Source organism: Salvelinus namaycush, chromosome 2, assembly GCF_016432855.1.
Source record: "Salvelinus namaycush isolate Seneca chromosome 2, SaNama_1.0, whole genome shotgun sequence".
In the NCBI taxonomy this organism is placed as follows: Eukaryota; Metazoa; Chordata; class Actinopteri; order Salmoniformes; family Salmonidae; genus Salvelinus; species Salvelinus namaycush.
In genome coordinates, this window is record NC_052308.1 from 144,926 (window position 1) to 289,104 (window position 144,179).

The 144,179-nt window shown below is 43.9% G+C and overlaps 5 protein-coding genes and 1 long non-coding RNA gene across 7 annotated transcripts; 4 read left to right on the forward strand and 2 right to left on the reverse strand.

Annotated features, from left to right (window-relative positions):
• Positions 1-37,556: 37,556 nt before the first annotated feature.
• On the forward strand, positions 37,557-40,625 carry LOC120023840 (beta-1,3-galactosyltransferase 6-like). Its single transcript, XM_038967961.1, has 3 exons — positions 37,557-37,857; positions 38,209-38,758; positions 39,134-40,625. Exons 2-3 carry the CDS (start codon positions 38,219-38,221, stop codon positions 39,611-39,613), a joined length of 1,020 nt encoding a protein of 339 aa, XP_038823889.1. The 5' UTR covers positions 37,557-37,857; positions 38,209-38,218; the 3' UTR covers positions 39,614-40,625.
• Positions 40,626-57,185: 16,560 nt separating this feature from the next.
• On the reverse strand, positions 57,186-59,968 carry LOC120057651 (protein kish-B). Its single transcript, XM_039006198.1, has 3 exons — positions 59,838-59,968; positions 58,413-58,544; positions 57,186-58,040 (listed from the first exon to the last, which is right to left on the reverse strand). The coding sequence occupies exons 1-3, from the start codon at positions 59,845-59,847 to the stop codon at positions 57,958-57,960; spliced, it is 225 nt and encodes a 74-aa protein (XP_038862126.1). The 5' UTR covers positions 59,848-59,968; the 3' UTR covers positions 57,186-57,957.
• Positions 58,780-60,113, forward strand: LOC120057667. The gene is made up of 2 exons (XR_005477956.1): positions 58,780-59,050; positions 59,933-60,113. It is a non-coding gene; the product is annotated as an uncharacterized LOC120057667 (long non-coding RNA).
• Positions 60,114-63,008: 2,895 nt separating this feature from the next.
• Positions 63,009-107,617, forward strand: LOC120057678 (mitogen-activated protein kinase 14A-like). 2 transcript variants are annotated; one of them, XM_039006199.1, is made up of 12 exons: positions 63,010-63,471; positions 74,524-74,653; positions 84,091-84,149; positions 84,705-84,816; positions 84,985-85,014; positions 85,346-85,393; positions 86,035-86,149; positions 93,818-93,889; positions 101,434-101,513; positions 104,167-104,245; positions 104,471-104,644; positions 104,744-107,617. In XM_039006199.1, exons 1-12 carry the CDS (start codon positions 63,353-63,355, stop codon positions 104,809-104,811), a joined length of 1,086 nt encoding a protein of 361 aa, XP_038862127.1. In that variant the 5' UTR covers positions 63,010-63,352; the 3' UTR covers positions 104,812-107,617. The 2 variants fall into 2 exon arrangements, with proteins under 2 accessions (XP_038862128.1, XP_038862127.1); XM_039006200.1 differs by lacking the exons at positions 86,035-86,149; positions 93,818-93,889; positions 101,434-101,513 and having other exon boundaries at positions 63,009-63,471.
• A 4,452-nt stretch (positions 107,618-112,069) lies between these two features.
• On the reverse strand, positions 112,070-117,992 carry LOC120020027 (cytidine deaminase-like). The gene is made up of 4 exons (XM_038963457.1): positions 117,800-117,992; positions 112,824-112,935; positions 112,566-112,623; positions 112,070-112,210 (listed from the first exon to the last, which is right to left on the reverse strand). Exons 1-4 carry the CDS (start codon positions 117,990-117,992, stop codon positions 112,070-112,072), a joined length of 504 nt encoding a protein of 167 aa, XP_038819385.1.
• Positions 117,993-131,093: 13,101 nt separating this feature from the next.
• On the forward strand, positions 131,094-141,753 carry LOC120020034 (trypsin-3-like). Its single transcript, XM_038963469.1, has 5 exons — positions 131,094-131,112; positions 138,481-138,640; positions 140,458-140,599; positions 141,058-141,324; positions 141,583-141,753. Exons 1-5 carry the CDS (start codon positions 131,094-131,096, stop codon positions 141,751-141,753), a joined length of 759 nt encoding a protein of 252 aa, XP_038819397.1.
• The last annotated feature ends 2,426 nt before the right edge of the window (positions 141,754-144,179 follow it).

A 144,179-nucleotide genomic window follows, 5' to 3' on the forward strand; every position in this document is an offset into this window, starting at 1 on the left:
CTTTAAGGAAAGCACTTTATTCTATTCCTTAAAGGTGTACTGGTACTTCCATAGTTTGTGTTGTATTCTTTTTTGGGGGGGAGATGATGATGATCGTATTGATATATCATATGATAATATCCGTGTTTATTTTGTTCTGGAACGTGTGTGATGATAAGCCATTTAATCTGCAGAGTACATTACAATGAATAGAATTGTACATTGACTTGAATAGGCATGTTCATTCTAGTAGTTCTATTTCTATATAGAAAGACAACATCTCTCCTGAAATCCTGATCTGTAGGGTTGCCAGATTGTGTACTGTACATCCATCCGCTCACCTGGGGTACAAAGACAAGACAGTGCCAACATCTGTAACATAGACACCATCGTATCCGGATTATGTGCATGGTAGTGGCAAGTAATGGCGGCAAGTTCAGTGGACTGTTTGCTTTCTCTTCTGTTTGGTCTCTCGTGCCTGGCCATTTCTGTTGTTAGGGTAAGCTCTCTCGATAGGAGATATCACCCATGGAAACTGTAGCCGACCAGCATGTTGCACACAGTTCATTGTTTAATACTTTTTTTAATCTTTTTTTTTTATATATACACCTCTTTCCATGTTTGTTGTTGAACTCTCTGGGTTTCTAAATTGCATGGTCCCCCTTTTTTTCTTTGAAGCGGTTTTAATTGTACATGATTGTTGTCATACAGTGTGTTGTGAAAGGCTTTTATTGGATTGCCATAAATTAAAATGAATTAAAATAAAAAACGAATGACTACTTTTATAAAAGTTGTTGGAGAGTTGTACTTTGATGTAGAGGTCTTCACGGGTCCACCCGAACACCAGAGAGGTTCCAAAATTCTAACTTTTCTGTCTTGTCGGGTTGGGTCCTGTTTCATTGTCATAGGGTCTCGGGGTCTATGTAATTAAAGCTGATAAACCACAGCTCTGCATAGCCTGTAACATATTTAATTTACACTAATTAGATTGATTGACTTCTATAAGGCTTAGCCAACATACAAATACATATTCATAAACCACAAGAGCAACTTGGCTGATAAACATACTTTTGTTGTCACCTGGGTCCAATCGGGTCTGGTCTAGACCTGGACCCATTACAGTACGGGTAGGGTCTAAGTCTGATTGTCATCAGGTCCGCTCAGGTCCGGGTCTGATTGTCCTCGGTTCCGTTCAGGTCCGGGTCTGATCGTCCTCGGTTCCGTTCGGGTCCGGGTCTGATTGACCTCGGTTCCGTTCGGGTCCGGGTCTGATTGTCCTCGGTTCCGTTCAGTCCGGGTCTGATTGACCTCGGTTCCGTTCGGGTCCGGGTCTGATTGTCCTCGGTTCCGTTCAGTCCGGGTCTGATTGTCCTCGGTTCCGTTCGGGTCCTCTACTTTGATGTCCCAATTAGTTATTTCACTCAACAGACTGTGCTGTATAGACTGTAGAAGTTTAGCCACTAACAATATACTGTAGTCCTTCCTAAAACAAATTGTGAAATTACTGGATCACGATTTGTTTTATGAAGCTAATTCAAATATTTCAGCCTCTGAACAGTTTTTACAGCAGTGGGCTAAATCAAGGTCATACACAGTGTTTCTCGGTAGTCTTAAACAAATCTACTCTGAAAGAAAAGTATACACCTCACCTTGTGGGCTTTAAAAAAGAAGACAGCTGTACCATATCAGATATAGAGTTGAAATGTGTTACAGTTTGAGTTTCCATCCCAATATTACACTTTATATACATCACAAAAGACTGAAATATAACAAAACCTGAAACACCGGATTTTCGACAGCTTTTAAACAAATTATGTTTATTAATTATGAAATTCCACCCATGAGGCCACTAGGTAATTTGACTGCAGGAAAAGGCTATAAGTTGAATTGTCTCACGTTGCCATATCTCCCGTTGACAGCTCAGGGTTGTTGTCCCATTTCCCAGAACACCTTCATAGTTCTATCAGAACGCCACATTAACTCCTCGATATCAGTTCTGCCAGACTGGATCTCTGACCGGCCCAAAGTGTGGTCTGATGTGTGACAGCCCAGCCACCCAGCAGCGTTGACCTTGGCCACGTTGAGAACTAACCTGGATAGTACCACCACACTCAGGAGATGGCACGTCTAGTTGAAGGGCCAGACAAGACAGTAACAGTGTGTTCCCATGCCTGGGCTAATGGGTGACCCTTGAACCTGATGTGCCAGATCTCTGCCCTGTCCAAGTGTGAATCAGGGTAGGGCAGAGATGTGTGTGACCAGATGTATGCCAACCCAGACACCCAACAGGTCAGCTGCCCAGCCGTCCAGGCACTGTTGTTGTCTGACCCTTGACCTTGATGTGACAACTTCCTTGGGTGCTGCGCAACTGCCCCTGTGTCTTGTTTAGAAGCTTCCCGACACCAACGAGCAGACAGCTTTGGACACAGACACACCGTAGAAATAAACAGAGAATGGTTCTAAAGAATTTGTAGGTCCTTGGGTGTCACTATCAGACATTTAAACCTAGATATAGACATGAGGAGCACCTTATTCTGTTGATACGGTGTACAAGATTCTGATTAGCGGAGAAAATATTACGTCATCATATTAACTGATTTAACTGGTTATTAACATGGTTTCCATGTTTTTAACACAAGTACTAATCTGTAAATAAACCTAGAAGTAATATGTCACTACACATTTTACGTTTAACTAATGTCAGTTTACGTGACTAACTACAATAGTTAAACGTCACTATCTTGGAATGTTTTTTTAATGCGACCATGTTGATAGGAACCACAATGTCATTGTGTTTGTGGTTCCTGTAAGGTAACAGGGGACAAAGTCTCTTTCAGAAGGACATCTGAATCAGTGGAGGTTGGTGGGAGGAGCTATAGGAGAACAGGCTCATTTTAATGGATGGAATGGAATAAATGGAATGGTATCAAACACATCAACCACATGGAAGAAACATGTTTGACTCTGTTCCATAAACTCCATTCCAGCCATTACAATGAGCCCATCCTCCTATAGCTCCTTCCACCAGCCTCCACTGGTCTGAATAACTAATATATAATCCAGTGGAGGACGCAAACACACACGCACACACACACACACACACACACACACACACACACACACACACACACACACACACACACACACAGACACACGCACGCACGCACACACACACACACACACACACACACACACACACACACACACACACACACACGGATGGCAAGAACAGGACTATAGAGAAGAGTTGGACAGAAAGAGATAAAGAAACAAATAGAGAAACAGAAGTTGAGTAGAACCTGAACATGTTGTACTGGAACATATTTACCTGCCACAGGAAATAGCAGATGTGAACAGATGATCAAATATTTCATGTGAAGTTGACCACTTATGTTCTTACCTCCCACTTCACTTTAGTGCTTTAAAAGGACCACTCAGTCTCTCTGTCTCTGTCTCTGTCTCTCTCTCTCTCTCTCTCTCTCTCTCTCTCTCTCTCTCTCTCTCTCTCTCTCTCTCTCTACCTCCCTCTCTCTCTCCCTCTCTCTCTCCCTCTCTCTCTCTCTCTCTCTCTCCTCTCTCTACCTCTCTCTCTCTCCCTCTCTCTCCCCTCTCTCTCTACCTCTCCCTCTCTCTCTCTCTCATCTCCTCCATTTGTCTCTGACTGTGTCCATTAGCTCTGGCCCTCGGAGTGAGGAAATGGTTTTAAAGCGTGTGTACGCCTCTCACGTGAGTGGCAGTGTGGTCGAGTGGTTTTTTAGGGAACAAAACCTGATGCTGTTAGAAGGGAAGATAAATGATCTGGAGTTTGTATCGAAAGAGTGAAACAAGGAGAGCAAATTTCACTTGGAATTCACAGCTTTGGCCAGGTGTTATTCATCAATTATGTGTGTGTGTGTGTGTGTGTGTGTGTGTGTGTGTGTGTGTGTGTGTGTGTGTGTGTGTGTGTGTGTGTGTGTGTGTGTGTGTGTGTGTGTGTGTGTGTGTGTGTGTGTGTGTGTGTGTGTGTGTGTGTGTGTGTGTGTGTGTGTGTGGACTCTCTAACAATCCATTACCAGTGTATCATTGTCTACTGAAACTGTATCTATAGCACGGTTTCCAATCTAGAATCTAATCTCACACTGTCAATTGGATTAATTTGATTCATTTATTAGACGGGCGAATTCCATTGCACTCCAAAGCTGAGAGACTGGCTCAAGTGGAAAAGGTGTTGTACTGATGAAACTCGCAGCTCGCAGGCCACATGGTGGTAATTACAGGAAATGAAACACATTTCCAATTCATGCATAACAATTATTGAACTGGTTAGTCGTTCTTTTTCTCAGTGATATAGGCTATATATTTAACATCTACAGAAGTGAGGACCTTGTTACCCAAGGCACTGCAGCAGTTGAACTTTTGTTTTGTTGAAAAAATAAATCTTCAATTGAAGCCTACTAGAAAGTTCCCTCAGGCCTGGAGGGAAGTTAAAGTCATTCCGCTACCCAAGAATAGTAAAGCTCCGTTTACTGGCCTGTTACCAACCCTTAGTAAAGTTTGGGGAGGAAAATAGTGTTATTTTACAGACTTTCAGTACACTTATAGGGAAGGACATTCAACAAAGCACAACACTTACACAAATGACTGATGATTGGCTGAGAAAAATGGATGCTAAAAATATTCTGGGGGCTGTTTTGTTAGACTTTTGACATTATCGATCATAGTCTGCTGCTGGAAAAAACGTATGTGTTATGGCTTTACATCCCCTGCTATATTGTGGATAAAGTTAGTTACCTGTCCAACAGAACACAGAGGGTATTCTTTAATGGTAGCCTCTCCGACCTCCAGGTAGAATCAGGAATTCCTCAGGGCAGCTGTCTAGGCCCCTTTACATTTTTCAATCTTTACTAACGACATGCCACTGGCTTTGAGTAAAGCCTGTCTGTCAACGCATGCAGATGACTCAACACTATACGCGTCAGCTACTACAGCGACTGAAATGACTGCAACACTTAACAAAGAGCTGCAGTTAGTTTCAAAATGGGTGGCAAGGAATAAGTTAGTCCTAAATATTTTGGACAAATCATTCACTAAACCCTAAACCTCAACTAAATATTGTAATAAATAATGTGGAAATTTAGCAAGTTGAGGTGACTAAACTGCTTGGAGTAACCGTGGATTGTAAACTGTCATGGTCAAAACATATTGTATAGTGTTGAGTTGCATGCATGTTAACATCAGAAGCCTCCTCCCTAAGTTTGTTTTACTCACTGCTTTAGCACACTCCACCAACCCTGATGTCCTTGCAGTGTCTGAATCCTGGCTAAGGAAGGCCATCAAAAATTCAACATTTTCCATCAAGATAGAACTGCCAAAGGGGGAGGAGTTGCAATCTACTGCAGAGATAGCCTGAAAAGTTCTGTCATACTATCCAGGTCTATGCCCAAACAGTTCGACCTTCTAATTTAAAAAATGAATCTCTCCAGAAATAAGTCTCTCACTGTTGCCGCCTGTTATAGACCCCCCTCAGCTCCCAGCTGTGCCGTGGACACCATATGTGAAATGATTGCACCCCATCTATCTTCAGAGTTTGTTCTGCTTGGTGACCTAAACTGGGATATGCGTAACACCCCGGAAGTCCTCTAAACTAGATGCCCTCAATCTCACACAAATCATCAAGGAACCCACCAGGTACAACCCTAAATCTGTAAACATGGGCACCCTCATAGATATTATCCTGACCAACTTGCCCTCCAAATACACCTCTGCTGTTTTCAGTCAGGATCTCAGCGATCACTGCCTCATTGCCTGCTCCGCTATGGGTCTACGGTCAAACGACCACCCCTCATCACTGTCAAACGCTCCCTTAAACACTTCTGCGAGCAGGCCTTTCTAATCGACCTGGCTTGGGTATCCTGGAAGGATATTGACCTCATCCCGTCAGTCGAGGATGCCTGGTCGTTCTTTAAAAGTATTTCACCTTCTTAAATAAGCATGCCCCTTTCAAAAAATGTAGAACTAAGAACAGATATAACCCTTGGTTCACTCCAGACCTGACTGTCCTCGACCAGCACAAAAACATCCTGTGGCGGACTGCACTAGCATTGAATAGTCCCCGCGATATACAACTTTTCAGGGAAATCAGGAACCAATACACGCAGTCAGTCAGGAAAGCAAAGGCTAGCTTTTTCAAACAGAAATTTGCATCCTGTAGCTCTAACTCCAAAACGTTTTGGGACACTGTAAAGTCCATGGAGAATAAGAGCACCTCCTCCCAGCTGCCCACTGCCCTGAGGCTAGGTAACACTGTCACCACCGATAAATCCACGATAATCGAGAATTTCAATTAGCGTTTCTGTACGGCTGACCGTGCTTTCCTCCTGGCTACCCCAACCCCGGCCAACAGCCCCGCACCCCCCACAGCTATTTGCCCAAGCCTCCCCAGCTTCTCGTTCACCCAAATCCAGATAGCAGATATTCTGAAAGAGCTGCAAAACCTGGACCTGTACAAATCATCTGGGCTAGACAATCTGGACCCTCTCTTTCTAAAATATGTGTCGAACTGCTTTGCTTTATCTTGGCCAGGTCGCAGTTGTAAATGTGAACTTGTTCTCAACTATCTTACCTGGTTAAATAAAAGTGAAATAAAATAAAAAATAATAATAATAATTGATACAACAGTAGCTAAGATGGGGAGAAGTCTGTCCATAATAAAGTGCTGATCTACCTTCTTAACAACCCTATCAACAAGTCAGGTCCTACAGGCCCTAGTTTTGTCACACCTGGACTACTGTTTAGTCATGTGGTCAGGTGCCACAAAAAAAGGACCTAGGAAAATTGCAGTTGGCTCAGAACAGGGCAGCACAGCTGGATGTACACAGAAAGCAAACATTAATTAATAATATGCATGTCAATCTCTCCTGGCTCAAAGTGGAGGAGAGATTGACTTCATCCCTACTTGTATTTATGAGAGATATTGACATGTTGAAAGCACAGAGATGTCTGTTTCATGTTTTATTTAACTAGGCAAGTCAGTTAAGAATAAATTCTTATTTACTGTTAACTGCCTTGTTCAGGGGCAGAACAACAGATTTGTACCTTATCAGCTCGGGGATTCAATATAGCAACCTTTCGGTTACTGGCCCAACGCTCTAACCACTGGGCTACCTGCCACCTAGTGCACAGCTCAGACACCCATGCATACCACACAAGACATGCCACCAGAGGTCTCTTCACAGTCCCCAAGTGCAGAACAGACTATGGGAGGCGCACAGTACTACATAGAGCCATGACTACATGGAACTCTATTCCACATTAGGTAACTAATACAAGCAATAGAATCAGATTTTAAAAAACAGATAAAAAATACACCTTATGGAACATCGGGGACTGTGAAGCAACACAAACATAGGCACAGACACACTATACACACACACGATAACATACACACTATACACACACACGATAACATACACACACACACACGATAACATACACACTATACACACACACGATAACATACACACACACACACGATAACATACACACTATACACACACGATAACATACACACTATACACACACACGATAACATACACACTATACACACACACGATAACATACACACTATACACACACACGATAACATACACACTATACACACACACGATAACATACACACTATACACACACACGATAACATACACACTATACACACACACGATAACATACACACTATACACACACACAATAACATACACATGATAACATACGCACTATACACACACATGATAACATACGCACTATACACACACGTACACATGGATTTAGTGTTGTAGATATGTGTTAGTGGAGTAGGGGCCTGAGGGCACACACTTAGTGTGTTGTGAATTCTGTAATGAATGTATTGCAATGTTTTTAAAATTGTATATCTGCCTTAAAGTTTCTTGATAATTCCACTTATCCATTGGCTTCTATGTTTTTGTCTTGCTGTGAACAATGACTGTATATGAATGGACAAAGCCATAGATCATGTACCACCATTCATTCCTATGTGAAGACTCACTTTTGCGTTGAGGCCAAATTAATACCGTAAAGATGGCGTCTCATGGATACCTAACAAGCGTAGTTTGAGCTACTCCAGGAAGTGGAGGCGAGCTCAGTGCTGTCCCTTCTCATTGAGTCAAGTTGAAGGCTGACCGGGGTAATGCAGGCTGTCATTAGCAACTGGAATTATCCTTATAAATTCTGTGAGCGATTTTTAAATAATCGGTTCAAGGACATAAATCTGGTGTATTAGAAGTAATTAAAGGTACCATGATTGTCTTTGAAAAACATTTTCATTTACTCAAAAACAGCTTCAATGAGAGGGGGCAGTGTTTCTCCACTGGTTGTGAAGGTGTGGATCCTCTGAGAGCTGAATTTGTAGATGAACTTTGTCTGAAAGGAAACACCGCCATCTACAGCTGATGGCACAAAGCCCAAAAAGAGGGTAAGGACTCATAACCAATGATTCATAACCACTTTTATTTAAGCCACCATGCATCCATCTAGGGACTCCTCCACCATTGTCAGAAATATTTTGGAAGCTATAGAAATTCACATTTATTCCATTACAGACATCTTAATGCATACTTCTAAATTATATTATGTGAGCTAAGGATAAAAAATGTAAATATACACTGCTCAAAAAAATAAAGGGAACACTAAAATAACACATCCTAGATCTGAATGAATGAAATATTCTTATTAAATACTTTTTTTTACATAGTTGAATGTGCTGACAACAAAATCCCACAAAAATGATCAATGGAAATCAAATTTATCAACCCATGGAGGTCTGGATTTGGAATCACACTCAAAATTAAAGTGGAAAACCACACTACAGGCTGATCCAACTTTGATGTAATGTCCTTAAAACAAGTCAAAATGAGGCTCAGTAGTGTGTGTGGCCTCCACGTGCCTGTATGACCTCCCTACAACGCCTGGGCATGCTCCTGATGAGGTGGCGGATGGTCTCCTGAGGGATCTCCTCCCAGACCTGGACTAAAGCATCCGCCAACTCCTGGACAGTCTGTGGTGCAACATGGCGTTGGTGGATGGAGCGAGACATGATGTCCCAGATGTGCTCAATTGGATTCAGGTCTGGGGAACGGGCGGGCCAGTCCATAGCATCAATGCCTTCCTCTTGCAGGAACTGCTGACACACTCCAGCCACATGAGGTCTAGCATTGTCTTGCATTAGGAGGAACCCAGGGCCAACCGCACCAGCATATGGTCTCACAAGGGGTCTGAGGATCTCATCTCGGTACCTAATGGCAGTCAGGCTACCTCTGGCGAGCACATGGAGGGCTGTGCGGCCCCCCAAAGAAATGCCACCCCACACCATGACTGACCCACCGCCAAACCGGTCATGCTGGAGGATGTTGCAGGCAGCAGAACGTTCTCCACGGCGTCTCCAGACTCTGTCACGTCTGTCACATGTGCTCAGTGTGAACCTGCTTTCATCTGTGAAGAGCACAGGGCGCCAGCACAACCCCCACCTGTGGACGTCGGGCCCTCATACCACCCTCATGGAGTCTGTTTCTGACCATTTGAGCAGACACATGCACATTTGTGGCCTGCTGGAGGTCATTTTGCAGGGCTCTGGCAGTGCTCCTCCAGCTCCTCCTTGCACAAAGGAGGAGGTAGCGGTCCTGCTGCTGGGTTGTTGCCCTCCTACGGCCTCCTCCACGTCTCCTGATGTACTGGCCTGTCTCCCGGTAGCGCCTCCATGCTCTGGACACTACGCTGACAGACACAGCAAACCTTCTTGCCACAACTCGCATTGATGTGCCATCCTGGATGAACTGCACTACCTGAGCCACTTGTGTGGGTTGTAGACTCTGTCTCATGCTACCACTAGAGTGAAAGCACCGCCAGCATTCAAAAGTGACCAAAACATCAACCAGGAAGCATAGGAACTGAGAAGTGGTCTGTGGTCACCACCTGCAGAACCACTCCTTTATTGGGGGTGTCTTGCTAATTGCCTATAATTTCCACCTGTTGTCTATTCCATTTGCACAACAGCATGTGAAATGTATTGTCAATCAGTGTTGCTTCCTAAGTGGACAGTTTGATTTCACAGAAGTGTGATTGACTTGGAGTTACATTGTGTTGTTTAAGTGTTCCCTTTATTTTTTTGAGCAGTGTATATAAAGAACTTTTCTTAAAAGTATAATTTTTTAGAAAGTACTAATGTTACTGTCCCCACAACAACAACAAAACTACTTAAATACATTGTCCTTACAGTATATATACAGTACCAGACAAAGGTTTGGACACACCTACTCATTCAAGGGTTTTTCTTTATTTGTACTATTTTCTACATTGTAGAATAATAGTGAAGACATCAAAACTATGAAATAACACATATGGAATCATGTAGTAACCCCAAAAAGTGTTAAACAAATCTAAATATATTTTATATTTGAGATTCTTTAAAGTAGCCACCCTTTGCCTTGATGACAGCTTTGCACACCCTTGGCATTCTCTCAACCAGCTTCATGAGGTAGTCACCTGGAATGGATTTCAATTAACAGGTGTGCCTTGTTAAAAGTTCATTTGTGGAATTTCTTTCCTTCTTAATGCATTTGAACCAATCAGTTGTGTTGTGACAAGGTAGCGGTGGTATACAGAATATAGCCCAATTTTGTAAAAGACCAAGTCCATATTATGGCAAGAACAGCTCAAATAAGCAAAGAGAAATGACAGTCCATCATTACCTTAAGACATGAAGGGCAGTCAATGCGGAACATTTCAAGAACTTTGAAAGTTTCTTCATGTGCAGTCGCAAAAACCATCAAGCGCTATGATGAAACTGGCTCGTGAGGACCGCCACAGGAAAGACACAGAGTTACCTCTGCCGCAGAGGATAAGTTCATTACAGTTACCAGCCTCAGAAATTGCAGCCCAAATAAATATTTCACAGAGTTCAAGTAACAGACACATCTCAACATCAACTGTTCAGAGGAGACTGCGTGAATCAGGCCTTCATAGTCAAATTGCTGCAAAGAAACCACTACTAAAGGACACCAATAATAAGAAGATAATTGCTTGGGCCAAGAAACACAAGCAATGGACATTAGACCGGTGGAAATCTGGAAATATTAGATTTTTGGCCGTGTCTTTGTGATACGCAGAGTAGGTGAATGGATGGGACTAGTGGGACTATCAATTGTTTTTCAACAGGACAATGAGCCAGCACACCTCCAGGCTGTGTAAGGGCTATTTGACAAAGAAGAAGCGTGATGGAGTGCTGCATCAGATGATCTGGCCTCCACAATCACCGACCTCAACCCAATTGAGATAGTTTGGGATGAGTTGGACCGCAGAGTGAAGGAAAAGCAGCCAGCAAGTGCTCAGCATATGTGGGAATTCCTTCAAAATGTTGAAAAAGCATTCCAGGTGAAGCTGGTTGAGAGAATGCCAAGAGCGTACAAAGCTGTCATCAAGGCAAAGGGTGGCTACTTTGAAGAATCTCAAATATAAATGTCACTGATCCCTCTGGAACTTTCCTTGCGCACACCTGTCCCCTATTCCCACTGATTGTATGTGTATATACAGTATATGCCCTTTGTTCACCATGGTCTTGTTGATTATTGGTCACATTGTTCCGTTGGAGCGTGTGAGTACCTGTGCTGTGTGTTTTGAGCTTTCGTGCCCTTGTGGATTGCACAGATGATTACGGGTCTCGTCCCGTGTGTTAATCATCGTGCGCGTGTGTTATTTATTCGAGGTACTCCTCGCTCTTTTGTTTTGGGTTTCTACCCTGTGTTAAGTTATGTGTTTGTTTGGTCTTCGTCCCCGTGCCTTTACACGGCACGCCGTAATTTGGGCTGAATTTAAAAAACTATTACGCATTCCTGCGCCTGTCTCCCGAATCTCCTCATACCAACGTGACAATAAAATATATTTTGATTTGTTTAACACTTTTTTGGTTACTACATGATTCCATATGTGTTATTTCATAGTTTTGATGTCTTCACTATTATTCTACAATGTAGAAAATAGTACAAATAAAGAAAAATCCTTGAATGAGTAGGTGTGTCCAAACTTTTGACTGGTACTGTACATATCATTGCTCATAACGCTACATCTAGGTCCTGTCACATAGAGAAAGGGAGGGCCACTGTTCACGTTCTGTTAGTCTATCTGACTTATGAGCAGAGGCACATAATTAACAATCAGTCTGATTTCTCAAGCAATACACCTGCAACCTGTGCACAGTGAACATGTCACATCTAGTCTTCATCACGTTGTGCTTGTGTTGAACAGCACCAGGAGAACATAGGCAGTAGAGCAGTTGGCGTGTCTCATTTGTATGAGTTTGTGCCTGAATTTCACTAGTTGCCAAATGCATATTTAGAGCCAGATGAGAACATTTTAACATGCTTAGAGCACCATCCACACTGTAGCCTTCAAAGTAGCCTGAGCTCCTACCGACTACCGACTCTGCAGTCTGTCTCTGGATTCTAAAGACTCTCACAGCATCATAATGAGGCCCCTGACTGGCTCCCTGACTCTGCAGTCTGTCTCTGGATTCTAAAGGTTCTCACAGCATCATAATGAGGCCACTGACTGGCTCCCTGACTCTGCAATCTGTCTCTGGATTCTAAAGACTCTCACAGCATCATAATGAGGCCACTGACTGGCTCCCTGACTCTGCAATCTGTCTCTGGATTCTAAAGACTCTCACAGCATCATAATGAGGCCACTGACTGGCTCCCTGACTCTGCAGTCTGTCTCTGGATTCTAAAGACTCTCACAGCATCATAATGAGGCCACTGACTGGCTCCCTGACTCTGCAGTCTGTCTCTGGATTCTAAAGACTCTCACAGCATCATAATGAGGCCACTGACTGGCTCCCTGACTCTGCAGTCTGTCTCTGGATTCTAAAGACTCCCACAGCATCATAATGAGGCCACTGACTGGCTCCCTGACTCTGCAATCTGTCTCTGGATTCTAAAGACTCTCACAGCATCATAATGAGGCCACTGACTGGCTCCCTGACTCTGCAGTCTGTCTCTGGATTCTAAAGACTCTCACAGCATCATAATGAGGCCCCTGACTGGCTCCCTGACTCTGCAGTCTGTCTCTGGATTCTAAAGGTTCTCACAGCATCATAATGAGGCCCCTGACTGGCTCCCTGACTCTGCAATCTGTCTCTGGATTCTAAAGACTCTCACAGCATCATAATGAGGCCACTGACTGGCTCCCTGACTCTGCAGTCTGTCTCTGGATTCTAAAGGTTCTCACAGCATCATAATGAGGCCACTGACTGGCTCCCTGACTCTGCAGTCTGTCTCTGGATTCTAAAGACTCTCACAGCATCATAATGAGGCCCCTGACTGGCTCCCTGACTCTGCAGTCTGTCTCTGGATTCTAAAGGTTCTCACAGCATCATAATGAGGCCCCTGACTGGCTCCCTGACTCTGCAGTCTGTCTCTGGATTCTAAAGGTTCTCACAGCATCATAATGAGGCCACTGACTGGCTCCCTGACTCTGCAGTCTGTCTCTGGATTCTAAAGACTCTCACAGCATCATAATGAGGCCACTGACTGGCTCCCTGAGAGACCACACTTCATATATACTTCATTTGTTTAGTTCGTTATTGCAGTTATAAGAACAGAGAGTGGGAGAGAGGGGAAGGAAGGGAAGAGAAGGAGAGGCAGAAGTAGAGAGAGAGAGAGAGAGAGAGAGAGAGAGAGAGAGAGAGAGAGAGAGAGAGAGAGAGAGAGAGAGAGAGAGAGAGAGAGAGAGAGAGAGAGAGAGAGAGAGAGAGAGAGAGAGAGAGAGAGAGAGAGAGAGAGGGGCAGAGATGGATGGAGAAAGAGAGAACTCCCTAGTTTGAACACTGTCTATTCAGAATAACAATGGTCCCCTCTGCTGGTCACTGTGAGTACACTCACACTGTAGTAATCCTACTGTATTTTAGATACATTGAATGAATAGTCTTAAATGACAGGTAAGTCAGGTCCTGTTATGTCAGTCTTTAGTAAGAGGCTTTAGAATGTGAATATGATTCAGGGTAAGGCCGGTTAGGGTTGGAAATGTGTTCTTGTTTGTACTTGGTTGACCTCCTCCCAAATACAGATGAGGTTGGAGAGGAATTTCTGAACCTGCAGGTGAAGGACATCATTTGAAAGATCAGTCATTGATAGCCTACAATATTTCTGGTAAGTTCTTGTCTGATATGGGTTAGGGTTAGGGTTAGGGTTAGGGTTAGGGTTATGTCATAAGGCCTTTCTGTACAACAGTGCCAAGACAATAGAATAGAATATAACTGAACTGAATAAATTAGCTTTATTTTCCCCAGAAGGATCTTCAGTGACATAACAAATATAAATAGTTACAGTATATCTACAGAGCGGTCTGTAGACAGCCTGTTACTAAACTGCAAGTTTAGCATGGTAACACACACACAGACACACACACCTTATCCAGCTGTTTGAGAGTGTCCTTCAGAGCGACCTCGCCCCACCCATCCTGGGCCTTCTCGCTGGTAGTCTGGTACAGGTTGACGGTGGCCATCTTGATGGTGCCCAGGAGCATGGTCTTCGTAGTTGCCGTATTCTGGATGTGAGCCCACCGAGACTCCTGAGTGGAAAAACACACATGAAGAGGGAGAGATGAGAGTGTTAAAGGAAAGACTGGTCTGTGTGTGCACCCCTCATGTCTATATTATGGAAAACAGGTAGTGCACTGAAGCGCGGGAATTCCATCCCCTTCCCTGCCTAAGCAAGTTGTGTCAGACTCTCGCATCGTTACTGAGAAAAATTAAAGAAGTGATGATTTTAATCAGCGTTTCATCTCTGCTGGCTTTTTATTTGAAATAAATTGTGGTTTAATTGACCCTGGTCAATCAGTCGACTGCTCTTCCCTCTCCCAACCTCCAGTTGGCTCAGTGGGAGATCAGTCGACTGCTCTTCCCTCTCCCAACCTCCAGTTGGCTCAGTGGGAGATCAGTCAACTTCTCTTCCCTCTCCCAACCTCCAGTTGGCTCAGTGGGAGATCAGTGGACTGCTCTTCCCTCTCCCAACCTCCAGTTGGCTCAGTGGGAGATCAGTCAACTTCTCTTCCATCTCCCAACCTCCAGTTGGCTCAGTGGGAGATCAGTCAACTTCTCTTCCATCTCCCAACCTCCAGTTGGCTCAGTGGGAGATCAGTGGACTGCTCTTCCCTCTCCCAACCTCCAGTTGGCTCAGTGGGAGATCAGTCAACTTCTCTTCCCTCTCCCAACCTCCAGTTGGCTCAGTGGGAGATCAGTGGACTGCTCTTCCCTCTCCCAACCTCCAGTTGGCTCAGTGGGAGATCAGTCAACTTCTCTTCCCTCTCCCAACCTCCAGTTGGCTCAGTGGGAGATCAGTGGACTGCTCTTCCCTCTCCCAACCTCCAGTTGGCTCAGTGGGAGATCAGTGGACTGCTCTTCCCTCTCCCAACCTCCAGTTGGCTCAGTGGGAGATCAGTCAACTTCTCTTCCCTCTCCCAACCTCCAGTTGGCTCAGTGGGAGATCAGTCAACTTCTCTTCACTCTCCCAACCTCCAGTTGGCTCAGTGGGAGATCAGTCAACTTCTACTGAATCTTTATTTTCATTTCAACAACTTTCTACTTGTGATCTACTAGATGGGTTTAGATTATGATCTACTAGATGGGTTAAGATTGTGATCTACTAGATGGTTAAGATTGTGATCTACTAGATGGTTAAGATTGTGATCTACTAGATGGTTTAGATTATGATCTACTAGATGGTTTAGATTATGATCTACTAGATGGTTTAGATTGTGATCTACTAGATGAGTTTAGATTGTGATCTACTAGATGGTTAAGATTGTGATCTACTAGATGGTTAAGATTGTGATCTACTAGATGGGTTAAGATTGTGATCTACTAGATGGTTAAGATTGTGATCTACTAGATGGGTTAAGATTGTGATCTACTAGATGGTTAAGATTGTGATCTACTAGATGGATTAAGATTGTGATCTACTAGATGGTTAAGATTGTGATCTACTAGATGGATTAAGATTATGATCTACTAGATGGTTTAGATTATGATCTACTAGATGGTTTAGATTGTGATTTACTAGATGGATTAAGATTATGATCTACTAGATGGGTTAAGATTGTGATCTACTAGATGGTTTAGATTATGATCTACTAGATGGTTTAGATTATGATCTACTAGATGGTTAAGATTGTGATCTACTAGATGAGTTTAGATTGTGATCTACTAGATGGTTAAGATTGTGATCTACTAGATGGTTAAGATTGTGATCTACTAGATGGTTTAGATTGTGATCTACTAGATGAGTTTAGATTGTGATCTACTAGATGGTTAAGATTGTGATCTACTAGATGGTTAAGATTGTGATCTACTAGATGGGTTAAGATTGTGATCTACTAGATGGTTTAGATTGTGATCTACTAGATGAGTTTAGATTGTGATCTACTAGATGGTTAAGATTGTGATCTACTAGATGGTTAAGATTGTGATCTACTAGATGGGTTAAGATTGTGATCTACTAGATGGGTTAAGATTGTGATCTACTAGATGGTTAAGATTGTGATCTACTAGATGGGTTAAGATTGTGATCTACTAGATGGTTAAGATTGTGATCTACTAGATGGATTAAGATTGTGATCTACTAGATGGTTAAGATTGTGATCTACTAGATGGATTAAGATTATGATCTACTAGATGGTTTAGATTATGATCTACTAGATGGTTTAGATTGTGATTTACTAGATGGTTAAGATTGTGATCTACTAGATGGTTAAGATTGTGATCTACTAGATGGATTAAGATTATGATCTACTAGATGGGTTAAGATTGTGATCTACTAGATGGTTAAGATTGTGATCTACTAGATGGGTTAAGATTGTGATCTACTAGATGGGTTAAGATTGTGATCTACTAGATGGTTAAGATTGTGATCTACTAGATGGGTTAAGATTGTGATCTACTAGATGGTTAAGATTGTGATCTACTAGATGGATTAAGATTGTGATCTACTAGATGGTTAAGATTGTGATCTACTAGATGGATTAAGATTGTGATCTACTAGATGGATTAAGATTATGATCTACTAGATGGTTTAGATTATGATCTACTAGATGGTTTAGATTGTGATCTACTAGATGGATTAAGATTATGATCTACTAGATGGGTTAAGATTGTGATCTACTAGATGGTTTAGATTATGATCTACTAGATGGTTTAGATTATGATCTACTAGATGGTTAAGATTGTGATCTACTAGATGGTTAAGATTGTGATCTACTAGATGGATTAAGATTATGATCTACTAGATGGGTTAAGATTGTGATCTACTAGATGGGTTTAGATTATGATCTACTAGATGGTTTAGATTATGATCTACTAGATGGGTTAAGATTGATGTACAAATAAATCAACTGCAGCTGATTTGCTTGATCTCTTCTGGCTGCATCTTTCTGCTCTCCTGATTGCGGAGTCTGACGCTTATCTCTGGTGCTGTCCCCAGGGTTTGGAATGCAGCCCATGTGCTCCCTCTCCACAAAGGTGGTGACCCCTCCAACCTAAATAATGATCGCCCAGTCGCAAAATTGTCTTGCATAGCAACAATTTTAGAATCATGAATAAACTGTCAGTTTAGATCCTTCCTAGCAATAAGTTGTATTTTAAGTGTCTGGTTTCACTGTGCTTCCCTCTTTGTTGACTTATCCAAGGCTTTCCATACTGTTGACCACTCTTTACTGATTCAGAGATTGTCTGCAATCGGAATGGATCAGGTGTCATGTAATTGGTTAAAAAATTACTTGACATACAGGACACAATGTGGCGTTTTTCACCCCCTTTTTCTCCCCAATTTTGTGATTACGATCTTGTCTCATCGCTACAACTCCCCAACGGGTTCGGAATAGGCAAAGGTGGAGTCATGCGTCCTCCAAAACATGACCCGCCAAGCAGCGCTTCTTAACACCCGGAAGCCAGCTGTGTCGGAGGAAACACAGTTCAACTGACAACCGAAGTCAGCCTGCAGGCGCCCGGACCGCCACAAGGAGTCGCTAGAGCGCGATGAGCCAAGTAAAGCCCCCCCCCGGCCAAACCCTCCCCTACCCCGGACGACGCTGGGCCAATTGTGCGCAGCCCTATGGGACTCCCGGTCACTGACTGTTATCGAACCCCAGGCTGTAGTGATGCCGCAACACTGCAATGCAGTGCCTTAGACCGCTGCGCCCCTCGGGAGGCAACAACGTGTTTTTTCTGATGGTGTTGAGTCAGGTTTCCTTCCTTTTACGAAGGGTGTCCCACAGGAATCGATTTTAGTCCTGTACTTTTTACTGTCTATTTAAACAATGTTGGTCTATCTGTAAAAAAAAAAAAAAGACATACAGTACAACGTTATACAGATGACACTGTTGTCTATGCTCTTGCCCCCACGCTGACCAGTCTCTGCCTTCATTGCTTTGTAGAAAGCCTTTGTTATTCTCTAAATCACGTAAAAATTTATCTGATGATTTATACATATGTACATTGGATCGTGCTCTCATTGATTGTGTCACCGCTTATAAATATCTGGGTATCTGGGTTGACAAAAAGCTATCATGTTGATGAGTTAGTTAAGAAATTAAGAAATTATGAATTAAAATGAGCTTATTTTATAGGAATAAGTCATGCCTTTCATTAAATAGCAGAAAAGAAATCCTTCAGTCAGCATTCATACCGGTTATAGACTATGGAGATATTGTCTATATGAATGCAGCTGCCACTTTTCTTTGTTACGGGCGCTAGGTTCAGTACACATCAATGCATTCTGTATCAAAAGGTAGACTGACCCTCTTTGAAGGCTGTAGGTCGATGCAATGCACTCTTTTTGTTTATAAACCCCTCCTGCATGAATTTCCTCCGTACCTTACTTCATTGTTAATAAACTTACAGACGTACAAGATTCCAGACCCAGTGTCAGGTGTGGCTAACTCTCGATCTCCACTGAGTTAGATAAATCTGCTTTTAGTTTTTTTGCACCTTGTGAAATGATCTCCAAGGCGTTCTGAAGTGTGGTGCCTCTCGGGAAATACAACCTTTATTTTATTCTACAAAAGGCTGCTTCAGGTCCTTTTTACTGTAAAATGTGTTTGTTTTCTATGATTGTGTTTAGCTTTTTGTGTATTGGTGTAAATATTGATATGTATATTGATGTGTATAGTGATGTGTGTAGTAATGTGTGTAGTGATGTATATATTGATGTGTATAGTGATGTGTATAGTGATGTGTATAGTGATGTGTAAAGTGATGTGTAAAGTGATGTGTGTAGCGTATATTGATGTGTATAGTGATGTGTATAGTGATGTGTATAGTGATGTGTATAGTGATGTGTAAAGTGATGTGTGTAGTGATGTGTATAGTGATGTGTGTAGTAATGTGTGTAGTGATGTATATATTGATGTGTAAAGTGATGTGTGTAGTGATGTGTATAGTGGTGTGTATAGTGATGTGTGTAGTGATGTGTATAGTGATGTGTATAGTGATGTGTATAGTGATGTGTATAGTGATGTGTAAAGTGATGTGTGTAGTGATGTGTGTAGTGATGTGTAAAGTGATGTGTATAGTGATGTGTATAGTGATGTGTATAGTGATGTGTAAAGTGATGTGTATAGTGATGTGTGTAGTGTATATTGATGTGTATAGTGATGTGTATAGTGATGTGTATAGTGATGTGTATAGTGATGTGTAAAGTGATGTGTATAGTGATGTGTATAGTGATGTGTATAGTGATGTGTAAAGTGATGTGTATAGTGATGTGTAGCGTATATTGATGTGTATAGTGATGTGTATAGTGATGTGTATAGTGATGTGTATAGGGATGTGTATAGTGATGTGTATAGTGATGTGTATAGCGATGTGTATAGTGATGTGTAAAGTGATGTGTATAGTGATGTGTGTAGCGTATATTGATGTGTATATAGATGTGTAAAGTGATGTGTATAGTGTATATTGAGGTGTATCGTGATGTGTGTAGTGTATATTGATGTGTATACAGGGCTCATCTATCTATGAAAGAGACCTAGGTCTCGAAATAAAGGTTGAATACATTTTTATGGCAAACCGTGCTGATTGATCTGCACAGCCTCATGTCTGTTGACTGCTGTCCCCTCACCCATAGCATGGTCTCACTGCGTACTCTGTCCAGAATCCTCTGTAGCTTGGCCAGCCTGTTGTTGTAGTGCAGTAGGCGGTCGTCGTTCTGCTCCAGGTACTGGGTCAGCTGGGTCCGGGTCGTCTCACAACACTCCTGGTTCTGCTTGATGCTGGTCAGTAGTTCTTCCCTGGTCTGGACCAGAGTGTCCACCCTGGACATCACCTGCCACGCCTCCTGGAACTGAGAGGATTCTAACACTGTTAGAATAATGTTCACAAAATGGTTACTCTAGGTTAGGGGTACTCACTCCACCCATCCCTATTAGACTGAGGGTCAGGTTAGGTCAGGGATGGCCAATCCTCCTCCTGGAGAGCTACTTGGTGTATAGGCTTTTGTTCCAGCCCTGCTCTAAAACGCCTGATTCGGCTATTAAACATCATGATGGGCAGCTTATTAGTTTAACCTTATGAATAGCATTGGCCACCCCTGACCTGACCTGACCTGACCTAACCTGACCTGACCTAACCTGACCTGACCTGACCTAACCTGACCTGACCTAACCTGACCTAACCTAACCTGACCTAACCTGACCTGACCTGACCTGACCTGACCTAACCTGACCTAACCTGACCTAACCTGACCTAACCTAACCTAACCTAACCTAACCTAACCTGACCTAACCTAACCTAACCTAACCTGACCTGACCTGACCTGACCTGACCTGACCTAACCTAACCTAACCTGACCTGACCTGACCTGACCTGACCTAACCTAACCTAACCTAACCTAACCTGACCTGACCTGACCTGACCTGACCTGACCTGACCTGACCTGACCTGACCTGACCTGACCTGACCTGACCTGACTATCTACCACATACTTCTCTCAATGGCTTAATAATGGAAGTTAGTTCCATTAAATATGTTACAAACTCATGGAGAGTCTTAGAAATCTCAGTATCGGTGTCAGTACCACCAAGCCAACATCAGACCAGAGAATCAACATCAGACCAGAGAATTAGCTCACACTGCCTCCTCAACTATACAAACCGGACCCCCTCTACGGGGAGATGGTCTCTTCCATCTTATCATATCTCTCATTACCTGTGTCACGACTTCGACCGAGGCAGGCTCTCCTTCCCGTTCGGGTGGCGCTCGGCGGTCGTCGTCACCGGCCTATTAGCTGCCACTGATCCTTTTCTCCCCCTCCCTATGTGTTTATTGGGTGCACCTGTTTTGTATTAGGGTGTAATTAGTTGGGCTTATTAGTCAGCCGGCCCGCACGTTTCTTTGTGCGGGATTGTTGGTTAGTAAGAGTGGTGTTTGTTTCGTTCTTCGTGTTATCTGGACTGTGTTCGTTTCCCCCGTGTCTGGGGTTGTTTGAGGAGTACACCCAGTGTGTTAAGTAGGGTGGCCTGGTTTCTCCGTGTTCATTAAAGAATAGTTGTTATTGCACCTGCTGTTTCCCTGCGCTTGACTACGCACTCCGACACCCAGGCCTTACAGAATCCCGCACCACCAAATGGAGTCAGCAGGAGCAGCGGCCAACCCTCTCCCATCGATGGAGGAACGGGTGCTCCATCATACCACTGTTCTCCACCGTATTGGATCAGCGATGGATTCGATGATGGAGCGAATGGACCGATGGGAGAGGAGTGGTCTCCTCTCTCCACCTTCGGCTCCTCCAGCTCAGGACTCTCCATTCCTCGGCTCCAGCGCTCTCCGTCTGACACTCCCGAGGGTTTATGATGGATCGGCGGCGGGGTGCCAGGGGTTCCTACTCCAACTGGAACTGTACCTTGCCGCCGTAAGACCCACTCCCTCGGGAGCGGAGAGTGTGAGTGTCCTCGTCTCCTGCCTCACGGGTCGTGCTCTGGAGTGGGCCAACGCAGTCTGGAATGGCCCAGACTCGGCGAAGGAGCATTACCCAGAGTTCACCCGCCGTTTTCGGGCCGTATTTGACCATCCTCCAGAGGGTCGAGCGGCGGGAGAACGACTGTTCCACCTTAGGCAGGAGAAGAGGAGCGCCCAGGATTACGCGCTCGAGTTCCGGACCCTGGCTGCAGGATCTGGGTGGAACGACAGGGCCCTTATTGATCACTACCGGTGTAGTCTCCGGGAGGACGTCCGCAGGGAGCTAGCATGTCGGGACACCGCTCTTTCTCTGGATGAGCTGATTGACATGTCCATCCGTCTGGACAATCTGCTGGCTGCCCGCGGGCGTTCTGAGAGGGTCCTGTACGTTCCACCACCCAGCCCCTCCGCTCCTATTCCGATGGAGTTGGGAGGGGCTGGGCCGAGGGATACCGGAGGAGGAGGCTCTCCCTGTACCAGCTGTGGTCGGAGAGGACACACGGCCGATCGGTGCTGGGGGGGTCCGTCTGGGAGTCGAGATGGCAGGCGGAACGCTTTTCGATCACCCCAGGTGAGTCAGCACCAAACTCACCCAGAACCCCCTGTTAGTCACATGTTTGTCTTAATTTTTTTCCTTAAATTTTTTCCCTCTTCCCAGCATAGGGCGCTAGTCGATTCAGGCGCAGCTGGGAACTTTATGGATCGCGGACTCGCTCTTAGGTTAAGGGTTCCGCTTGTGCCGATAGATTCTCCCTTTCCCGTGCACTCCCTAGATAGCCGGCCATTAGGGTCAGGGGTGGTCAGGGAGACCACGGTCCCCCTGGACATGGTGACGCAGGGGAATCATAAGGAGCGTATCAGCTTTTATATTATTGATTCGCCTGCGTTTCCAGTGGTGCTAGGTATTCCCTGGCTGGCCCGGCACAATCCTAAAATTTCGTGGAGACAGGGGGTTCTCCAGGGGTGGTCAAAGGAGTGTTCTGGAAGGTGTTTGGGAGTTTCCATCGGTGCCACGTCGGTGGAAAGTCCAGACCAGGGTTCCACGGTGTGCATTCCCCCCGAGTATGCCGATTTGGCAATCGCTTTCAGTAAAAAGAAAGCGACTAAATTACCACCTCATCGACCGGGAAGGGATTGTGCGATAGATCTCCAGGTAGACGCTGCGCTTCCCAAGAGTCACGTGTACTGTAAGGAATTGTATTAGATATTGGTAACTTGTTTTAACAACTTCTCAACATTAGCTATGGTTGACACAATATACACACTCCCTTTTATATTGGACATATGCTGGACTCATTGGACACATGCACGACACCCACAACTCCCCTCCCCCATGACAATCACTCAGACACACACAACTCAGGGTTGGAGCTCCAGACAAAGAACTACCTCAGGAACCAATGGAACGTGGACACCAGGCCTGTACAGGACTACCCAAGACCCAGATCGACCAATCGGAAGGCCAGACTCGCAGATCAACCTACTTTGCTTGTTGTCTATATATAAAACTGTACAACTGTGGAAACTCTCCCTTTTCCTGACGACCCCATACGGATCAGATAGAAAGAGCCGTGCTGCACGCTTTGCATAATATTTTTACACTTGAATAAACCTGCCTTATTATAAAATTATCCACCTCGTCCTATGTCTCCACTTGGTCTCCTGTCTCAAGTAAAACGAATTATCAACAAACTTGGTAAGCAGAGGATGGTCAAAACATATTTGAATTCGGCCCAATAGAAAATTCATCGGACAGGAGACGAGAGGGAGAAAGATTCAAGAAGGAGAGGTGACCCGCTCGAGGGAGACGTCGGCGATTCAACTAGCTAGTGGAAATGGCACCCCACTAGGAGCATCGGTGATAAATCTAAGCTTGGCGTATTGGGATTCAAGTCGCATTAGTAATCTGGGACTAGTCGAAATATTCTTCAACTAGGAGCATCGGTGATAAATCTAAGCTTGAAATAGGAGTAATGGTATTAAACCTGAAACTCTCCAAATTAATGTGAGTGATTGAACGTTCCACGAGACCGATTGCTACTAATTAGCCATATGCTAGGTTGAGGCTGTGTTTAAGTGACCGCCGAGTCAGATTGTGGGAGCTGCTGTGAAGCAGCTATTTTTCTGCTGATAAATTGACCTGGTTTTTCCCTCTGGTGCTGTTGGTAAATCCTTAAGGGTTAGAATTAATTTGATAATTATTCTAGAAGCGCTAGGATACACCATATATTGTCCTAAAAGGACACGTTTGAAATACTTTGGGAAAGTATTTAATTAATTAAGTTAGTTTTTGAGTTTTCAGTTTTTTAATTAGTTTTTGAGAAAAATGAGTCCTAGAATTAATTAAATATTTATTCTAGAAACGCTTGAATATACTAATATAATGTCACGAAAGGACATTTCTGAAATGTTTTGGCAAAGTATTTAAATAATTGAAAAAGTGAAAACGAATAATAACTGTTTGAAAATAGTTCCTAAAATTATTATTATATTTAAAATAGAAGCGCTAGATAATACTAGTAGAGTGTTCCAAAAGGATATTGCCGAAATACTTTGGGAAAGTATTTAATTAATTCGCCAAACATAAAGCAATAACATTCTTTGTACACAAGGGGGAGACAGACACCAGAGATAAGACTGTGTCAGCACCAGAGATACATTGTTAGTTTTGGCCAGTGATGGGCTAAGTGCACCAAGATAATAATAGACCCAGACATAGCTCAACGACAAAATGACCACGACTATCGTCCCCAAACACAAATTCAACGAATATTTAGATCAGAGAATGAAAGACAGAGCAGGCGGGAAATTACACTACAAACCCGTTAAAAGAGTTTGGGAAGAAGTGAGGCTGAGATGGATTCAAGCAGGCTTCCTTAGTGGAGTCGCCCCATCAAAAGGGCAACTCCTCATTATGGAGAAAGAATTGGAGGAAGCAGTGAAGCAAGGGATAGAATGTGAAGTTGATAAGAATAAGAGTCACTTATTTAAAAAAGAAGGGACAAAGCAGAGGGAGAAGGCAGAGGCTGAGATGAAAATAGGATTATGGGCAATTGAGGAAATTAGAAAAGCTCTCCCTTACCGGAAACCTGATATGATGGGAGTGGTCACTGGAGCACCAACTGACACCAAAGAGGGCAGGCCCAACAATAATGACGCCCCACCTACCACCACAGCAGCCCCATCGGCCCCAACCCATCTCAGGGGCACTGTGGGGTTAATGGCAATTCCCCAGGCTCAGTTCAACTCCCATGTGCATCACCACATTACCCAATACAATAAGGGTAAGGGAGGGGCTGAAACACAAATCCAGTCCCTACAGGTACAACTTTTGAAACTACAATTGAAAGAGGCCCAGAAAGGAGAGAAACCCAAGAAACAGATGGTGGCTGAAGACCAACAAGAAATCTCACAAATCATTAAAAAAAACTGTTTCCCGAATGATACAGCAACAACAACTACCCATCTTCACCCAGCAGGGACCACCTATACACCCACCCCAGGAGCAGCCATTCCAACTGCCGTATGCCTACCCGCTTCAGCCATACCCTTCGTCGGAACCACCACTACAACCCTACTACCCACTACCACAATCAAACTATTCACCCACATGGGGACAGCCCCAGAGGTACTCTGGATCTTATGGAAGCTGTCATAATTGTAAACAAGCTGGGCATATGGTGCGACAGTGTCCGCACCCAATAACCCCGGCCCAAAGCCAGTTTCTGGCCAAAAGGGGACGAGGATACGCCCCTAGACCAAGGGGGAGTCAGGCCAATGATGTATCAACCACGTGCGGCCCTTCAACCCGCATACAATCACCCCAATCCAGACCCGAATCAGCAATCACCTCCCCCTTTTCAGGGCATGGCTGACGAATATGCCCCATGGCCCTGAAGCTGCTCACCACTAACCTACACTCATCATTGACCTGGACTACTGAAGCATCAAAGGCTTTTGCACTCTTGAAAACAGATCTCTAAGTGGCAGTAGCCCTAACAGCACCTGACAAAAAAAACAAGTTCCATCTGGATGTTTCTGAAAAAGAAGGATTTACATCATCCATCCTTTTCCAGAACCTAGAGGGGGAGAGAAGAGTGTTGAGGTATCACTCCTCCAAACTGGACTACATTGAAGAAGGACAAACCACATGCTCCAGGTATGTGGCTGCAGTGGCAAAAGCTATTGGAAAAACAGCCCACATGATAATGTGCCATCCATTGGAAATCCACACCCACCATGGGGTTGCAGCATATCTGATGAGCAAAGAATTCACGTTCAGCGCTGAAAGGAAAACGGAAATCCAGAATAAATGCACACAATCACACATCACATTTGTTAACACTGACAAAAACATGGCAGACGCACTCAATGCTGAAGGTCTACCCCACTCCTGTGCAGAAAGAGCTGCACAGGAACTGAAACGGAGACCTGACCTGGGGAACGAACCACTCACCAACACACACAGATATGGGGAAAGACAATGTGACAAATGGAAAAAGGTACCTGTTAGTTATGGTAGACAGGTTCTCTAAATGGGTTGAGGCAATACCAACAGCAGGGGAGGATGCAAAATAGGTCATTAGGTGGCTGCAAACCGAACTCATGTGTATTGTTTAATGACAAACGCTCCATGTACCAATAGGGTCGGATGTGTAAATGTCAACTGATTAATGGATGTTGTTTAATGATGGGGTTAGTGTACAGGCCACAATCTCATAAGTCTCGTGGAACGCGCCAATCAAATGTATGTGCAGGTTTGAAGTTGATTTGGGTTAAAGTCCTGCCCCTGGCGTTGCTGGCCATGATAGCCTCTCCAGGTGCAGGCACCCATCTCTCTCCTCATGAGACAATGGCTGGAGGAGTCATGCTGGGTTCACCAAGGAAGGGAGGTCATATGCCCGCCCTTGATGTACAACAAATTGTAATGTTTGATAATTGACGGAACTTTCTGCAGCTCTCTCCACACAGATTCACAAGGTCCAACGGGGAAGCAGAAGGGAGATCTGGCACACGGAAGGTAAAAAATTGGTGACTGGGTGGGGTTAATGTCCACAAGAGAAAGTGGCTAGAACCCAGGTGGACTGGACTGTACGAAGTGGGGGAGGTTACTTCACACTCAGTCCAGGTCAAAGGTAAATCAGGCGCACCTTGGCACCACCTCACACATTGCACTCCAGCCCCAATCCCTTCTAGAACACTGACAGAAGTCAGAGCTGATTTAAACAGCTTAAATTCGATTCCAAAGGAAGACATTCCTGACTCAGGTGATGCGGAATCAAACTCCGCCTCCCCTGATAAAGGAACCTCGCCCAGTTAGAGGGATATTTCTCCCTCCCTGGGCAAGGCTAGGGATATCTGGCCCCTTATTTGTGATATTCCTACTGATATTTGGGGTGTCCCTGGGCACTTTCACATGGTTAATAGAATAACTATAACCGGATCCCCATGGATGTATGTCACGGACACTCTAGTCTAACTAGGTAATAATAGATTAAAAAATTTAAAAAATTAAAAAATTTAGAAAACAATAGTTAAAATAAGAAACTAAAATGGCTCAAATTGAGAAGGTTGAATAAGAGTGGGTGGAGAGCTGTGCAGAGAATGGACAGAAGATGGCAGTATTGCAGCACCCAATGGTCTCCCAGCCGACTGGTTGAATGCTGGTGACATAATTTTGTTTTTTGGAGTAAACATTAAGGTTAAGGGTTTCCGTGTACCCAGAGATAAGATATCTTAAAAGAATACACTCATATGGGAATAGGAGTTTTACTTTCTGAGTTTTATTTAGGCAAGGGACTTTGAGAAGATAAAGGGTTCTTTTGGTATGTTTAGATATGGAACACGAATGTAGGTGTAACATTTTGACCTGTTTTCTGTTTCCATTGCATTTTCCGGCGACTTGATCACTCGCGGGGAAATGTGGTGAGAATAATGAGATTGTGTCATTTGGGATACTAGTTTTGAGGTAAATTGATTATAATAGAGTTTATAACTCTTGACCATAAGGTAAGCATTTGTATTGGCCATTAGAAGATAAAGATAGGTTAATTAAGGTTATGTTAGGACTTTAAAGATTGACACTATAAGACCTGTTGTTATTTTTAAATCCATGCAGATAAAGTCAAAACAGTGAGACACTTAGTTAATATTGTAAAGGAACACATAGAAAAAGGCAGACAGATGGGTCTACCCCGCACTGTTGAGACCTTGAAGGTTTGAGAGCAGAGTGGGGAGGGTGGACCAGGAAATGAGCAAGGTGGGCTGTGAAATAAGATAGGAGGGAAATGGGTTAACATATATAAGCAGCACAGATACATTTCAAAGTAGATAGGTCACTTGACAGAGAATTGGAAAAGAATAGATATGGATGTGCGCCCAGGGGAGAATTGGATATGCGGGGAATAGAAGGGACGTTCCTATAATATGATGTACAAGGTTATTATTTAGAGTAGGTAAGGTTGATACCTGGCCAGAGCCAGGTATCAAACGAAGGAGGGTACATTGTGGACTGGGAAAGGATGGGGCCCATTGGATAATAAACTTATTTAAAATTAAACATTTATAGCTAAAAAATTAGGCATAGAAGTTAAATATATAATCAGAAAGAACAAATGAGGAACTGTTTGTTAACCAAACCTGTATGTCCAAGAGTTTATACATTGCAGGTGAATCAAGGGAGAAGGTGAATCACTCGACCTGGGGGCATATCGCACTTGGAGGGTGAGACACACTGACACTGCCGAATGATCACAGAGTTAAGGAGAAGAACCGTTGCTAATAGAGCTCGGGGATCAACTCCTTAATGAAGAATCCCTGACCCTGACCTCTCAACCCTGTGTACGTTCATAGAAGTGAAAGTGTTGCTTGATCTCTGGCTGATGATGTGTTCTCTGGGAGAGGGTGGGGTTTTACAGGACTGCTTGTAGTCCTGAGCTGTTTGATCAGGATACGATGGGGATGTTACCATCGCGGTGCTGCCAGAACCACCACCAGTTCCAACGGACCAGGGTTCAGCCGGTCTCCTCCACCACTTCAAGACCAAGTCCCACGCCATCACCTAAGCTCTCCAATCTGGTACAGATAATAAATATAAAAGACATCTCAGATAGTGAACATTTGGGGACTGAAACTGGTTATGAGGAAAGGGAGAATATGTGGTTGGCCTACAAAACACTTAATAGAAAGGACTGTGTCGTATGTGGACATGCCAGACCTATTCTGGCTGCTCACCCATTTGTCCTAAGTAATGGGGAAGGTTGGATGTGCATATTGGAAAAGTTCAAGCCAAATTCAACCCTGTGTAAGACTCTGAGTCTTGTGTTCCCAGTGGTCCCTCCCCAGAAGGTACCGTGGGGAGTTAAGGCATATGGGGGACATAACAGCTGTATCACTGGTACAGGTAGAGGTATAGACTATGGAAGGCTCCCTGCTACTACCTGCATCACTAATACCACTATTAACTAGAGGTGTTGCTGATGTATGGTGGATGTGTGGACCTGCCAGGCGGTTGACCCTATTTTTGAAAGGAAATTGTCGTTGCTCATGTGCTTTGGCCAGTCTGATACCACCATTGCCTATTATTATAGCTAATCAACTTCTGGGAGCTACACAGGACACAGAGGCTTGGGACCAACCCAGGAGACGGCAGAAACGTGACGCTCCTTGGTCCGAGGGTACAGATAACATGCACACCAACCTGTTGGGGGTCCCAATAGGGGTCCCCCACGAATTCCAGACATTAACCAGGAATGATGGCCTGTGGCATCTGATGCCCATCATTGGCCCAGCTATTGTTGATGCTAAAACAAAAGGTCTGGATCAATTATATCTACTATAATTAATGATGATTTGTCAAACACACCCACACAGGACTTACAGGGATGGCTGAACAATTGGATGCTACCTCACAAACCAGTAGACACAATAGACTAACACTGGACATAAGTCTGGCCAACAAGGGAGGTGTAACAGTGTTGCACGTTTGTTCCTAACAATACTAGTCCGGATGGGAGCATTTCAAAAGCTCTGAGTGGGTTGGCAAGGTTATCAGTGGAGATGAAGGGTCTTGCAGGTGTGGAGGAGAGTGGACTGTTCCCCTGGCTGGGTGGTTGTTTTGGTAAGTACACTGCAATGATGATTACTGGATTTCTGACACTAGTTGTTGTTTTTCATTTCTGTGTAGCCTGTATCGTACCTTGTTTGAAGAAGTTTGTTACAGATGTGTAAGGGGCCTCTGGTATGATGCCGCTGCTTGATGCTCCAGTTGGAGAGGCTGATACGAAAACGAGCTTCCGCAGGAGAGTGGACTGACAGAGGAGGACCCTTGGTTTGCTGTAGATGATGTTGTTGAATGAATAAAAAGTGATGTTTGTCCTCCCTGTGGTGAAGGTTTGAAGTTCCCGGGTGGCGACGAGCCCACCTGGTACAGGTTGTATAGAGGGATGGACCGGAGGGTTTAACATATTCTCGTTTTTTGGTTTACTAATGTGTGGTTGGCCACTCCAGGAGTAGTTATTGGAGTGGTCTCCTTTTTGGTCCTTGCTCATTTACGACTCAACTTACATTGATGCTATTGGTGTCCCTAGGGGGTGCCAGATGAATATAAACTGGTGGACCAAGTGAAAGCTGGGTTTGAATCTTCTGTCTGTTGGTGGTGAACAGTTAATAAAAATGTGGACAGAATTAACTACATTCATTTTAATGTCCAGAAACTGGGCAATTGGACTCAACAAGGCTTCGAGGCGGTCCATGGACAATTGGCAGCTACGTCCCTGATGGCATTTCAAAATAGAATCGCGGTTGATATGTTATTGGCTGAACGGGGGGGGGGTCTGTGCAAATGTTTGGTGAACAGTGTTGTACTTTCATTCCCAATAACACAGCTACGGATGGGAGTCTGACTGTAGCATTGGAGGGACTTCGTACCCTTAATGGTAAGATGAAACAGCATTCTGGAGTGGACACTACTATGTGGGACTCATGGATGGATGCTTTTGGTAAATATAAGACGCTGGTTTCCTCCATCCTAGTATCAATTTCTGTTTTTGCGGCCATTCTTGTACTTTGTGGATGCTGTTGCATTCCATGTGCGCGCACGCTTGCTAGCCGTGTTATAACTGCAGCCATAGACCCTAATCAGGAAAGGGCCCAAATGTTCCCATTGCTTGAGGATGGGGAAGCTGGACCTGTCTATCTATTTGAGGACTAAGATACTTTTATGTCACGTCTCTTGTGAGACGTGAAGAGAGGGAATTAAAAAATTTGTCTTCTGACAAATTTTATCCCTTAGCTTTGTCTTTTTATATACTTTTATGTCACGTCTCTTGTGAGACGTGAAGAGGGGGATTTGTAAGGAATTGTATTAGATATTGGTAACTTGTTTTAACAACTTCTCAACATTAGCTATGGTTGACACAATATACACACTCCCTTTTATATTGGACATATGCTGGACTCATTGGACACATGCACGACACCCACAACTCCCCTCCCCCATGACAATCACTCAGACACACACAACTCAGGGTTGGAGCTCCAGACAAAGAACTACCTCAGGAACCAATGGAACGTGGACACCAGGCCTGTACAGGACTACCCAAGACCCAGATCGACCAATCGGAAGGCCAGACTCGCAGATCAACCTACTTTGCTTGTTGTCTATATATAAAACTGTACAACTGTGGAAACTCTCCCTTTTCCTGACGACCCCATACGGATCAGATAGAAAGAGCCGTGCTGCACGCTTTGCATAATATTTTTACACTTGAATAAACCTGCCTTATTATAAAATTATCCACCTCGTCCTATGTCTCCACTTGGTCTCCTGTCTCAAGTAAAACGAATTATCAACAGTACCCATTGTCCCAAGAGGAGACGGTGGCTATGGAGACATATGTCACTGAGTCTCTGGGACAGGGGTACATTCGGTCCTCCATCTCACCCCCCTCCTCGAGTTTCTTTTTTGTGAAGAAAAAGGAGGGAGGTTTGCGTCCGTGTATTGATTATAGAGGTCTAAATGCCATCACCGTAGGGTTTAGTTACCCACTACCTCTCATTGCTACGGCAATGGAATCATTTCACGGAGCGCAGTTCTTCACAAAATTGGATCTCAGGAGCGCGTATAGTCTGGTGCGTATTCGGAAAGGAGACGAGTGGAAAACCGCATTTAGTACCACATCGGGCCATTATGAGTACTGCGTCATGCCTTATGGGTTAAAGAATGCTCCAGCCGTTTTCCAATCCTTTGTAGACGATATTCTCAGGGACCTGCACGGGCAGGGAGTGGTTGTTTATATCAATGACATTCTGATCTACTCAGCCACTCATGCCGCGCATGTGTCTCTGGTGCGCAAGGTGCTTGGTAGACTGCTGGAGCATGACCTATATGTCAAGGATGAGAAGTGTGTGTTCTCCAAACGAGCCGTCTCTTTTCTGGGTTATCGCATTTCCACCTCGGGCGTGGTGGTAGGGAGTGACCGCATTAAGGCCGTGCGTAATTGGCCGACTCCGACCACGGTAAAAGAGGTGCAGCGGTTTTTGGGTTTTGCCAACTACTACCGGAGGTTTATCCGGGGTTTTGGCCAGGTAGCAGCTCCCATTACCTCACTGCTGAAGGGGGGTCCGGTGCGGCTGCAGTGGTCAGCAAAAGCGGACGGAGCTTTCAACAGGTTGAAGGCGCTGTTCACGGATGCGCCCGTGTTGGCGCATCCGGATCCCTCTCTAGCATTCATAGTGGAGGTGGACGCGTCCGAGGCTGGGGTAGGTGCCGTGCTATCACAGCGCTCTGGTACGCCACCAAAACTCCACCCCTGTGCTTTCTTCTCGAAGAAGCTCAGTTCAGCGGAGCGTAACTATGATGTGGGGGACCGGGAGTTGTTAGCAGTGGTCAGTGCCCTGAAGGTGTGGAGACACTGGCTTGAGGGGGCTAAGCACCCTTTTCTCATCTGGACCGACCACCAGAATCTGGAGTATATTCGGGCAGCTAGGAGACTGAACCCACGTCAAGCAAGGTGGGCCATGTTCTTTACCCGATTTCAGTTTACGTTAACATATAGACCGGGCTCTCAGAACGTAAAGGCGGATGCACTGTCCCGTTTTTACGACTCGGACGATCGGCCCACCGAACCCACTCCCATCCTTCCCGCCTCAAGGCTGATAGCACCAGTGGTGTGGGAGGTGGACTCGGACATCGAGCGGGCGTTACGGGCGGAACCCGCTCCTCCTCAGTGTCCGGTGGGGCGGAAGTACGTGCCGCTTGGTGTTCGGGACAAATTGATTCGGTGGGCTCACGTTCTACCCTCCTCGGGTCACCCTGGGGTGAAGAGGATGGTGGGGAGTCTTCGGGGGAGGTATTGCTGGCCTACCTTGGCGAGAGACGTTAGGGTTTATGTTTCCTCCTGTTCAGTATGCGCCCAGAGTAAGGCTCCTAGGCACCTTCCTAGAGGGAAGTTACAACCCCTCCCCGTTCCACAACGGCCTTGGTCGCACCTGTCCGTAGATTTTCTGACCGATCTTCCCCCGTCTCAGGGGAACACTACGGTACTGGTGATTGTGGATCGGTTCTCAAAGTCCTGTCGTCTCCTCCCGTTGCCCGGTATTCCTACAGCCCTACAGACTGCGGAGGCATTATTCACCCACGTCTTCCGGCACTACGGGGTGCCGGAGGACATCGTTTCTGATCGGGGCCCCCCAATTCACGTCCCGAGTATGGAGGGCGTTCATGGAGCGTTTGGGGGTCTCGGTCAGCCTGACCTCCGGGTATCACCCTGAGAGTAATGGGCAGGTGGAGAGAGTGAACCAGGAGGTGGGTAGGTTTCTGCGGTCGTATTGCCAGGACCGGCCAGGGGAGTGGGCGAGATACATTCCCTGGGCCGAAATGGCCCAGAACTCACTACGCCACTCCTCTACTAACGTGTCCCCCTTTCAGTGTGTATTGGGGTACCAGCCGGTCCTGGCACCATGGCATCCGAGCCAGACCGAGGCTCCTGCGGTGGAGGAATGGGTGCAGCGTTCCAAGGAGACATGGAGGGCCGTCCAGGAATCTCTCCAACAAGCCAGTGGACGGCAGAAGAGGAGCGCTGACCGCCACCGCAGTGAGGCCCCCGTGTTTGTACCGGGGGACAGGGTCTGGCTCTCGACCCGAAACCTGCCCCTCCGCTTGCCCTGCCGGAAGCTGGGTCCGCAGTGTGTAGGGCCCTTCAAAGTCCTGAGGAGAATAAACGAGGTGTGTTATCGATTACAACTCCCTTCCTATTATCGTATTAACCCCTCGTTTCATGTGTCTCTCCTCAGGCCGGTGGTAGCTGGTCCCCTGCAGGACGGTGAGGTGCCGGAGGTCCCTCCTCCCCCTCTTGACATCGAGGGGTCCCCGGCGTACACGATACGGGCCATTCTGGACTCGAGACGCCGGGTGAGGGGCCTGCAGTACCTCGTGGACTGGGAGGGGTACGGTCCGGAGGAGAGGTGCTGGGTACCGGTGGGGGACATTTTGGATCCGTCTATGCTGAGGGATTTCCATCGCCTCCATCCGGATCGCCCTGCACCTCGTCCTCCGGGTCGACCTCGAGGCCGGTGTCGGCGCGCTGCGGGAGCCGCGCGTCAGAGGGGGGGTACTGTCACGACTTCGACCGAGGCAGGCTCTCCTTCCCGTTCGGGTGGCGCTCGGCGGTCGTCGTCACCGGCCTATTAGCTGCCACTGATCCTTTTCTCCCCCTCCCTATGTGTTTATTGGGTGCACCTGTTTTGTATTAGGGTGTAATTAGTTGGGCTTATTAGTCACCCGGCCCGCACGTTTCTTTGTGCGGGATTGTTGGTTAGTAAGAGTGGTGTTTGTTTCGTTCTTCGTGTTATCTGGACTGTGTTCGTTTCCCCCGTGTCTGGGGTTGTTTGAGGAGTACACCCAGTGTGTTAAGTAGGGTGGCCTGGTTTCTCCGTGTTCATTAAAGAATAGTTGTTATTGCACCTGCTGTTTCCCTGCGCTTGACTACGCACTCCGACACCCAGGCCTTACAACCTGCTTGCTGGCTTTGACCACTTTATCTAGAAAGCGGGGGTAGATTTCATGTTTCTCTACAAAAGCGGCAATCTTTTCTCTCTCTTTAGTGAGAGCCTTGAGCTCTTGTCTCAGGATGAGTAGGTTTGCTGCTTTCTGACGAGCTAGCTCTCTCTCCTTTCCATGCTATCTTCAACGCACGGCCATTTTTCAATTTATTCTCCTGAAAAAGGCAGGAGGGGATTGCTGAGTGGAATCAGTTTGTGTGATGTAGAGCTACTGTCTCTGAGTTCAATGGAAAATATTAACTGATACACAAGCCTAAAATAAGCCAATAAAGTATGTGATTGGTTGAAAGAGTCAGAACATGCAATAGGTTGAGATGTCCTACTACTAAGGTCCTACTACTAAGGTCCTACTACTAAGGTCCTACTATCGGACCTCTCAACTTACCTGGAGAAATGTGTTGAAGTTCCTGAGGTATTCCTTTAACTCAACCTCCCTCTCCTTCAGCTCTTTATCTCTGACACGCTGGGCCATCAGGGTCATGGCAAAGTCCTGATAGACACAGACACAGGAGGAGCGGGCAAAGGGTCAGAAGTCAGTGTGTGCGCGTGTGCATGCGTGCGTGCGCATGTATCACCTCTTGAAGGGCCTCCATGGCCTTGTGTATGTCCAGCTCCTCTCTTCTCTTCCTGATGAGGTGAGTGGTGGGAGCCAAGACGTCATCAGTGGATGGGGGAGCTTTCCTGATAAACAACAACAACACAACAACAACTCTATGTGATTTATTGTGTAAATGTACAGCTTCCTTCAGTGTTTATATTGGTAAGGAGCATATCCCAAAGGAAAAACAAAACCTGCAGAGGTTCTATACTATTTGTGCACTTACAGTAGCTCTTTTTGAAGATTGTTCCCAAAGTATGTTTTAAAGTAATCAGTCAGATCTTCTGCTGCCTTTTTATTGTCCATGTCTGACAGTCAGCCTGACCGTCTGTCTGTGTCAGGTACTGGTAGAAACAAGAGCCCGACAGTGGACAACACTGTCATGTCACACTACATGTTATATCTAATGGAATGCTTGATCATACCTGGTCAGGAAATATTTAACAATGGTGTCCTAGCAACCAACCAGAGGGGCTCTTCCTTTTACATAGAGATAGAACATAGAATTGGAACAGGTAGAACACAGAATGTGCCATAGAATGGAGGTAGAAATTGTATCTCTATGGTTTCTTACCGACAAAACGAGCAAAGAACAAGAACAAACAGTTGGGAGGTTCCACATTCCATTCGACACATTCAGTGGTGGAAAAAGTACCCAAGTGTCATACTTGAGTAAAAGTAAAGATACCTTCATAGAAAATGACTCAAGTAAAAGTGAAAGTCACCCAGTTAATTACTACTTGAGTAAAAGTCTAAAAGTATTTGGTTTTAAACATACTTAAGTATCAAAAGTAAATGTAATTGCTAAAATATACTTAAGTGTCACGCCTTGACCATAGAGAGCCTTTTTATTCTCTATGTTGGTTAGGTCGAGGTTTGACTAGGGTGGGTAATCTAGGTTGTTTTTTTCTATGTTGGCCTGGTATGGTTCCCAATCAGAGGAAGCTGTTTATCGTTGTCTCTGATTGGGGATCATATTTAGGCAGCCATTTCCCCACTGTGTTTTGTGAGATCTTGTTTTTGTTTTGTTGCCTGTGAGCACTCCAGAGTTTCACGTATCGTTTGCTGTTTTTTTATTGTTTGTGCGTTTCACAAATAAAAAGAAGTGGAACCCATATCACGCTGCGCCTTGGTCCGAATGTTATTTCAATGATCGTGACATTAAGTATCAAAACTAAAAGTACAAGTATAAATCATTTCAAATTCCTTGTATTAAGCAAAGCAGATGGACACATTTTCTAGTTCTTTTTTTATTTACAAATAGCTAGGGACACGCTCCATCACTCAGACATAATTTACAAATGAAGTATGTGTTAGGTGAGTCTTGATAACTGTGTGAATTAGATAATTTTCCTGTAAAAATGTAACGAGTTCTTATGGGTGTCAAGGAAAATGTATGGAGTTAAAAAGTAGGAATGTATTGACGTAACAGTCGTCAAAAATATAAATAGTAAAGTTTTTTTTTTAAATACTTAAGTAGTACTTTCAAGTATTTTTACTTAAATATTTTACACTACTGCACACAGTGCATTCCATAGAATTTAGAATCAGTGCTGTAGTGTAGTTCAGATGTTTTACTCATTCTAATTGTATCCACTGGGAGGCACCAAAGGCGTGTCTTTCCAGCAGTGAAGTGTATGCATCATCACATACTGCCTTCAAACCAACTGGGAACTCGGCAAAAAACAGGCTCAGGCTAGGAAAAACCTGTGACGGTGACGTCAGTGATGTCCACATTGGAGAAGTTGTAGCTCTAGGATGATGCCTGAGTTTCTGATTTGTAATTCCGATTTTTATGAACGTAAAAAAAAAAAAATTCAGTCTGAGCTTTTTTTTTCCGACTTTCCATTTGTGTTAAACTGAAGTCGGAGATCCAATATTTCCGATTTCCGTGTTGTCTTGAACTCACCGGCTGTCTTGTATTTACTGCGTGTCACCAGTCGAGTCAAAAATAACGTCTAACGTAGGTAGTTCACTAGCTAGCTGTTCATCTAGCTACACACAAAAGGATTGCTCTTTTTGTTTAATGATTTTATTAATTCGCGTCATTTTGTAGCTAGTGAAGTGAGCAGTAAATCAAATCCTCATTCCTCGATAGCTATTAAGCTAGCTAGCGAGCCTGCTAACGTTTCCCCATTTGTGCTATCTCGGCTAGCTACAGACAGAAGCAATGTCCATGTAACTGTCATCGATGCATTAAACATCTAGCGTTGTGTGACACATTCAGGTACTGTAGTCTATATTCCCGCCTTTGTTTTGATGCAATGGGCATGTTTTCCGTTGCTTGCATGGAATGAGATTGATCGGGTAATGTTATCGTTAACCAGGTTGCAGGCAAGCTGTGGGTGGTCTGCTTAGCACTGATTTGTTTGCCGAGTTCGATTAGGTAACGTTAAGTTAGCTGTCTGTTCAATTGTTGATTAACTTTAGAATGTATTTTTCTCTAGCTACCTCATTTCTCTGGGAGACATTCATTGACTGCTGTCTTTATTGTTAACTGAATGAACAGACATGCATTGTTGCTTACAGATCTCTCTTGTCTCTCTTCCCCCCCCTCGCCCATCTCTCTCCTTCTCAGTCTCAGCACCATGAGCCTGGTCCGCGTCGTGTGTCGTCACAAGACGGCCCTGGCCATCGGAGGAGTGTGCCTCTTTGCTGTTGTCCTCCTTTTCCTCGCCAAGTGTACCTCGGAGACCCTAAAACAGGGCCAGGCCGACCCTCCAGGCCTAGCCCCTCACGCTGCCCACTCCCAGCCCCGAGCAGAGCACCCTGAGCTCCCCTCACGCCTCAAAGACCTCTCGGCCTTCCTGGTGGTCCTCATCACCACAGGACCCAAGTACACAGAGCGCAGGAGCATCATCCGTAGTACCTGGCTGGCTAAGAAGGATCCGGAGGTTCTAGCTATGTTCGTGGTGGGGACCGAGGGGCTGCCCGCAGAGGATATGCAGAACATCAACACGGAGCAGGGGCGGCACAAAGACCTGCTCTTACTCCCCGCGCTGCGAGACTCGTATGAGAACCTGACCCTGAAGCTGCTCCATATGTATTCCTGGCTGGATCACAACGTAGACTTCAAGTTTGTGTTAAAAGCGGACGATGACACTTTTGCTCGTCTGGACCTGTTGAAGGTATGTGTTTGATGTGGGATGCATCCCAAATGGCACCCTCTTCACTATGTAGTGCACTATTTTTGACAAGGGTCCATAGCGAACCTATGTAGGGAATAGGGTGCTATTTGGAACATAATGTGTATTGTAAACCGGATGGTTTGAGCCTTCAATGCTGATTGGCTGAAAGCTGTGGTATATCAGACTGTATACCAGGGGTATAACAAAACATTTACTTTTCCTGCTCTAATTACGTGCTTAAGAATAGCCCTTACCGTGGTATTTTGGCCATATACCACACCCCCTCGGGCCTTATTGCTTAAATATGGAGCTTGTGCTGCAAAAGAAATGTATGTGCAAACACCCAATGACGTATAATTTCTTCTAATCTTATAGGAGGAGCTGAAGACTAAAGAGCCCAGCCGGCTGTACTGGGGCTTCTTCTCAGGCCGCGGTCGCGTGAAGACAGCAGGGAAGTGGAGGGAGTCGGCCTGGGAGCTGTGTGACTACTACCTACCCTACGCCCTGGGTGGAGGCTACCTGCTCTCCTGCGACCTCGTACACTACATCCAGATCAACACGGCCTACCTCAAGGTGTGGCAGAGCGAGGACGTGTCACTGGGGGCGTGGCTAGCCCCGGTGGACGTCAAACGAACACACGACCCTCGATTCGACACGGAGTACAAGTCTCGGGGGTGTAGTAATAAATACCTGGTGACTCACAAGCAGAGCCTGGAGGACATGTTGGAGAAACAGCAGACGCTGCAGAGAGACGGGAGGCTGTGTAAGGAAGAGGTTAAACTCCGCCTGAGCTACGTGTACGACTGGAGCGTCCCGCCCTCACAGTGCTGCCAGAGGAAGGACGGAATACCCTGACCTATAACCCCTAACCTTCCTCACTTTGTCCACCCATGTAATTCTCATCAGTGTTTCCCCTACTACGGTTACCCAGGCGGTGTGGTGCTCCCCCTAAGCCTTACTCTGTTCTGTTGTGCCCCCCCCTTCCCTGTAAAACATTTGTGCTGCCTTCAGTTGACCTCCATAGAAGATGTCTGTTATGGCAGCCTGCCCGAAAAGACCTGAGGAAAACACTGATCCCCATTCCCTTTTATATATGGTTATTTATTTATTTATTCTGGAGCCTTTGCTGACTGTCCTAAAGCACACTGGTACAGGACTGGGAGAGTGGACCTGACTGGGTGCAGCCACACAACAGGAGACCGTCATTTATTAATAACAGCACATGTATGTTGGGAGAAAGTGTACTTAAAGGAACCAGTATTCAGCTTTCTGGTTGGACAATGACAAGACTCGAGTCATTCCTGAATCTGTTTAAAATGTCCTGGAGACTCTCTTTAAGTGGAAGTGGCCCTATTTATGAATGTGATGGAAGTGATTCTCTTGATATGAAAATGTGGTGTATTGCTTCAGAACAATGGTACAGAATGAACCAGTCATGGGTTCATGGTATTTGGAGTTGCATTGAGACAATGTGTAATATTGTAGGCCTCTCTCTCCTCTCCCCTGCTTACTGAGAGTTCTGTTCAGTTGAGAGATTTACCTTACCTGCTGTCTGTGTTTGGTTGACGTATTTACAGTCCAGTGATGGTCAACAGAGCTGTTTGTGTTCAGCTGAGCTACTCTACAGGCAATTTCCAGCTGATATTCGGTTACTTTTAAACCAAAAAAAAGACTGCTTCTATTAATGTCATTGAAAGAAACCAACCGTTGTGTTATTGTGTGACTGACTTTGACCGTGTCGTGTCCTCTCATCACCAGTGTTGTTTAAAACCTACTGTCAAACTACTTAAATATGAATGTTTAAAATATTTGGACCTATTAAAATGTTTTTGAAACATGTATTTTTGTGACAAATATTTATTAACAATAAATGGGTATAAACACTAAAGAAAAATGCCTACTGTACACCCCCCCCCCCCCCATACCATAATACCCCTACAGCAGGGTTCCTCAAGCCTAATACCCCCTACAGCAGGGTTCCTCAACCCTAATACCCCCTACAGCAGGGCTCCTCAACCCTAATACCCCTACAGCAGGGTTCCTCAACCCTAATACCCCTACAGCAGGGTTCCTCAACCCTAATACCCCTACAGCATACAGCAGGGTTCCTCAACCCTAATACCCCTACAGCAGGGATCCTCAACCCTAATACCCCTACAGCAGGGTTCCTCAACCCTAATACCCCTACAGCAGGGTTCCTCAACCCTAATACCCCTACAGCAGGGTTCCTCAACCCTAATACCCCTACAGCAGGGTTCCTCAACCCTAATACCCCCTACAGCAGGGTTCCTCAAGCCTAATACCCCCTACAGCAGGGTTCCTCAACCCTAATACCCCTACAGCAGGGTTCCTCAACCCTAATACCCCTACAGTAAAGTTCCTCAACCCTAATACCCCTACAGCAGGGTTCCTCAACCCTAATACCCCTACAGCAGGGTTCCTCAACCCTAATACCCCTACAGCAGGGTTCCTCAACCCTAATACCCCTACAGCAAAGTTCCTCAACCCTAATACCCCTACAGCAAAGTTCCTCAACCCTAATACCCCTACAGCAGGGTTCCTCAATCCTAATACCCCCTACAGCAGGGTTCCTCAAGCCTAATATCCCCTACAGCAGGGTTCCTCAAGCCTAATAACCCTACAGCAGGGTTCCTCAACCCTAATACCCCCTACAGCAGGGTTCCTCAAACCCTAATACCCCTACAGCAAAGTTCCTCAAGCCTAATACCCCTACAGCAGGGTTCCTCAACCCTAATACCCCTACAGCAGGGTTCCTCAACCCTAATACCCCTACAGCAGGGTTCCTCAACCCTAATACCCCTACAGCAGGGTTCCTCAACCCTAATACCCCTACAGCAAAGTTCCTCAAGCCTAATACCCCTACAGCAAAGTTCCTCAACCCTAATACCCCTACAGCAGGGTTCCTCAACCCTAATACCCCCACAGCAGGGTTCCCCAATCCCCACCCACAGTACCCTAATAATCCCTACAGCAGGGTTCCCCAATCCCCACCCACAGTAGCCTAATACCCCTACAGCAGGGTTCCCCAATCCCCACCCGCAGTAGCCTAATACCCATTTACATTTAAGTCATTTAGCAGACGCTCTTATCCAGAGCGACTTACAAATTGGTGCATTCACCTCATGATATCCAGTGGAACAGCCACTTTACAACAGTGCATCTAAATCTTTTAAGGGGGGGGGGGGGGGGTTAGAAGGATTACTTTATCCTATCCTAGGTATTCCTTAAAGAGGTGGGGTTTCAGGTGTCTCCGGAAGGTGGTGATTGACTCCGCTGTCCTGGCGTCGTGAGGGAGTTTGTTCCACCATTGGGGTGCCAGAGCAGCGAACAGTTTTGACTGGGCTGAGCGGGAACTGTACTTCCTCAGAGGTAGGGAGGCGAGCAGGCCAGAGGTGGATGAACGCAGTGCCCTTGTTTGGGTGTAGGGCCTGATCAGAGCCTGAAGGTACGGAGGTGCCGTTCCCCTCACAGCTCCGTAAGCAAGCACCATGGTCTTGTAGCGGATGCGAGCTTCAACTGGAAGCCAGTGGAGAGAGCGGAGGAGCGGGGTGACGTGAGAGAACTTGGGAAGGTTGAACACCAGACGGGCTGCGGCGTTCTGGATGAGTTGTAGGGGTTTAATGGCACAGGCAGGGAGCCCAGCCAACAGCGAGTTGCAATAATCCAGACGGGAGATGACAAGTGCCTGGATTAGGACCTGCGCCGCTTCCTGTGTGAGGCAGGGTCGTACTCTGCGGATGTTGTAGAGCATGAACCTACAGGAACGGGCCACCGCCTTGATGTTAGTTGAGAACGACAGGGTGTTGTCCAGGATCACGCCAAGGTTCTTAGCGCTCTGGGAGGAGGACACAATGGAGTTGTCAACCGTGATGGCGAGATCATGGAACGGGCAGTCCTTCCCCGGGAGGAAGAGCAGCTCCGTCTTGCCGAGGTTCAGCTTGAGGTGGTGATCCGTCATCCACACTGATATGTCTGCCAGACATGCAGAGATGCGATTCGCCACCTGGTTATCAGAAGGGGGAAAGGAGAAGATTAATTGTGTGTCGTCTGCATAGCAATGATAGGAGAGACCATGTGAGGTTATGACAGAGCCAAGTGACTTGGTGTATAGCGAGAATAGGAGAGGGCCTAGAACAGAGCCCTGGGGGACACCAGTGGTGAGAGCACGTGGTGAGGAGACAGATTCTCGCCACGCCACCTGGTAGGAGCGACCTGTCAGGTAGGACGCAATCCAAGCGTGGGCCGCGCCGGAGATGCCCAACTCGGAGAGGGTGGAGAGGAGGATCTGATGGTTCACAGTATCAAAGGCAGCCGATAGGTCTAGAAGGATGAGAGCAGAGGAGAGAGAGTTAGCTTTAGCAGTGCGGAGCGCCTCCGTGACACAGAGAAGAGCAGTCTCAGTTGAATGACTAGTCTTGAAACCTGACTGATTTGGATCAAGAAGGTCATTCTGAGAGAGATAGCAGGAGAGCTGGCCAAGGACGGCACGTTCAAGAGTTTTGGAGAGAAAAGAAAGAAGGGATACTGGTCTGTAGTTGTTGACATCGGAGGGATCGAGTGTAGGTTTTTTCAGAAGGGGTGCAACTCTCGCTCTCTTGAAGACGGAAGGGACGTAGCCAGTGGTCAAGGATGAGTTGATGAGCGAGGTGAGGTAAGGGAGAAGGTCTCCGGAAATGGTCTGGAGAAGAGAGGAGGGGATAGGGTCAAGCGGGCAGGTTGTTGGGCGGCCGGCCGTCACAAGACGCGAGATTTCATCTGGGGAGAGAGGGCAGAAAGAGGTCAAAGCACAGGGTAGGGCAGTGTGAGCAGAACCAGCGGTGTCGTTTGACTTAGCAAACGAGGATCGGATGTCGTCAACCTTCTTTTCAAAATGGTTGACGAAGTCATCCGCAGAGAGGGAGGAGGGGGGGGGGGGGGGGGAGGGGGAGGAGGATTCAGGAGGGAGGAGAAGGTGGCAAAGAGCTTCCTAGGGTTAGAGGCAGATGCTTGGAATTTAGAGTGGTAGAAAGTGGCTTTAGCAGCAGAGACAGAAGAGGAAAATGTAGAGAGGAGGGAGTGAAAGGATGCCAGGTCCGCAGGGAGGCGAGTTCTCCTCCATTTCCGCTCGGCTGCCCGGAGTCCTGTTCTGTGAGCTCGCAATGAGTCGTCGAGCCACGGGGCAGGAGGGGAGGACCGAGCCGGCCTGGAGGATAGGGGACATAGAGAGTCAAAGGATGCAGAAAGGGAGGAGAGGAGGGTTGAGGAGGCAGAATCAGGAGATAGGTTGGAGAAGGTTTGAGCAGAGGGAAGAGATGATAGGATGGAAGAGGAGAGAGTAGCGGGGGAGAGAGAGCGAAGGTTTGGACGGCGCGATACCATCCGAGTAGGGGCAGAGTGGGAAGTGTTGGATGAGAGCGAGAGGGAAAAGGATACAAGGTAGTGGTCGGAGACTTGGAGGGGAGTTGCAATGAGATTAGTGGAAGAACAGCATCTAGTAAAGATGAGGTCAAGCGTATTGCCTGCCTTGTGAGTAGGGGGGGAAGGTGAGAGGGTGAGGTCAAAAGAGGAGAGGAGTGGAAAGAGGGAGGCAGAGAGGAATGAGTCAAAGGTAGACGTGGGGAGGTTAAAGTCACCCAGAACTGTGAGAGGTGAGCCATCCTCAGGGAAGGAACTTATCAAGGCGTCAAGCTCATTGATGAACTCTCCAAGGGAACCTGGAGGGCGATAAATGATAAGGATGTTAAGCTTGAAAGGGCTGGTAACTGTGACAGCATGGAATTCAAAGGAGGCGATAGACAGATGGGTCAGGGGAGAAAGAGAGAATGTCCACTTGGGAGAGATGAGGATCCCAGTGCCACCACCCCGCTGACCAGAAGCTCTCGGGGTGTGCGAGAACACGTGGGCAGACGAGGAGAGAGCAGTAGGAGTAGCAGTGTTATCTGTGGTAATCCATGTTTCCGTCAGTGCCAAGAAGTCGAGGGACTGGAGGGAAGCATAGGCTGAGATGAACTCTGCCTTGTTGGCCGCAGATCGGCAGTTCCAGAGGCTGCCGGAGACCTGGAACTCCACGTGGGTCGTGCGCGCTGGGACCACCAGGTTAGGGTGGCAGCGGCCACGCGGTGTGAAGCGTTTGTATGGTCTGTGCAGAGAGGAGAGAACAGGGATAGACAGACACATAGTTGACAGGCTGCAGAAGAGGCTACGCTAATGCAAAGGAGATTGGAATGACAAGTGGACTACACGTCTCGAATGTTCAGAAAGTTAAGCTTACGTAGCAAAAAATCTTATTGACTAAAATGATTAAAATGATGCAGTACTGCTGACTGGTGAAGTAGGCTAGCTAGCAGTGGCTGCGTTGTTGACTATGTTTGAAAGTGTTGCTGGCTAGGTAGCCTCGATAACTGGCTAGATAATTACTCTAAACTACACAATTATCTTAGATACAAGGACAGCAAAGACAACTATGTAGCTAGCTAACACTACACTAATCAAATCGTTCCGTTGTACTGTTTCGGTAAAAGTTGGCTAGCTGGCTAGCTAGCAGTGTTGACAACGTTAGGACGGCGAAAATAGCTGGCTAGCTGACTTTGTTTAAAAGTGGAGCTGGCTAGGTAACCTCGATAACTGGCTAGATAATTACTCTAAACTACACAATTATCTTAGATACAAAGACAGCGAAGACAACTATGTAGCTAGCTAACACTACACTAATCAAATCGTTCCGTTGTACTGTTTCGGTAGAAGTTGGCTAGCTGGCTAGCTAGCAGTGTTGACGGCGAAAATAGCTGGCTGGCTGACTTTGTTTGAAAGTGGAACTGGCTAGGTAACCTCGATAACTGGCTAGATGATTACTCTAAACTACGCAATTATCTTAGATGCAAAGACAACTATGTAGCTAGCTAACACTACACTAATCAAATCGTTCCGTTGTAATGATTCGGTAGAAGTTGGCTAGCTGGCTAGCAGTGTTGACAACGTTAGAAGATTCGATAATTCGATAATAATCTAAACTACACAATTATCTTTGATACAAAGACGGCTATGTAGCTAGCTAAGAAAAAAGTGCTAAGATCAAACAAATCAAACCGTTGTACTGTAATGAAATTAAATTAAATGTAATACTACCTGTGGAGCGAAGCGAAACGCGACCACTCGACCACTCGCTTCCAACCCTACAGCAGGGTTCCCCAATCCCCACCGACAGTAGCCTAATACCCCTACAGCAGGGTTCCCCAATCCCCACCCACAGTAGCCTAATACCCCTACAGCAGGGTTCCCCAATCCCCACCGACAGTAGCCTAATACCCCTACAGCAGGGTTCCCCAATCCCCACCCACAGTAGCCTAATACCCCTACAGCAGGGTTCCCCAATCCCCACCCACAGTAGCCTAATAACCCCTACAGCAGGGTTCCCCAATCCCCACCCACAGTAGCCTAATAACCCCTACAGCAGGGTTCCCCAATCCCCACCCACAGTAGCCTAATAACCCCTACAGCAGGGTTCCCCACCCACAGTAGCCTAATAATCCCTACAGCAGGGTTCCCCAATCCCCACCCACAGTACCCTAATACCCCTACAGCAGGGTTCCCCATCCCCACCGACAGTAGCCTAATAATCCCTACAGCAGGGTTCCCCAATCCCCACCCACAGTAGCCTAATACCCCTACAGCAGGGTTCCCCATCCCCACCGACAGTAGCCTAATACCCCTACAGCAGGGTTCCCCAATCCCCACCGACAGTAGTCTAATACCCCTACAGCAGGGTTCCCCAATCCCCACCGACAGTAGTCTAATACCCCTACAGCAGGGTTCCCCAATCCCCACCCACAGTAGCCTAATAACCCCTACAGCAGGGTTCCCCACCCACAGTAGCCTAATAATCCCTACAGCAGGGTTCCCCACCCACAGTAGCCTAATAATCCCTACAGCAGGGTTCCCCAATCCCCACCCACAGTAGCCTAATACCCCTACAGCAGGGTTCCCCATCCCCACCGACAGTAGCCTAATAATCCCTGCAGCAGGGTCCCCACCCACAGTAGCCTAATAACCCCTACAGCAGGGTTCCCCACCCACAGTAGCCTAATAACCCCTACAGCAGGGTTCCCCAATCCCTACCCACAGTACCCTAATACCCCTACAGCAGGGTTCCCCATCCCCACCGACAGTAGCCTAATAATCCCTGCAGCAGGGTCCCCACCCACAGTAGCCTAATAACCCCTACAGCAGGGTTCCCCACCCACAGTAGCCTAATAACCCCTACAGCAGGGTTCCCCACCCACAGTAGCCTAATAACCCCTACAGCAGGGTTCCCCAATCCCCACCCACAGTACCCTAATACCCCTACAGCAGGGTTCCCCATCCCCACCGACAGTAGCCTAATAATCCCTGCAGCAGGGTCCCCACCCACAGTAGCCTAATAACCCCTACAGCAGGGTCCCCACCCACAGTAGCCTAATAACCCCTACAGCAGGGTCCCCACCCACAGTAGCCTAATAACCCCTACAGCAGGGTTCCCCACCCACAGTAGCCTAATAATCCCTACAGCAGGGTTCCCCAATCCCCACCCACAGTACCCTAATACCCCTACAGCAGGGTTCCCCATCCCCACCGACAGTAGCCTAATAATCCCTACAGCAGGGTTCCCCAATCCCCACCCACAGTAGCCTAATACCCCTACAGCAGGGTTCCCCATCCCCACCGACAGTAGCCTAATACCCCTACAGCAGGGTTCCCCAATCCCCACCGACAGTAGTCTAATACCCCTACAGCAGGGTTCCCCAATCCCCACCGACAGTAGTCTAATACCCCTACAGCAGGGTTCCCCAATCCCCACCCACAGTAGCCTAATAACCCCTACAGCAGGGTTCCCCACCCACAGTAGCCTAATAATCCCTACAGCAGGGTTCCCCACCCACAGTAGCCTAATAATCCCTACAGCAGGGTTCCCCAATCCCCACCCACAGTACCCTAATACCCCTACAGCAGGGTTCCCCATCCCCACCGACAGTAGCCTAATAATCCCTGCAGCAGGGTCCCCACCCACAGTAGCCTAATAACCCCTACAGCAGGGTTCCCCACCCACAGTAGCCTAATAACCCCTACAGCAGGGTTCCCCAATCCCTACCCACAGTACCCTAATACCCCTACAGCAGGGTTCCCCATCCCCACCGACAGTAGCCTAATAATCCCTGCAGCAGGGTCCCCACCCACAGTAGCCTAATAACCCCTACAGCAGGGTCCCCACCCACAGTAGCCTAATAACCCCTACAGCAGGGTCCCCACCCACAGTAGCCTAATAACCCCTACAGCAGGGTTCCCCACCCACAGTAGCCTAATAATCCCTACAGCAGGGTTCCCCAATCCCCACCCACAGTACCCTAATACCCCTACAGCAGGGTTCCCCATCCCCACCGACAGTAGCCTAATAATCCCTACAGCAGGGTTCCCCAATCCCCACCCACAGTAGCCTAATACCCCTACAGCAGGGTTCCCCATCCCCACCGACAGTAGTCTAATACCCCTACAGCAGGGTTCCCCAATCCCCACCCACAGTAGCCTAATAACCCCTACAGCAGGGTTCCCCACCCACAGTAGCCTAATAATCCCTACAGCAGGGTTCCCCACCCACAGTAGCCTAATAATCCCTACAGCAGGGTTCCCCAATCCCCACCCACAGTACCCTAATACCCCTACAGCAGGGTTCCCCATCCCCACCGACAGTAGCCTAATAATCCCTGCAGCAGGGTCCCCACCCACAGTAGCCTAATAACCCCTACAGCAGGGTTCCCCACCCACAGTAGCCTAATAACCCCTACAGCAGGGTTCCCCAATTCCTACCCACAGTACCCTAATACCCCTACAGCAGGGTTCCCCATCCCCACCGACAGTAGCCTAATAATCCCTGCAGCAGGGTCCCCACCCACAGTAGCCTAATAATCCCTACAGCAGGGTTCCCCAATCCCCACCCACAGTAGCCTAATAACCCCTACAGCAGGGTTCCCCACCCACAGTAGCCTAATAACCCCTACAGCAGGGTTCCCCAATCCCCACCCACAGTACCCTAATACCCCTACAGCAGGGTTCCCCATCCCCACCGACAGTAGCCTAATAATCCCTGCAGCAGGGTCCCCACCCACAGTAGCCTAATAACCCCTACAGCAGGGTCCCCACCCACAGTAGCCTAATAACCCCTACAGCAGGGTCCCCACCCACAGTAGCCTAATAACCCCTACAGCAGGGTTCCCCACCCACAGTAGCCTAATAACCCCTACAGCAGGGTTCCCCAATCCCCACCCACAGTACCCTAATACCCCTACAGCAGGGTTCCCCATCCCCACCCACAGTAGCCTAATAACCCCTACAGCAGGGTTCCCCAATCCCCACCCACAGTAGCCTAATAATCCTTAAAGCAACTGTGTGACCTCAATCAACAGCCTTTTTGCAAGCAGAGCCTCAGGCTACTTATCAATGTTTTTTAGAGGCAATACGTATCTGATTGGTTGATCCCAGAACCAATGTGAGAAGTAACGTACCTGTTTCCTGACTTTGGATCGTTCAGCATGTCTTCTCTTCATGACCACGGTCTTCAATCTTGTCCTGAGGATTATATCCCCATCTCAAGAAAAGATTAAACACACACACTTCCTCACATTCAGCTGTTTACAAAGCATACACTTTGTGCGACTCTTAAAAGTATCATCATGTATAGTCAATAGCAGTGTTCTAGCTGGCAATGACAATCGCCTCATAGCCATTGTATATTAACAGGTGATTAGTGTTTGGGTTTGTAGGCATCTATCCTGTCCTGTCACCTCACCAGGCTAAGGTAATATGACACATTTGGCAAGCTCCTGTGTTTCCTATGGAGGTGTTGTGATGTGTCAGTAGGTCAGCTTATATACATACCATGCGTATTCTGTGCTGCCGCTTGTGTAGTTCCTGATCCAAGTCAGAGGGTGGTCTGAGGATCCGCTCCGTCTCCCAGTGCTGCTCCCTCTGTCTCTGTTACAGAACACGCTGCCCTCAGAACAGCCTCAATTCATCGAGGCATGGACTCGACAAGGTGTCAAAAGGGTTCCCTCAGGGATGCTGGCCCATGTTGACGCCAATGCTTCCCACAGTTGTGCTAAGTTGGCTGGATGTCCTTTGGGTGATGGCCCATTCTGGATACACACGGGAAACCGTTGAGCGTGAAAAACCCAGCAGAGTTGCAGTTCTTCACACCCGGCCTGGCACCTACTACCATACCCCCTTCAAAGGTATTTCAATCTTTTGTCTTGCCCATTCACCCTCTGAATGGCACAAATACACAATCCATGTCTCAAATGTCTCAAGACTTAAAAATCCTTCTTTAACCCGTCTCCTCCCCTTCATCTACACTGATTGAAGTGGATTTAACAGGTGACATCAATAAGGGATCATAGCTTTCACATGATCAGTCTACAGTATGTCATAGAAAGAGGAGGTGTACCTAATGTTTTGTACACTCAGTGTATACTTCCATCATTTAAAAAAACGTAACAGGATACATTGACGTGTTTTGTGAGGCTCTAGAGCAAAACAACCGATATGTACGTCTTCGTGAGTCTCACCTTTCGACGGTGGGTTCATATTAGTGTGTAGCTCAAACTGTTTGGATGCTACAGACAAAAGTTGGCAGATCGGCGGAACCGACTTCAGACAAGTCCTGTGATGCTTGTGGGTGTTGTAGAGCAAAACAGAACACCATCATGAGTCTCATCTTTCCATAGAGGGTTCATATTGTTGGCCGTTTTAGTGAGAAGACTGATTTTCGGTATGGCTCCTGGTCTGACAAACACTGTTGTAGCTCAACCACCTTCCACCGCAGATGCGGTCACAGTGTAGGGGAGACTCCAGGACGGGTTTGGTCAGCTTCCGTGGACAGATGAGGTCATCGATGAGGTCATCGTGGCCCTCGACGGACAGAAGAGGCGACGGGGCTATCCCGGCGGGGCCTTCCCAGCGGGACCTTCCGGTGGGGCCTTCCCGGTGGGGCCTTCCGGTGGGGCCTTCCGGCAGCCGTAACTCCCTGCTCGAGGAAGAAGAGATGTTTCATTCTGACGTGGTATTTTTACTGATAAATCATTATTATGTTGTAAATAGTAATTGCTGGGGGAAAGAATGGGACACTACATTTCATATTGGAAGAAGGTATGGGTCATATTTAACATAATACATTTTTGTTTTACATTACTAGTCATGCTTTTTGGCAAGTTTTACTGTTATTGCCAATATTAACGGTTTATGATCAAGAATCCAACTCACCTCTCCTTCGGCTTCTGTAGCATCTGAGAGTTGTAGAGAAGCATTATGTTAGAGTTCACACAACAGTAATGAAGTCGCAACATTTCTCTTTCTGCTCTCCTTTGAACCCACACAAAACACACTGTATCATGATCAAACCCCACACATACAGTGCATTCGGAAAGTGTTCAGACCCCTTGACATTTTCCACATTTTGTTACGTTACAGCCTTATTTTGAAATGAATTAAATTGTTTTTCCCCACTCATCAATCTACACACTATACACCATAATGACAAAGCAAAAAAAGTATAGCTTTTTGTTGCAAATGTATAAAATAAAAAAATGGAAATATCACATTTACATAAGTATTCAGACCCTTTATTCAGGACTTTGTTGAAGCACCTTTGGCAGCGATTACAGCCTCGAGTCTTCTTGGGTATGATGCTACAAGCTTGGCACACCTGTATTTGGGGAGTTTCTCTCATTTTTCTCTGCAGATCCTCTCAAGCTCTGTCAGGTTGGATGGGGAGCCTCGCTGCACAGCTATTTTCAGGTCTCCAGAGATATTTGATCGGGTTAAAGTCCGGGCTCTGGCTGGGCCATTCGAGGACATTCGGAGACTTGTCCCAAAGCCTCTCCTGCATTTTTCTTGGCTGTGTGCTTAGGGTTGTTGTCCTGTTGGAACGTGAACCTTCACCCCAGTCTAAGGTCCTGAGCACTCTGGAGCAGGTTTTCATCAAGGATCTCTCTGTACTTTGCACCGTTCATCTTTCCCTCGATCCTGACTAGTCTCCCAGTCCCTGCTGCTGAAAAACATCCCCACAGCATGATGCTGCCACCACCATGCTTCACCATAGGGATGGTGCCAGCTTTCCTCCAGACATGACACTTGGCATTCAGGCGAAAGAGTTTCATCTTGGTTTCATCAGACCAGAGAATATTGTTTCTTATGGTCTGAGAGTCTTTAGGTGCCTTTTGGCAAACTCCAAGCGGGCTGTCATGTGCCTTTTACTGAAGAGTGGTTTCTGTCTGCCCACTCTATCATAAAGGCCTGATTGGTGGAGTGCTGCAGAGATGGTTGTCCTTCTGGAAGGTTCTCCCATCTCCACAGAGGAATTCTGGAGATCTGTCACAGTGACCATCGGGTTCTTGGTCACCTCCCTGACCAAAGCCCTTTTCCTCCGATTGCTCAGTTTGGCCGGGTGTCCAGCTGTAGGAAGAGTCTTGGTGGTTCCAAACTTCATCCATTTAAGAATGATGGAAGCCACTGTGTTCTTGTGGACCTTCAATCCTGCAGAAATGTGTTGGTACCCTTCCCCAGATCTGTGACTCGACACACTCCTGTCTCGGAGCTCTAAGGACAATTCCTTTGACCTCATGGCTTGGTTTTTGCTCTGACATGCACTGTCAACTGTGGGACCTTATATAGACAGGTGTGTGCCTTTCCAAATCATGTCCAATCAATATAATGTACCACAGGTGGACTCCAATCAAGTTGTAGAAACATCTCAAGGATGATCAATGGAAACAGGATGCGCCTGAGCTCAATTTCGAGTCTCATAGCAAAGGGTCTGAATACTTATGTAAATAAGGTATTTCTGTTATTTTTTATAAATTTGAAAACATTTCTAAAAACTTGTTTTCACTTGGTCATTATGGGGTATTGTGTGTAGATTGATGAGGAAAAAATTTTATTTGATCAATTTTAGAATAAGGTTGTAACGTAACAAAATGTGGAAAAAGTCAAGGGGTCTGAATACTTTCTGAATGCACTGTACAGTACTTCCCAAAAGAACAGCCTTACCTGTGTGCAGTTTTACAGTCACATTTTAGATAGACTGCTGCTCTGAGAGAAGAAAGCATGTACTGTCTTGATAGATCTTAATTCTGGTATATGTTCTCTTTCAAACAGACATGCACACACTTCAAAGCAAAATCTTGGTATTGTCTTCAGAAGAAGCTCTCTCTTCTGAGAGTGGACTCAGCAGTAGCTTTGAGCACAGCAGCAGTGAATGTAGTGACATGTTGAACAGGTGCAGTTTACAGCTCTATGCAGGTCAAATGTGATTACGTCTAATCATCCCGCCCTCTCTTTTCAAGGGAAACTGGTGTCGCAGCTGCTCAGAGAGAGAGGGAGAGGACAAATGAATTCTTATAAGTACAGTATATTATGAGCCTGGTAAAACATAATATCAGAATGAGAAAAAAAGCCACTGACTTGACACTGTCCCTGTACAAACCATTGTTTGGGTCAGCTAATTGGCTTGGCATACTGATGTCTGACCTCCAGCTGGCTTACGGCCACATATAACGCCTGGTTCGAGTTAAGTTAGTTGTCATAAACCACCGACATCAGCTATCATGACTGATCATCATGCATATCCAGAGGGTCACAGTTATATATGTTAAAAATACACACATTTATCAGTTATAAATACAGTATATTGTGAACATGCATGGTAATACATAATATAAATTACAGCATAGTGGTAATACATAATATCAGAATGACAAAAAAGCAACACTGAACCATGCATGAGAACACCAGCTGTTCCAGACGACTGTGTGATCTCGCTCTCAGTAGCCGATGTGAGTAAGACCTTTAAACAGGTTAAAATTTACAAGGCCGCGGGGCCAGACAGATTACAAAGACGCATACTCAGAGCATACGCTGACCAGCTGGCAAGTGTCTTCACTGATCATTTTCAACCTCTCCCTGACGAGTCTGTAATACCTACGTTTCAAGCAGACCACCATAGTCCCTGTGCCCAAGAACGCCAAAGTAACCTGTCTAAATTACTATCGACCCATAGCACTCCCATCTGAAGCCATGAAATCTTCCAGAAGGACAACCATCTCTGCAGCAGTCCACCAATCAGCCCTTTATGGTAGAGTGGCCCGACGGAAGCCCCTCCTCAGTAAAAGCCTCCCAGGCCCCCCGAGTGACGCACCAGTCTAAGTCACTGCATTGCAGTGGTGGAGGCATCACTACAGACCCTGGTTCGTTCCCAGGCTGTGTCACAATCGTCTGTGATCGGGAGTCCCATAGGGCAGCTCACAATTGGCCCAGCATCGTCCGGGTTAGGGGAAGGTTTGGCCGAGGGGGTAGGCAGTCATTGTAAATAAGAATTTGTTCTTAACTGACTTTCCAAGTAAAAAATGGTTAAAAATAAAAAGGCACGACAGCCCGCTTGGAGTTTGCCAAAAGGCACCTAAAGGACTCTCAGACCATGAGAAACAAGATTCTCTGGTCTGATGAAACCAATATTGAACTCTTTCGCCTGAATGCTAAGCGTCACGTCTGGAAGAAACCTTACACCATCCTTACGGTGAAGCATGGTGGCGGCAGCATCATGCTGTGGGGATGTTTTTCAGCGGCAGGGACTGGCAGACTAGTCAGGTTTGAGGGAAATATGAACGGAGCAAATCACAGAGATCCTTGATGAAAACCTGCTCCAGAGCACTCAGGACCTCAGACTGGGGCAAAGGTTCGCCTTCCAAAAGGACAACGACCCTAAGCACACAGCCAAGACAGCACAGGGACAAGTCTCCGAATGTCTTTGAGTGGCCCAGCCAGATCCCGGATATGAACCTGATCGAACATCTCTGGAGAGACCTGAAAATAGCTGCGCAGCGATGCTACCCATCAAACCTGACAGAGCTTGAGAGGCTGCAGAGAAGAATGGGAGAAACTCCCCAAATACAGGTGTGCCAAGCTTGTAGCGTCATACCCAGGAAGACTCGAGGCTGTAATCGCTGCCAAAGGTGCTAAAACATCTAAAAACCTATTTTTGCTTTGTCATTATATTGTATTGTGTGTAGACTGATGAGGGAAAACATGATTTAATCCATTGTAGAATAAGGCTATAATGTAACAAAATGTGGAAAAAGTCAAGGAGTCTGAATACTTTCCGAATGCATTGTATGTGTATTTACAGTACCAGTCAAAAGTTTGGACACACCTACTCATTCAAGGGTTTCTCTTTATTTTTACTATTTTCTACATTGTAGAATAATAGTGAAGACATCAAAACTATGAAATACCACATATGGAATCATGTAGTAATCAAAAGGTAGGGGTGGTTTTGTAAATGTCATATTATTGCAAGAACAGCTCAAATAAGCAAAGAGAAATGACAGTCCATCATTACTTATAGACATGAAGGTCAATCAATGCAGAAAATGTCAAGAACTTTGAACGTTTCTTCATGTGCAGTCACAAAAACCATCAAGCGCTATGATGAACTGGCTCTGATGAGGACCGCCATAGGAAAGGAAGACCCAGAGTTACCTCTGCTGAAGAGGGTAAATTCATTAGAGTTAACAGCCTCAGAAATTGCAGCCCAAATAAATGGTTCACAGAGTTCAAGAAACAGACACATCTCAACATCAACTGTTCAGAGGAAACTGCGTGAATCAGACCTTCATGCTCGAATTGCTGCAACAACAAAAAACATTACTAAAGGACATCAATAAGAAGAAGAGACTTGCTTGGGCCAAGAAACACGAGCAATGGACATTAGACTGGTGGATATCTGTCCTTTGGTCTGATGAGTCCAAATTTGAGATTTTTGGTTCCAAACGCTGTGTCTTTGTGAGACGCAGAGTATGTGAACGGATTATCTCTGCATGTGTGGTTCCCACCGTGAAGCATGGAGGAGGAGGTGTGATGGTGCTTTGATGGTGACACTGTCTACGATTTATTTAGAATTCAAGGCACACTTAACCAGCATGGTTACCACAGCATTCTGCAGCAATACGCCATCCCATCTGGTTTCCACTTAGTGGGACTATCATTTGTTTTTCAACAGGACAATGACCCAAAACACACCTCCAGGCTTTGTAAGGGCTATTTGACCAAGGAGAGTGATGGTCACCCGACAATCACCCGACCGCAATCCAATTGAGATGGTTTGGGATGAGTCGGACCGCAGAGTGAAGGAAAAGCAGCCAACAAGTGCTAAGCATATGTGGGAACTCCTAGAAAACAGTAAAAAAATAAAGAAAAACCCTTCAATGAGTAGGTGTGTTCAAACTTTTGACTGGTACAGTATATATTAAGCTGGACACCAAGAACAGTTTCATATATTTGTTTTGTTTATGTGTGTGTGTGTCTCTCTCTCTCTCTCTGAAAGATTAGGTGTTGACACTGTAAATGTGGCTAGGGCCAAGAGTTTTACCTGACAATGAGACCTTATAGTTTAACTACAGCACAGAGTTTTTCCTGGTTGTTGGAAAAGGAAATAGTGACTATAACCATGACATGCTAACGTTAAAGTCATTTTCTTCTACAAAGAGATCTTTAAACTCAACCACAATGTGTGTACTTCTCTAAGGTGCTCTACAGAAACCTGCCTTTTCAAACGTATTATGACTTTGCAACCAGTCAGACTTTATACAGGAAGTCATATTTTCCACATTTTAGACTCCTCCTTTGTAAATACCAGCGCTTTCCCCCAGAATAAACCATTGAGAATGGTAACTAGGTGATCAATGGAAGGTTTATTGTTATTAAGTACAGTATTAAATAGAGACACTGCTCGGCCCATGAGCCGTATCACCTGTCAGTGTTCAACAAACCATTCATGGGGGCTATGCATATTTTTGTTTCAGCGCAGCACCAACACATCTGAAACAACTAATCAAAGTTTTTGTATTTATTTTCGGTAATACTAAATTACCCCACCGATAGCAGAGAGCATATCCAACTAACAATCTCTTAGAAAAAAAAATATCAACTATTGGAACCAAGACTTAAAAAGAAGTGATGTTGGAACAAGATGGAGGGAAAGTTGGAGCAAAACTAACAAAATATTTAACAAAATGTATGCTTAATCCAGTATAAGCTAATGTATAGAATTGACTATACAAGAGACAAAATTCACTAATTCTACAGCACAACGGCAGAGTCATGTCTTAAGTGTAAGACTAATAACGACTCAATAATCAATGCATTCTGGGAATGCTATTAAGTCCAGAAGCTGTGGGCGGGGCTAGAAAGTTGGCTATCAGAAGTATTGCAATGTAAACTTATTTTGAATGTGTCTGTCTGCATATTTCAAGATATGGCATATGAGGGTGTAGTGAGATACCCGGTGAGTTGGGAAATTCTCATCTTGAAAAACAGACTAAAAACTTGGAAATGAATCAATCCACCATCATTAACACAATGGAAAAATCAATTATTTATTATTTCAATATCGAAAGTGATTGGGCTACAGAGAGAAACAAAATGGTGCAGTTTCAGGCCATGTGGCAAATAATAATGCAAGCACTAGAGATGGGTGTGTGAGCATGCGGGTCTGGACAGGGAAAATGTAATAGTTGTTTGTGTTCGTCTATAAATTGTTGTGTGTATTTGGTGTGAAAAAAAGTGCTGAGCTAAGACAGAAAATGTGCCCCTGGAGAATAGATTGACAAACAGTGTTCTAATGGGATGTGTACAGTAAACACAGGTTAAACTGGGTGACGGTGGTGTCGTGCAGGGGTGGATACAACGTCTGCGTCCCAGTCGTCTCTCCTTTCTCCCCAAGTGTGCACTTGAACACTCCCCTTCATAGATCTCTGAACAGAAATCACTGGTATATGGAGACTTCCTAGTCCCATGCCAACACCAATCCAATGATTTTACATTTGTGGGGAGTAGTGAATGAGTGCACACTTCAGGAGAAAGGAGATGTTATTGGGACGCACACAGGTGTAGAAGAGTGCAGAGAGTGACCGGGATCTTTTTCACCACCTGGGGGCAGTATTAGCTTGTCCTTTATACAAGTCCTTTGAGATTACTGGGTGAATGAATTGGCGTTCTGGGGGCACACGGTCCTAAGTTTCCATGGGTGGCAGCCCAGTGCAGCCCAATCCAGCTCTGCAAAGCCCAGCCAAGCCTGCCCTGGATCAGTCCATCTCAGTCCAGTCCATCCCAGCCTGACGCTGTCACTTTAAGAAGACCAGGTACAATGCCATTGACAGACAGGTTATAGCCACAGCATGGTGGAGTCTGGTCCCAATCACTGCAGCTAAGAGGCAGAAAGACAGAGAAAGAGAGAGAGGAAGATAGAGTGAGATTGAGGAGAGGGATACAGAGAGTGGAGAGATGGACAGAGAGAAACAGGAAGATAGAGTGAGAGTGGGAGAGAGAATGGGGAAACAATGGAGAGAAAAAAAGACAGTGGACAGTCTCTGCTTCAGACTATGGTGAAGCTGTAGTAGTGGACCTCTCTGCTTCACTGTGGTGAAGCTATAGTAGTGGACTTCTCTGCTTCAGTCTGTGATGAAGCTGTAGCATAGCTCTTTGATTGTAGTCAGAAACACATAACCAGTATTTTCCATTGTTCTATTACAAAGATGAACCATTGACAGCTTGATTGATTGACTGGCTGACATCTTACCTTTATAGAATACCCCCCACACTCCCTTCTTCTCAGAAAGTAGCCAACTGTTTAGGCGAGGTACCTTCTTGAGGTACGCACACGTACATATGAACAGAAGCCCAAACACCACAATCCCATCGAACGAGTACACTGACGGGTGGAGAAGAGGAGAAAATTATAATAATTTGGTTTGAAGATGACATCTTTAGACATGGCTGGTCATTCAATTTTCAAAGATTAACTAGCATTACTTTGGATAGTTGAATATTTCAATGACAACAATAGTTTGACACATTGCATCTTGATGTAGCTAGCACACAATAACGATTTGAGGTCTACAGCAATGGTTAAAAAAACATTGCCACTTAAACCTGTTCGACAGCTAGGCTACACTTGATACCTATGTGGAGCCACAGCTAGATAACATTACAAACAATTGTAACTTATGTTAATATAATGTACAAAAGCAGTATTGCATAGATGGCAGTAGGAGACAGTAATAGCAACATGATTTCTAAACTGGCCACCAAACATGTCACATAGATAGGTAGCTAGCTAGCAAACTAGCCAGATATAGCTAGCTAGCCCTTGATCATGTCTCGGTTCCATTACACAAGAGTCATTGGACAAACGAGTCTTCTGTACGGGGAGTTTCGGTAAGAGCCTAAATGTTCAGTCTGAACATTAACACGCATCGCTTGCGCTAAGGTTTGGAAGCATATGGATCGTATCTTTAATATGGGGGAGAAATATTTTTAAAAAATCGAAATATTGATACACAGCTTTATAGGAGTAGGGTTCCCATTTGGCCATATTTCCATGTTCCAGCGCTTGTTTACGGAAAAGACGTTAGTGGACTTTTGTACCTGTGCTAATTCTTTATTTGCTTCTCCCAACACCTTTGTGTCAACGGAAGACAGACACCACAAATGTGTTGTAACTGAAAAATAGTGTTGACTGTAACTGTTAAAACAGTGTACAGTAACCGCTTAATTTGGTTTTTTGCTGTATGTGATATGAAAGTAGAGGGTTGTTTCTAGAATCAATTCACGTTTAGATGGAGTATTCGGCTGTTTAGGCTTCCAGAGCCAATTCGCTATTTAAACAGAACATGTAAGATCCCATTAGGCTCCTTTACTCAATATTGGCCTATAGCTAACGTTAGATAGTCATCAACTGGACGTATCCTTGCCCATAACTAGTTTTTGGTTCCAAATTGACGATGCACTTATGTTCATAAATCCAAATGTTAGCAAATTGATGTTGGCTGGCGACGGTCTGCAGCCACGTCTACAGAAATCTATGCTAGCTACAAAAGTAGCAAAAATCGAATCAGAGCTTGCTAACGTCCGTCCAGCCAGCCAACGTCTACTTCTTTGCTTTGAAAACAGTGCATCTCCTGCAAGATTACCTATAAAATGACACACGTCTGATCAAACTGACCATTTGTCATGTTTGCTGTTGTCCAAGACTGTGTTGAATTCTGTTATTTTCAATCATCCATGTTGTTAAATGTTGTCCTCCCTTCCCTGTGACAGGCAGCAGCCAGGATGACCAATCAAGCGACATATCCGGATTCATCAGGACAGAGCAATGGAACTCGGATATTGTTAGGAACAGAGACCAACTGTGTGTGTAATGTTTTTTATGAAATATTTCAAAATGTGAATTTGTAATCCATGGTCTCCTCCACATTAAAAGGGACAATTCACACCAAAATCAAAGTTTGTCAAATGGTTTCAGACCTCTAAGGTGGTCTTATGTCCCAGCCAATAGTGTATCAAATATAAACGCAACATGCAACAATTTCAATGATTTTACTGAGTTACAGTTCATATAAGGAAATCAGTCAATTGAAATAAATTCCTTAGATGCTAGTCTATGGATTTCACATGACAAGGCAGGGGTACAGCCAATCAGAATTTGTTTTCCCCCACAAAAGGGCTTTATTACAGAAATGACAGATGTGAAGAAGCCGGATGTGGAGGTCCTGGGCTGGCGTGGTTACACCTGGTCTGTGGTTGTGAGGCCGGTTGGACGTACTGCCAAACTCTCTAAAATGACGTTGGAGGCGATTTATGTTAGAGATTTGAACATTCAATTCTCTGGCAAGAGCTCTGTTGGACATTCCTGCAGTCAGCATGCCAATTGCACACTCCCTCAAAAACTGTGGCATAATGTTGGGTTTTTCAGTGGCTTTTATTGTCCAGTGGCTTTTATTGTCCTCCCCCTGTGTAATGATCATGCTGTTTAATCAGCTTCTTGACATGGCACACCTGTCAGGTGGATTGATTTCCTTTTTGGATCTTTATTATCCTCTTGTACAGTAGGTGGCTGAATGCACATATAATTGTTGCGAATGCCATTATGCCAAAGAATAAGAAGGTGGATGATTGTCTTGGCAAAGGAGAAACGCTCACTAACAGGGATGTAAACAACATTGGAGAGAAACAAGCTTTTTGTGCATATGGAACATTTCTAGGATCTTTTATTTCAGCTCGTGAAACATGGGACCAACACTTTACATGTTGCATTTATATTTTTGTTCAGTGTATATAGCAAAAGAAATAGGGTGTAATGAGTGTCTTTGATATAAATCTATAGCATACATAGGCTTTGAGAGACTAGTCAAGGACCATACCTGACACCTTAGACCCACTCCAATTTGCTTACTGACCCAATAGGTCCACAGACGACGCAATCGCAACCACACTGCACACTGCCCTAACCCATCTGGACAAGAGGAATACCTATGTGAGAATGCTGTTCATCGACTACAGCTCAGCATTTAACACCATAGTACCCTCCAGACCCTGGGTCTCGACCCCGCCCTGTGCAACTGGGTCCTGGACTTCCTGACGGGCCGCCCCCAGGTGGTGAGGGTAGGTAACAACATCTCCACCCTGCTGATCCTCTACACTGGGGCCCCACAAGGGTGCGTTCTGAGCCCTCTCCTGTACTCCCTGTTCACCCACGACTGCGTGGCCATGCACGCCTGCAACTCAATCATCAAGTTTGCGGACGACACTACAGTGGTAGGCTTGATTACCAACAACGACGAGACGGCCTACAGGGAGGAGGTGAGGGCCCTCGGAGTGTGGTGTCAGGAAAATAACCTCACACTCAACGTCAACAAAACAAATGAGATGATTGTGGACTTCAGGAAACAGCAGAGGGAGCACCCCCCTATCCACATCGACGGGACAGTAGTGGAGAAGGTGGAAAGTTTAAAGTTCCTCGGTGTACACATCACGGACAAACTGAATTGGTCCACCCACACAGACAGCGTTGTGAAGAAGGCACAGCAGCGCCTCTTCAACCTCAGGAGGCTGAAGAAATTCGGCTTGTCACCAAAAGCACTCACAAACTTCTACAGATGCACAATCGAGAGCATCCTGTCGGGCTGTATCACTGCCTGGTACGGTAACTGCTCCGCCCACAACCGTAAGGCTCTCCAGAGGGTAGTGAGGTCTGCACAACGCATCACCGGGGGCAAACTACCTGCCCTCCAGGACACCTACACCACCCGATGTCACAGGAAGGCCATAAAGATCATCAAGGACAACAAGCACCCGAGCCACTGCGTGTTCACCCCGCTATCATCCAGAAGGCGAGGTCAGTACAGGTGCATCAAAGCAGGGACCGAGAGACTGAAAAACAGCTTCTATCTCAAGGCCATCAGACTGTTAAACAGCCACCACTAACATTTAGTGGCCGCTGCCAACATACTGACTCAACTCCAGCCACTTTAATAATGGGAATTGATGGAAATTATGTAAAAATGTATCACTAGCCACTTTAAACAATGCCACTTAATATAATGATTACATACCCTACATTACTCATCTCATATGTATATGTATATACTGTACTCTATATCATCTACTGCATCTTGCCATCTTTATGTAATACATGTATCACTAGCCACTTTAAACTATGACACTTTATGTTTATATACCCTACATTACTCATCTCATATGTATATACTGTACTCTATACCATCTACTGCATCTTGCCTATGTCGTTCTGTACCATCACTCATTCATATATCTTTATGTACATATTCTTTATCCCTTTACAGTAGTTGTGGAATTGTTAGGTTAGATTACTTGTTGGTTATTACTGCATTGTCGGAACTAGAAGCACAAGCATTTCGAAACACTCGCATTAACATCTGCTAACCATGTGTATGTGACAAATAAAATTTGATTTGATTTGATTTGGCTAATCAAATCAAATCAAATTTATTTGATAATCATTAATAATCATTACTTGTTACCGAATTAAATGAACAGTTAATACCTACTATTACTGACAAGTAAAAATGTATGCAGAATGCTTGTCCCAGGGCAATTCAAAATATAGGAGGACCATCACGATAGTAAGGAATCATACACTTTGAAGAGTTTGGTCATCATAAGATCTGTGATTTATTATATATATATTGTGGCAACGCGCAAATGTCAATCACTCTATTTCATAGGGCTATTTAATTTATGTCAACATATTACGTAGCCTACAGGCAAAAGAGATTCGGAATCCCCACAGCGGGATTTCCCCAGCTACTAAATTGAAATCGCGCGAGAAGTGGGAATCAGGACGGGAGCGCACTTCGTCTTTGACTGTGCGAGATTTATGTTCAGTTTAGGGTCCTCTTCAACACAAGAAACAGGTTGGAATCTGCATAGAGGGAAAATCTACTGTAGCTCGCTGACCGAACGTGTTGTGTTAGGAGTCTGCTGTTCTCAAAGAGACGTCATCATATATAGTGCACGGGATAACGTTTGCACAGTTGCACTGCCCGGAATGCGCGAGATCCAATTTGTGTATTGGTTGGGTCAACAATAGTTGTCGTTGTATTGAGTTTTTAGTTTTCAGAGAGGCTCCACTGCCACGCGAAGGAGGAAACCGAAGTTACGACTGGCTTGTTTGTCTCGTAGTCTCTGAATTCTGCAGGAATGTCTCACAAGGAGAGACCCACTTTCTACAGACAGGAGCTGAACAAAACGATATGGGAGGTCCCGGAGCGGTACCAATCCCTGTCCCCGGTCGGCTCTGGAGCCTATGGATCAGTCTGGTAAATACCGTGCATTATAACAACAATATCTCAGAGGACTTGCTATAGAGTTGACTGTTGCATAACAAATGGCAGAGTTGGCTGAGGTTTAACCTAACGCCCAACCCCATAGTTATTGGGCCTGGGGAAATTCAACGTTTTCTCAATCTACTGTGATGATCTACCAATAAACGATAGCATCAGTGTAGCAATATGCAAATGCTTCAAATCGAGCAGGGAATCTACAAAGTTTCAGCCAGTGTAACAAATTATTAGACTAATGTTACTCAAACCAGATCGCTGTCCTACGCACGCTTCGGGGTGGCTCGGATTTGACTCGGATAATCTTTGTTTTTGTGCTGATCGCAACATTTTTGTCTGACCGGGATGTTTTTCGTGGTGGACAACATCCTGTAAACAAAAATAGATTGTCATTTGCGAAAAGTTAGCTGGCAGAAGAAAGGCTATTCACTATTGACTGTCAAGTAAACATTAAGGCACAATCGAAATAGTTTTCGAGGAATTTGTTTAATGGTGCAGATTGTTATTGTTGATAACATAGCCTACTTATCCGTGACGACGCGGTGTGCCAATGAGTGCACGCACGTATCGCATGTCGTTGCCAGCAGCACATAAACAACAATGCTAATGCATCATCTGTCAAGATTGTAGAATCAGAATGTGTAGCCTATATGGTTCTGGCGCCTATCTCCAAAATGTTGGATAACAATAAGTGTGTTTTCAACTGTCACGTCTGTATCTTGCTGGTTCGAATCCCCGAGCCGACTTGATGAAAAATCTGCCGATGTGCGTGCTCTTTGAGCAAGGCACTTAACCCTAATTGCTCCTGTAAATTGTTCCATATAAGAGCGTCTGCTAAATGACTAGGGTCATAAAAATGATTAGTGTTCTAAATTAAAACAATTTTCTGCATGGTGTTTACAAGCTCTATATAGGCTATTAGATTTGTCCCACATTATGTTTCTTGAACTTGGCTAAATCATTGTGCTTTGCGCCTGTATGTCAGCTTAAAGTGACTGAAACTGAACGTAAGCTTCTAGTTACATCACCCCTGTGCCCAATAGCCCTTTGCCTCCTTTACATCCATGCATGTTCGTTTTAGTACTCCACCCCAAGCCAGCAGTGTGTGTAACTGACAGTAAGTCACATGGTATTCGAGCAGAAGGTGTCCGGCTTACATTTGTATACAATCAAGTCACTCAGTTATGCGTGGGAATACTTGAAAAGATTTCCTAAATTAAAATTACTTGGAGCTGATTTCCTGGTGTTTTTAGTCGTTGATGTCCAACAACAACAATAATAATAATACAACATTTTAAGAAACATTTGTCTCAGAAAACTTTGGGGGGTGAACCCTGGTCTAGAATGATGTCATAATGACCCATTGTGTCTACAGGGATGAGTCATAGCCACAAGCTTAGGTAGCCTACACTCCTCAGCACTGATTTGGTTTAGTCATCCTATTGAATGTCGCTTTGACAAGAAGACTTCATTATTATGTACTATTATTACTTAATCCTCGTGCCCTTGGAGAATAGTTATTTTCTCTTCTGGACAGGATACGTGTCACTACTGAGTTGTTTTGTACAGTAGCAGCTGCAGATGTCTCATTTTGCTTTTAGTTGGAGAATGATGCTTTGACCGTCTCTGTCACTCGATGGTCATTCTATAAAGGACTACGGTAATGGCGATTTATCATCAGAAAGTGAGAAGCAACCGAACTGATTAGCAAATATATGAGATGTTTAGGGCTAGTGGTAAGGGTAGCTGTAAGGGTTAATTTAAGGTTAGGTTAGCTAACTTCAGAATGTCTCTCTCAGTATGATAGCCACATATTGATGACCTGCTGCATCTCTCTGCTCTCCTGGACACAGCAGATGTATACTGATTTAATGGAGTGGCGAGAGAGGCAGTAGGAAGCAGTATAATGGGAGAGTAGTGAGGTATTAATAGACTAACTCTACCTCCTCCCAGTTGTCTTGGCTGTTCAAATCACTAAGAACTTAAAAGGATCCACGCGCACAGAAGGTGTGACAGTGCTTCTTCCCCCTCAGGAGGTTCAAAAGGTTTGGCTTGGGCCCTCAAGTCCTCAAAAAGTTCTACAGTTATACCACTGAGAGCATCTTGACTGGCTGCACCACCGTTTGGTATGGCAATTACACCGCCCTCGATCGCATGACACTACAGAGTGTGGTACGGACAGCCCAGTACATCACTGGGGCTGAGCTCCCTGCCTCATCCAGGACCTCTATATCAGCCTGTGTGAAAGGAAGGCCTGGGAAAATTGTTAGACTCCAGCCACCCAAGCCATAGACTGTTCTCTCTGCTTCCGCACGGCAAGCGGTACCGGTGCATCAAGTCTGATACCAACAGGCTCCTGAACAACTTCTATCCCCAAGCCATAAGACTACTAAATAGCTAACAAAATGGCTACAGAGACTATCTGAGTTGACCTTGGTATTTTATTAGTCTCTGTGCACACTCATACGGCCTTACACACTCACACGGCCTTAGACACTCACACGGCCCTACACACTCACACGGTCTTACACACTCACACGGCCCTACACACTCACACACACTGTCACTCATACACACTCACACACAAACACTCACTCCATCATTTGCTCACACACAGATAATATGCACCAACATTATACTGACTCTACACACACCCACTCGCATACAATCATCATGCTATTCGGTTTATCATATATCCTGTTGCCTAGTCACCTTACCCCTATACATATTAACCAGTATCCCTGCACATTGTAAATATGGTACTGGAACTGACCCTGTATAAAATATGCTTACTTACTTTATGGTGTTCTTCTTATTTTTAAATCTGGTGTGTTGTATTCTACCTTGTTATTTTTAGTATTACATTGTTATATGGCAAGCGGTACCAGAGCGCCAGGTCTAGGACCAAAAGGCTCCTTAAAACTTCGACAACTTCCAGTGAAATTGCAGAGCGCCAAATTCAAATTAAATATTTATATATTACTATAAATATTTAACTTTCATGAAATCACAAGTGCAATACATGAAAATAAAGCTTAACTTGTTGTTAATCCAGCCGCCGTGTCAGATTTCAAAAAGGCTTTATGGCGAAAGCAAACCATGTGATTATCTGAGGACAGCGCTCAGAACACAAAACATAACCATTTAGCAGCCAAGTAGATTAGTCACGAAAGTCAGAAATAGCAATAAAATTAATCACTTACCTTTGATGATCTTCGTATGGTTACACTCACAAGACTCCCGGTTACACAATAAATGTTTGTTTTGTTCGATAAAGTCCCTCTTTATATCTAAAAACCTCCATTTTGTTGGCGAGTTTTGTTCAGTAGTCCAATGGCTCAAATGCAGTCACAAGAGGCAGACGAAAATTCCAAATAGTATCCGTAAAGTTTGTAGAAACATGTCAAACGATGTTTATAATCAATCCTCAGGTTGTTTATAGCCTAAATAATCGATAATATTTCAACAATAGACAATAGCGTCGTGAATATAAAAGAAAAACAACGAAAGGCGCGCTCTCGGGTTTGCGCACCATACAGGTTGGGGATTTTCCATTGGCCTCTCATTGAAACTGCTCATTCTCCCTCATTTTTCAGAATAAAGGCCTGAAACAATGTCTAAAGACTGTTCACAGCTAGTGGAAGCCATAGGGAACGGATCTGGGTCCTATCCCTTTAGATGGTGGGTCCTATCCCTTTAAGCACTTCCTGGATGGATTTTCCTCAGGTTTTTGCCTGCCATTTCAGTTCTGTTATACTCACAGACATTATTTTAACAGTTTTGGAAACTTTAGTGTTTTCTATCCAAATCTAATTATATGCATATCCTAGCTTCTGGGCCCTGAGTAGCAGGCAGTTTACTTTGGGCACGCTTTTCATCCAAAATTCCAAATGCTTCCCCCTATCCCAAAAAGTTAACAGCTTATTTTTGAATTTGATACCTTTTCTCCCCAATTTCGTGGTATCCAATTGGTAGTTACAGTCTTGTCTCATCGCTGCAACTCCCATACGGACTCGGGAGAGGCGAATGTCGAAACACAATGCCCACTTAACCCAGAAGCCAGCCACTCCAATGTGTCGGAGGAAACACCGTACACCTGGCGACCGTGTCAGCGTGCACTGTGCCCAGCCCACCACAGGAGTCACTAGTGTGCGATGGGACAAGGACTCCCTGCTGGCCTAACCCTCCTGTAACCCGGACGACGCTCGCCCAATTGTGCGCCGCCCCATGGGTCTTCCGGTCGCGGCCGGCTGCGACAGAGCCTGGACTCAAACCCAGAATCTCTAGTGTCACAGCTTGCACTGCGATGCCTCAGACCACTGCGCCACTTAGGAGGCCCTTAACAGCTTCTACCCCCAAGCCATAAGACTGCTGAACAATTAATCAAATGGCCGCCCAGACTATTTACATTGCGCCCCCCCCCCCCCCCCATCCCCCACACACACACTTATTTCTACACTGCTGCTACTCCCTGTTTATTATCTATGCCTAGTCACTTTACCCCTTCCTACAAATGACCTCGACTAATCTGTACCCCTGCACATTGACTCAGTACCGGTACCCCCTGCATATAGCCTCATTATTGTTATTGTATTGTGTTACTTTTTATTATTTTTTACTTTAGTTTATTTGGTAAATATTTTCTTAACTCTTTCTTGAACTGCATTGTTAGTTAGGGGCTTGTAAGTAAGGTTGTTGTATTTGGCGCATGTGATAAAGTTTGATTTGATTACTGCATTGTTGGGTTTTGAGTTTCCAATAAAGGCATTTCACTGTACGTGTGTAACATTTAAACTTCTTCCATGAGTCAGTTCCTGTAGTCCTGTCTCCGCTCAGTTAGTTGTTCAGTTCCTGTAGTCCTGTCTCCACTCAGTTAGTTGTTCAGTTCCTGTAGTCCTGTCTCCACTCAGTTAGTTGTTCAGTTCCTGTAGTCCTGTCTCCGCTCAGTTAGTTGTTCAGTTCCTGTAGTCCTGTCTCCGCTCAGTTAGTTGTTCAGTTCCTGTAGTCCTGTCTCCGCTCAGTTAGTTGTTCAGTTCCTGTAGTCCTGTCTCCACTCAGTTAGTTGTTCAGTTCCTGTAGTCCTGTCTCCACTCAGTTAGTTGTTCAGTTCCTGTAGTCCTGTCTCCACTCAGTTAGTTGTTCAGTTAGTCGTCAGTAAGTCCGTCAGTCAATCAGTCGTTCGCCCAGTCAGCTGGTCGCCCTGCCAGACTGTTGGTCAGTCCATTCAGTCACTCTGTGGCTGTGTTCCAGGTTTTCTTTTTTGCTGTCCTGCTACTCAGATTATCAGATCTCACGTCGCCTGGAGTTATCTAACATATCAGGAACCACTTTAACACGTTGTAGTGATCTAATCATATGTGCAGCACGACCGCACAACACAACAACCTGGCATGCCAGAGCCTTTCAGCCAGTCAACCATCTCGTCAGTCATAGTTAATGTATCTATGCCTTTGTTCCTGCCGCCAGGCTTTCCCTCCCTCCTAGGCCTCAGTTTGACCTCTGCCTGCTAGAGGAATGTAAAGCACCATGTTAAGCATGCTCGATTTGACCCCATCTGTCACTCATAGTCTTCCTGAGAAAACCACTCCCATCTCAGACCTCTCTTTATTCCTGATCTGTTCTTAGAATGTGGAAGCCATCCAGGAATTGGTTGGTTGGCTATGCGAGTTTATTAAAAGAGTGTTCAGAGAGTTATTCATAACACGTTCGTAACATTAAGTTGCTCCCCCTCCACACTTTTGTCTTCAGAACAGTCTCAATTCGTCAGGGCATGGACTCTACAAGGTGTCAAAAGCGTTCCACAGGGATTTTGGCCCATGTTGACTCCAATGCTTCCCACAGTTAATTTGACTGGATGTTCTTTGGGTGGTGGACCATTCAGGTTACACACAGGAAACTGTTGAGTGTGAAAAACCCAGCAGCATTGCAGTTCTTGACACAAACCGGTACGCCCTGGTACCTACTACAATACCTTGTTCAAAGACACTTAAATATTTTATCTTGTCCATTCAGCCTTTAAGTGGCAGACATACACAATCCATGTCTCAATTGTCTCAAGGCTTAAAAAACATTATTTAACCTGTCTCCTCCCCTTCATCTACACTGATTGAAGTGGATTTAACAGGTGACATCAATAAGGTATCATAGTTTTCACCTGGATTTACCTGGTCAGTCTGTCATGGAAAGAGCAGGTGTTCTTAATGTTTTGTAGACTCAGTGTATATTGATACATTTTACTTTAAGACGCCCCTTTTGAAGTTCATAGGTTATAGACAGTTTATTTATGTATAAAATCCTTCTTTAACAGTTGTAAGTCATTAGTTGACTATAGGTACAGTGAGGAGAGCTATAGTATACAGTTCCCTCAGAGCCAGCCACAAAACCAAGCTCCCCAATCACACATGCACTTATTATGGAAACTCAACAGTGGAGACAAGACAACCCATGACAACCTTGAACATGACCACATGGGCGTGTAGTTGTGGTAGCAAGTTTACTCTAAGAAAAACCCCCAGCTCCTATACATGTCAGACTTCTTCGTAGGAACTTGCTTCCTTGGTATTTGAAGGGGAAACACAACAGTGTCTGTATTAGGAAACATGGTATATATAGAGAGGTAATTTATAGGAAAGTGTTTGCCAGGAGAAATGCCATTGCCATCACTGCCCCAATATATCAATGTGTGTGTGTGTGTGTGTGTGTGTGTGTGTGTGTGTGTGTGTGTGTGTGTGTGTGTGTGTGTGTGTGTGTGTGTGTGTGTGTGTGTGTGTGTGTGTGTGTGTGTGTGTGTGTGTGTGTGTGTGTGTGTGTGAGAGAGAGAGAGACTCAGATGGGCAGGGCAGGTTTAACACCCACTCAACCTCTGCTCTCTACTCTCTGTTCAGTCTCAGGGTGTGGACATGCTGAGGAATTACTGTAGCAGGGAGCACAGCCAAGCCATGTGTGTGTTACAGCCAAGCCATGTGTGTGTTACAGCCAAGCCATGTGTGTGTTACAGCCAAGCCATGTGTGTGTTACAGGCAAGCCATGTGTGTGTTACAGCCATGTGTGTGTTACAGCCAAGCCGTGTTACTGTTGTACATATGGACACAGAAGTTTCATCACTGTCGTGATGAAGTGGAGTCACTATCGGTCACATCCACCTCTTAGCAGACAGTAACATAACATAGGGGCGAATCCTAAAGCAGGCATCACTGTCAATGGGAGACTAGGTGAGTGAAAAATGTGACTTAGGTGGAAGTTAGGATTGGCCCCATTGAGACCAGTAAAGTAGGAGCTACTAGAGACTCTGACTGCCAGATGGTATGCTCTGGCTCCCCATGGATAGTGACACTGTATTTCCTGTTACAGTGGTGCTGTAATCTGTTAACAGTCAGCTGCTATAGGAACCGGATGGTCAGGAGGTGATGGGATTGTTATGAGAACGGTGCAGCAGCTGTATTAGCTGTTAACATATACTAAAACCATGTGTTGACAGACCGTGTTCTATCTCATCTATCAGTTGGAAGGGCAAAGGTTGCCCCAAGAATCTCCCCTACAGACGGTCAGACATGTTCTTTGAAACATAAACATACAACGTGATCAACCATCTCAGATAATCTAACATGAGCAGCGTGTGGTTTGGTGTTTCACTGCATGCAGGCCCTGGTTGAGTGTCACTGCCGTTTCTAGCCTGCTTAATGGCTGGGGAGACTGCAGGACACAGACAACAATGCTGAGAGTCTGACACACACACACACACACACACACACACACAGGACACCATCCATCTACAAAGCAGTAGGCAATCTGCAGAACTAACAGGCCGGTCTGGACGTACGATCTCATTACCCTATGATGAAACCAAGTGCAATAACGAGCCTCCATGAATATAGGCCATAAGCAGAACAGAATTAGGAAAGGGTCAATGACCAGCAACCAGCCAGAAGCATATCTCTCTCCTGGCCTACCGGAGTATGATTCTCTAAAATGTTGTTGCCTGGGTTTTGTAGCCAATGTTTGTTTGCTCTCGTGTGAGGTAGAAGTGTGTTTATGGTGTTTAAGGCACTCAATGTTACAACTACTGCCCTACTTACGACTTCCTGGAAAAAACATTTCACAGAATTCTGACCACGCCAGCTTCTGCTGCCATGGCAACCTAGTAGGGAGACCCATTGTTGTTTCCAAGATCAGTCGGGAGGTGGGTTGGGGAAGGGGCTGTGTAGGTGGTAGAAGGGGGAGAAATCAGGGGAGTTTTTAGAAACTGTGTACAGCACCTCTCCAGTTCCCATGTGTACAGCACCTCTCCAGTTCCCATGTGTACCGCACCTCTCTAGTTCCCATGTGTACAGCACCTCTCCAGGTCCCATGTTTACAGCACCTCTCCAGGTCCCATGTTTACAGCACCTCTCCAGGTCCCATGTTTACAGCACCTCTCCAGGTCCCATGTTTACAGCACCTCTCCAGGTCCCATGTGTACAGCACCTCTCCAGTTCCCATGTGTACAGCACCTCTCCAGTTCCCATGTGTACAGCACCTCTCCAGTTCCCATGTGTACAGCACCTCTCCAGTTCCCATGTGTACAGCACCTCTCCAGTTCCCATGTGTACAGCACCTCTCCAGTTCCCATGTGTACAACACCTCTCCAGGTCCCATGTGTACAGCACCTCTCCAGTTCCCATGTGTACAGCACCTCTCCAGGTCCCATGTGTACAGCACCTCTCTAGTTCCCATGTGTACAGCACCTCTCCAGGTCCCATGTGTACAGCACCTCTCCAGGTCCCATGTGTACAGCACCTCTCCAGGTCCCATGTGTACAGCACCTCTCCAGGTCCCATGTGTACAGCACCTCTCCAGGTCCCATGTTTACAGCACCTCTCCAGTTCCCATGTGTACAGCACCTCTCCAGTTCCCATGTGTACAGCACCTCTCCAGGTCCCATGTGTACAACACCTCTCCAGTTCCCATGTGTACAGCACCTCTCCAGGTCCCATGTGTACAGCACCCCTCCAGGTCCCATGTGTACAGCACCCCTCCAGGTCCCATGTGTACAGCACCTCTCCAGGTCCCATGTGTACAGCACCTCTCCAGTTCCCATGTGTACAGCACCTCTCCAGGTCCCATGTGTACAGCACCTCTCCAGGTCCCATGTGTACAGCACCTCTCCAGTTCCCATGTGTACCGCACTTCTCTAGTTCCCATGTTTACAGCACCTCTCCAGGTCCCATGTGTACAGCACCTCTCCAGGTCCCATGTGTACAGCACCTCTCCAGGTCCCATGTGTACAGCACCTCTCCAGGTCCCATGTGAACAGCACCTCTCCAGGTCCCATGTGTACCGCACCTCTCTAGTTCCCATGTGTACAGCACCTCTCCAGGTCCCATGTGTACAGCACCTCTCCATTTCCCATGTGTACAGCACCTCTCCAGGTCCCATGTGTACAGCACCTCTCCAGTTCCCATGTTTACAGCACCTCTCCAGTTCCCATGTGTACAGAACCTCTCCAGGTCCCATGTGTACAGCACCTCTCCAGGTCCCATGTTTACAGCACCTCTCCAGGTCCCATGTGTACAGCACCTCTCCAGTTCCCATGTGTACAGCACCTCCAGTTCCCATGTGTACAGCACCTCTCCAGTTCCCATGTGTACAGCACCTCTCCAGTTCCCATGTGTACAGCACCTCTCCAGTTCCCATGTGTACAGCACCTCTCCAGTTCCCATGTGTACAGCACCTCTCCAGGTCCCATGTTTACAGCACCTCTTCAGGTCCCATGTGTACAGCACCTCTCCAGGTCCCATGTGTACAGCACCTCTCCAGGTCCCATGTGTACAGCACCTCTCCAGTTCCCATGTGTACAGCACCTCTCCAGTTCCCATGTTTACAGCACCTCTCCAGTTCCCATGTGTACAGCACCTCTCCAGGTCCCATGTTTACAGCACCTCTTCAGGTCCCATGTGTACAGCACCTCTCCAGGTCCCATGTGTACAGCACCTCTCCAGTTCCCATGTTTACAGCACCTCTCCAGGTCCCATGTGTACAGCACCTCTCCAGTTCCCATGTTTACAGCACCTCTCCAGGTCCCATGTGTACAGCACCTCTCCAGTTCCCATGTGTACAGCACCTCTCCAGTTCCCATGTGTACAGCACCTCTCTAGTTCCCATGTGTACAGCACCTCTCCAGTTCCCATGTGTACAGCACCTCTCCAGTTCCCATGTGTACAGCACCTCTCCAGTTCCCATGTGTACAGCACCTCTCCAGTTCCCATGTGTACAGCACCTCTCCAGTTCCCATGTGTACAGCACCTCTCCAGGTCCCATGTGTACAGCACTTCTCCAGGTCCCATGTGTACAGCACCTCTCCAGTTCCCATGTGTACAGCACCTCTCCAGGTCCCATGTGTACAGCACCTCTCTAGGTCCCATGTGTACAGCACCTCTCCAGTTCCCATGTGTACAGCACCTCTCCAGTTCCCATGTGTACAGCACCTCTCCAGGTCCCATGTGTACAGCACCTCTCTAGGTCCCATGTGTACAGCACCTCTCCAGTTCCCATGTGTACAGCACCTCTCCAGTTCCCATGTGTACAGCACCTCTCCAGTTCCCATGTGTACAGCACCTCTCCAGTTCCCATGTGTACAGCACCTCTCCAGGTCCCATGTGTACAGCACCTCTCCAGGTCCCATGTGTACAGCACCTCTCCAGGTCCCATGTTTACAGCGCCACTTCACACAATATTACATAATTGTTGAATTAAATGTTTGGTTGAAAGTAGCATACACACACGGAATAAAAGCAATGTTAGTTTTGAATTATTGATGTACAACATGTCATGAATGTGATAACAGGAATTTCATGTGATATCAGGAATGTTATGAATGTGATATGAATGTTGTCATTACCATGTCGTAAGGTATCTATTTTGTGTGTGTGTGTGTGTGTGTGTGTGTGTGTGTGTGTGTGTGTGTGTGTGTGTGTGTGTGTGTGTGTGTGTGTGTGTGTGTGTGTGTGTGTGTGTGTGTGTGTGTGTGTGTGTGTGTGCTCTTCAATACTGCAGCTCGTCGTATGACGTGAAGTCGGGGCTGAAGATGGCGGTGAAGAAGCTGTCCAGGCCGTTCCAGTCAATTATCCACGCTAAGAGGACCTACAGAGAACTACGGCTCTTGAAACACATGAAACACGAGAATGTGAGTTAACCCCAACACACACACACACACACACACATACAGACGTGTGAGTTAACCCCTCCATGACCTTTTACTGATCCATCACTGGGGTGAAGAAATTCTAGAAACTTTTCCAAAGTTCCCAGGTTTTCACGAATCCCATTTTGAGCCTAGAGGATTATTCAACTTCCAAGAGTCCTCCAACCGAGATTTCGGGGGAAATCTGTCATGTGTGTGTGCACTTGCGTGTGCGTGCGTGCACGAGTGGACATGCCTTCACTCTTGGGCAAGCTGACCTGACCTCAGAGTGAGAGGAGTTGTATCTGACTGTGGTACTGAATGTCTGTGTTCTATAAAAAGGCTATTGATCGCTGTCTCTTAAACTAAAGAGCAGATGGAGAAGTGTGTGTGCACCTGAGTGTCTGTGTGTGAAGGGGGTCAAGTGTAATATGTCTCTGTAACAAGTTTGTTACATGATCCTCCAGCTTCTAACAGAGTAACTTCTCTCTGAGCTGTTACATGAGCCTCCAGCTTCTAACAGTGTAGCTTCTCTCTGAGCTGTTACATGATCCTCCAGCTTCTAACAGAGTAGCTTCTCTCTGAGCTGTTACATGATCCTCCAGCTTCTAACAGAGTAGCTTCTCTCTGAGCTGTTACATGATCCTCCAGCTTCTAACAGAGTAGCTTCTCTCTGAGCTGTTACATGATCCTCCAGCTTCTAACAGTGTAGCTTCTCTCTGAGCTGTTACATGATCCTCCAGCTTCTAACAGTGTAGCTTCTCTCTGAGCTGTTACATGATCCTCCAGCTTCTAACAGAGTAGCTTCTCTCAGAGCTGTTACATGATCCTCCAGCTTCTAACAGTGTAGCTTCTCTCTGAGCTGTTACATGATCCTCCAGCTTCTAACAGAGTAGTTTCTCTCTGAGCTGTTACATGATCCTCCAGCTTCTAACAGTATAGTTTCTCTCTGAGCTGTTACATGATCCTCCAGCTTCTAACAGAGTAGCTTCTCTCTGAGCTGTTACATGATCCTCCAGCTTCTAACAGAGTAGTTTCTCTCTGAGCTGTTACATGATCCTCCAGCTTCTAACAGTGTAGCTTCTCTCTGAGCTGTTACATGATCCTCCAGCTTCTAACAGAGTAACTTCTCTCTGAGCTGTTACATGATCCTACAGCTTCTAACAGTGTAGCTTCTCTCTGAGCTCTCAGCAGCAGGGTGAGTTAACTCTCGGCAGCAGGGTGAGGTAACTCTCGGCAGCAGGGTGAGGTAAAGTCTCGGCAGCAGGGTGAGGTAAAGTCTCGGCAGCAGGGTGAGGTAAAGTCTCGGCAGCAGGGTGATGTAACTCTCGGCAGCAGGGTGAGGTAACTCTCGGCAGCAGGGTGAGGTAACTCTCGGCAGCAGGGTGAGGTAACTCTCGGCAGCAGGGTGAGGTAAAGTCTCGGCAGCAGGGTGAGGTAAAGTCTCGGCAGCAGGGTGAGGTAAAGTCTCGGCAGCAGGGTGAGGTAAAGTCTCGGCAGCAGGGTGAGGTAAAGTCTCGGCAGCAGGGTGAGGTAAAGTCTCGGCAGCAGGGTGAGGTAAAGTCTCAGCAGCAGGGTGAGGTAACACTACAAAACACTGATCTACCTGACGTAGCTCTTGACCCGGTTATTCTTTGAGCTGATTTCCCCACTGTTGCCTGGTTACACTGTTGGTTATGCTTTTTTGGAAAGCCTGAGTCGGCCAATCACTGTTTGCTTTGGCTGTAGTCCACCAATCGCAGCGGGCACTGCCCTGCGTGGGCGGTGTGGAGTCGTGTTGTTATGAAACCCACCCACCTCAGTCCCTTTCTCTAGAAGGGGGCACACTGGGTCTGGCACAATGTCTCCTCTTCTCCCCCCCCCTCTCTAGTCACCCACACACTGCCTGCATGCTAGCTCTGCTCACACACTCTCCCTTTTTATTTTTCTCTCTCCTCGGCCTCTCTCTCTAATTGCATTCTGGATGATTTTCCTGTTCAGAGTTCATTCATCACTTTCCCTATGTGTTAACAGCCTCACACATAATTCAGTCCCATTCAAAACCTAGTTTCCCTAACCCCTAACCCTAACCTGTACTCTTACCCTAAACAAAAAACCTAACCTTAACCCTAACCTAGCTCCTAACCCTAACCCTAAAACTAACCGTAGCTCCTAACCCTAACTCTTAATGTAATTCTAACACTAATTTTAACCTTAACCCTAAACCCCCTAGAAATAGCATTTGACCTCTGGGGACTAACAAAATGTCCCCAGTTGGTCACATTTTTGTTTGTTTACTATTCTAGTGGGGACTTTCGGTCCCCACAAGAATAGTTAAACACGTCCACACACACAGCAAACATTAGCTTCACATCTCCAACTCAATCATCAAGTTTGCTGTCGACACAACATTAGTAGGCCATATTACCAACAACGACAAGACAGCCTACAGGGAGGAGGTGAGGGCCCTGGCAAAGTGGTGCCAGGAAAATAACCTCTCCCTCAATGTCAACAAAACGAAGGAGCTGATCGTGGACTAAGGGAGACAACAGAGAGAGCACGCCATCATCCACATCTACGGAGCCGCAGTGTAGAGGGTCAAAAGTTTCAAGTTCCTCTGTGTGCACATCACTGAGGACCTGAAATGTTCCCTCCACACTGACAGTGTGGTGAAGAACAGCGCCTCTACAACCCCAGGAGGCTAAAGAGGTTTGGCTTGGCCTCTAAGACCATCACAAACTTCTAGAGATCCACCATTGAGAGTATCCTGTCGGGCTGTTTCACCGCCTGGTACGGCAATTGCACCGCCTGCAACCGCAGGGCCATCCAGAAGGTGGTGCGGTCAGCCCAACACATCACCGGGGACACACTGCTTGCCCTCCAGGACATCTACAGCACCCAATGTCACAGGAAGGCCAAGAAGATCATCAAGGACCTCAGCCTCTCGAGCCACAGCTTGTTCATCCCGCTACCATCTAGAAGGTGGAGACAGTACAGGTGCATCAAAGCTGGGACAGAAAGATTGATTAACAGCTTCTATCTCAAGGCCATCAGACGGTTAAACACTCCCCTCTAGCCGACTACCACACAGTACCCTGCCCTGAATCTTAGTCACTGTTACTAGCCGGCTACCAACCGGTACTCTACCCTGAACCTTAGTCACTGTTACTAGCCGGATACCACCCGGTACTCTACCCTGCACCTTAGTCACTGTTACTAGCCGGCTACCACCCGGTTACTCTACCCTGCACCTTAGTCACTGTCACTAGCCGGCTACCACCCGGTACTCTACCCTGCACCTTAGTCACTGTTACTAGCCGGCTACCACCCGGTTACTCAAACCTGCACCGTAGTCACTGTTACTAGCCGTCTACCACCCGGTTACTCAAACCTGCACCTTAGTCACTGTTACTAGCCGGCTACCACCCGGTTACTCAAACCTGCACCTTAGTCACTGTTACTAGCCGGCTACCACCCGGTTACTCTACCCTGCACCTTAGTCACTGTTACTAGCCGGCTACCACCCGGTTACTCTACCCTGCACCTTAGTCACTGTTATTAACCGGCTACCACCCGGTTACTCTACCCTGCACCTTAGTCACTGTTACTAGCCGGCTACCAACCGGTACTCTACCCTGAACCTTAGTCACTGTTACTAGCCGGCTACCACCCGGTTACTCTACCCTGCACCTTAGTCACTGTTACTAGCCGGCTACCACCCGGTTACTCAAACCTGCACCGTAGTCACTGTTACTAGCCGGCTACCACCCGGTTACTCAAACCTGCACCTTAGTCACTGTTACTAGCCGGCTACCACCCGGTTACTCTACCCTGCACCTTAGTAACTGTTACTAGCCGGCTACCACCCGGTTACTCTACCCTGCACCTTAGTCACTGTTATTAACCGGCTACCACCCGGTTACTCTACCCTGCACCTTAGAGGCTGCTGCCCTATGTACATAGACATGGAACACTGGTCACTTAAATACTGTTGACATACTGTTTTACCCATTTCACATATATATATACTGTATTCTAGTCAAGGCTCTACCTATATAACTACTGCTGTACACACCTTTTCTATTCATATACTTTTTATTTATTTATATATATATATATATATATATATATATATATATATATATATATATACACACACACACAGTGCATTCACAAAGTATTCAGACCCCTTGACTTTTTCCACATTTCGTTACATTACAGCCTGATTGTAGAATGGATTAAATCGTTTTTATCCCTCATCAATCTACACACAATACCCCAGAATGAAATATACATTTACATAAGTATTCAGACCCTTTATTTTAGTACTTTGTTGAAGCACCTTTGGCAGCGATTACAGCCTTGAGTCTTCTTGGGTATGACGCTACAAGCTTGGCACACCTGTATTTGGGGAGTTTCTCTCATTTTTCTCTGCAGATTCTCTCAAGCGCTGTCGGGTTGGATGGGGAGCCTTGCTGCCAAGCTACTTTCAGGTCTCCAGAGATATTTGATCGGGTTAAAGTCCGGGCTCTGGCTGGGCCAGTCGAGGAGATTCGGAGACTTGTCCCGAAGCCTCTCCTGCATTTTTCTTGGCTGTGTGCTTAGGGTTGTTGTCCTGTTGGAAGGTGAACCTTCACCCCAGTCTAAGGTCCTGAGCACTCTGGAGCAGGTTTTCATCAAGGATCTCTCTGTACTTTGCTCCGTTCATCTTTCCCTCAATCCTGACTAGTCTCCCAGTCCCTGCTGCTGAAAAACATCCCCACAGCCACAGCATGATGCTGCCACCACCATGCTTCACCATAGGGATGGTGCCAGCTTTCCTCCAGACATGACACTTGGCATTCAGGCGAAAGAGTTTAATCTTGGTTTCATCAGACCAGAGAATATTGTTTCTTATGGTCTGAGAGTCTTTAGGTGCCTTTTGGCAAACTCCAAGCGGGCTGTCCTGTGCCTTTTACTGAAGAGTGGTTTCTGTCTGCCCACTCTATCATAAAGGCCTGATTGGTGGATTCGTCGACCGGACTGCAAGAGGGTGAAGAGTGATTCATCACTCCAGAGAATGCGTTTCCACTTCTCCAGAGTCCACTGGCAGTGAGCGTTTACCCCACTCCAGCCGACGCTTGGCATTGTGCATGGTGATCTTAGGCTTTTGTGTGACTGCTCAGCCATGGAAACCCATTTCATGATGTTCCCGACAAACAGTTCTTGTGCTGACGTTGCTTCCAGATGCAGTTTGAAAGTCACTGAGCTCTTCCATAAGGCCATTCTAATGCCAATTTTTGTCTATGGAGATTGTATGGTTGTGTGCTTGATTTTATACACCTGTCAGCAAAGGTTGTGGCTGAAATATCTGTATCCACTCATTTGAAGGGGTGTCCACATACTGTTTTATATTCCTGACATTTCGTTCTGTTGTGTGTATTGCTAGGTGTTACTGCACTGTTGGAGCTAGAAACGCAAGCATTTCGCTGTACCTACGATAACATTTGATTGGATTTTCTGCCTTGTGAAGAGAGAAGAACGGGGGTGTAGGCTGTTCCAAAGCTTTGAGAACAACCGCTTTGAGATCCTGTTTTCCCCTGAAGGGTTTTAGCAATTGAAAGAAGACCACATGTTTGTTTTGTGTCAGTGTCAATGGCCATTTCCGAATCGGTCGATTTAGTCGACTGGTCGATAGGCTGTTGGTCGACCAACATTCGACAAGCAGTCTAAATTATACAGTACCAGTCAAAAGTTTGGACACACCTACTCATTCAAGGGTTTTTATTTATTTTTACTATTTCTACATTGTAGAATAATAGTGAAGACATCAAAACTATGAAATAACGGGCCTCCCGGGTGGCGCAGTGGTCTAGGGCACTGCGATGCAGTGCTAGCTGCGCCACCAGAGTCTCTGGGTTCGCGCCCAGGCTCTGTCGCAGCCGGCCGCGACCGGGAGGTCCGTGGGGCGACGCACAATTGGCCTAGCGTCGTCCGGGTTAGGGAGGGTTTGGCCGGTAGGGATATCCTTGTCTCATCGCGCTCCAGCGACTCCTGTGGCGGGCTGGGCGCAGTGCGCCCTAACCAAGGGGGCCAGGGGTACACGGTGTTTCCTCCGACACATTGGTGCGGCTGGCTTCCGGGTTGGAGGCGCGCTGTGTTAAGAAGCAGTGCGGCTTGGTTGGGTTGTGCTTCGGAGGACGCGTGGCTTTCGACCTTCGTCTCTCCCGAGCCCGTACGGGAGTTGTAGCGATGAGACAAGATAGTAATTACTAGCGATTGGATACCACGAAAATTGGGGAGAAAATGGGAGAAAAAAATTAAAATGAAATAACACATATGGAATCAGGTAGTAACCAAAAAAGTGTTAAACAAATCTAAATATATTTGAGATTCTTCAAAGTAGCCACCCTTTGCCTTGACAGCTTTGCACTCTCTTGGCATTCTCTCAACCAGCTTCATGAGGTAGTCACCTGGAATGCATTTCAATTAACAAGGTGGGCCTTGTTAAAGTTCATTTGTGGAACTTCTTTCCTTCTTAATGCGTTTTAGCCAATCAGTTGTATTGTGAAAAAAAAGAAAAAGAAAAAATAAGCTGTTTGTAATCAGGTAAAATTCTAATTCTAATTCTAATCAGGTCTTAACACAGCCTCAGAAGCCTCCTGTGAGAGTGGAACATTTCCTAGCGACAAATCGTCCTTGTAGTGTTCTGCCGTGAAGTCTTGGAGACCCAAAAACATCTTGGCTGCTGATATAATGATGTCCAGCTTCCTGGTCTTCTTAGACACTTGTGCTGTGGCTTTAAATGACATCAAATCCACTTTCTTCACAACGACTGTATCCAGATCACCCGATTGACTTAAAACACTACCAACTGGTTTCAATGGATCCATCTCCATATCTTCAACACTGTTGCCTCTTCCCCCTTCAACTCTCTTCACCGCCTCCACATAGGAGATCCGCTGCACAGCCCTGATTCTTGACACCTCGATCTCCTTCACCCTAACACGGCACTCAAGGAAGTCCCCACCACAGTTACAACAGTTTCCATTCACAGATTCTTCAATATCATACTTCTCCCATCTGCAAACATTTTGACACGTGACCGAATCATTTACAATTTCCACACTGTAATGGTTTGGACCCAAATGCAGTGTATCGACAGGCTTTTCTCCTGCCTTCCATTTACCATACGGGTCAGGTGACGTGCACTGACCACTCCTGGGATTTTGTGACTAAGGTACCAATCATCTATATCCAACGAGACTCCAGCAGGCACCTTGCTCCGAAGATCAATACATGTTACTTCTGACGTGGACAATTTATCCAGATCCAGTACACGCTTCTTCTGTTCTTCATCAACACAATTAACCAAAACAAGGCTGCTTCTAGTCACCTCGATTTAAAATCCACTTTTCCCACTGCTTTCTTCATAGTCCTCGATATTACAAATGGATTTCCCAAAGGAATGTCCTTGTCCAAAAAAACGCACTATGTACTAAGCAACAAACATCAACCTACTACTCACCCATACTGAGAATGCATCATCTAATGTGGAATTACTTTGTTTCCCGCCATTCCTCCATTTTGCTACAGCTGGTCCCATTCTGTGATTATCAGCTGATTTATTAGCTGTTGTCAAATACACGTAGATCAGAAAAGACTCATCTTTTCCTCAATAGCATGCAGCTATGAGTATGACATCCTGGCATTTTAAATCATACTACAGTTTAGAAAATAGAAAACATTCTATTTTCGCATAACCAATCAGCCTACTCTTCAAATCAAGCTTTATTTGTCACATGCGCCAAACACAGCAAGTGTAGACTTTACCGTGAAATGCTTACTTACGAGCCCTTAGCCAACAGTGCAGTTCAAGAAGAGTTAAGAAAATATTTACCAAGTAGACTAAAATACAAAGTAATAATAAAAAGTAATAATAAAAAGTAACACAATAAGAATAACAATAACCAGGCTATATACAGGGGGCACTGGTACCGAGTCAGTGTGCAGGGGTACAGGCTAGTTGAGGTAATTTGTACATGTAGGTGGGGGTGAAGTGGCCATGCATCGATAATAAACAGCAAGTAGCAGCAGTGTACTAAAGGGGGGGGGGGGGGTCAATGGGTCAATGTAAATTGTCTGGTGGCAATTGTATTAATTGTTCAGCAGTCATATGGCTTGGGGGTAGGAGCTGTTGAGGAGCCTTTTGGTCCTAGACTTGGCGTTCCGGTACCACTTGCCATGCGGTTTTAGTGAAAACAGTCTATAACTTTGGTGACTGGAGTCTCTGACAATTTTATGGGCTTTCCTCTGACACCGCCTAGTATATAGGTCCTGGATGGCAGGGAACTTGGCCCCAGTAATGTACTGGCCCGTTCGCACCACCCTCTTGTAGCGCCTTAGACAGATGCCGAGCAGTTGCCATACCAGGCAGTGATGCAACCGGTCAGGATGCTCTCGATGGTGCAGCTGTAGAACCTTTTGAGGATCTGGAGACACAGGCCAAATCTTTTCAGTCTCCTGAGGGGGAAAAGGTTTTGTCGTGCCCTCTTCACGACTGTCCTCTTCACGACTATAATGGTATGTTTGGACCATGATAGTTCGCTGGTGATGTGGACACCAAAGAACTTGAAACTCTCTCCGCTCCACTACAGCCCCGTCGATGTTAATGGGGGCCTGTTCGGCCTGCCTTTTCCTGTAGTCCACGATCAGCTTCTTTGTCTTGCTCACTTTGAGAGGTTGTTGTCCTGGCACCACACTTCTCCGACCTCCTCCCTATATGCCGTCTCATCTTTGTCGGTGATCAGGCCTACCACTGTTGTGTTGTCAGCAAACTTAATGATGGTGTTGGAGTCGTGTTTGGCCACGCAGTCGTGGGTGAACAGGGAATAAAGGAGGGGACTAAGTACACACCCCTGAGGGGCCCCATTTGTTAAGGATCAGCGTGGCAGACGTGTTGTTGCCTACTCTTACCACCTGGGGGCGGCCTGCCAGGAAGTCCAGGATCCAGTTACAGAGGGAGGTGTTTAGTCCCAGGGTCCTTAGCGTAGTGATGAGCTTCATGGGCACTATGGTGTTGAACGCTGAGCTGTAGTCAATGAACAGTATTCTCACATAGGTGTTCCTTTTGTCCAGGTGGGAAAGGGCAGTGTGGAGTGCGACTGAGATTGCGTCATCTGTGGATCTGTTGGGGAGGTATGCGAATTGGAGTGGGTCTAGGGTGTCCGGGAGGATGCTGTTGATGTGAGCCATGACCAGCCTATCAAAGCACCTATCAAAGCACTTAATAATTTAGGCAGGTTACCTTCGCTTCCTTGGGCACAGGGACTATGGTGGTCTGCTTGAAATTTAGAACGCAAGTACGGTTATTCAGACACGGCCAATATTTTTTTTCTGTTGTGTGACCTTTATCTCTAGTGTGAGTCTTGTCTGTTGTGTGTAGAATGTTGTGTAACCTTTTGACCTTTGCTCTCTGTTAGGTGATTGGTCTGTTGGATGTGTTCACGCCTGCCACCAGCCTAGAGGAATTCAATGACGTGTGAGTAACCGCTTTCTTTGTCTCTTTCTCTTTCCTCCACTTCTATCCCCCCCTCTCTCTGGCAGTTCATATAGCTCTTGGAGTTTAAATTGCCTAGCAGAACGCATGCGCAGATGCACACACGCACACGCACGCACGCATGTGTGATATGATGGTTTATTTAATCAAACCAATTTCTGCAGATCTTTATTTCATATGGTTTGTTGTGTGGTTCATCTCACTAAGGAACAGGCAGGATTACCACGTGCACACATTATTCCTTATTTCCATGGTAACAACCATTCCACTTTCTCCATGGCTGCCAGTGTGTGTGCAGAATACTGACGCAATATCCTTCACTTCACACACACACACACACACACACACACACACACACACATCTCTCCCTGGTTCACCCTAAAGGATATGTAAAGCTTTTAGCAGTGTTTATGGCTTGAAATTCGTAGTGCTGGCAGAGGAGACATACTCTCTCTCTTTCATACTCTCTCTTGTTGTGTTGCCATGGTGACAACCTGTCTTCCTCTTTTTTTTTTCTTTTTTTTTTTTGATTGGCAGGTACCTTGTGACCCACCTGATGGGGGCGGACCTCAACAACATAGTGAAGTGTCAGAAGCTGACAGACGACCATGTGCAATTCCTCATATACCAGATCCTCAGGGGACTCAAGGTAGGTGTTTCTCGCTGTCTGCCTCTGTCTGTCTGTCTGTCTGTCTGTCTGTCTGTCTGTCTGTCTGTCTGTCTGTCTGTCTGTCTGTCTGCATGCGTTTTTCCATAGCTGCAGCAGGTAAAGGTTCCGTAGGTATGCAGTGTTCTTAATTGTTGTTCTGTTTTGCAGTATATCCATTCAGCAGACATCATCCACAGAGTAAGTTACATCATATTTACATTTCATGTTTAAATCAAGATGCTTGCATGGGGTGGAGGATGGGAATATTACTCAATACCTTCCTTATTCTCCCCTACCTCCCTCTCTCTCTCCATCTCCCTCCCTCTCTCTCTCCATCTCCCTCCCTCTCTCTCTCCATCTCCTCCGACTCTCTCCATCTCCTCCGTCCCTCTCTCTCTCCATCTCATCCGTCCCTCTCTCTCTTTTCCCTCCATCTCCTCCCTCCCTCTCTCTCTTCTCTCTTCTCCCTCCCTCCATCTCTTTCTTCTCCCTCCATCTCTCTCTTCTCCCTCCTTCCCTCTCTCCACAGGATCTGAAGCCCAGTAATCTGGCAGTGAATGAGGACTGTGAGCTCAAGGTAAAAAAAAAAAAATACTATTGGCCTACTGTACCCTCCTTAGTGCCTATAGATCTGCTATCTTAATCTGATCAATCTGTTGTAGTGTATTAAAGGTTTAAAAAGGCTTCTAAAGTTTGTAAATTCCACTTTAAAATGTCAGACTTGATTTACCCTAACGAAAAATGTATCAACCCCTACAACAATGTCCATTAATTATAATCCACATAATAATTCACATTTCCTGTTGCTGCAGTATTATCTTGGTGCTGTGAGAAGCAGGGTCAAATTAAGATATAGCATCTGCTCTGATCAGCTCCTCCTCTCCATCTAGAAAGCAATATGTTACTGTAGTTGTCTTTTAAAAAAAATGTATATGTAAACACCTGACAGTCGCCAACATTCAGATCAGCAACATAAAACATGTAATAACACAATTTGTACCAGCAGTTATAGTTCTTGTTGGATAGTACTGTTTACAGTACTGTGTGTTCATTATTATTAGAGTGGCTTTAATACACTCCACCCACACACGAGGTTAGAAGCGAAGGATTTAATCTGCTGTGGAGTTTGTTTATAGCTAACCCTATCTTCACATACACCCACGCATATACCACACACACACACACACACACACCCCTATCTCTTAATTTATCCGTCAGATCCTGGACTTTGGTTTGGCGCGACACACTGATGATGAGATGACGGGTTATGTAGCGACCAGGTGGTACCGCGCCCCAGAGATCATGCTGAACTGGATGCATTACAACATGACAGGTAATGATATACTATAACTATCAATACAACATGACAGGTAATGATATACTATAACTATCACTACTACATGACAGGTAATGATATACTATAACTATCACTACAACATGACAGGTAATGATATACTATAACTATCAATACAACATGACAGGTAATGATATACTATAACTATCAATACTACATGACAGGTAATGATATACTATAACTATCACTACTACATGACAGGTAATGATATACTATAACTATCACTACAACATGACAGGTAATGATATACTATAACTATCAATACAACATGACAGGTAATGATATACTATAACTATCACTACTACATGACAGGTAATGATATACTATAACTATCACTACTACATGACAGGTAATGATATACTATAACTATCAATACAACATGACAGGTAATGATATACTATAACTATCACTACTACATGACAGGTAATGATATACTATAACTACTACATGACAGGTAATGATATACTATAACTATCAATACAACATGACAGGTAATGATATACTATAACTATCAATACAACATGACAGGTAATGATATACTATAACTATCACTACTACATGACAGGTAATGATATACTATAACTATCACTACTACATGACAGGTAATGATATACTATAACTATCAATACAACATGACAGGTAATGATATACTATAACTATCACTACTACATGACAGGTAATGATATACTATAACTACTACATGACAGGTAATGATGTACTATAACTACTACATGACAGGTAATGATGTACTATAACTATCAATACAACATGACAGGTAATGATATACTATAACTATCACTACTACATGACAGGTAATGATGTACTATAACTATCAATACAACATGACAGGTAATGATATACTATAACTATCACTACTACATGACAGGTAATGATGTACTATAACTACTACATGACAGGTAATGATATACTATAACTATCAATACAACATGACAGGTAATGATATACTATAACTATCACTACTACATGACAGGTAATGATATACTATAACTACTACATGACAGGTAATGATATACTATAACTATCACTACTACATGACATGTAATGATATACTATAACTACTACATGACAGGTAATGATATACTATAACTATCACTACTACATGACATGTAATGATATACTATAACTACTACATAACAGGTAATGATATACTATAACTATCAATACTACATGACAGGTAATGATATACTATAACTATCATTACAACATGACAGGTAATGATATACTATAACTATCAATACTACATGACAGGTAATGATATACTATAACTATCAATACTACATGACAGGTAATGATATACTATAACTATCAATACTACATGACAGGTAATGATATACTATAACTATCACTACTACATGACAGGTAATGATATACTATAACTATCACTACAACATGACAGGTAATGATATACTATAACTATCACTACTACATGACAGGTAATGATATACTATAACTATCAATACTACATGACAGGTAATGATATACTATAACTATCACTACTACATGACAGGTAATGATATACTATAACTATCACTACAACATGACAGGTAATGATATACTATAACTATCACTACTACATGACAGGTAATGATATACTATAACTATCACTACTACATGACAGGTAATGATATACTATAACTATCAATACAACATGACAGGTAATGATATACTATAACTATCACTACTACATGACAGGTAATGATATACTATAACTACTACATGACAGGTAATGATGTACTATAACTACTACATGACAGGTAATGATGTACTATAACTATCAATACAACATGACAGGTAATGATATACTATAACTATCACTACTACATGACAGGTAATGATGTACTATAACTATCAATACAACATGACAGGTAATGATATACTATAACTATCACTACTACATGACAGGTAATGATGTACTATAACTACTACATGACAGGTAATGATATACTATAACTATCAATACAACATGACAGGTAATGATATACTATAACTATCACTACTACATGACAGGTAATGATATACTATAACTACTACATGACAGGTAATGATATACTATAACTATCACTACTACATGACATGTAATGATATACTATAACTACTACATGACAGGTAATGATATACTATAACTATCACTACTACATGACATGTAATGATATACTATAACTACTACATAACAGGTAATGATATACTATAACTATCAATACTACATGACAGGTAATGATATACTATAACTATCATTACAACATGACAGGTAATGATATACTATAACTATCAATACTACATGACAGGTAATGATATACTATAACTATCAATACTACATGACAGGTAATGATATACTATAACTATCAATACTACATGACAGGTAATGATATACTATAACTATCACTACTACATGACAGGTAATGATATACTATAACTATCACTACAACATGACAGGTAATGATATACTATAACTATCACTACTACATGACAGGTAATGATATACTATAACTATCACTACTACATGACAGGTAATGATATAATAACTATCACTACTACATGACAGGTAATGATATACTATAACTATCAATACTACATGACAGGTAATGATATACTATAACTACTACATAACAGGTAATGATATACTATAACTATCACTACTACATGACAGGTAATGATATACTATAACTATCACTACTACATGACATGTAATGATATACTATAACTATCACTACAACATGACAGGTAATGATATACTATAACTATCACTACTACATGACAGGTAATGATATAGTATTACTATCAATACTACATGACAGGTAATGATATACTATAACTATCACTACAACATGACAGGTAATGATATACTATAACTATCAATACTACATGACAGGTAATGATATACTATAACTATCACTACTACATGACAGGTAATGATATACTATAACTATCACTACTACATGACAGGTAATGATATACTATAACTATCAATACTACATGACAGGTAATGATATACTATAACTATCACTACTACATGACAGGTAATGATATACTATAACTACTACATGACAGGTAATGATATACTATAACTATCACTACTACATGACAGGTAATGATATACTATAACTATCAATACTACATGACAGGTAATGATATACTATAACTATCAATACTACATGACAGGTAATGATACACTATAACTATCACTACTACATGACAGGTAATGATATACTATAACTATCAATACTACATGACAGGTAATGATATACTATAACTATCACTACTACATGACAGGTAATGATATACTATAACTATCAATACTACATGACAGGTAATGATATACTATAACTATCAATACTACATGACAGGTAATGATATACTATAACTATCACTACAACATGACAGGTAATGATATACTATAACTATCAATACTGCATGACAGGTAATGATATACTATAACTATCAATACTGCATGACAGGTAATGATATACTATAACTATCAATACTACATGACAGGTAATGATATACTATAACTATCACTACTACATGACAGGTAATGATATACTATAACTATCACTACTACATGACAGGTAATGATATACTATAACTATCACTACTACATGACATGTAATGATATACTATAACTACTACATGACAGGTAATGATATACTATAACTATCACATGACATGTAATGATATACTATAACTACTACATAACAGGTAATGATATACTATAACTATCACTACTACATGACAGGTAATGATATACTATAACTATCAATACTACATGACAGGTAATGATATACTATAACTATCACTACTACATGACAGGTAATGATATACTATAACTATCACTACTACATGACAGGTAATGATATACTATAACTATCAATACTACATGACAGGTAATGATATACTATAACTATCACTACTACATTACAGGTAATGATATACTATAACTATCACTACTACATGACAGGTAATGATATACTATAACTATCAATACTACATGACAGGTAATGATATACTATAACTACTACATGACAGGTAATGATATACTATAACTATCACTACTACATGACAGGTAATGATATACTATAACTATCAATACTACATGACAGGTAATGATATACTATAACTATCAATACTACATGACAGGTAATGATATACTATAACTATCACTACTACATGACAGGTAATGATATACTATAACTATCACTACTACATGACAGGTAATGATATACTATAACTATCACTACTACATGACAGGTAATGATATACTATAACTATCACTACTACATGACAGGTAATGATATACTATAACTATCACTACTACATGACAGGTAATGATATACTATAACTATCACTACTACATGACAGGTAATGATATACTATAACTATCACTACTACATGACAGGTAATGATATACTATAACTATCACTACTACATGACAGGTAATGATATACTATAACTATCACTACTACATGACAGGTAATGATATACTATAACTATCAATACTACATGACAGGTAATGATATACTATAACTATCACTACTACATGACAGGTAATGATATACTATAACTATCACTACTACATGACAGGTAATGATATACTATAACTATCAATACTACATGACAGGTAATGATATACTATAACTAGCAATACTACATGACAGGTAATGATATACTATAACTAGCACTACTACATGACAGGTAATGATATACTATAACTAGCACTACTACATGACAGGTAATGATATACTATAACTATCACTACTACATGACAGGTAATGATATACTATAACTATCAATACTACATGACAGGTAATGATATACTATAACTATCACTACTACATGACAGGTAATGATATACTATAACTATCACTACTACATGACAGGTAATGATATACTATAACTATCACTACTACATGACATGTAATGATATACTATAACTATCAATACTACATGACAGGTAATGATATACTATAACTATCAATACTACATGACAGGTAATGATATACTATAACTATCACTACTACATGACAGGTAATGATATACTATAACTATCACTACTACATGACAGGTAATGATAAACTATAACTATCAATACTACATGACAGGTAATGATATACTATAACTATCACTACTACGTGACAGGTAATGATATACTATAACTATCACTACTACGTGACAGGTAATGATATACTATAACTATCACTACTACATGACATGTAATGATATACTATAACTACTACATGACAGGTAATGATATACTATAACTATCACTACTACATGACATGTAATGATATACTATAACTACTACATAACAGGTAATGATATACTATAACTATCACTACTACATGACAGGTAATGATATACTATAACTATCAATACTACATGACAGGTAATGATATACTATAACTATCAATACTACATGACAGGTAATGATATACTATAACTATCAATACTACATGACAGGTAATGATATACTATAACTATCACTACTACATGACAGGTAATGATATACTATAACTATCACTACTACATGACAGGTAATGATATACTATAACTATCACTACTACATGACAGGTAATGATATACTATAACTATCACTACTACATGACAGGTAATGATATACTATAACTATCACTACTACATGACAGGTAATGATATACTATAACTATCACTACTACATGACAGGTAATGATATACTATAACTATCACTACTACATGACATGTAATGATATACTATAACTATCACTACTACATGACATGTAATGATATACTATAACTACTACATGACAGGTAATGATATACTATAACTATCAATACTACATGACAGGTAATGATATACTATAACTATCAATACTACATGACAGGTAATGATATACTATAACTATCACTACTACATGACAGGTAATGATATACTATAACTATCACTACTACATGACAGGTAATGATATACTATAACTATCACTACTACATGACAGGTAATGATATACTATAACTATCAATACTACATGACAGGTAATGATATACTATAACTATCACTACTACATGACAGGTAATGATATACTATAACTATCACTACTACATGACAGGTAATGATATACTATAACTATCAATACTACATGACAGGTAATGATATACTATAACTATCAATACTACATGACAGGTAATGATATACTATAACTATCACTACTACATGACAGGTAATGATATACTATAACTATCACTACTACATGACAGGTAATGATATACTATAACTATCACTACTACATGACATGTAATGATATACTATAACTATCAATACTACATGACAGGTAATGATATACTATAACTATCAATACTACATGACAGGTAATGATATACTATAACTATCACTACTACATGACAGGTAATGATATACTATAACTATCACTACTACATGACAGGTAATGATATACTATAACTATCACTACTACATGACCGGTAATGATATACTATAACTATCACTACTACATGACAGGTAATGATATACTATAACTACTACATGACAGGTAATGATGTACTATAACTACTACATGACAGGTAATGATATACTATAACTACTACATGACAGGTAATGATGTACTATAACTATCACTACTACATGACAGGTAATGATATACTATAACTATCAATACCACATGACAGGTAATGATATACTATAACTATCACTACTACATGACAGGTAATGATATACTATAACTACTACATGACAGGTAATGATGTACTATAACTATCACTACTACATGACAGGTAATGATATACTATAACTATCAATACCACATGACAGGTAATGATATACTATAACTATCACTACTACATGACAGGTAATGATAAACTATAACTATCACTACTACATGACAGGTAATGATAAACTATAACTATCACTACTACATGACAGGTAAGGATATACTATAACTATCACTACTACATGACAGGTAATGATATACTATAACTATCACTACTACATGACAGGTAATGATATACTATAACTATCACTACTACATGACAGGTAATGATATACTATAACTATCAATACCACATGACAGGTAATGATATACTATAACTATCACTACTACATGACAGGTAATGATATACTATAACTATCACTACAACATGACAGGTAATGATATACTATAACTATCACTACTACATGACAGGTAATGATATACTATAACTATCAATACTACATGACAGGTAATGATATACTATAACTATCAATACTACATGACAGGTAATGATATACTATAACTATCAATACTACATGACAGGTAATGATATACTATAACTATCACTACTACATGACAGGTAATGATATACTATAACTATCACTACTACATGACAGGTAATGATATACTATAACTATCACTACTACATGACATGTAATGATATACTATAACTATCACTACTACATGACAGGTAATGATATACTATAACTATCAATACCACATGACAGGTAATGATATACTATAACTATCACTACTACATGACACATACAACACACACCTGGTACATACTCATCTAGTACACACACACACACACACACACACACACACACACACACACACAAAAGAAAAGCGACAACTACATGAATGGATGGTAACATTGTTTTTGCTGTTGTAGTGGACATCTGGTCAGTAGGCTGCATCATGGCAGAGCTGCTTACTGGACGGACGTTATTCCCCGGCACCGACCGTATCCTTTCACTGTCATCATGGTGACGGAGAAAAGTTTTAATGGACAAATTCAATATTGACCCCTATCCCCTACATCAAGGGTGGGTAATATACAGATCTTGCCCGCGAGCCCAATCAATATGGCCCGCGGGAGGTTTGATTGTTTTGTTTATTTGGGAAATTATTATTTTGGGTAAAATAAAAACATTTTGGGCATCGCAGTGCTAGAGGTGTCACTACAGACCCGGGTTCGAACCGGGGCTATATCACAACCGGCCGTGATCGGGAGCCCCATAGGGCGGCGCACAATTGTCCCAGCGTTGGAGGGTTTGGCCGGGGGGGGGGGGGGGTTACTTGGCTCATCGCTCTCTAGCGACTCCTTGTGGTGGGCCGGGCGCCTGCAGGCTGACCACTGGTCGTCAGTTGAATGGTTTTCCCCCGACACATTGGTGCGGCTGGCTTCCGGGTTTGGCGGGTCATGTTTTGGAGGACGCATGACTCGATCTTCGCCTCCCGAGACCATTGGGAAGTTGCAACGATGAAACAAGATCGAAAAAGGGGGTAAAAAAATATATATAGAGAAAAAATATATAACTTCAGCCCACTCTTGAACATCTAAAACTATATAGGAAGTATTTGTACATTTTAATTAATGGGCCTATACATATATATACATGTTTATGGGCCTACAGTTTATGGGCCTACAAAATTACTGGCACCCCTGACTGGCAATGCACAAACAATACTTAAAAAATATAAACAATATAATTTATAGAGAAACTCAAAATACCAACATGTGAGAAATACTGTACTTTATTAATGTTTCTATGGAACCAACCAAAATCATTTATTGATTTAATTAAAAATCAATGTCCTCAAAATCAAGGTTTCACAATTAATGACACCCTTAAAGATGATTGTAAATAACATCTACCAAAATTAAACCAGGAAGTCTTAAGGAACTATATTGAGCCATTACATCACTTCCTGTTTTACTAGGGTATAAAAATGAGGTAACACACATGCAATATCCCTTTGTCAACACCATGAAGAAAACAAAAGAACTGGCAGTTGAAAAGGGACAGATGGTCGTAGACGTTCATAAATCTGGTCATGGATACAAGAAGATCCACAAAGGATTGAATATACAACTGAGCACTGTCAGGGGAATTATTAAAACATGCAAAAGATATGGAACAGTTGAAAACCTCACGGGTAGAGGACGCAAATGCATTTTGCCCCCCAGGATAGGGAGGAGGATGGTGAGTCAGGCAACAAAATCCCCAAGAATCACTGAAAGAATTGCAGGCCTTGGTGGCGTCAAGAAGCACCATCAGACGCTACCTTCACAACCACAGGCTCTTTGGAAACCCCTTTCTGACCCCAAGACACAGGCGCAGGCACTTGGAGTTTGCCAAACGTCATTTAAATTATGACTGGAAGAAGGTGCTCTGGTCAGATGAGACCAAAATGTAACGTTTTGGTCAGATACAGCATCGGCATGATTGGCGTCGAAACAACAGAGATGCATACAAGGAGAGGCATCTCATACCCACGGTGAAATATGGTGGTGGGTCAGTGATGTTTTGGGGCTGTTTTAATTCCAGGGGTCCAGGGGCACTGGTTAAGATTGATAGCATAATGAATTCCACCAAGTATCAGGCAATGTTGGCTGACAATCTGGTTGCCTCTGCCAGAAGGCTGGGACTTGGCCGTAGGTGGACTTTCCAACAAGACAATGACCCGAAACATACTTCAAGATCCACTCGTCAATGGTTCTGTGACAACAAAATCAATGTTCTGCCATGGCCATCTCAGTCGCAAACCCAAGAATGTGAAGGATCTTGAAAGGATCTGCATAGAGGAATGGTCCAAAATCCCTCCAAATGTGTTCCTTAACCTTGTCAAACATTACAGGAAAAGACTCCATGCTGTTATCCTTGCCAGAGGTGATGGCACTAAGTACTAAATGAGGAGTGCCAACAATTATGAAACCTTGATTTTGGTGAAATGTATTTTGTATTAAATAATTGTATGATTTTGGTTGGTTCCATTGAAACATGAATAAAGTACAGTATTTCTCACATGTTGGTATTTTGAGTTTATCTCTATAATGATATTGTTTATATTTGTTTAAGTATTGTTTTTGCATTGCCAGTCAGGGGTGCCAGTAATTTTGGAGCCCCTTGTATACATACATACATTTACATTTTAGTGGGCCTATAAACTCAACTCAAAAAGAAACGTCCTCTCACTGTCAACTGCGTTTATTTTCATCAAACTTAACATGTGTAAATATTTGTATGAACATAAGATTCAACAACTGAAACATAAACTGAACAAGTTCCATAGACATGACTAACAAAAATGGAATAATGTGTCCCTGAACAAAGGGGGGGTGGGAGGAATGGCCCTAGCCCTCACCCTCCGATCCAACAGGTCCCAGACGTGCTCAATGGGATTGAGATCGGGGTTCTTCGCTGGCCATGGCAGAACACTGACATTCCTGTCTTGTAGGAAATCACGCACAGAACGAGCAGTATAGCTGGTGGCATTGTCATGCTGGAGGGTCATGTCAGGATGAGCCTGCAGGAAGGGTACCACATGAGGAAGGAGGATGTCTTCCCTGTAACGCACAGCGTTGAGATTGCCTGCAATGACAACAAGCTCAGTCCGATGATGCTGTGACACACCGCCCCAGACCATGATGGACCCTCCTCCTCTAAATCAATCCCGCTCCAGAGTACAGGCTTCGGTGTAACGCTCATTCCTTCGACAATAAACGAGAATCCGACCATCACCCCTGGTGAGACAAAACTGCCACTTGTCAGTGAAGAGCACTTTTTGCCAGTCCTGTCTGGTCCAGCGACGGTGGGTTTGTGCCCATAGGTGACGTTGTTGCCGGTGATGTCTGGTGAGGACCTGCCTTACAACGGGCCTACAAGCCCTCAGTCCAGCCTCTCTCAGCCTATTGCGGACAGTCTGAGCACTGATGGAGGGATTGTGCGTTCCTGGTGTAACTCTGGCAGTTGTTGTTGCTGCCATCCTATACCTGTCCCGCAGGTGTGATGTTCGGATGTACCGATCCTGTGCAGTTATTGTTACACATGGTCTGCCACAGCGAGGATGATCAGCAGTCCTTCCTGTCTCCCTGTAGAGCGGTCTTAGGCGTCTCACAGTACAGACATTGCAATGTATTGCCCTGGCTACATTTGCAGTCCTCATGCCTCCTTGCAGCATGCCTAAGGCACGTTCACCCAGATGAGCAGGGACCCTGGGCATCTTTATTTTGGTGTTTCTCCGAGTCAGTAGAAAGGCCTCTTTACTGTCCTAAGTTTACATAACTGTGACCTTAATTGCTGCCCGTCTGTAAGTTGTTAGTGTCTTAACGACCGTTCCACAGGTGCATTAATTCTTTAAGGTCCATTGAACAAGCATGGGAAACAGTGTTTAAACCCTTTACAATGAAGATCTGTGAAGTTATTTGGATTTTTACAAATTATCTTTGAAAGACAGGGTCCTGAAAAGGGACGAGTTTGCATACATACACATTTTAATGGGCCTATACATACATACTGTATATATATTTTTTAAAGTTTTGAAAACTGTCCTCAAGTCTTATCCAACTTTTCTTTCTCTTCCCCCCTCTTTCCATTCATACATCCCATCCCTCATTTTCCCTTTTATGTTGGTGTGGTATAGACTGATGTTGGTGTGGTATAGACTTTGATGTTGGTGTGGTATAGACGTTGACGTTGGTGTGGTATAGACTGATGTTGATGTGGTATAGACTTTGATGTTGGTGTGGTATAGACGTTGACGTTGGTGTGGTATAGACTGATGTTGGTGGGGTATAGACTGATGTTGGTGGGGTATAGACTGATGTTGGTGGGGTATAGACTGATGTTGGTGGGGTATAGACTGATGTTGGTGGGGTATAGACTGATGTTGGTGGGGTATAGACGTTGGTGTGGTATAGACGTTGGTGTGGTATAGACTGATGTTGGTGTGGTATAGACGTTGGTGTGGTATAGACTGATGTTGGTGTGGTATAGAAGTTAGTGTGGTATAGATGTTGATGTTGGTGTGGTATAGACTGATGTTGGTGTGGTATAGACGTTGGTGTGGTATAGACTGATGTTGGTGTGGTATAGACGTTAGTGTGGTATAGATGTTGATGTTGGTGTTGTCGTTAGTGTGGTGTTGACGTTAGTGTGGTATAGACGTTGACGTTGGTGTGATGTTGACGTTGGTGTGATGTTGACGTTGGTGTGGTGTTGACGTTGGTGTGGTGTTGACGTTGATGTTGGTGTGGTATTGACGTTGGTGTGGTGTTGGTGTGGTATAGACATTGGTGTTGGTGTGGTGTTGACATTGGTGTGGTATGGTATAGACCTTGACGTTGGTGTGGTATAGACGTTGGTGTTGGTGTGGTGTTGACGTTGGTGTGGTGTTGACGTTAGTGTGGTGTTGGTGTGGTATAGACCTTGATGTTGGTGTGGTATAGACATTGGTGTTGGTGTGGTGTTGACGTTGGTGTGGTATGGTATAGACCTTGATGTTGGTGTGGTATTGACGTTGGTGTGGTGTGGTATAGACCTTGATGTTGGTGTGGTATAGACGTTGATCAGTTGAAGCTTATAATTATCCCATGGCAACCCTGGAACCTGAGCTCTTTATGAAAATCTGAGTGTTCTGCCACGTTCTGTTCCGCTTTGGCTGCGTTTGGGTTGCCATGGGAGGTTGCCACGCCCACGCCCGCTTGCCTGCGTTTGGGTTGTACCTCTGCGTTACTATGACAACCTCCTAAACTACTATACTTTCTTCCTGTCCTGCCCTTATATAGCCACTCACTGTAACTCTAACTCAACACCACAGCTCCCTGTATATGTCCAGCTCCCAGATACATGGGCTGCTCTGTCAATATTCTTGTATTCTTAAAGCCAATATTTAAGGTAACCAATTAGCAACTAAAAACTTCCATAGTGTGTCTATTAAGAGAAGCAAAGACAACCATCTAGTTCAGTTTCCCAACTCTGGTCTTCCAGTACCCCCAACAGTACACATTTGTATTGTATCCCTGGACAAACACACCCCATTCAACTCGTTGAGGGCTTGATGATTAGTTGACTAGTTGAATGAGGTGTGTTTGTCCAGGGCTACAATAAAACGGTGTACTGTTGGTGGTACTGGAGGACCGGGTTGGGAAACACTGATCTAGTTGTCATTGAGTAGAGCTGCCCTGTAATGCCCTTGATTCCCTCTTGTCGATCTGAGTTCATCTGTTCCTCTGACACATGTTTCTCTGCTGGCTGTGATCTAAAAGCATGTTGTCTCTATTCAATAGTACAGCATGGCAGCTCTCTCCATCCTCTCTACCTCCCTCCTTCCTCTCCCTACATTTACTCTCATCACCTCATCTTATTCTCTACCCCGCCACCAACCCACACACACTCACACTCACACACACACACAAAAATAGGAAAACATTTATTCAGTATTTACAGTTGAAGTCGGAAGTTTACATGTTCCTTAGCCAAATATATTTAAACTCAGTTTTTCACAATTCCTGACATTTAATCCTAGTAAACATTCCCTGTCTTAGGTCAGTTAGGATCACCACTTTATTTTAAGAATGTGACATGTCAGAATAATAGTAGAGATCATTATTTATTTCAGCTTTTATTTCTTTCATCACATTCCCAGTGGGTCAGAAGTTTAAATACACTCAATTAGTATTTGGTAGCATTGCCTTTAAATTGTTTAACTTGGGTCAAATGTTTTGGGTAGCCTTCCATAAGTTGGGTGAATTTTGGCCCATTCCTTCTGACAGAGCTGGTGTAACTGAGTCAGGTTAGTAGGCCTCCTTGCTCGCACACACTTTTTCAGTTCTGCCCACAAATTTTCTATAGGATTGAGGACAGGGCTTTGTGATGGCCACTCCAATACCTTGACTTTGTTGTCCTTAAGCCAATTTGTCACAACTTTGGAAGTACGCTTGGGGTCATTGTCCATTTGGAAGACCCATTTGCGACCAAGCTTTGTTGGGCCTCCCGGGTGGCGCAGTGGTCTAGGGCACTGCATCGCAGTGCTAGCTGCGCCACCAGAGTCTCTGGGCTCTCGCCCAGGCTGGGCTGGGTTCGCGCCCAGGCTCTGTCGCAGCCGGCCGCAACCGGGAGGTCCGTGGGGCGACGCACAATTGGCATAGCGTCGTCCGGGTTAGGGAGGGTTTGGCCGGTAGGGATATCCTTGTCTCAGTATGTAAAATGTATGTATGTATGTAATATGTAAATATGTAATATGTAAAAAAAAATAAAAGTAAAAAATGTATTGAAATGTATGCACTCTACTGTAAGTCGCTCTGGATAAGAGCGTCTGCTAAATGACTAAAATGTAAAATGTAAATGTAAGCTTTAACTTCCTGACTGATGTCTTGAGATGTTGCTTCAATATATCCACATAATTTTCCTGCCTCATGATGACATCTATTTTGTGAAGTGCACCAGTGCCTCCTGCAACAAAGCACCCCTACAACATGATGCTGCCACCCCCGTGCTTCACGGTTGGAATGGTGTTCTTGGGCTTGCAAGCCTCCCCCTTTTTCCTCCAAACATAACGATGGTTGTTATGGCCAAACAGTTCTATTTTTGTTTCATCAGACCAGAGGAAATTTCTCCAAAAAGTACGATCTTTGTCCCCATGTGCAGTTGCAAACCGTAGTCTGGCTTTTTAATGGTGGTTTTGGAGCAGTGTTTTTTTCCTTGCTAACCGGCCTTTCAGGTTATGTCGATATAGGACTCGTTTTACTGTGGATATAGATACTTTTGTACCTGTTTCCTCCAGCATCTTCACAAGGTCCTTTGCTGTTGTTCTGGGATTGATTTGCACTTTTCGCACCAAGTGCGTTCATCTCTAGGAGACAGAACACGTCTCCTTCCTGAGCGGTGTGACGGCTGCGTGGTCCCATGGTGGTTATACTTGCGTACTACTGTTTGTACAGATGAACGTGGTACCTTCAGGCGTTTGGAAATTGCTCCCAAGGATGAAGCAGACTTGTGGAGGTCTACAATTTTTTTTCTGTATTTGGCTGATTTCTTTAGATTTTCCCATGATGTCAAGCAAAGAGGCACTGAGTTTGAAGGTAGGCCTTGAAATACATCCACAGGTACACCTCCAATTGACTCAAATTATGTCGATTAGCCTATCAGAAGCTTCTAAAGCCATGACATCATATTCTGGAATTTTCCAAGCTGTTTAAAGGCACAGTCAACTTAGTGTATGTAAACTTCTGTCCCACTGGAATTGTGATACAGTGAATTATAAGTGAAATAATCTGTCTGTAAACAATTGTTAGAAAAATGACTCGTTTCATGCACAAAGTAGATGTCCTAACCGACTTGCCAAAACTATAGTTCGTTAACAAGATATTTGTGTTAGTTGAAAAATGTGTTTTTTAATGACTCCAACCTAAGTGTATGTAAACCTCCGACTTCAACTGTAGTTTAAGGACACTTTGACCTGTGTGACAGTATGATGTGTGACCCTTGACCCTGAGCCTGAAAGATATAAACCAGCTGCAGCAGATCATGAGGCTGACAGGAACGCCCCCGGCTTGTCTCATTAGCCAGATGCCCAGCCACGAGGTGAGGCACTACGACATGTCCTTCCCAGATCCCTCCAGTTCATCCAGGCTGCAGCAGGCCTTCCCACAAGTCCCATGTTGTTTCCATGCCTTTTTTAAAGACATTTCTCCGGTACTTTTGTATACTTTTTAGCGAGTAGTTCTGAAAGTAGCACTCACGGGGCAAAAGTGGTCCCCGGAAATTGCGTACTACGTCACATATGTGCCGATAGAAAGTCTACAACCCCCTTGGATTTATTCACATTTTATTGTCTTACTTAGTGGGAGGAATGTATTTCAGTGTCATTTTTGGTCAACACAAAATACTCTGTCAAAGTGGAAGAAAAATAGATTTTTAAAAAATAAATAAAAAAGATTAATGAAAAATAAAATGCTAATATACCTTGATTAGTTAAGTATTCTTGGGTAAGTCTCATAAGAGCTTTGCACACCTGTATTGTGCAATATTTGCCCATTTATTCTTTTCAAAATTCTTCAAGTCTTGCCATAGATTCTCGGGCAGATTTAAGTCAAAACTGTAACTTGGCCACTCAGGAACATTCACTGTCTTCTTGGTAAGCAACTCCAGTGTAGAATTGGCTTTGTGTTGTAGGTTATTGTCCTGGTAAATTAATCTCCCAGTGTCTGGTGTAAAGCAGACTGAAGATTTGCTGTAGGATTTTGCTGATACCTGTTTATTTTCTTCCAGAAAAACTTGCCTAAACAAAACTATATTTGAGTTATTTCATTTGTAAAAGTGTGTAGTATTTTCACTTTGACTTAGAGTATTTTGTAGATCAATGACAAAATAATTGCAATTAAATCTATTTCAATCCCACTTTGCAACGCAACAAAATGAGATAAAAGGGGGTGTAGATTTTCTATAGGCACTGTATGTGCACCACGTCAATGCTCTCTCTCTCTCTCACTCTGCTGTGTGTGCGTCTTGCTACCTGTCGCTCAGATGGCGAGGGGCTGAAGCTCATTGGTTGAAACTAATTGCTAGGGGGCTGGCCCATGTGGGGGAAAATGGCACCGCACAGATTCCAGAAAACAGTCTCTTTCAAACTAGGGATTTCGTGGCTAATTGAGGTAAGACAGTAATTCTGCTCATAGATTATGCATGTGTGAACTACACATTGACACATCCAGCCCAAAGTGGGATGTTAAAAAAAGAAAAACCTCCGGAGCATGTCTTTAAGATCCAATTTCTTTTTTCACACGTCTGATTTTCAACTCTTTATTGTTGAGGAAGGGCTTGTAAGTAAGCATTTCACTGTATGGTTTACACCTGTTGTATTTTGTCATGTGACAAACTTTGATTTGATATTGCTCTCTGTCCACGGAACCCAGGCAGAGACAGAATTGGAGTGTCAACATCAACCAATGCCCTTTTCCCTCTGAAAGCCAATCAACTTTGCTATTTTTTTGTTTGATGACAATATGCCCCTAGAATTTTGATACACTCTGCAGAGCTCTTCCCACCCTCTCTCTGCACCAGTCTGCTTTTTGTCTCTGATGTAACCACTTCCCAGAGTGCTTTGAAAGCCCTAATTCCTGGTAACTGTCAAAAATAAAGGAAACACCAACATAGTGTCTTAATAAGGCATTGTGCCACGAGCCAGAACAGCTTCAGTGCACCTTGGCATAGATTCTACAAGTGTCTGGAACTCCATTGGAGGGATGAGACACCATTCTTCCACTAGGAATTCCATTATTTGGTGTTTTGTTGATGGTGGTGGAAAACGCTGTCTCAGGCGCCGCTCCAGAATCTCCCATACGTGTTCAATTGGGTTGAGATCTGGTGACTGACACACACACACACACACACACACACACACCCACCCACACACCCACACCCACACACACACACACACACACACACACCCAACCCACACCCACACACACACACCCACACACACACACCCTTTAAACCCCCTGTGCTCCTTTGTGACCCCTCTTTTAAAGTCAGTTTTTTTTGTTTTTTTTGCAGTATAGCTATTTAAGGTTGAGTTGATACTTCAATATGCATACCTGCCCAGAACTATTATAGTCCATGCATATAATATTGGATTCCAAGCATGCCCAAAGACAAGATGCACTTATCATTTAGCACAGTGAGTGTTTGAGGCAGCAGGCAGGCAAAATGGAGCACAAAGTTCCAAAAAGTAATCTCAAAGTAATCTCAAAGTATAAAACAGAACATGGAAGTTGTTGACATGATCTCCTAAAAAGTTTGGAAATGTGGTGTAAGAATTTTCAAAGTAAATAAACATTTCATTAAATATGATTAGGTGATTTATTTTTTAATAGATGACCCTAAGCATGATGGGATGTTAATTGGGTAATTAACTCAGGAACCACACTTGTGTGGAAACACCTGCTTTCAATATACTTTTTATCCCTCATTTACTCCAGTGTTTCCTTTATTTTGTCAGTTACCCGTACATCCACTGTGCCCGTAACTGAAATGTCCTTCTCCCATCGGCATCAATGCATGATTTACGCATTCTCATCAAGTTTGTACAGAAAGCTATCTTCACAGCCGTCCTGTGGGATCACTTGATTTCAGAAACAGTGGGAAGTGTTGAAGTCAAGTCTGTGTTCTCTTGAGTGTTTTTGAGCTGTGTTGAGTGGAATGTGTGTTGAGCCTGCTATATGTGTATCTTTGACAGGCCAGAAACTACATCAACTCCCTTCCCCAGATGCTCAAGAGGAACTTTGCTGATGTGTTTGTTGGCGCTAACCCACTAGGTAATAATGGGCTAGTCTGTGTAGTGTAACATACGTACACACACACACACACTGTTTAACACACAGCATTTCATTTATACTCTACATCTTTTGGTACTACCCAGTAAGAAATAAGGTTTTTGTCTGTCTAGTGGAACGTTCACACTCACTCACACTGTCTAATCAGACACACTCTGTTTACAATCCCTATCCCTTCCTCCCACCCACCCCCTTCTCTCCCACTAGCGGTGGATCTGTTAGAGAAGATGCTGGTTCTGGACACTGATAAGCGGATCACAGCGTCCGAGGCCCTGGCCCACCCCTACTTCTCCCAGTACCACGACCCTGACGATGAGCCAGAGTCCGAGCCATACGACCAGAGCTTCGAGAGCAGAGAGCTGGAGATAGAGGAGTGGAAAAGTAGGTGGACATAACAAAATACTCTTATTTAACTAGGTACTGTACAAGTCTACTGACCTCTGATTCTCTTGTTTTCCCTCCTCTCTCTCTCTCTCCCAGGGTTGACGTATGAGGAGGTTTGCAGCTTTGAGCCCCTGCCATTTGATGGAGACGAGATGGAGTCCTGAGGGGAGGAGGGTGAAGTCATTGCTAATCCCGCCTCCTTCTCTTACTGAACTGTGAGGAAGAGGTTGCATGTAGACACTGATCTAGGGCCAGTTTTGTGTTTCATCCCCTAATGGTTTAGGTTAGGATCTGGGGGTAAGCTGATCCTAGATCTGTACTTAGATACAACTTACATCCGGAGCACGCAACCTTGTGTGAGGACTATCAACTCACCAGACTAGTTCAAACAAACAAACAGGAAACCACGATATTCAAGTGCCTGCCATCATTCATTTCTGGGGTTAGAGGTCAAGGGTCAAAGGTGACCCCCCCTACACCCTCCTCCAGCTTGCTGTATTATATCGTCTTTGATTGGGTCCCTGGGATGAATTGGGGAAATTACTTTGTAATATATTATCTAGTGTTTGTGTGTTTAGAATGTATTAAGTCACATTATTTGCCAAAAACTACCTAAATTCCTGGAAACGGTGCTCAGATTTTAACGTTCAATATAGCAAAAACAATCACATGGTTGAACCAACAAACCACTGCATTTTTGGAACAGTTATTTATGGTCTGTAGTTTATGGCCTTTTGGATAGAAGTCGGTAGGAAATACAGTGGTCATGACCTGCTCCTCTACGACAAACCTTGTCTCCACTGTCAAACTGTACGCTGTTGTTATGCCTGCCAGGGTTTTAGATGTGTAAATAAGGCTGCCCTCTTGTAAATAAATGATACTGTGCACCAATAGTAATACTGCCTAGAAGTCCCTGTTATCATAGAGCACATAGACCCCTCAAGGCTTAGAACATTGCCCCTAGCAACAAGAACCCTTTAGGAATGACTGACAGGTTCCATACTCAGAGGGATTGTTATTAAATAGTATTCCATTAGAATGTACACTAGTTTTAACTTAATCATAGTAAAGTTTTGACATCCATCTTTTCTCTCTAAGTCAATCACCCAGGGAGGGGGTAGGGCTTGGGTAGTTTATTTGCTTATCCTGCCTCTTAACTTATCTATTTTTCTACCTATCTCTGTCTGTTTCTTTTCACTCCATCGTTGTATCATTGCCCCCTTGAGCACTGTCCTGTCCTCTGTGTAGTCTGATTAAAAGTGAGTGGAGAGTTAATGTGACTGTCACAAAATGTTATTTAATAGAATGTATTTAAAAATCCTCCAACCCCATATCACAAGACTGATGCTGAAATCAGAATGGGTTTTCCCAAGCATCCATAGTGTCTGCTCTGTCGAGTGCTTTTAGGTGTCAGAGTTGGAGCTTCCATTAGAAGCATAGAGATCCTATTAATAACATATGGTTCTAGGAATTTATAGGAAGTCTTGATAAATCACTGGATTCCCAGTCCTGGTTGTTGACAATGTGATTTCAATCATATTCAAATGTCTTTTTAAGTAACTATATTTCCATAGATGTATCTTGTTATTCTGTTCTATTAAATGTGTGGGATGCTAGCACCCCCTACTGTATTTAACACCTCTTTATCTTTTCATTTGTACATGAAGTGGCTTCATGTTAGTCTCTGAGTGCATGCCAAAATAGCACATTATTCCTTATATAGTGCACTATATTGGATCAGATCTCATAGGGCCCTGTTAAAAAGTAGTGCACTAAGTAGGGAATATGTTGCCCTATAGGATGTACTGTGATTATTCCCATAGAGCGATCGACATATTTATCTCTTCTTATTTATGCAGTACAGCGCTTAAATCAGACAATATTCAGAATCTCTTCCAGTTTAAGCAAAAACAATGCCTGAATCCTAACACAGTAACTACTTTTTATTTCATATTATTTTATGACTGCTCGTGGTGGCGATTTTTCTGGCTCTGTAAAGCAGTAGACTACCTATCAAATCAGTGTTGGTGTCAAAGTCATTCAATTTATTTGAAATGGACTTGAACCCGTCCCTAGCTCTTCCCACAGCTGTATCTCTGTGTTCATTAGGCATAAAACTGGAGAAAACGTTTTGAAACAAATGGGCTTTCTAATTGCATGTTTTAAAAAAAACAATGTACCGTTTGCTGCGTTCTGAACATAGACTCGTGACATACAGGGCTGTGGTCTTTCTGTGTAAATCAGTGAGTGTCCACTTGAGGGCTGTATCATAGCAGGATCACTAACAGATAGGCCTACAGCTGGGGGCGTATTCATTACGCCGGTTCTGTTAAGAAAACTGAAACGGAAGCAAACGAAACGGGGCGGGACCTACCTGAATTTGTCCAATAGAAACTCTTGTTTTCGTTGCAAAACGTAACTGTTTTGGATGAATGATTAGACCGCAGCTCTTGATTGTCTGGCTCATTTAAAAAGCTAAGAGTTGTTGGGACTGTCAGTTATAGCATGCCCATTTCAAGTCTTAATGTTGGAAAGATATTTCTGATCATTTAGGAAAGTTTGTTGGCTGACCCATTGATCCTGCTTTGCGATACAGCGTTGTGTGTTTTCATGTTTACAGCAGCAGGATGCTGGAGGGTAATACAGAAACCCCATACATTGTATTGACACAGTAACATAGGTTAGTTAGGTTACTGTCCTCCAGCCAGCTCTCTCTCTCTCTCTCTGTGTCACAGCAATTATCCTGCAGGATGAAGGTAAAATTACTATTTATAATCTGGCTGATCATGCAATGAGTATCGGTTACCTTATTTTGCTATTGTTATGGTTGTTTATTTGATTTATATGTTTTTAACAGACAGACCATGTTTACTTTGTACTTTAATGATTCCCCACATTCAGAACCATGAGATCAGGTAATGTCACCTGTTAATACCACTGTTAGAAAATAAAGGCTATTATTTTTCAGAACTGGCCTGTCATTCTTCCTTACTATATGTGCAGCCAGGGCCTACTGTTATCCATTTCCCTCAGGTTTAGTTTGTGCTGTAAAGTCATGATAGACATAGCATACATTACTTTACTTTAACGTTTTCAACGTCATCTATTTTATTCATGTATCAATAGTTGAGATAAAACCATTGACTTGAAGATGAAATGTTTTTATTTTGACTGCATTTTGGTTTAGTTTATATTTTGCATGCGGACTCCGCATGCGCAATTCATTTGCAGTCTGGACGCAGAGGGGGGAACATCTCCTGCTCTGACTGCAGCTGGGAGGGACTGCTGCGCGAAGACTGTGCCGCCTGTGAGTGCTTTGGGACGGGGGTGGGGCCCACGGCAGCACCCGCTGCTCGTTGAGAAGAGTAAGAACAATACGTGCTTTCACGTCAGAGTCTCCAAAGTCTCCAATAACACCAGAAAAAGTCGCTAGATTTGTCGCTAGTCGCATTTTTGAAAATGTGTCGCTAGAGGGGTCTGAATACTCGCTAAATATAGCAACAAAGTCGCTAAATTGGCAACACTGTCTGCACGGGACCGATTTCTTCATCCCGCTCCCGCTGGCTTTCTGTCAGACTCCCACCATCTACTGCAAAAACTGGTCCCAAACCCAACCGCAGACCCGCAATGTTATTTTAGGCGTATGTCACGCAGCTCAATTGCCAGCAATGGTCACAGCAATTTTGCACCCTATAGGCAATATCAATATAAGCACAAAAAGAAAATTTAAGAATTTGTTTAAATTACCAGAGGTTATCACATGGCCCTTATATTGTATTACTGGGCTATATCCGACCAGAGGCTAGATGTACAGTACCAGTCAAAAGTTTTTTTTAAACAGGCATCAAAACTATGAAATAACACATGGAATCACATGGAATCATGATGGAATCATGTAGTAACCAAAAAAGTGTTAAACAAATCAAAATGTATTTTATATTTGAGGTTGTTCAAAGTAGCCACCCTTTGCCTTGCCGTGAGCTTTGCTCACTCTTGGCATTCTCTCAACCAGCTTCATGGAGGTAGTCACCTGGAATAAATTTCAATTAAGAGGTGTGCCTTGTTGAAAGTTAATTTGTTGAATTTCTTTCCTTCTTAATGCATTTGAGCCAATCAATTGTGTTGTGACAAGGTAGGATTGGTATACAGAAGACAGCCCTATTTGGTAAAAGACCCAAGTCCATATTATGGCAAGAACAGCTCAAATAAGCAAAGAGAAATGACAGTCCATCACTACTTTAAGACATGAAGGTCAGTTAATGTGGAAAATTTCAAGAACTTTCAAGTGCAGTCGCAAAAACCATCAAGCATTATGATGAAAATGGCTCTCATGAGGACCGCCACTGGAAAGGAAGACCCAGAATTACCTCTGCTGCAGAGGATAAGTTCATTAGAGTTACCAGCCTCAGATTGCATCCCAAATAAATGCTTCACGGAGTTCAAGTAACAGATACATGCCAACATCAACTGTTCAGAGGAGACTGCGTGAATCAGGCCTTCATGGTCAAATTTCTGCAAAGAAACCACGACTAAAGGACACCAATAATAAGAAGAGACTTGCTTGGGCCAAGAAACATGAGCAATGGACATTAGATTCGTAGAAATCTGTCCTTTGGTCTGGAGTCCAAATTGGAGATTTTTGGTTCCGACCGCCGTGTCTTTGTGAGACGCAGAGTAAGTGAACGGATGATCTCCGTGTAGCAGTGTGATGTTGTTCCCCTAGATTATGTACCAAGTTACACACAAGGACCAGTTCAAATAGGCCAGGTCAAGAGGGGATGTTAATAATAATTCAGTGTGTTTAAAAACATTTTAATTACAGCTGCATAGCTAATGTTATTTTTTCATATCTATATTGTAAATACACTTGATTGTAAAAGTTTTGTATATTTTGGTTTGGTCCATTGTGGGGTATCTGTGTTACTATACCCTCCTATTGCTCTCTCTTGCCTGACCTTCAGCTAGTGAGATGCCTGAGAGCTGTGACTGCGCCAAGGTTAACATATTGTGCTTTGTCTCTTCATGCGCAAGGCAAATAAAAATCCAACAAGCAGACCTCCAGTTGTGGCAGTGTCTTCATTAAATTACACAATGCAGAACAAACCATGCTACATCCGCATGTGGTTCCCACCGTGAAGCATGGAGGAGGTGGTGTGATGGTGTGGGGGTGCTTTGCTGGTGACACTATCTGTGATTTATTTAGAATTCAAGGCACACTTAACAAACATGGCTACCACAGCATTCTGCAGCAATACGCCATCCCATCTGGTTTGCGCTTAGTGGGACTATCATTTGTTTTTCAACAGGATAATGACCCAAAACACACCTCCAGGCTGTGTAAGGACTATTTGACCAAGGAGATTGATGGAGTGCTGCATCAGATGACCTGGCCTCCACAATCACCCGACCTCAACCCAATTGAGATGGTTTGGGATGAGTTGGACCGCAGAGTGAGGGAAAAGCAGCCAACAAGTGCTCAGCATATGTGGGAACTCCTTCAAGACTGTTGAAAAAGCATTCCAGGTGAAGCTGGTTGAGAGAATGCCAAGAGTGTGCAAAGCTGTCATCAAGGCAAAGGGTGGCTACTTTGAAGAATCTAAAATATATTTTGATTTGTTTAACACTTTTTTTTGGTTACTACATGATTTCATATGTTATTTCATAGTTTTGATGTCTCAACTATTTTTCTACAATGTAGAAAATAGTGCAAATAAAGAAAAACCCTTGAATGAGTTTGACTGGAACTGTAGTTTGAAGAGAGCAGAGTTGGAGAGACGTGCCCTTTCTCTTGAGCTATTGTTATAGCCCACCTTTTTAGGAGTGGGAATATTTTCAGATGGAGAAATATGGTTGATCAATATTTAGGCCTATTTCTAGACAATGTAGTAAACTATAGCCTCATCATAGGCTTATTTAGGAAGTACATTTCCTTGGAAAGATAACTACCCGTGCTTCTCCGCCCATGTATAGGCTATAACCTACTCTATTTAACTGAGAACACACCTGATCTCGCAGGTATGGCTACTGACCTGGAAGCAGCTAGAATGACGACAGTGACACTTGCTACGTTTGGCGTAGGCCTACAGGCCTTTTAGGAGGACGATTTGCAGGCAGAGAGAAATAAATGTGTAATCAATATTTATTGAAAATGAAAAGGCTCAATGCTCGCTAACCTATGTGGGCATTGTGCCTTTTCCTTTTCAATGATGATTGCATTTTTTGATTGTACTTCAACTCACGTTGGTTGATCGCCCTCCACTTCTTTCCATTATCAATATTTATTGACAGACTTTGTAGTAAACTACAGTCTAATCTTATTTAAGTTAATTTCCTATTCAAGTTAACTGCCACTTGATTCTCCGCCCATGTAGGCAGCCTACTCTATTTCAATGAGACCACACACTAGACACACTCAAACTCTCACGCTCAACTAGGAGAGGTAGGCTACTGAATTTGAATACAAAAAATATGTGTTTTTAATACAATATTTAGGCTAATGCATGCAAAGCAAAAAGTAGACTGTTTCCAAATAATCTGTGGGACAACAAAATATATTTTCATCCCAAAGTCGTCTGTCTGATGGCCTGCTCCCGCCCGCAGCATGAAAAATGCTGACCACGCATCAATGCGAGGTTAGAATTCTACATCCAGTCACCCTCAAGCTACTATATTTCAATGATATACAGGTAACTGCCATAATAAAGGAAATACGTGATACATTGCCAAGTATATTGAAAGCAGATGCTTCCACACAGGTGTGTTTTCTGAGTTAATTAAGCAATTAACATTCCAAAGGCACAAAGGGTTGTGTGTGTGTGTGTGTGTGTGTGTGTGTGTGTGTGTGTGTGTGTGTGTGTGTGTGTGTGTGTGTGTGTGTGTGTGTGTGTGTGTGTGTGTGTGTGTGTGTGTGTGTGTGTGTTTCAGGCTCTGTTTAGACAGGCAGCCCAATTCTGATCTTTTTTTCACTAATTGGTATTTTGACCAATCAGATCTTAAAAATATCTGATGTGAAAAGATCTGATGTGATTGGTCAAAGAGACCAATTAGTGGCAAAAAAGTGTAAACGCAGCCATAGTCTCCCGATCTCAACACAATTCAACACTTATTGGAGATTCTGGAGCGGCGTTTTCCACCACCATCAACAAAACACCAAATTATGGACTTTCTCGTGGAAGAATGGTGTCGCAGCCCTCCAATAGATTTCCAGACACATATATTACTTCCAAAATATATATTGATAATTTATAACATAACAGTGGCTTTAACGACTTCTCTCTCCTGATTTATAAAAGCACCAATGCTTTATGTTTCCTAGTAGGGTTAAATATGAAACAGTGGTAGTTAGAACAGGCTGTGTACAGGTAATAGGTTAACAGGTAGGAGATTAACAGGTAATAGGTTAACAGGTAGGAGATTAACAGGTTAATACTGGTTGGGGATCTTTAAGACTTTCTTCATGGACAGGTCTTCAGGTCCGAAGGAGACAGGAAGCAGATCGCTTATGTTCATCTCTACGTACGAGCCGTCTGGCTTGGACAGATACACGTCCCAGCTGGCCCCAAACTGGAGAGGAGGAGGTGGAGAAGTAAGAGGTGGTGGAAGAGGAGAAGGAAGAGGAGGTGGAGGGGGAGGAAGATGAGAAGAAAGAGGAGGAAGGGGAGGAGAAGGAAGAGGAGGGGGAGGAGGGGGAGGAGGAAGAGGAGAGACAAGCATAAGCATGTTGTAGTACATGGACACCTTGGATAACATTTCCTGCTCTACAACTACCTTGGTAACCAGGATGTAACATGGACCAATAAGCACTCAAAAGGCATAGTAACTGAAGGAGACACACTACTCCTACAGTAGAGATGCTGTAAATGACACTGACACCATTTCTCTTCTTCGAGGCTTGATGCCAGGCTTGAATGATCCTTACCTCTCTCATGAACTGTCTGCAGCCACCGCATGGTGAGATGAATTGGTCGATTAAGTCACTGCAGATATTAAAGATACAAGAATTTTACAATACAGTTGATGAAAATAAAACGAATATCCTTGGCACACTGCACTATGCCACTCTGACAGTTGTTTGAGAACGTTTGACTGTTATCAAGATGTTATAGCATGTTCCTGACACTAGGGGTCAGCATTAGAGTGGTGACAGTTCCAAGAGCATCTACTACATGAACTTTACCGGGCGATAGCGATGGCCTTGAAGCTCCTGTAACCCTCTGACACTGCTTTACAGATGGTGTTCCTCTCTGCACACACCCCCAGGTTGTAACACGCATTCTCCACATTGCAGCCTAAAGAGATAACAGATCACATTTACTGTCATGTTTTAAAATATATATATATTTCACCTTTATTTAACCAGGTAGGCTCGTTGAGAACAAGTTCTCATTTACAACTGTGACCTGGCCAAGATAAAGCAAAGCAGTGCGACACAAACAACAACACAGAGTTACACATGGAATAAACAAGCAAACAGTCAATAATAAAATAGTAAATGTCTATATACAGTGTGTGCAAATGAGGTAGGATAAGAGAGGTAAGGCAATAAATAGGCCATAGTGGCGAAATAATTACAATATGGCAATTAAATACTTCAGTGATAGATGTGCAGAAGATGAGTGTGCAAGTAGAGATAGTTTCCCATGGTCTAACAGAGCATCACATTATATTGGGGTTAACATCTCTGATTCACCAACAGTCAGGTCGAGCAGGCAGAGCTGAAGAGAAGTCTCGTCTGTCCCCTCTAATGATCTTGATTAATTGATCAATCATTTGATTTACATTTTTGTTATTGATTTTTGAAATTGTACGGAGTATAACACATGAAATCATCTCTTACTTTATGCAACACATATTTCCATGTTGTCAGCATCGGTGGTGTAAAGTACTTAAGTAAAAATAGTTTAAAATACTACCTAAGTCGTTTTTTGTGGTATCTGTACTATACTATTTATATTTTTGACATCTTTTACTTCTACTTCACTACATTCCTAAAGAAAATAATGTACTTTTTATTCCATACATTTTCCCTGACACACAAAAGTACTCGTTACATTTTGACAGCTTAGCAGGACAGGAAAATGGTCCAATTCATACACTTATCAAGAGAACATCCCTGGTCATCTACTGCCTTTGATCTGGCAGACTCACTAAACAGAGAACATATCTGGTCATCTCTACTGCCTCTGATCTGGCAGACTCACTAAACACAAATGCTTTGTTTGTAAATGATGTCTGAGTGTAGGAGTGTTGGAGTGTCAGAGTGTGCCCCTGGCTATCCTTCAAAAAAAATAAAAATATGGCTGTCTGGTTTACTTAGTATAAGGAATTTGAAATGATTTATACTTTGACTTTTAATACTTAAGTATATTTTAGCAATTCCATTTACTCTTGATACTAAAGTATATTTAAAACCAAATTTGATACTAAAGTATATTTAAAACCAAATGCTATCAGACTTTTAATCAAGTAGTATTTTACTGGGTGACTTTTCATTTTTACTGGAGTCATGTTCTATTAATTAAACCTGTCTGGCTCTGGCGTTCTGCCAGCGGAACTCCTCCCACATTCCACTGAAAAGGCAGAGCGCGAAATTCAAAAGATATTTTTTAGAAATATTTAACTTTCACACATTAACAAGTCCAATACAGCAAATGAAAGATACACATCTTGTGAATCCAGTCAACATGTCCGATTTTTAAAATGTTTTACAGCGAAAACACCACATATATTTATGTTAGCTCACCACCAAATACAAAAAAGGACAGACATTTTTCACAGCACAGGTAGCATGCACAAAGCCAACCTAACTAACCAAGAACCAACCAAACTAACCAACAAACAACTTCATCAGATGACAGTCTTATAACATGTTATTCAATAAATCTATGTTTTGTTCGATAAATGTGCATATTTCAGGTATAAATCATAGTTTACATTGCAGCTACAATCAGAAATTGCACCGAAAGCAGACAGAATAATTACAGACACCAACGTCAAATACCTAAATACTCATCAAAAAACATTTCTGAAAAATCGATGGTGTACAGCAAATTAAAGACAAACATCTTGTGAATCCAGCCAATATTTCCGATTTTTTAAGTGTTTTACAGCGAAAACACAATATAGCATTATATTAGCTTACTACAATAGCCTACCACACTACCGCATTCATTCATCAAGGCACGTTAGCGATAGCAATAGGCACGTTAGCGATAGCGAATAAACCAGCAAGATATATAATTTTGACTAACCTTGATAAGCTTCATCAGATGACAGTCCTATAACATCAGGTTATACATACACTTATGTTTTGTTCGAAAATGTGCATATTTAGAGCTGAAATCAGTGGTTATACATTGTGCTAACGTTGTGCTAACGTAGCATCTTTTTCCCACAACGTCCAGATATTTTTCTGACACTTTTTCTGACACACATATTCTGACCAAATAACTATTCATAAACATAACTAAAAAATACATGTTGTATAGGAAATGATAGATACACTAGTTCTTAATGCAATCGCCGTGTTAGAATTCTAAAAATAACTTCATTACGACATCCAGCTTAGGTATAGCGAGAGAGTACCCAAAAGCTGGGCGCAAACGACTAGTTCACATGTACGACAGATATATGAAATAACATCATAGAATGGGTCCTACTTTTGCTGATCTTCCATCAGAATGTTGTACAAGGGGTCCTTTGTCGCGAACAATCGTTGTTTGGTTTTAGAACGGCCTTTTTCCCTCTCGATTTTGCAAGCACACTTGCCAAGTGGCACAAATCTCTCCATCGTCAACAAACGGAAGAGAACGGAACACGGCAAAACTCCCGAAAAAATTTCAATAATCTGATTAAACTATATTGAAAAAACATACTTTACGATGATATTGTCACATGTATCAAATAAAATCAAAGCCGGAGATATTAGTCATCCATAACGTCAGCTTATCAGAAGGCAAATCCAGGTCCCTCCTCGCGCTCTCCAGAAAACAGGAAACTGGTGACACGTCATGCCAAGAGCTATGATTCGAGTCCAGATCAAGTTACACACTCAATTTCTTCTCTCACTGCTTGTCGACATCTAGTGGAAGACGTATGAAGTGCATCTAAACTAATAAATATCAAGGACTTTAATAGGCAGCCCCTAGAACAGTGCATCGATTTCAGATTTTCCACTTCCTGTCAGGAAGTTTGCTGCAAAAGGAGTTCTGTTTTACTCACAGATATAATTCAAACGGTTTTAGAAACTAGAGAGTGTTTTCTATCCAATAGTAATAATAATATGCATATTGTACGAGCAAGAATTGAGTACGAGGCCATTTAAATTGGGCACGATTTTCCCCCAAAGTGAAAACAGCGCCCTCTGTCCTCAACAGGTTTTAAGGTATCTTTACTTTTACTCAAGTATGACAATGTAATAGATTTCCACCGCTGGTCAGCACGCTTCAGTTCGGCTGACGGCTAGCCGAACGAGTGTACTCCCATACTCCCTTAAAAGACCTTTGCTTGAAAAAGGTCAATAGTACTGTTTGTCATATTTGAGATGCCGTAGCCAGTATACATTTCCTCAAAATAGTCAGAATTAATCTGAAATAACTCTGTCATAACTCTGAAATAATTCTGTCATTAATTCGGACGTATTTGCAGAGAATGATCTTAGTCGCTCAATTTTACATCTAACATGTTTGGTGCAGTATTTCTCAATTAAAAAATGTGCATGAAAACGAGTCGTTTCTCGTTAAATGACAACAATTACTTTATTGAAGAATCCCTACAGGTGACCAATCACGGACGAAGGGGCTGAGATTTCAGCTCCTAGAACTTCGGCCGGTCTCTCGAGAAAAAAATAGTGCCCGAACATCCGGAAGAAAAAAAACTTACCGAAGTCCCAAAACGACAAAAACGTCACACAATGTCATCATAATGTATACACAAACTCTTCCGAACTGTTTCAGATGGAAAGCATGTCTCTAAGGAACTTCCAACAATTGATGATTGACCAACAATGACCATGAGACAATCATTTTGTTGACTATAAGGGCGTTTGTCCTTAAATAATTTTGTCCCTGAGAGGATTGAAAATATCAGCCTTTTGAATAACAGACAGAAGGCTATGGGCTCGCGAGACAAGCTCAAATATTACTTTGATCAAGCTTGTTGTTGACCAACGTGTGTGCCACCTCTGTTAGCCTGACTGTAGTTGACCCTAAATGATACTGAAGTTCAAGGCTAAATCAAAGGATGAATTGACCATTACTAACAGGCCAATATGCTAATTGCTCTGTTTGGCTAAAAGCACGTCTTTATGCCACGGACATAACTTAGTTTAGATGGTCTCTCCTCCGATCATCATTAACAGGTTATTCAAAACCAGTCAGCCAAAAGAACATAATATACTCTTCAAAGGTATTGAAACTCTGAATTACTGACTGTTAATTATACTTGTGAACAAAAAGGCTTCTTGCCCACTTTAACTGACTGACTGAATGACTGAATTCTGACTGAATGACTAAATTCTGACTGAATGACTAAATTCTGACTGACTAAATTCCAATGCTGACTGAGGAAATAATCTACAGAAGTGTAGATCTTGGACAGACAGAACTACATCATACTGTATGTACATCGCAGGCTTGCTTCACCATAATGCTTAGTCAGATGGACTCATGAAACAGTTCCTTATGATGGGTAGTCAGAAATTGCAAAACAGATATGAACCTTGAAACATTGGATTTGACACCCTTACACGCCCCTGCTCCAGATTGAAACCAAGCCTTAAGTGTACACTATCAACGTTAACACTTTACAGTGTAAAAAGGATGATATTGTCAGGTGATGAAATACTCACAAAGCCTCCGAACTGAAGAGTTATTGATTATAATTATAATTAAATAGAGAATAAGTAAATCTATCTTTGTGAACGCAACATAAAAGCATTTTATTCCAGAGACGGGCTCTGTACATGTTTACATTGTTGTAGTAACAACACTGAGACTGGTCAATCTCTCCCCACTGAGAATATTACCACATCTTTCAATTCACTTACCTGGTCTAATAAAGACAACTGAACGTATGTACTGATTGACAGTGGTATATTTTTAAATTGCCCCATGAACTCAATCAATTAATCAATCTATTGAGCAGATAGCTCACCTGTGAACACCTTGCCGTCGTGGGCCAGGTGGGCTGCCCCCACCCTGAACCGGCTGTAGGGGCAGTAGGCGAACTCCTTGGCCTCCAGGGACCGACGAATGAGCCCCTCTACTGTTATCCCGTCCTGGTGCACGCTGGCTGGGTGGTGGAGCCACGACCGCTGGTCCTTCATCTGGATCGGTAGGTCTCCCATTTCAGCTCTGTGCCTGGGTGTCTGTGTTATCCTAGCTTCTGAGTCTGTGCCTGGGTGTCTGTGTTATCCTAGCTTCTGAGTCTGTGCCTGGGCGTCTGTGTTATCCTAGCTTCTGAGTCTGTGCCTGGGCGTCTGTGTTATCCTAGCTTCTGAGTCTGTGCCTGGGTGTCTGTGCTCGTAGGTCTTTGTGTCTGTTGTTGTTGAGTTTATCTTACTTTGTGGAAGTGTGACTTTATCGTGTTCTGTAATAGATGAGGTGGCGGGAGTTGCTTTATAGCCAATCCCTGTTGCTTGTATATTCTCCCCCTCTCTGATAGGTCTGGATGAGTTGGTGGTGTTTACAGTTAGCGGACTGTAAGTGTTCTCTTTGTGGCGGTGTATAAAGTTCACAGAATGAGATTTGTGTGCTGATAAAATATAATTTGTTTTGTTGATGAGTAGCTACTGATCAGTAAAGGAACAGCTTGGTAAAAATATGAATCTTTATTGTTTTACTGTTCCATAGTAGAGACATGGAAAAGCACAGAGGGAAACTCCCTTAGAAACATGCAGATGATGCATGCAGATGATGTCTGTTATCTCTCAACAGATTAAATGAATAGGATGTATAAAGTGTTTTCTAAGACATACTAAGTCACATACAGTGCCTTGGGAAAGTATTCAGACCCCTTGACTTTTTCCACATTTTGTTACATTACAGCTTTATTCTAAAATGGATTAAATACAAATAAAAAATTCAGCAATCTTAACACAATACCCCATAATGACATCACAATACCCCATAATGACATCACAATACCTCATAATGACAAAGCGAAAACAGGTTTTTGGACATTTTTGCAAATGTATTAAAAATAAAAAACAGAAATACCTTATTTATATAACTATTCAGACCCTTTGCTATGAGACACAAAATTGAGCTCAGGTGCATCCTGTTTCCATTGATCGTCCTTGAGATGTTTCTACAACTTGATTGGAGTCCACCTGTGGTAAATTCAATTGATTGGACATGATTTGGAAAGGCACACACCTGTCTATATAAGGTCCTACAGTTGACAGTGCATGTCAGAGCAAAAACCAAGCCATGAGGTCGAAGGAATTGTCTGTAGAGCTCCGAGACAGGATTGTGTCGAGGCACAGATCTGATGAAGGGTACCAAAAAATGCCTGCAGTATTGAAGGTCCAAAGAACACAGTGGCCTCCATCATTCTTAAATGGATGAGGTTTGGGATCACCAAGACTCCTAGAGCTGGTCACCCGGCCAAACTGAGCGATCAGTGAGGTGACCAAGAACCCGATGGTGACTCTGACAGAGCTCTAGAGTTCCTCTGTGGAGATGGGAGAACCTTCCAGAAGGACAACCATCTCTGCAGCACTTCACCAATCAGGCTTTTTATGATAGAGTGGCCAGACGGAAGCCACTCCTCAGTAAAAGGCACATGACAGCCAGCTTGGAGTTTGCCAAAAGGCACCTAAAGACTCTCAGACCATGAAAAACAAGATTATATTGTCTGATGAAATCAAGATTTAACTCTTTGGCCTGAATGCCAAGCGTCACATCTGGAGGAAACCTGGCACCATCCCTACGGTGAAGCATAATGGTGGCAGCATCATGCTGTGGGGATGTTTTTCAGCAGGAGGGACTGGGAGACTAGTCAGGATCAAGGGAACAATGAAGGGAGCAACATACAGAGAGATCTTTGATACAAACCTGCTCCAGAGTGCTCAGAACCTCAGACTGGGGTGAAGGTTCACCTTCCAACAGGACAACGACCCTAAGTACACAGCCAAGACAACGCAGGAGTGGATTCGGGACAAGTCTCTGAATGTCCTTGAGTGGCCCAGGCAGAGCCCAGACTTGAACCCGATCGAACATCTCTGGAGAGATCTGAAAATAGCTTGGCAGCAACGCTCCCTATCCAACCTGACAGAGCTTGAGAGGATTTGCAGAGAAGAATGTGAGAAACTCCCCAAATACAGGTGTGCCAAGATTGTAGCGTCATACCCAAGAAGACTCAAGGCCATAGTCGCTGCCAAAGGTGCTTCAACAAAGTACTGAGTAAAGGATCTGAATACTAATGTAAATGTTATATTTCAGTTTTAAATTTTTTATAAATTAGTACAAAATTCTGAAAATATGTTTTTGCTTTGTCCTTTATGGGGTATGGTGTGTAGATTAATGAGGGGAAATGACAATTTTAGAATAAGGCAGTAACCTAACAAAATGTGGAAAAAGTCAAGGGGTCTGAATACTTTCCAAAGGCACTGTATATATCAAAATATGATATAGAGGGAAATATGTCAACTGACAGTGCCAACACAGAAGGTTTATTGTGTCTTAAACATGATTTCTATTTGGTGACTGATCTAAATAAACCAACCCTTGCATACTTTCCTGATGTTTCTCAATGGATGTAAGGGGTACTAACACAGCGAGTCCCTTTCATGTTGGTCACGCATGCTTTCCTTATTCCACAAATGATTACATGGCCTGTAGATCGATCACATCTCTACTTCAGTGTGTCAGCTGATAGCACTATTACATAGATGCTTTCTATTAGTAACAAGACAATACCTATCGCTATTATACAGGTATTGTACCTATACAGTCATCAGTAGCCATAGGAGAGAAAATAGACATAAATGTATTGTTGTAAAAAAACAGGTGGTAATTATTTACAGCAGGTAGTTCAGTATCTGTGTCCTGATACTTTATCAGTTGATCCCATTTTGATCTTTAGAAAGGAGAAGACCAAAAACAAGATGGTGTCGTTAGCTGTCTTTCTGGATGATCCAGTCGAACCAGCTGAGATATTTCCTGATCTCGGTGTAGACTCCAGGGAAGTAGAGGTTTGGCACAGCTGATGCCCCATAGTGCCCGTTACAGATGAGGGGGCCGCCCGAGTCATCCCTGATAGAATAAAAGTCAATTGAATATTTGAATATCCCAAAGAGAAATTTGCTTGGCATACATAGATATACAGTACATGGCATACTCATAACATAGATCACAGGACTGACAGTCTGACAGACAGACACAGGCTACATTTCAATATCCATACTAACGTTCTACCTAGAATGCATGCCCAATACATTCCTTCATTCTAAGTAGTACACAAGTTGTGGACTCTGAAATAGAGCCTGTAATGATCTCTTCTTCTTCTCTCAGCTGAAGCTAGAGCTGGCATAGAGCATGTTGTCAGTGATCCTGAAGTACCAGTACTGGCAGTTTGCTTCTCTCAAATCAAATCACATGTTATTGGTCACATACACGTGTTTAGCAGATGTTATTGGTCACATGCACGTGTTTAACAGATGTTATTGGTCACATGCACGTGTTTAGCAGATGTTATTGGTCACATGCACGTGTTTAGCAGATGTTATTGGTCACATGCACGTGTTTAGCAGATATTATTGCCAGTGTAGCGGAATGCTTGTGCTTCTAGTTCTGACTATGCAGTAATATCTAACATGTAATCTAACAATTCCCCAACAACTACCTAATACACACAAATCTAAGTAAAGGAATAATAATATATAAATATATAGATGAGCAATTTAAAGCGGCATAGACTAAGAAGTATAGAATAGAATACAATATATACATATGAGAGTTGGTGATGACGTTGACGTCCACGGCTCGGGTCGCGGGGACAGGTTGTAGCTGAAGATGTTCGTGAACCCCTAGTCGCTCACCATACAGGTTGTTCCCTGCTTTAACGGCGACGTGTCCACACTGGGCAGGACGGTGGGCTGAGCGTTGGCGTTGAGGGTGGCCGGCCTCTCCAGATGATGATAGAGGGATGGAGGGAGAGGGGAGAGAGGGAGGAGAGGTAATGCGTTAGAGTGAGATAAAAAATTAAGCACACTACTATGGAACTTTATGGCATGTGAGGTAATACAATATATCATATGCCCTTTAACCCTAACCTTAAGGTCAGTAGTTCATCAAGATAGTGATAAATACATCAAATTAAAACCACCATATCCCCCTCCCCCCCACCTCCCTGCATGAGCGATGATTAGAGCTTGACGTCCTCCAAGAAGAACCACCTACGCAAGTCCCTTAACACAATTACCAGTCGTCTATGTAAATAGTTCTAATGTTGAAAACTTGCTACAGTGATTTCATATTCAATACCTAAACTCAGATATCAAAATCTGACGCTGGATATAGTATATGTATAAATTAACTTTTGTGATTCTTTTAATGAAGGTGATGCCAAAGAACAATTTCCATCCTGGATGGACAATGAAGTTCTTTATTGGGGTAACTGATATTATTGATATTATATTAGTAATGGCGTGCTTCATATTTACTGAAAACTTTGTCTGCCTTATGTCCTCTCAATTAAATGTAATGTACAGAATAGCTCTGACCGAAGCGCTAACTGTAGTGTGTGGTTGTACATACCAAGGCTTAATTAAAGTTGCCAAAGTAAACAAAACATTTCATTTTATTAGATGTTATAATGGCTGCCTAGCAGTTAAGAGCATTGGGCCAGTCACCTAAAGGTCGCTGGTTCAAATCCCGGGAACTGACTTAAGTGAAAAATCTGCCGATATGTCCTTGAGCAAGTCCCTGAACACTAATTGCTCCTGTAAGTGTGTCTGCTAAATGACAACAAAAATGTATATCAAATTTAATTTGTTAAAAATAAGGAATAATAAAAAATAATAACACGACTACTCACAAGATAAATAAAATACAGAATAATGAAGCTACATACAGGGAGTACTAGTACCATTATAAATGCCTAACTCTATCCTATGATGGTATCATAACCTATCATGTAGTACTATTGGTAGCCTCAATTGCCAGACCGAAGAAAGTTCGGAGAGAGAGCCAGCTGGTGGTCGAGATTAGCTAGACTCAATGCACTCCAGACACCGTGGCTGTTGAGAGACTGTAGACGCGTTCCTCTGCCCAGTTGTGGCTGACGCATGCCACATCTTACAATATACCTTGATAGGTATTTCAAGTATCAGCTAATCACATTATATGATATAGCAATCTGTTAGTCGATGACACGGTCGATGACGTGGCACGCAACCATTGGTTGATGCATGCAACATCTGAGCAGGTCAACCCGACCTTTACAAAATTAATTTGAAGTTGCACTACTCATGGTTTCCAGCAGTGGGCAGCAGACACCACCCACTGAGGGTGTATGAGGGTGCCTCTACAGTAGTGATATTTGTTGTACTGGACGGAGGCTTGGTATTTTATAGAGTAGGGCATCACCTCCTGACCCCCGATGATCCTCTGGCCCAGTACACCTGGGAGGGAATGAATAAATTAATGATAATAGACGAAAGTAAAATAGATGAAAAGTGTATTGATTCAAGTGAACAATAGAAAGGGGTGGGGGATGTGGAAAGGGATGTTTAAGGTGACAAAGATGATGGTTTACCTTTGATGGTGAAGATGACCAGTAGGGTCAGTGATAGATAACATGATTCTGCCATGGTGTTCTGGTCTGGTCTGGACCGGTCTGGTCTGGTCTGGACCGGTCTGGACTGGTCTGTTCTGGTTTGGTCTGGTCTGGTCTGGACCGGTCTGGACTGGTCTGTTCTGGTTTGGTCTGGACCGGTCTGGACTGGTCTGGACTGGTCTGGTTTGGTCTGGACTGGTCTGTTCTGGTTTGGTCTGGACCGGTCTGGACTGGTCTGGACCGATCTGGACTGGTCTGGTTTGGTCTGGACCGGTCTGGTCTGGACTGGTCTGGACAGGTCTGTTCCAACGCAGACATGAATGATTCGTTAGAATCACACAATAATTCTTAATTGATCTATCAATTTACTCATATCCATCAAATCTCCCAGATCATCCAAGCTGACAACTCTGTGCATGCCCAGACCCCTGTGTATAAACACATTCACCAATTGTGCTCTATCTAATGCACTTAATATTTCCTAAAAAAAAAGGTATCCAATATTTATGTTACAAGTGTGATATGTGTTACCAAAAACCAAAACATCACTTATGTCTTCTTCAATGTCTTACATTTTCATTTTTTTACCAAAGACTGCAAATAGAAAATGTACATCCAAAGCATCATTAACCTACTCAACCTTCTGACAGTCAACTAACCACTGTCTGCAGACAAGTCTTCACCCACTCCCCCTCCCACTCCCCCTCACACCCAGACAGAACAGCTGTGAAATACCCATCACCTTTTTATATAGTAACCATACCTGCTCTCCCTCGAGTGTTCCTGTTATTGTGGTTATTGTCCACCCTACTGTGTCTCTACGTAACAAGGTCTTATTCATTAGCGCACACCAAACCAAAACACTTTGCACTGGAAATGAAAAATAGGGACAAATTCAGGTAGTCCCTCTCTGTTTCAGTGTGTTTTCTTCTGTTTGATGACCTAATGAACATGACCGTGGCTGTGAGATGTGATGTGACAGACACAAAGCTGAGACAGACCAAGTACATCCCAAAGATAGCCATCCCTTTTATTATCCCTCCCTGTTCTCTCTAGGGACTGGACTATTTGTGTTCTGACATTCATTGTCTGCTAATAGTGGGGGAAGAAAAGAGATCGTTTAGGGAGGTGGAACTGAAGACGTTGTCTGGTCACAGAAGAGTCTCCAGGCATGTTGGTTATTGTGTAGTTTGGCTGGATGGTATGATAGTGTCAGTCTGAGAGAGAGGGAGGGGGAAAAGACAATGGCGTTATATGATTATTGCTGTGCTTAAAGGTCCAATGCAACCATTTTTATCTCAATATCAAATAATTTATGGGTAACAATTAAGTATCTTACTGTGATTGTTATCAATTAAAATAGTCCAAAATAAACAAAAATAGCTTCTTAGCAAAAAGCTACTTCTCAAGCAAGAATTTTGCTAGGACTGTCTGGGAGTGGTCTGAAAACTAGCTGTTATTGGCAGAGAGGTTTGGAACTCTCTTTCTTATTGGTCTATGAACCAATTTACTGCTTGGTGATGTCACCAGGCAGGCCAAAACTCCATCCCACCAAAACAGGCTATAGTTTCTGGCAGTCTTTTCAAACAGCTAAAACACCAAAAAGGCATTTCATAATTTTCTAAATGTCTAAACTCGATTATTCCAACCTCATAGTGTGGAAGTATACATAAAACACAGGGAAATCACATTTTTGACTGAACTGGGCCCTTTAAACTTGCCTGTCTGAATATTTCTGCCTTCTACACTGCCTTCTCATTCTTCTACATCCAATCTTTCCTTCCCTTTCTCCTTCCGCCCAGTACCCTGCCCTGAACTTTAGTCACTGTTATTAGCCGGCTACCACCCGGTTACTCTACCCTGCCCTGAACTTTAGTCACTGTTATTAGTCGGCTACCACCCGGTTACTCTACCCTACCCCGAACTTTAGTCACTGTTATTAACCGGCTACCACCCGGTTACTCTACCCTGCACCTTAGAGGCTGCTGCCCTATGTACATAGACATGGAACACTGGTCACTTTAGTAATGTTTACATACTGTTTTACCCACTTCACATGTATATATACTGTATTCTAGTCAAGTCCATTCTATTCAACTATTTCTGTACATATAGTATTCTATCCATGTATTCTACAGAAATACTACATATTCTATCCACATTCTGTCCATAATGTCAATACATTATATATACATATATGATGGGATGTATTGACATTACATATGGCAACTGCTCGGCATCTGACCGTAAGCCACAACAGAGGGTAGTACGTACGGCCCAGTACATCACTGGGGGCACGCTTCCTGACATCCAGGACCTATATACCAGGCGGTGTCAGAGGAAGGCCCCAAAAATTGTCAAAAACTCCAGTCACCCAAGTCATAGCCTGTTCTCTCTACTACCGCACGGCAAGCGGTACCGGAGCACCAGGTCTAGGACCAAAAGGCTCCTTAAAAGCTTCTACCCCCAAGCTATAAGACTGTTGAACAGTTAATCAAATGGCCACCCAGACTATTTATCTATGCATAGTCACTTTACAAATTACCTTGATTAACCTGTACCCCTGCACATTGACTCGATACCGGTAACCCCTATATATAGCCTCCACATTGACTCTGTACCGTAACACCCTGTATAGAGCCTCCACATTGACTCTGTACCGTAACACCCCGTATAGAGCCTCCACATTGACTCGGTACCGTAATACCCAGTATAGAGCCTCCATATTGACTCGGTACCGTAACACCCTGTATAGAGCCTCCACATTGACTCAGTACCGTAACACCCTGTATAGAGCCTCCACATTGACTCGGTACCGTAACACCCTGTATATAGCCTCCACATTGACTCGGTACCGTAACACCCTGTATAGAGCCTCCATATTGACTCGGTACCGTAACACCCTATATAGAGCCTCCACATTGACTCGGTACCGTAACACCCTGTATATAGCCTGCACATTGACTCGGTACCGTAACACCCTGTATATAGCCTCCACATTGACTCGGTACCGTAACACCCTGTATATAGCCTGCACATTGACTCGGTACCGTAACACCCTGTATATAGCCTCCACATTGACTCGGTACTGTTACACCCTGTATATAGCCTCCACATTGACTCGGTACCGTAACACCCTGTATAGAGCCTCCACATTGACTCGGTACCGTAACACCCTGTATATAGCCTCCACATTGACTCGGTACTGTAACACCCTGTATATAGCCTCCACATTGACTTGGTACCGTAACACCTTGTATGGAGCCTCCACATTGACTCGGTACCGTAACACCCTGTATGGAGCCTCCACATTGACTCGGTACCGTAACACCCTGTATATAGCCTCCACATTGACTCGGTACCGTAACACCCTGTATAGAGCCTCCACATTGACTCGGTACCGTAACACCCTGTATATAGCCTCCACATTGACTCGGTACTGTAACACCCTGTATATAGCCTCCACATTGACTTGGTACCGTAACACCTTGTATGGAGCCTCCACATTGACTCGGTACCGTAACACCCTGTATGGAGCCTCCACATTGACTCGGTACCGTAACACCCTGTATATAGCCTCCACATTGACTCGGTACCGTAACACCCTGTATAGAGTCTCATTGTTGTTATGTACATTTATTGTGTTACTTTTTGATTGATTTGATTGATTGATTATTTTACTTTAGTTTATTTAGTAAATATTTTTCTTGAACTATTCTTGAACTATTTCTTGAACTGCATTGTTGGTTCAGGGCTTGTAAGGAAGCATTTCACGGTAAGGTCTTCACCTGTTCTATTCGGCGCATGTGACAAATAACATTTGATTTGATATAAATATATATAGATATATATACATTACTTTTTATATTTGTGTATATTGTTGTGTATTGTTAGATACTACTGCACTGTTGCAGTTAGGAACACCAGCATAACATCTGCTAATATGTGTAATGCGACCAATAGCATTTGATTCGATTTGATCCCTTCCTCTGTCTTTTTATCCATTCTTCCTTCCATCTTTCATTAAAATGACCACTGATCTGGACGACCACTGATCTGGAAGACCACTAATCTGGAAGACCACTGATCTGGAAGACCACTGATCTGGAAGACCACTGATCTAGAAGGCCACTGATCTGGAAGACCACTGATCTGGAAGACCACTAATCTAGAAGACCACTGATCTAGAAGGCCACTGATCTGGAAGGCCACTGATCTGGAAGACCACTAATCTAGAAGGCCACTGATCTGGAAGACCACTGATCTGTAAGACCACTGATCTGGAAGACCACTAATCTAGAAGACCACTGATCTGGAAGACCACTAATCTAGAAGACCACTAATCTAGAAGACCACTGATCTAGAAGACCACTAATCTAGAAGACCACTAATCTGGAAGACCCCTGATCTGGACGGTAGACTGTGTCAATGCAGGTTGAAACGCTACACAAGCACACAAGCGACTTTGTGCAGACCTAACATCCGTCCTGTGAGTCTGTGAGCCCCCGTGTTCTTCTCATGTTTGTCTGTAGTTCTCATCAGGGATCAATACAAACCGCTGGCTGGGACGTGATTCATAGTGTACGACTTGAAGCCATGCTGTGGTATAACTCCTCCCAGGTGTCACCATTACAGTGAAGGAGAAAGGTGATGGTATGTTCCCTCTCCCCAGAGAACATATCTACAGGCACAAACAGGATGTCTATGTGTGTACTGTAGATTTCTGTGTGCATGTGGAGCACAGGGCTGTTAGGCGGCCACCTCATGCGACACAGACACACAGGTACCAATTGAGGCCAAACGATAATGGCCTTCTCACCCCAGAGATGCTTTCCTTCCAACTGGAACTGTGCAGAGTATAACCGCAATCTCAGTGTGTGTAAAACATGTTGTGTTGGCACAGACAGGTGTGTGCTGAAGCAGCTTCTGTCTCGCCCTCCTCGTGATCAATGATGTATGTAGACGTGAATAAAATACTGTATATTATGTAGGTATATGCTCGTGAGGAGACAATGTTACTGAGACACGTTTGCACTAACAGAATAAACCCACAAGCATACGTACAGGAACCTTGAATTCTAGCTTTATATAGTGTGTATGATGTCATATACAGTGGGGAGAACAAGTATTTGATACACTGCCGATTTTGCAGGTTTTCCTACTTACAAAGCATGTAGAGGTCTGTAATTTTGATCATAGGTACACTTCAACTGTGAGAGACGGAATCTAAAACAAAAATCCAGAAAATCACATTGTATGATTTTTAAGTAATTAATTTGCATTTTATTGCATGACATAAGTATTTGATACATCAGAAAAGCAGAACTTAATATTTGGTACAGAAACCTTTGTTTGCAATTACAGAGATCATACGTTTCCTGTAGTTCTTGACCAGGTTTGCACACACTGCAGCAGGGATTTTTACAGACCTTCTCCAGATCCTTCAGGTTTCGGGGCTGTCGCTGGGCAATACGGACTTTCAGCTCCCTCCAAAGATTTTCTATTGGGTTCAGATCTGGAGACTGGCTAGGCCACTCCAGGACCTTGAGATGCTTCTTACGGAGCCACTCCTTAGTTGCCCTGGCTCTATTTTTGTCTCATCAGACCACAGGACCTTCTCCCATTCCTCCTCTGGATCATCCAGATGGTCATTGGCAAACTTCAGACGGGCCTGGACATGCGCTGGCTTGAGCAGGGGGACCTTGCGTACGCTGCAGGATTTTAATCCATGACGGCGTAGTGTGTTACTAATGGTTTTCTTTGAGACTGTGGTCCCAGCTCTCTTCAGGTCATTGACCAGGTCATGCCGGGTAGTTCTGGGCTGATCCCTCACCTTCCTCATGATCATTGATGCCCCACGAGGTGAGATCTTGCATGGAGCCCCAGACCGAGGGTGATTGACCGTCATCTTCAACTTCTTCCATTTTCTAATAATTGTGCCAACAGTTGTTGCCTTCTCCCCAAGCTGCTTGCCTATTGTCCTGTAGCCCATCCCAGCCTTGTGCAGGTCTACAATTTTATCCCTGATGTCCTTACACAGCTCTCTGGTCTTGGCCATTGTGGAGAGGTTGGAGTCTGTTTGATTGAGTTTGTGGACAGGTGTCTTTTATACAGGTAACGAGTTCAAACAGGTGCAGTTAATACAGGTAATGAGTGGAGAACAGGAGGGCTTCTTAAAGAAAAACTAACAGGTCTGTGAGAGACGGAATTCTTACTGGTTGGTAGGTGATCAAATACTTATGTCATGCAATAAAATGCAAATTAATTAATGTTTTAGATTCCGTCTCTCACAGTTGAAGTGTACCTATGATAAAAATTACAGACCTCTACATGCTTTGTAAGTAGGAAAACCTGCAAAATCGGCAGTGTATCAAATACTTGTTCTCCCCACTGTATATGCAGTATGTCTTTGAATAAACCCATACTCACAACAAACTAACTAACTAACTACTAACAATCAAACACATTTCAGTGAGAGTTTATTCTCATCGGGTTATATCCATTCTGATTGGGTTATATCCATTATGATTGGCTTATACCCATTCTCATCGGGTTATATCCATTCTCTTTGGGTTATATCCATTCTCATCGGGTTATATCCATTCTCATCGGGTTATATCCATTCTTATTGGGTTATGTCCATTCTCGGTGGGTTATATCCATTCTCTTTGGGTTATACCCATTATGATTGGGTTATATCCATTCTCTTTGGGTTATATCCATTCTCTTTGGGTTATATCCATTCTCTTTGGGTTATATCCATTCTCGGTGGGTTATATCCATTCTCTTTGGGTTATACCCATTATGATTGGGTTATATCCATTCTCATCGGGTTATATCCATCCTCATCGGGTTATATCCATTCTTATTTGGTTATATCCATTCTCGGTGGGTTATATCCATTCTCTTTGGGTTATACCCATTCTGATTGGGTTATATCCATTCTTATTGGGTTATATCCATTCTCGTTGGGTTATACCCATTCTCGGTGGGTTATATCCATTCTCGTCGGGTTATATCCATTCTCATCGGCTTATATCCATTCTTATTGGGTTATATCCATTCTGATTGGGCTATATCCATTCTGATTGGGTTATATCCATTCTCGGTGGGTTATATCCATTCTCTTTGGGTTATACCCATTCTGATTGGGTTATATCCATTCTTATTGGGTTATATCCATTCTCATCGGGTTATACCCATTCTCGGTGGGTTATATCCATTCTCGTCGGGTTATATCCATTCTTATTGGGTTATATCCATTCTGATTGGGCTATATCCATTCTGATTGGGTTATATCCATTCTGATTGGGCTATATCCATTCTGATTGGGCTATATCCATTCTCATTGGGTTATATCCATTCTGATTGGGTTATATTCACTGCCCTATATACTGTATAGAGTATTTGTCCTTGGTTATATCTGCCAGTAAAGGACCTTGGGTTCAGAAAATTCCTCGCTGTGGGAAGAGCAGTAAAGAGAAGCCATATTCTTCTGGTTGAAATATGAATTATGAATTATAGTATGAATTATTAATTATTAATTCCCTAAATGTGGGACAAGGACAGGTCAGGACTCAGGAGAGAGTCTTCCACAAGGGGGGTGTAATGCTTACCCTGCTGTACTATCCACTGTAATTATGTCAAATCTGTCCAGATTTTTAATATGGAAGGACCCCTGGAAAGTGAGATGGCACACCTCAAGAAGCCCAGTGTTTGTCACTTCAGTCTAGAAGAGTGTCAAATGGTGTTGATTCTACAGAGGGAAATACATTTGTGTTATACAGATGGTATGACTGTATAAAATACTCCTTTGTCATTCAGAATTAATCTCCCAGACACACACGCATGCACACACACACACACTCACACAGAGGTCCATTGAGAACTTCCACAGGAGGAAAATCTGTGTGAAGCTCCTGCTGATGACACAGGACATGAGATATGTTACTATGGAGACAGTGTAATGTACTGTAAGGGCCCCTGTGGAGAGTCAGGGGGTCAGAGAAGGGGGACAGTTTATGAAGGTGCACTTTGTTGCTCTTCCTTTCTCTCTATCTCTCTTTCTTTCTTTCTCTCTCTTTCTTTCTTTCTCTCTCTCTCTCTCTCTCTCTTTCTCTCTCTCTCTCTCTCTCTCTCTCTCTCTCTTTCTTTCTCTCTCTTTTGCTTTCTTTCTTTCTTTCTTTCATTCTCTCTCTCTCTCTCTCTCTTTTGCTTTCTTTCTCTCTCTCTCTCTCTCTCTCTCTCTCTCTCTCTCTCTCTCTCTCTCTCTCTCTCTCTCTCTCTCTCTCTCTCTCTCTCTCTCTCTCTCTCCATCCTATATCGTTGTATCTGGACAGTGTGGCCATGATGACTGAAATCGGAACTTTCAGAAATCTGAGGATCTCTGCTCATCGCTGTCTGGTGAGATGTCCTTGTTCCTGTTATAGGAATCAGAGAGGATATAGAAGTGTTATTCCAGTCCGGCATTGCATCCCACTGCTCAGCCTGCACTCCACCCTCTCCTCTCATCATGAACCTGCTAGTAGTCTGTCTGTGCTATGCGCTTTTGGAGCTCTTGGCAGTCAATTGTAAGTATAACATTTTCCTCCTAGTTGTCATTTTATTCATGTAGTGAATACTTCATGATCATTTATTCAGGTTTTTATGTGACCCAGAGTGCGGAGATATGCCGATGATTTGTGTGTTTATATATGAATTGCTTTCAATAATATGCACGATAAAACAATGCATGATTAGCATTGTGTTGTATTGCTTGTCTTTGCATGCTGACTGCCTCCTAAAGTAGAAACCTGTTTACTCAGCAGTACACATAATGTTCAGGGTCTAGTCATCTGTTGTAACTTGTTATAAAGGTATTATATTGGTGTCACGATCCTTTGATGTTGAATAGAACAGAATTTAGATTATAAATTCTGTTGTCAACAGAAAATCTAATCTGTCCTTCTGGGATGAACTCACAGGCCAGGTTTCTTGAACACAGATTAAGCCTTGTTCTGGACTAAAAAACATGCCCAGAGGAGATTCTCTATTTAGCATGCCTTGTTGTCCAGAACAAGGTAAAAACCGAGCTACACAGTATTACCAACAGTAACAACGACAGTGATTTTTCCTCTCTCTTCTATCCTGACCACAGGAAAGTGAGTGTAGTTGAGTGTTGCATAACTCTGTGAAAACAAGCTCTCTCTGGTGTTACACAGCCCTGTGAAGGCAAGCTCTCTCTGGTGTTACACAGCCCTGTGAAGGCAAGCTCTCTCTGGTGTTACACAGCCCTGTGAAGACAAGCTCTCGCTGGTGTTACACAGCCCTGTGACGGCAAGCTCTCTCTGGTGTTACACAGCCCTGTGAAGGCAAGCTCTCTCTGGTGTTACACAGCCCTGTGAAGGCAAGCTCTCTCTGGTGTTACACAGCCCTGTGAAGACAAGCTCTCTCTGGTGTTACACAGCCCTGTGAAGACAAGCTCTCGCTGGTGTTACACAGCCCTGTGAAGACAAGCTCTCGCTGGTGTTACACAGCCCTGTGAAGACAAGCTCCCTCTGGTGTTACCCAGCCCTGTGAAGGCAAGCTCTCTCTGGTGTTACACAGCCCTGTGAAGGCAAGCTCTCTCTGGTGTTACACAGCCCTGTGAAGACAAGCTCTCTCTGGTGTTACACAGCCCTGTGAAGACAAACTCTCGCTGGTGTTACACAGCCCTGTGAAGACAAACTCTCGCTGGTGTTACACAGCCCTGTGAAGGCAAGCTCTCTCTGGTGTTACACAGCCCTGTGAAGACAAGCTCTCTCTGGTGTTACACAGCCCTGTGAAGGCAAGCTCTCTCTGGTGTTACACAGCCCTGTGAAGGCAAGCTCTCTCTGGTGTTACACAGCCCTGTGAAGACAAGCTCTCTCTGGTGTTACACAGCCCTGTGAAGACAAGCTCTCTCTGGTGTTACACAGCCCTGTGAAGGCAAGCTCTCTCTGGTGTTACACAGCCCTGTGAAGGCAAGCTCTCTCTGGTGTTACACAGCCCCGTGAAGACAAGCTCTCTCTGGTGTTACACAGCCCTGTGAAGGCAAGCTCTCTCTGGTGTTACACAACCCTGTGAAGGCAAGCTCTCTCTGGTGTTACACAGCCCTGTGAAGGCAAGCTCTCTCTGGTGTTACACAGCCCTGTGAAGACAAGCTCTCGCTGGTGTTACACAGCCCTGTGACGGCAAGCTCTCTCTGGTGTTACACAGCCCTGTGAAGGCAAGCTCTCTCTGGTGTTACACAGCCCTGTGATGGCAAGCTCTCTCTGGTGTTACACAGCCCTGTGAAGACAAGCTCTCTCTGGTGTTACACAGCCCTGTGAAGACAAGCTCTCGCTGGTGTTACACAGCCCTGTGAAAACAAGCTCTCGCTGGTGTTACACAGCCCTGTGAAGACAAGCTCTCTCTGGTGTTACACAGCCCTGTGAAGGCAAGCTCTCTCTGGTGTTACACAGCCCTGTGAAGGCAAGCTCTCTCTGGTGTTACACAGCCCTGTGAAGACAAGCTCTCTCTGGTGTTACACAGCCCTGTGAAGACAAGCTCTCGCTGGTGTTACACAGCCCTGTGAAGACAAGCTCTCGCTGGTGTTACACAGCCCTGTGAAGGCAAGCTCTCTCTGGTGTTACACAGCCCTGTGAAGACAAGCTCTCTCTGGTGTTACACAGCCCTGTGAAGGCAAGCTCTCTCTGGTGTTACACAGCCCTGTGAAGGCAAGCTCTCTCTGGTGTTACACAGCCCTGTGAAGACAAGCTCTCTCTGGTGTTACACAGCCCTGTGAAGACAAGCTCTCTCTGGTGTTACACAGCCCTGTGAGATCGAGGAGCGAGGAAACACTATGAGGATGGAGGTGTCTCAAATGGCACCGTATTCCCTATCTAGTGCACTACTTTCAACCAGGGCCCATAGGGATCTGGTCAAAAGTAGTGCCTTATGTAGGGAATAGGATACCATTTGGGATGCATACTAGAGGAGACACTAGAGGACACAGGTAGGAAGTCAGGTCAGACAGGGAAACCTTTATTCGCCTCTGGAGTCGGAGGTCACAGAACCAGCAATTTTAATGTCTGCTAGCTGAGCCTGGTGAGATCACTGGACATGAAAAGGAGAAGTACTTATCCCTTTGTGTTCTTTACATCTTTTTTTTGTCCTAAAATGTTTGTGATTTATTGCCCTGTTTATGAGTAACCAGTAGAAAAACATTTACAACACTGGTGGATTTTTGTGCCGAAACAAAGGAACCAACACTGATTCAAAGTTTATTGGTCATTTGTAATGAATACTTCGGAATTTAAAGGATGTAATTAATCATATTTTTATCAGGACTTCTTAATCTAGAGGGTGAAAGGAGCCTCTATTCTGTTGTTCTCAGCAGAGTGAGTTAGTTTTGCCTCTATTCCCTACTGGGTCTAAGAGGTGTGAAAGGAGCCTCTATTCCCTACTGGGTCTAAGAGGTGTGAAAGGAGCCTCTATTCCCTACTGGGTCTAAGAGGTGTGAAAGGAGCCTCTATTCCCTACTGGGTCTAAGAGGTGTGAAAGGAGCCTCTATTCCCTACTGGGTCTAAGAGGTGTGAAATGAGCCTCTATTCCCTACTGGGTCTAAGAGGTGTGAAAGGAGCCTCTATTCTCTACTGGGTCTAAGAGGTGTGAAAGGAGCCTCTATTCTCTACTGGGTCTAAGAGGTGTGAAAGGAGCCTCTATTCCCTACTGGGTCTAAGAGGTGTGAAAGGAGCCTCTATTCTCTACTGGGTCTAAGAGGTGTGAAATGAGCCTCTATTCCCTACTGGGTCTAAGAGGTGTGAAAGGAGCCTCTATTCTCTACTGGGTCTAAGAGGTGTGAAAGGAGCCTCTATTCCCTACTGGGTCTAAGAGGTGTGAAAGGAGCCTCTATTCCCTACTGGGTCTAAGAGGTGTGAAAGGAGCCTCTATTCTCTACTGGGTCTAAGAGGTGTGAAAGGAGCCTCTATTCTCTACTGGGTCTAAGAGGTGTGAAATGAGCCTCTATTCTCCACTGGGTCTAAGAGGTGTGAAATGAGCCTCTATTCTCTACTGGGTCTAAGAGGTGTGAAAGGAGCCTCTATTCTCTACTGGGTCTAAGAGGTGTGAAATGAGCCTCTATTCCCTACTGGGTCTAAGAGGTGTGAAAGGAGCCTCTATTCTCTACTGGGTCTAAGAGGTGTGAAAGGAGCCTCTATTCCCTACTGGGTCTAAGAGGTGTGAAAGGAGCCTCTATTCCCTACTGGGTCTAAGAGGTGTGAAAGGAGCCTCTATTCTCTACTGGGTCTAAGAGGTGTGAAAGGAGCCTCTATTCTCTACTGGGTCTAAGAGGTGTGAAAGGAGCCTCTATTCTCTACTGGGTCTAAGAGGTGTGAAAGGAGCCTCTATTCTCTACTGGGTCTAAGAGGTGTGAAATGAGCCTCTATTCTCCACTGGGTCTAAGAGGTGTGAAATGAGCCTCTATTCTCTACTGGGTCTAAGAGGTGTGAAAGGAGCCTCTATTCTCTACTGGGTCTAAGAGGTGTGAAAGGAGCCTCTATTCCCTACTGGGTCTAAGAGGTGTGAAAGGAGCCTCTATTCTCTACTGGGTCTAAGAGGTGTGAAAGGAGCCTCTATTCCCTACTGGGTCTAAGAGGTGTGAAATGAGCCTCTATTCCCTACTGGGTCTAAGAGGTGTGAAAGGAGCCTCTATTCTCTACTGGGTCTAAGAGGTGTGAAAGGAGCCTCTATTCTCTACTGGGTCTAAGAGGTGTGAAAGGAGCCTCTATTCCCTACTGGGTCTAAGAGGTGTGAAAGGAGCCTCTATTCTCTACTGGGTCTAAGAGGTGTGAAATGAGCCTCTATTCTCTACTGGGTCTAAGAGGTGTGAAAGGAGCCTCTATTCTCTACTGGGTCTAAGAGGTGTGAAAGGAGCCTCTATTCTCTACTGGGTCTAAGAGGTGTGAAAGGAGCCTCTATTCCTTACTGGGTCTAAGAGGTGTGAAAGGAGCCTCTATTCTCTACTGGGTCTAAGAGGTGTGAAAGAAGCCTCTATTCCCTACTGGGTCTAAGAGGTGTGAAAGTTCCAATGTTATGGGAACAGTATTATTCCACATTCTGCATGTTATGTACTGTATTATATTGTACACTATTTCTAGACCTTTCCAGGGTTTTTTTCATGATTTTTCCAGCAGGTTTCCACCTGTCTGTCCTACAACACTATAATCAGGTTTCTACCTGTCTGTCCTACAACACTATAATCAGGTTTCTACCTGTCTGTCCTTCAACACTATAATCAGGTTTCTACCTGTCTGTCCAACAACACTATAATCAGGTTTCTACCTGTCTGTCCTACAACACTATAATCAGGTTTCCACCTGTCTGTCCTACAACACTATAATCAGGTTTCTACCTGTCTGTCCTTCAACACTATAATCAGGTTTCTACCTGTCTGTCCTACAACACTATAATCAGGTTTCTACCTGTCTGTCCTACAACACTATAATCAGGTTTCTACCTGTCTGTCCTTCAACACTATAATCAGGTTTCTACCTGTCTGTCCAACAACACTATAATCAGGTTTCTACCTGTCTGTCCTACAACACTATAATCAGGTTTCTACCTGTCTGTCCTACAACACTATAATCAGGTTTCCACCTGTCTGTCCTACAACACTATAATCAGGTTTCTACCTGTCTGTCCTACAACACTATAATCAGGTTTCTACCTGTCTGTCCTACAACACTATAATCAGGTTTCTACCTGTCTGTCCTACAACACTATAATCAGGTTTCTACCTGTCTGTCCTACAACACTATAATCAGGTTTCCACCTGTCTGTCTTACAACACTATAATCAGGTTTCTACCTGTCTGTCCTACAACACTATAATCAGGTTTCTACCTGTCTGTCCTACAACACTATAATCAGGTTTCTACCTGTCTGTCCTACAACACTATAATCAGGTTTCTACCTGTCTGTCCTACAACACTATAATCAGGTTTCTACCTGTCTGTCCTTCAACACTATAATCAGGTTTCTACCTGTCTGCCCTACAACACTATAATCAGGTTTCTACCTGTCTGTCCTACAACACTATAATCAGATTTCTACCTGTCTGTCCTATAACACTATAATCAGGTTTCTACCTGTCTGTCCTACAACACTATAATCAGGTTTCTACCTGTCTGTCCTACAACACTATAATCAGGTTTCCACCTGTCTGTCTTACAACACTATAATCAGGTTTCCACCTGTCTGTCCTACAACACTATAATCAGGTTTCCACCTGTCTGTCTTACAACACTATAATCAGGTTTCTACCTGTCTGTCCTACAACACTATAATCAGGTTTCTACCTGTCTGTCCTACAACACTATAATCAGGTTTCTACCTGTCTGTCCTTCAACACTATAATCAGGTTTCCACCTGTCTGTCCTACAACACTATAATCAGGTTTCTACCTGTCTGTCCTTCAACACTATAATCAGGTTTACACCTGTCTGTCCTACAACACTATAATCAGGTTTCCACCTGTCTGTCTTACAACACTATAATCAGGTTTCTACCTGTCTGTCCTACAACACTATAAACAGGTTTCTACCTGTCTGTCCTTCAACACTATAATCAGGTTTCTACCTGTCTGTCCTTCAACACTATAATCAGGTTTCCACCTGTCTGTCCTACAACACTATAATCAGGTTTCTACCTGTCTGTCCTACAACACTATAATCAGGTTTCTACCTGTCTGTCCTACAACACTATAATCAGGTTTCTACCTGTCTGTCCTACAACACTATAATCAGGTTTCTACCTGTCTGTCCTACAACACTATAAACAGGTTTCTACCTGTCTGTCCTACAACACTATAATCAGGTTTCTACCTGTCTGTCCTACAACACTATAATCAGGTTTCTACCTGTCATACAATCTAATGCAACTGTTTCTGTTTCCATGTTTCAGAATCTGACTCAATATGAGGAAGGTGTCCTTAACATGTTGTACATTCAGTGTATATTATAACACATCCCATATACCGTGTAATACTATACATGTTGTTTCCATGTCTTCCTGCAGGTCAGGAGATCATACAGGACCGTATAGTCGGAGGTTACGCTCCAGCCCCCAATTCCATCAAATACATTGTATCCTTACAGACCACCAAGGGACAGCACTTCTGTGGCGGATCGCTAGTGCACAAGTACTGGGTGCTTACAGCCGCTCACTGTAACATAGGGTGAGTCAGTCAATAACCTGCTTTATAACACTGAGGAGAAGTTAGCATGACTCCAAACACTGTATCCATAGGAATATACATACAGGTGTGTAGTAGTACAGTGAAATGCGGTTCTTGCTCTTTCCTAACACTGCAGTAGTAAGATAAAAATACATTTGAATAAGTCAAGCAGAAGAAAACAAAACACAACAATTAGAAATAACCGTTTATTACTGGCCACCCCATTCCAAAAGAAATGTCTCTCTCACATGTTAAAAACTTCACACGTGTCCAAAAGAAAACACATGTCACACTCATGAAAATGTATATAAAAAATACTAGAATTTCACATGATTTGTTTCACATGAACACAGGTGTTCACACATGTCCAAAAACCACATGTTTTCCCCCCACTTTTTAAAACATGTATTCACATTTACCTGTGATTTTTTTTCTTGTGTTTTTGTTGTTGTTGTAAGAATCAGTCATGATCTGTGTTTGTTTGTTGTTAGCAGCCTCAGTGAGTCCTGGGACTGGGAGGTCAGACAGACAGTAAGGGCGATAAGAGACACAGTGGGACTGGGAGGTCAGACAGACAGTAAGGGCGATAAGAGACACAGTGGGACTGGGAGGTCAGACAGACAGTAAGGGCGATAAGAGACACAGTGGGACTGGGAGGTCAGACAGACAGTAAGGGCGATAAGAGACACAGTGGGACTGGGAGGTCAGACAGACAGTAAGGGCGATAAGAGACACAGTGGGACTGGGAGGTCAGACAGACAGTAAGGGCGATAAGAGACACAGTGGGACTGGGAGGTCAGACAGACAGTAAGGGCGATAAGAGACACAGTGGGACTGGGAGGTCAGACAGACAGTAAGGGCGATAAGAGACACAGTGGGACTGGGAGGTCAGACAGACAGTAAGGGCGATAAGAGACACAGTGGGACTGGGAGGTCAGACAGACAGTAAGGGCGATAAGAGACACAGTGGGACTGGGAGGTCAGACAGACAGTAAGGGCGATAAGAGACACAGTGGGACTGGGAGGTCAGACAGACAGTAAGGGCGATAAGAGACACAGTGGGACTGGGAGGTCAGACAGACAGTAAGGGCGATAAGAGACACAGTGGGACTGGGAGGTCAGACAGACAGTAAGGGCGATAAGAGACACAGTGGGACTGGGAGGTCAGACAGACAGTAAGGGCGATAAGAGACACAGTGGGACTGGGAGGTCAGACAGACAGTAAGGGCGATAAGAGACACAGTGGGACTGGGAGGTCAGACAGACAGTAAGGGCGATAAGAGACACAGTGGGACTGGGAGGTCAGACAGACAGTAAGGGCGATAAGAGACACAGTGGGACTGGGAGGTCAGACAGACAGTAAGGGCGATAAGAGACACAGTGGGACTGGGAGGTCAGACAGACAGTAAGGGCGATAAGAGACACAGTGGGCTCAGCAGGGCAACCTTGGTATGTCTGTCATCGCAGCGTGCGTGTTACACGACGAGGTGTCAACAAGTCAGACGTTGTAAGTTCAGAAAGGATAACAGTCACATTGTTCCTGTTTCACACAGAGAAGCATTGTACCCACGTATACACCCACTTCAGTGCAGTCAGCGCAAAGGAAACTTTTGGGACGTTGAATGCACCTCAGATGTTCTTTTTTGGATAAAGCAGAAGGGGATATTTATTTTAAATAACGTTAGTCAGTGTTTGCCAAGTTGAACACAGCTCAAATTGCACTCCACCGTCTAAGGACAGAGCAGATGGCAATACTCCAATAATGTAAACAACAAAGTTGAATGTATCTCTGATGTGTCCCTGGCCTCTCCTCCCAGGACCGATCAGATGATGATTGTGGCAGGGGACTACTCACTGAGTATGTTTGAGGGAACGGAGCAGTATTCCAAACCTCACAGAATCATCCCCCATCCTCTGTACAACAAGACCACCAACAATGCTGACATCATGCTCATCAAGGTACAGGATACAACCATAGACAATATACATATTTACCTGCATTTCATATTCATGTTTATTATAACAGCATTGGATACAGCTGTTTTAGGATGTTTGGCCAAGTGATAGGCCTTATATTAGAGTAACTAGCTGTGTATTACATTTGTAATTACCTTGTAATAACTTAGTAAGTACATGTATTTCAGTTTAGTTCAGTTCAATTCTGTTCTGTTCAATTCAACTCAACTCAGTCAACTCAACTCAACTCAATTCAACTCAACTCAGTCAACTTAACTCAATTCAGTTCAGCTCAACTCAATTCAACTCAATTCAGTTCAGCTCAACTCAATTCAACTCAATTCAGTTCAGCTCAATTCAACTCAATTCAGTCAACTCAATTCAACTCAACTCAATTCAACTCAATTCAATTCAACTCAATTCAACTCCTCCCTCTATCTCTTTTCTTCCACCGTTTGCAGCTGAGGGTTCCCATGGTGATGGGTAGCTATGTGTCCCTGGCGCCCCTCCCTCGGCAGGGTACAGGGGTTATGGCGGGGCGGGTGTGTCGTGTGTCGGGGTGGGGGTACACCTCTCTGGGAGAGGGTCAGATCCCCTCCACCCTGCGGACTGTCAAGCTGCCCATCGTGTCATCGGCCAGGTGCAACAGCAGCGAGTCGTTCAACGGGAACATCACCTCCAACATGATCTGTGCCGGATACAATGCTGGTGGCAAGGACGCGTGCAAGGTACTGGACCTGATAGATGTAACAGGTTGAGTTTTTGAACACGCCCTATTGGCCTGTCAGTTCCCACTAGCTGTATAGGATAGTTAAGGGTGCGTTCGAGAACCTATTACCTTAATCTATAGTTTCACAACACAATCACATTTTAATTCCAAGTTTCCTCTCTTCTCATGATAGTTACCTACCTTGTGGTGGCCTCAGAAAATGAGACACGTTGTCATGGAAACTGAGTGAGGGTGTGGTGTACCTTGTGGTTTCCAGGGAGATTCCGGCGGGCCGCTGGTGTGCGAGGGGCGTGTCTACGGTGTGGTATCATGGGGAAACGGCTGCGGAGATGCCAAGTTCCCGGGTGTTTACACAGCGGTGTCCAAGTTCCGGCGGTGGGTCGACAGAACCATCTACAGCTCCTACACACGCTGTCTGAAGTATTAAAGAGAAGGAGAGTGGAGGAGGGAGAGAGAGAGGGAAAGAGAGAGAGAGGGGGAAAGAGAGAGAGAGGTAGAGGAGAGAGAGCGAAAGAGGGAGAGAGAGAGGGGGAGAGAGAGGTAGAGATGGGGAGAAAGAGAGAGCGAAAGAGGTTGAGGGAGAGAGAGAGGTCAAGAGTGGGAGAGCGAGAGTGAGAGGCAGAGAGAGAGGTAGAGATGGGGAAAGAGAGAGAGGTAGAGATGGGGAAAGAGAGAGAGGTAGAGGGGAATTGAGAGAGGTGTAGAGATGGGGAGAGAGAGAGGTAAAGAAGGGAGAGAGAGAGAGTGAAAGTGGGGGAGGTAGAGAGGGGGAGAGAGAGAGGTAGAGAGGGGAGACAGAGAGGTAGAGAGGGGGAGAGAGGTCGAGAGGGGGAGACAGAGAGAGGTAAAGAGGGGGAGAGAGAGAGTGGTAGAGAGGGGGAGACAGAGAGAGGTAGAGACAGAGAGAGGGGGAGACAGAGAGAGGTAGAGACAGAGAGAGGTAGAGAGGGGGAGACAGAGAGAGGTAGAGACAGAGAGAGGTAGAGACAGAGAGAGGTAGAGACAGAGAGAGGGGGAGACAGAGAGAGGTAAAGAGGGGGAGAGAGAGAGTGGTAGAGAGGGGGAGACAGAGAGAGGTAGAGACAGAGAGAGGTAAAGAGGGGGAGAGAGAGAGTGGTAGAGAGGGGGAGACAGAGAGAGGTAGAGACAGAGAGAGGTAGAGACAGAGAGAGGTAGAGACAGAGAGAGGTAGAGACAGAGAGAGGTAGAGACAGAGAGAGGTAGAGACAGAGAGAGGTAGAGACAGAGAGAGGTAGAGACATAGAGAGGTAGAGACAGAGAGAGGTAGAGACAGAGAGAGGTAGAGACAGAGAGAGGTAGAGACAGAGAGAGGTAGAGACAGAGAGAGGTAGAGACATAGAGAGGTAGAGACAGAGAGAGGTAGAGACAGAGAGAGGTAGAGACAGAGAGAGGTAGAGACATAGAGAGGTAGAGAGGGGGAGACAGAGTATAAAATGACAAAATGTTATCCAGTAACAATGATTGACAGAGTGTATAACGGCTATTATAGAAGGTGTTGATGGTACCAGAGACGCTACACAAGTCCTTGTACAATCATAACTACTTAAATGAGGTCGTGATTAAACTACTTGAGAAAGAAAGGCTCCTGTCAGGAGTGCCTGTGTTACTGTAGATGCCAACGGTCTCTATTCATGAATAGATACCACCATTTGGGTTAAACGGCACCTTATGGATTTATAAATGGTAATTATGAATTTACTGACACGTACATCCTCATCATTTTATACGAATAAATGGGAAGATTTTAAAACACATTTTGTTTTACAGTTCTTCATTTCTTTCCCTCTGATTGCATTGATGAGTAATAAGACATGCAGGGCTGCACTAACTATTATAACACATGAATAATGCACTGATACGCTAATGCTGTGCATTACCCTTAGATAATGTCTCTATACGTTAATACTGTGTTACCCTTAGATAATGACTCTATATGGTAATGCTGTGCATTACCCTTAGATAATGTCTCTATACGGTAATACTGTGCATTACCCTTAGATAATGACTCTATACGTTAATGCTGTGCATTACCCTTAGATACTGTCTCTATATGTTAATGATGTGCATTACCCTTAGATAATGTCTCTATACGGTAATACTGTGCATTACCCTTAGATAATGTTTCTGTACGTTAATACTGTGTTACCCTTAGATAATGTCTCTATATGTTAATAATGTACATTACCCTTAGATAATGACTCTATATGGTAATACTGTGCATTACCCTTAGATAATGTCTCTATACATTAATACTGTGTGTTACCCTTTGATAATGTCTCTATACGTTAATACTGTGTGTTACCCTTAGATAATGTCTCTATACGTTAATACTGTGTTACCCTTAGATAATACCTCTATACATTAATACTGTGTTACCCTTAGATAATGCCTCTATATGTTAATACTGTGTGTTACCCTTAGATAATGTCTCTATACGTTAATACTGTGTGTTACCCTTAGATAATGCCTCTATATGTTAATACTGTGTTACCCTTAGATAATGCCTCTATACGTTAGTACTGTGTGTTACCCTTAGATAATGTCTCTATACATTAATACTGTGTGTTACCTTTAGATAATGTCTCTATACGTTAATACTGTGTTACCCTTAGATAATGTCTCTATACAGAAGGCTATAAAACACACGTCAGATACATGTCTCTAACGTCAGGGCTCTCCTTTGACTCCCACGGGTCCTGGGAGACTGGGTGTGACAGGGTGAGACAGGGTGAGACAGGGTGAGACGGTGTGAAACGGTGTGACAGGGTGTGACAGGGTGAGACAGGGTGTGACAGGGTGAGATGGTGTGAGACGGTGTGACAGGGTGTGACA

Excerpts from the sequence above, each read along its gene's own strand:
- LOC120023840 (XM_038967961.1), top strand. The coding sequence starts at position 38,219 with ATGAGCCTGGTCCGCGTCGTGTGTCGTCACAAGACGGCCCTGGCCATC. Across the intron at positions 38,759-39,133 it reads CTCGTCTGGACCTGTTGAAG|GAGGAGCTGAAGACTAAAGA; the intron begins GTATGTGTTTGA and ends CTAATCTTATAG.
- LOC120057651 (XM_039006198.1), bottom strand. Across the intron at positions 58,041-58,412 it reads GTGGGGGGTATTCTATAAAG|CTGCAGTGATTGGGACCAGA; the intron begins GTAAGATGTCAG and ends TCTGCCTCTTAG.
- LOC120057678 (XM_039006199.1), top strand. The coding sequence starts at position 63,353 with ATGTCTCACAAGGAGAGACCCACTTTCTACAGACAGGAGCTGAACAAA. Across the intron at positions 74,654-84,090 it reads AACACATGAAACACGAGAAT|GTGATTGGTCTGTTGGATGT; the intron begins GTGAGTTAACCC and ends GCTCTCTGTTAG. Across the intron at positions 85,015-85,345 it reads CAGCAGACATCATCCACAGA|GATCTGAAGCCCAGTAATCT; the intron begins GTAAGTTACATC and ends CTCTCTCCACAG.
- LOC120020027 (XM_038963457.1), bottom strand. The coding sequence starts at position 117,992 with ATGGGAGACCTACCGATCCAGATGAAGGACCAGCGGTCGTGGCTCCAC. Across the intron at positions 112,624-112,823 it reads AAGGCCATCGCTATCGCCCG|TGACTTAATCGACCAATTCA; the intron begins GTAAAGTTCATG and ends TAATATCTGCAG. Across the intron at positions 112,211-112,565 it reads GCAGACAGTTCATGAGAGAG|TTTGGGGCCAGCTGGGACGT; the intron begins GTAAGGATCATT and ends CCTCCTCTCCAG.
- LOC120020034 (XM_038963469.1), top strand. Across the intron at positions 138,641-140,457 it reads GCCGCTCACTGTAACATAGG|GACCGATCAGATGATGATTG; the intron begins GTGAGTCAGTCA and ends CTCTCCTCCCAG. Across the intron at positions 140,600-141,057 it reads CTGACATCATGCTCATCAAG|CTGAGGGTTCCCATGGTGAT; the intron begins GTACAGGATACA and ends CACCGTTTGCAG.